This window comes from Eleutherodactylus coqui, chromosome 1 (genome assembly GCF_035609145.1).
Source record: "Eleutherodactylus coqui strain aEleCoq1 chromosome 1, aEleCoq1.hap1, whole genome shotgun sequence".
NCBI classification, from domain to species: Eukaryota; Metazoa; Chordata; class Amphibia; order Anura; family Eleutherodactylidae; genus Eleutherodactylus; species Eleutherodactylus coqui.
In genome coordinates, this window is record NC_089837.1 from 147,046,145 (window position 1) to 147,187,129 (window position 140,985).

Here is a 140,985-nt window from a genome sequence, read left to right on the forward strand (position 1 = left end):
ACTGTCTGACCTCTGAAGACATTATGATTAGAGATGAGCGAACCTATTCGTTTCGACTAATTACTAGATCGAGCACCGCGATTTTCGAGTACTTCCATACTCGGGTGAAACGAGTCGGGGGGCGCCGGGGGTGGGGGGAGGCGTGGCGGAGCGGGGGGTAGCAGCGGCGAACAGGGGGGAGCCCTCTCTCCCTCTCCCCCCCACTCCCCGCTGCAACCCCCCACTCACCCACGGCGCCCATCGAATCTTTTTTCCCGAGTACGGAAGTACTCGAAAATCGCGGTGCTCGTGCGAAAAAGGGCGTGGCTGAGTAGGTTCGCTCATCTCTAATTATGATTTAAGGCTGTACAGCTGCGATCTTGTAAGACATACGTCAGTGTTCTCTTACTGTATATTGCCAGCTGCTCTGCTGTCGGAGCCTATTTAACATGTCACCTCATGCAGTACTGGCTTTAGCCAGCATGTAGTGCCATTGTACAACGGCAGAAAAAGAGTAAGCCCCCTAGGAAAACCAGGATACAAATTGGATTGGAAAGGGTTAAGCCACAACCCCAAACCATGTCCATTTGTTATATTGGCACATGCTGTGTGCTGATGAGAAAGGCAGCAGCCCTAGACACAAGGCCCAAGACATATGCTTTCCCCCAAAATAAATCAATTAAAATAATACAATATTTTTGACCATCCCTCCTAACATTTTGGTCAGTTAAAGAGTGGGACATATGTTTCATTGTGTGACAGATCCATTTTCCAAACATAGCTATAAGCTTGAATAGTTTTAACTTAAACATTAGCACAAAAATGATCTAAATGTAGAATTTTTTAAGATCATAATTGGACCATATGATGGAATAATATACAAATCTGGGTCTTACAAAAAAAAGTTAAGAACCATAAAGTTGGTTTATAGAGCAATATAATTCAAATCTCTTTCCCCAATTTAAAAACTGGGACATTTAAGGGGCAACGAGGGACAGAATGACTGGGGCAGACAAAAGTAGGGACTGCCCTTCCAAAAGAGGGACACTTAAGAGGTATGTTTACAAAAGATGACAGATTAAGATACACTTTCTCCTCAGTACAATACAGTGTCCCTGGACGAACTTTATGCTGAAAATCAGCACTTACCAAGACCAATATTACAAATAACAGTATATACGGGCCAAATAAAACTGCTGGACCATAAAGACATATAATCACCTCATAATAACTGAATAATACTACCACAACTTTACTGAAAATGCACTATACAAAGACCAATATTACCCCCATACAATGATCACATAGTGGTAGATACCAGTTCCCCATTCGGTAATAATGCCCTTTTTGTGCCTCAACTCAATAATAATCTCACCTTTTATTCTACTCATTAAGCTTTTCACATCCAATAACATTTTTTTTAGACATGCCCATTGAAAGCCTAATATTTTTGCGAAAAATGTTAAAACTAGAGATGAGCGAACGTACTCGTAACGAGTACTTACGCACCCGAGTACCGCCATTTTCGAGTACTTCAGTACTCGGGCGTAAAGATTCGGGGGGCGCCGGGGGGCTGGGAGAGGCGCGGCGGTGCGGGGGGGAGCAGCGGGGAACAGGGGGGAGCCCTCTCTCTCTCCCTCTCCCCCCCACTCCCCACTGCTACCCCCTGTGCCGCCACGGCGCCCCCCGAATCTTTACGCGCGAGTACTGCTGTACTCGAAAATGGCGGTACTCGGGTGCGTAAGTACTCGTAACGAGTACGTTCGCTCATCTCTAGTTAAAACGCTTGTTTTTCAATATAAAGAATGATAAGAAAAAATGTATATTTCATTGTGTAATGAAACATTTAGAAGGAAAAAAAGGTTTTAAAATACAAAGTACAAGGGACATAGGCTGGTTAAAGACTAAAGTCTCCCATTGTGCCCCTACAGTAACAACGCCTTCACTTTGTGCTCTCCATACATTAGTGTCTTTTTTGTTGCTCTCCATTATTAGGGCTCAGTCAGATTGGCGTTTTTTCGCGCGATTTGCGCATGCGTCCGGCGATTTTTTAAAACCATTGCTTTGCAATGGTATCGGACACATGAGCGCTTTTTATGCACTCATCCAATAAATTATAGAACAGAAATCGCAGATCGCACCTATCTGCAATCTGCGATTCCTGTTCTCTTCTCTATATGCGCTCAATGGGGCCGGCGGTAGCAGCGCCGACCCCATTGAGAACATATAGTAGACAAATCATTCTTCTCTGCCACAGCTGTAACAGCTGTGGCAGAGAAGAACGATGTTTGCCCATTGAATTCAATGGAGCCGGCAATACAGCCGGCTCCATTGAAAGCAATGGGCTGCCGGCGAGCGCAGGATGAATTGTCGGGAAGGGCTTAAATATATAAGCCCTTCCCTGCAATTCATCCAGAAATGTGTAAAAATAAAAAAAATATATATACTCACCTTGTCCCGGCAGACGGAGTTCAGCGCGGCCGGCGGCAGTTCTCCTGAACTGCTCTCTGTAGTATTCAGGAGCCGGGGATTTAAAATCCCCGCCTGCTGAATGAGCTGCCTCTGATTGGTCACAGCCTGACCAATCAGAGGCAGCTCTCACTCACCCATTCATGAATTCATGAATAGGTGTGACTAAGGATGCGCATCCGCAAATCGTGGTAAAAAAATGCCCGTGTGACTAAGGCCTCAGTGTCCCTTTTTGCCCCTGAAGATTAATAAAAACTATTTTCTCTCATTGATCTGAAGCTCCTTTCTGTCTGTCCTATATGTATCCTTCCACCAGGAAAATCAGCTGATTCAGTGGAATGTATTTTCTCAGACTAGCTGGACAGCGCATGTTATCCAAAGCTGTGATGATTTACCGGTGTTTTCATTATTTATTAAAGTATTTCATTTGTAAATACTTTATTTGCTTTAATTGTATTATTGGGGAACTCTTTACTAGAAAATGTTTGCAAGTATATTTGACATTCATTAAATGAAGTTTATTTTGTATAGGGTGGGCCATTGAAAAGTAGGCCGGCACCACACTCTTATGAAAGCTGTCAAAAAAAATCTGCTTTTGTTGCCCATAGCAACCAATTACAGTGCAGCTTTCATTTCTTATACTGGTGAGGTAAAATGAAAGCTGCGCTGTGATTGGTTGCTATGGGCTGTGATGCCGGGCTACTTTACCACAGCCCACCTTATTTATTTTTATATATATATGTATAACAGTAAAAGTAATTGCCATCTCTGTAATTCTGTGTTAATGTAATGTGGTTACTAATAGGTAAGCTAATAAGAATATTGTTGTAAGGCTCAGAAATGGTAAGACACATCTGTTAAAAACTAAGTGATTGCTGCTATTTTATATCCAAGTGTATCTGTTACTGGCAGAATTATGTTGAGAGACTGGAGGGTTTCATCTCCAATGACTAGAGTTTTTTTACTTTTAGAGATTAACTAATTTTTTCTTCAAAAAGTCTAAAACAATTTACTTTAAGGAAACTCAAGAATTAAGCATCTTTTAAATGTACTTGGGGTCCCTATAAAGAATGTTCACAGTGTTACTGCCCACCTCTGCCCATGGTGGAATGTGATATGACATGGCATCCAATCATGGCATGGACCTGTAAAAGTAACGGAACTGGATGCAGGATTTCTGTGCTGCTGCTAATGTCAAGAACAGGGGAACTATCAGTCAAGAGGAAGGGTGTGTGTTCTGAGGAGTGACTCCATGACTCGGGATACATTCAGCATTGTGTTGTCGACTCTGACCACCGAGTTAGCATACCATGCACTCTGGAATAAAAGTAGATTTTATAGCAGAACACTAGCGATTTGAAGAAAAACAAATACAATGCAGGTTACGCGTGCTACAGCACTGTGGTGACAGGTTCCTTTAAAAGTACAGTTAGTGACTCTGTACATAGGTTCATTAGGAAAAACTATGGCAACAATACATAAAATAATTTGAGATGGGCTGGAAACAAAGGTATTAGCTTAATTGGTTTTAAAAATGTATGGGGCGCTGGAATCTGAATGCCTGACAGCTATAAAAATTAAATTCATCAAACTTATTACATTTCTTTTAAAAAGCCTATTAATGTTGATCCCCCCCCCCCCCCTCCCACAAACATTATATTGGAATTTTTAAATCTTTGGTAACGAAAACTGTAAGTGCAAAAGTACAAGAGTACATTATTACACCCTGTAGTTATGACGGTTCCCAAATAGACCCCCCCCCCCCCCCAAGATCTCACTGGTCCAACTTGGACCTCGGGATAGCAGCCCTCATAGCTCCACTGAGCTGGTACTCTCTACTGAGTGTTGCAGGAAATGACCCTTTTTTGTATTTCCCCCTGCCACACCCACAGCTGTTAAGCCTTGGTTTGCAGTCCAGAGTGCCTGTCTCTGACCCCCTCTGGAGTAGTTTTAACCTCAGCACCTAACCAGATACATGTACCAACACCAAAAACTGGGTTCAAGCAGCTAATTTCAGGCCTCTATAATAATTATGTTTACGAGTAAGGGGCCTTTTCCCCTGAGAAGTCACACAGTCACATGAGCCACCTAAAGAGAACGGCTTCAGTTATTTTCAGGTAGAAAGGAATAACTAAACAAGTGTGACAAATTGGGGTGACTCGCCTGCTGATCGTTGACCTCTCTGTCAGGAAATGGGCACCACATATGTCGAAAACATTCCAGACACTTGGATTCCTTTTAAATCTGGAGCCTGCCAGATTTATTCCACATCACCACAGCAAGCGTAAATGCACAGTATACAACACAAAGTTCAAATTCCACACCCCACCTGTGAGAATGTGAGAGTCGAGGGTTGTCGTCCCTGTCCAACCTGAGGCCTTCGCTACAGGGTATAAGTCATTGGCTATTGTCCCTGTCCGACTCAAGGCCTCTGCTGGTCCACACTGGACCTCAAACTTGCAGCCCTTTCAGCTCCACTGAGCTATCACTTTCCCCTCAGTGTGGTAGGAACTAACTCTTTTATGTTGCTTCCTGCCATACCCACAGGTGTTACCTCTCCTATGGTTATCAGAATACCTGTCTATAGCCCTCTGCAGGCCATCCTGTATACTGCAAACCTACACAAGGTAATACTAGCTGATTTATATATACTGGAAGGGTTAGTTACACAATGGAAATCAGGAAATCAAAGTTCAATTCATTTGTAAAGAATGTATATGCATACAAAATACGTTTATTTGGCTTATTTATAGTGTATTAAAATTAATAAGTTGTATCGTAAAGGAGGCTGCACTGTAGGGAACTGTGTGCAAAATACATATAAAATGTTTTCAGAAGGGATGAGGGCAGGGTTTACCAAGTTCTAGAATCTCATTTTACATTACATTAATGCAATATCCTGAAGGTCCCATAATGTTCAATAGGCGGTATAACTTTAGCCATGTGAGCCTTTGGTCCCTTAGAAACAGTATGACATAATGTTTAAATAGCACTAACTTTACTTAACTATTGCCTATTTTGATGCCTTGGTAAAGACTGAAGTTTTCTACATATCTTGCCAGTTGTTCTAGGGCAATATCGAACAATAGCAGCAATGGTTGTCAGCTCTGTGACATTCCCTTAGTCACAAGAGTGGTTTGCTGAGGGTTTTCCCCCTAGTAGGCAACAATTTAGGCGGATTCCGACTGCGAGATTCTGAGGCTCACCCTAAAATAGGACATGCCGCGATTTTCGCCCCGCAAGAGGAATATCGCAGTTGAGTTTCGTTCGTGGGCATGTAAATGCAGTTTTTAATGCATGTCCTATGGGCTGTATTTGCTGCGGGATCCGGAGCTCCGGATCATGCAGTGCAAATATGCCAGTGTGCATTAGGCCTTAATATGGTCTATGTTAGAAATGTTTGGGATTTCGCCAATGACCATCACCTCATTAAATTTTGACTTTTTTTTTTACACGACACAAATTCGTCCCCATTTATTTTGTTCAATGAGCTTGAAGAATTCTAATCACACAGCTGTCGATACCTTTCAACAAATCTCAACAGTCAGCTCTATCATGTCATACCTGCACTGTATGGGACCCGTTATAATGTTTAGTCTAATGAATTGTTATCTATTCATATATTTCGACATATGAGAGAAGTAACAATTTAGCTGCTGAAGCAAGTATGCTTAACCTCATTAGTCTTGTATCTCCACAAGGATGGCTAATTGTTGACATGACAACATTTTCATAGAGACGTTGTATATGTTGGGCATGTTTTGTGTAAAGAGGTGTGACTAATTAAATTTCTAATTTCAGAACCAGTATGTTCAAAAATTCCACTGGCAAGATTCTTTTCTCTTTTTTACAAGACATGCCGAATAAGATAATTATACAGAAATTACAATTACTAAAAACATACTACAGACTAAAGACATTTGCATAAAATCAAATGTTCTTCCAAAATAAAGGTACTTCTGTTGATGCATAATATTGTGAAGAACAATTATACTTTCATCCCAAAAGTATATTGTGTTGTGATGAATTTCCAGCAAATCTTTAAACAAAAGTGAAATACTGATAACTTTAAGAGTTTTATATACTACTGTATTAATAGAGCTCAGTCAGATTTATTATATATAATTATGTGCAATTTATGGCAATTAAGTATTACATTATTTTTGCCATGTTCATATAAAGGGAGCTAAATAGTGAAATATAGATTTTTTTTTAATCCTAGTCTGTACATGACTACAGGGGCTTGCTTGAGCTGCAGTTAATAGCATTTAGGGGTAAGCTTTACAGCATAAATCACGGGCTATTCACACAGTGGGCAGGAGGGAACTCATTGATTCCTATGGGAGACTGTTCTAGTTATGTTCCGAGACATGTGCTTATCACCCATCGTGTGATCCTGTCTTACCTATATAAAGGTGCTACCTGTGAATGTAATTCTGCTTATGATGACAATAAGATGACTGCCAAAAAGTTTTCTCTACAGAACAGGAAGTATCAGACTATTATTATGGTAGTCATCAATGTGAAAACTGTAGGGTTTTATGGGTTTTTTTTACATTGGAAATTTAATAAAAGTCAACAAACATTCTTAAAGAATATATTTAACACAGAAACTTGATTTATATAATAGGTCATTTAATGATTACACATTCTCTTTAAGTTATTTTACTGTAAAAAAATGAAAAATGTTGGCAAAATTCTATACATAATGATAAATTCTCTGATTTGCCTGCATAAAGATGTTTTCAATACTTGTAGGGTCCTTTCACATGGGATGGAATATTTCTCAGTGACGTTGAGGAATATGCCCGCCTGCAGAATGTTCAGCAACAAAATCCATACTGCTCGCTTGCAGATTTTGATGCGGAATTGAACATAGCAATTAGCCATGTGAATTTTGATGCAGGATTTCAGGATGGCAAATTCTGCAACAATGTTGCAAAATATTGTATTTCGTGCAAAAGTTCTCTTTATATTATTTTTGTAGAATTGATATGAAACGGAAAGACTCCTAGTATGGCCTTTAAAAAATTATTTTACAAAGTGCATGCTGGAGGTTTATCAGTTTTTAATGATAGAATTTATTATCTATCTGCTAAGTTTAAAGATATCATGGAATGGGCAACTTGAGGGCCATTTAGACGGGACGAATGTCGGGCAAACAATGCCCGACACTCGTCCCCGCATACGCTTGCTCCTGTGCTATTGCATGTGCTATAGCTAGAATCACTGGCTCGCTCACAGAGCGGCCACAAGGGGGACAGGGAGCCTGCATTGGATTTCAATCCTCGCTCTCTGCCGCCCCTCTCCATTGACTTAACATAGTGGCCGTTCAGTACTGAACGACTGCTATTTACACTGAACGATGAGCGATCATCTCATCGACCATCATTTATGCTGCATAAATGATGGACGATGAGCTGAATGATGATCGTTCAGTGTAAATAGCAGCCGTTCAGTACTGAACAGCCGCAATGCTAAGTCAATGGAGAGGGGCGGGGGAGGAGTGAAATCTTGTCCAGCCGCCCCGCTGTGAGGCAGCGATACTAGCTCCTGTGCAGCAGCACAAGAGCGAGTATGTGCAGGGACGAGTGTCGGGCATCTTATGCTCAACATTTGTCCCATCTAAATGGGCCTTTACTCAGTAAATAAAGGAATGCTTGATTCAGTTAGACTTTTTGGGCACAATAGAATACTCCAAATTCTGGAGTCAGAGGTTTTGCTTACTGTTTCTCATAAGCATTTTTATCCACATAACCAAGTCCACAGAGATTGGTTAGAAAGAGTTGTAGCATTTCTAGTTGGTTTTTACATATTGCTACTCTGGAAGAACAAAAATTTCTTGGGATTATTTAATCACATGTAAGGCTTTAGACTCTGGGTATATAAAGGGGTCATTCAGGGGCAGGCTATTACTTGTGTGTAACCACCTACAGCTGACATATAGGGTGTGAGCTCAGCTTCTGAGTCTGCTTCATACTCTAGTATTCAAAATCCTTTGTGTGTATATATATATATATATATATATATATATATACACCAGATGTTAGGAAGGGGTTAAAATATAGATTGTGACATTAAAAATGTATTTAAATATCACCAAGAATGCTATAAAAATATGTGTAAATGCTCACTGCACTGTCAGGCCTTAGTCAGATGGGCGTTTTTTCGCGCGATTTGCGGATCGCATGACGGATGCGCATCCGCAAATCGCATGACCGGGGCCCGAAAATCTGCTCCTAGCCGCGTTTCATTAGAAACGGGCCGGAGCTGTCCAGCGCATTGCATTCAATGGAGCCGGCAATACAGCCGGCTCCATTGAAAGCAATGCGCTGCGGGCGAGTGTGGGATGAATTGTCGGGAAGGTCTTAAATATATAAGCCTTTCCCTGCAATTCATCCAGAAATGTGTTCAAATAAAAAAATATATATACTCCCCTTGTCCCGGCAGCCAGAGTTCAGCGCGGCCGGCCTGCAGTGGGTGTAAAGGGGGTGTGAGTCAGACCTGCCCCCTGATTGGCTCAGCACTGAGCCAATCAGAGGCAGGTCTCACTCACACCCATTCATGAATTCATGAATGGGTGTGAGTGAGACCTGCCTCTGATTGGCTCAGCGCTGAGCCAATCAGGGGGCAGGTCTGACTCACACCCCCTTCACACCCACTGCAGGCCGGCTGTGCGGAACTCTGGCTGCCGGGAGCAGGTGAGTATATATATATTTTTTATTTTAACACTTTTCTGGATGAATTGCAGGGAAGGGCTTATATATTTAAGCCCTTTCAGACAATTCATCCCGCGCACGCCGGCAGCCCATTGCTTTCAATGGAGCCGGCTGTATTGCCGGCTCCATTGAATTCAATGGGCAAACATCGTTCTTCTCTGCCACAGCTGTTATAGCTGTGGCAGAGAAGAATGATTTGTCTTCTATATGTTCTCAATGGGGTCGGCGTTGCTGCCGCCGGCCCCATTGAGCGCATATAGAGAAGAGAAGAGGAATCGCAGATCACAGATAGGTGCGATCTGCGATTTCTGTTCTATAATTTATCGGACGAGCGCATAAAAGGCGCTCATGTGTCCGATACCATTGCAAAGCAATGGTTTTTAAAAATCGCCGGACGCATGGGCAAATCGGGCGAAAAAACGCCCGTCTGACTGAGGCCTCAGACAACTGTATTTGTACTGTAAAGTGGCAGACTTTGCAAATACGTTTTATTTACCTAAAATGATGTTTTTCTGCAAAAAATCCCTCTTAAGAGCTAGCCACTAAAGGTTTCCTCTCCTTCTGATTTCCTGTCTTCTCCTATTGTCATATAAAAGCTATCTCTACAAATAAGAGAGATGGAACTATACCTCTGCAGTGCCACCTATTGGATGGCAGCATTCCTTCAAATCAGTGTCTGACCCTTTATGCAGGTCTTTATAACAATAATTGGGAATAAGAAACCAAAACAGAAAATCATACACAGACAGCTGATTCGGGGATTTGTCCCTCATCAGTGTGCAGTGGGTTTCTGGCTTAACTGGTGAGAGATAAATCCAAATCCACCTCTAGTAACAAAGATAAAAAGATGGGGCACATGAAATGAAGGAGTGGGATGAAGAAAGAGGAAACTCAGCTAACTGAAAATTACAGATACAGCCTGCAGAGGGGAAACCTGGTGAATAATGCAAGATACAAGTCATATAATGGCCAGAAATGTTGCTTTTGGTCATGTACATGGCAGCTTTATTTGAAAAGTTCACTTTATCATAAAAACTTGATTTATACAATAGGTCTTTTTCTGATGACACATTTCCTTTAATTCGAATGATAAACTGAGGTCAGGAGTCATTTTTGCTGGTCAACTACTCCTGGGAGGGCAATAATGGTCTTGAATTTCCTAGTTTTGTACACAATCAGACTGACTGTAGATTGGTAGATTCTATACTCGTTACAGATTGCTTTGTAACCATTTCCTGCCTGATGAGAATCAACAAGCCTTCCTTTGAAGTCCTTAGAAATCTCCTTTGTTCATGCCATGATATACTTCTACAAATATCTGTTGTGAAGATCATATTTTGATAGATCCCTGTTCCTTAAATCAAGCAGGTCGCCCACTCATACCGATTGTCATTAATTGAAAACAGCTGACTCTAATTACACCTCCATATACTTTTGCCACTCACAGGTATGTGATATTGGATCATTCTCCTCAATAAATAGACGCATAAGTCTTATTTTTGACTCATTTATTTGATTTGGTTCTCTTGATCTACTTTTAGAACTTGTGTGAAAATCTGATAATGTGTTAGATCAAATATTAGCAGAAATATGGAAAATTCTTAACGGTTCACAGATATTCATTTTCTGCAGGCATAAAAATCATTGTTGGCTCGCTCACTTATTGTTCAGTTTAAACAGCGCTTGTTCAATTTTTCACATTTGCTTATACAGCGAATGAAAAAGACTGAACAACACTGAACAAGCAACAATGTGTCTGCCCGACTAAAGGGCCTGAACGAGAGTGACCGAGCTACTGATGACATCACTTGCTTGTTCAAATCAGAATCGGTTCGTCTAAAGGCAACCTTACAGATATGTCCTTGCAGCTTCATCGCCTGCCAAAGATGTCACCAGGGGGACACTGTATTTTTGGGCCTCATTCAGACGCGCACATGTTTTGCGTGCGCATAATGAACGCTTCTAAAACAACCAATGGGTTCCTATAGAAGCATTCATATGCACGGAATTTGAAGCACAAAACAGAACGCACCTTAAAAAGATAGGACACAGGTGCGCGTTTTGCAGGAGTTTCCATTGACTCCTATGGGAGCAGGAGTTAATGGAAACTCCTGCACACGGAATAGCATGGAAACTCCTGGTCACAGCGCTCAGCCAATCAGAGGCAGCCCTTTCTGGAGGCGGGGATTTTTCAATCCCCAGCCACCAGAATACAGAAGAAGACTGATGAGGGCAGGGAGAAGAGCCGGGCAGCGCTTCTAGGTGAGTTACCTTTTTCTTCTACATCTAGGGATGATTGTCAGAGTAGGGCTTATATTTCCATCCCCCCCAAAAATCATCACTGCGGGGGCTGCCTCTATCCTATTGCTTTCAATGGGGCGGCAGCAGCACAGGCTCCATTGAAAGCAATCTGATAGCATTGGGTTCCTCTGCCACAGCTGTGACAGCTGTGGCAGGGGATTCTTTCATCCCCGCTGCTGTCCCCTCATCACTGAACACTGTGACAGTGCTGTCAGTGTTCAGTGATGAGGGGACCTTCGTGGAGCAGCTGTCCACTGAATGGGCAAAGTTTCACGCGCAAACTTTGCCTGTTGACATGTTTTCTGCATAAGTGAATAGTGCATTTTTTTCGCGGAAAAACATAGGCACGCAAAAAAACACGCTCATCTGAATGAGGCCTTTAGATTGAGAGTTGCACTGAACTAGCACATGAAAAAGAATTGCTTCAGGGCTCTCTCTTAGGGAAAATACCAGAAAGACACTCGGCACGTATTTTAACTAACAGCAATTCATTCAGCTTGTGTAATTCAAATATAGCGTGTCTGGATTTACTCGTCCATCTGATAACCATGACATTCGTATATTGTAGTTATGCCAGATTACTGATGAACATTACTTGGACAACGCATTTGGTCTATTAAAATCCCATGTATTTGTAGCAATCTTAATGGGCGACCCATTGCAGGTAATAGTGTTACTACGTCATCATGCTGAAATAAAAGTACATTTTAGTTATGATATTTCCAAAAAACAAAAATATTCCCAAACTATAGTTTTTTTTAGACTGTCTTCATTTACTATCATCCCAAGTCTATGAAAAAAAAAACATATGACCCTGTGCATTAAGCTTGAAGGCAAATGATAATTCATCTAAATGTTGATACATTTATAGCTAGGCATTTATCATCATTAGATAACAATGTGTCACTGCGCAGAGTAACATGGATAGGTAGACTGATAAATCTTTCACGCTTTGGATGATCCACGGTCCCCAGTGACTATTTGAGGAGATTCTCAAATGATTCATACTCATTTATAATTCATTCCTATGAAATAACTGGATAAGTAGAGGTCAATTTCCCATAAGGAAGAGATTATTAAATCTGTCACCATAATTTATCATCACTGGCTCTCCACATGTAAATCAATGGCATACTTCAGGGTAGCGGCTGGTCACAGCTATTGGATTTTTACCATTTGCTAGGGATGTGTTGAATCTGACATTCAATGTGAAGAAAAATGTAGGTCAGATTCAAATGATGTGTGGTGCAAAGCAAACATTTGTTCAGCTCCTTTCTATGTCGGCGAGGGCAACCTTTCTTGGTTTTAGTAAGACAGGGCTGTGCTCCATCAATTAATCATCTCAACACCTCCTGAGCATGTTTTATCAAGGCCTCACTAACTGCTCTGTACATCTGAAGACCCGGGTAACGCTGTTACTTACCACTGTATTTCAAAGAATATGTCCTTAACACTTTTACATACAGATGAAATGAAGCTATTTGACTGGATGGGGCTAAGAATATTCCAATCCATCTTGCAGCCGTACAGGCTATAACTGAGGTTATGTACCCGTATTATTTTTTTATAGTAGGTTTTACTAACTCTGAGACTTTTAGAGAACAGTGGATTTTTTGGTGATTATTTTAAGATATCCATCCACATTATATAGGTCACAAACTTGGAGCCTTAGTATTGTAATGCCGTATATATTATTCCGACTCATCTTTGGACAGATTCGTTCATTTTACTTGGAATGCAGTCACCTGTCAGGGCTAGCGACTGTGTTTTTTTTTGCTGACTACAACTCTGAGCATAGTAATTGTAGAACTAAGGGCTTGTTAAGATGGTCGTATGCGCAATTGCTAATGCTTGGGCGCAAGATTTTGATTTGCATGCATATGGTACGCATAGTTGAATCATGGTCATCGTCTCCACACACCTAGAAGATGTGTGGAGACACCTAGGAGGTGACGGAGGAGACTTATAAGGCTATGATTGCTCCTCCGCGAAATATATGCAAATAACGAAGATGGAACAATACCTCTGCAGCGACGCTTATTTGAAGGCAGCATTCCTTCAAATCAATGTCAGATCCTTTAAAAAAGCCTTTGAAATAATGATTGGGAATTGAAAACCAAGTCAGAGTTAAAAGGGACGTCCAGGGTCATCAGGTCCAACCTCCTGCTCAATGCAAGATCACTAAATCATCCCTGACAGATGTCTGTCCAGGCTCTGAAGAATTCCATTGAAGAGCAAACTCACCACCTCCTGAGGCAACCTGTTCAACTCATTGATAGTACTCTACTTTTTGCGAACGCAGGGCCTGTTCACATGTCCGCGTAGTACACCCCCAATCTGATTTAAAAGGCTATTCAGCCTAATGAGCTCTAAATGTGTCGTTCAGACATAGTAACATAGTATGTTAGGCAGAGAAGAAGACATTTGCCCATATAGTTCAGCCTATTATCCCCAATGTTGATCCAGAGAAGGCAAAAAAAAAAACCAATGAGACAGGAGCAAATTTTCCCCATTGAAAGGGTAAAAAATTGCTTCCCGACTCCAATCTGGCAATCGGAATAATACCCGGATCACCGTCCCTTCTGAAGTTATTAGTTACTATAACGTGTAATATTGACATAGCGTTAATTTGAAGGACAGACTCAAAGAGTAAATACTGCGAACAATCTGCATGTTGCTTAGAATGATTGGTACCAGTTGGGAATTTTCCATGTGTTCTGTTTTTTACTGAATTGTGCAGCATATTGTACTTAGACTTCTAAGGGGTGGGGGTGCTGCACAATACGCAGAAAGATAGAGCAGGTCCTAATTTTTTGCACGAAACGCACAAGAAAAACATGTTTATGAGAACGACCCCATTGACATGAATGGGTTCTATTCTGCGCATTGCATGCTTATATCTTACATGTGCATAAATGTGCACAAATACAGTTGTCTGAAGAAGCCCTAAAACACTATTAAAAAACCTGTGCTACTTACGATATAGCGCTATACTTGCTTAGTATATATAGTGCTATAGTTGGCTTTATTTCTGGAGTCTGGATAGAATCACCCGCTTCTTAAAAGCTATACGATTTCTTTTTAGAAAAAAAAAATGGTTGACAGAAAGGCATTTTTGCTCCAGCAATATTCAGATATGGACTAATCTTCTATGCGATTACAGAAGACATATTTCTTATGCTAGTAAATTTTCTCTTCAAAGGTGAAGAGCAATTTGCTGGTGACAGTTAATCTTTTTACAAAGCCTTTTCTATGGGCCAGTAGTTTGTTTAGCTGTAGGGTCTTTCATCCCCACTTCAGGGTGAATATCTATGATAAATTGTTTCTCTATGGTTGAGAAGCCATGCTCAGTCATTAGCGCTGATGATTGAGGAGCAAGACCCTCTGCTAGACATAGGACTGTCGACAGAACTACTCAGAGGTGTGATAAATGTGTGTGGTAGGACGCTGCTTAGGGCTATGTTGTGGAACAATAATTACAACAATGGGAAGCAGCAGGCTTGTAAAATGCCTCATAATTTGTTGAGTATATTGTCTAATAGAAACAATTAGAAATTAATGCAAGTCACGGAATTGTCTGCAGTTGTGACTTCTCCATAATTGAGTTGAACAACAGGAGGCAATTATCAAGTCAATTTCCACATGTATATATTTAATTTTAGCATTTGTATGCCGAACAGAAAAATCTAAATTTTTAGTTGCTTGAAAATTTACAATACACTGGTTGTTCTTCCTTGGACCATTTATTTATTAGGTACTAACCACCACACACTGGGAAGGTCCCACAAGACCTACCATTTCGGAGATGCTCTGATTAAGTTGTTCAGATTTTGAGGTTTGCCCATTTTTTCTGCTTCCAATACATCAACTTCAAGAAGTGTTTACTTGCTTAATAGATTTCACCCCTTTACAAGGGCCATTGTCACCTGTCAGTGGCTGATCACTGTAAATATATATTTATTTGTTTCATGATACCAGTGCAACCAGGAATTTCATACTCATGGTCATGTATTCAATACAAAATGTCACATAATACCACCTTACTGACTAAGGGACCTGTTACATGGGTCACACAGCTTAAGCTGGCGCTGTGAAATTCTTCACCAAAATCCGCAGGTTACCAATAGTAAGACCTAACCCGGTTTTCGGGGCAGGCTTGGAATATAAGGCCTCCTACGAAAATAAGACCTAGCTAACGTGCACAAAAAAAAATCAATATTCACCTGGTCGTGATGTTAGTGATGTCATTCACTGAGTGGCTGTGATTGGCTCATCGAGCGCCAGCTGTGATTGGCTGCTTGCGCTCGATCAGCCAATCACAGCTCTCGCTTTGCTGGAGGCGGGGTATTCAAAGCCCCATCACCAGAAGAAGCTGAGATGGCAGACAGGGAGAACTCTGCAGTTTGCCATGGCGCCGCCAGAGGCCATCAGGATGCCGCGGACCAGGGGAGTATAACCTCCTCCCTCCCTGAAAATAAGACACTATGCCTCTTTTGAGGCAAAAATTAATATAAAACAGTGTCTTATTTTCGGGGAAACACGGTAACTACAGATTTGGATGCAGAATTGTAGGCAGATTTAGGCCATTTTTAATTCCACTTCAAAATCTACAGGTAACCCTACAGATCTTTGTACAGAATTTACTGCGTGTTGCTGTGTGTCTTATGGGCTAATTCTGTCCCTGCGAAAGGTCCCTTACAAAGTCTAGTGAAGTAAATGCACCCCTTAAAACCTATTAGGGTACCTTCACATTAAGGGTATTTGCTGTGGGCATTTTGCATTGGAAAACTCGCATCAATTACAGTGAAAAACTGCAGTGGCCAAATCCGCACTTAAATGGTGCGGATATAGCAGCGGTATTTGTAACAGATCTGCGGCGGGATTTAACCTTTATGTTTCAAGGATTGAATTCCACAGCATAAATAGACATGTTGTGGATTTAGAATCCACAGTGCTTTTCATAAACACTGCAGATCCATTGTGGAAAATTTCTGCTCCATGTGAAGGAGTTTTTTTTTAAATCTCCTCTACATGATGTGTACTATAAATGCTGTAGAATTTCTGCAGTGATTCCAGCAGTGAAATTTCCGCAGCATTTCCACCATGTGTGAAGGCAGCCTTATCTGATGAAGACTGCTGTGTCTATGTAAACCTAGTATCATATTATGTTCATCCAGTTCAGCCTATTAACCCCCCAATGTTGATCCAGAAGTAGATAAAAAAAAACACAGAGGTACCGTGTTTCCCTGAAAATAAGACAGTGTCTTATATTATTTTTTGTTTAAAAAGGTTTAACTTTTTTACATGTATAGCTGCCTGGACACTATTTAAATGGACTTTTTAAAGTAACTGTTAGCAGGGCTTTATTTTGGAGTAGGACTTATATTTCAAGCATCCTCAAAAAGCCTGAAAAATCATTTTGCATCCTCAAAAATTCTGGAAAATCATGCTATGTCTTATTTTCAGGGAAACTGGGTAGAAGCCCATTTTCCCCATTCAAGGAAAAAAGTTCCTTCCTGACTCCAATCTGGCAATTGGAATAATCCCTGGATCAGAAACCTGTTGTATTTAGCTCAGTTTACCTGTCTGTATATTTGTAACCTGATTGTGCTATTCTTAGGGCCGACCACTGAAGAGCATCCAAGGCCTACTCTTTTTGTAAGACGGATATTCTTTTTTTCACTTCTTCGTAAGGTATTTTTGGAAACTAGACAAAGTAAAATAATTAATGGTAGACAAAGCAAGATGTTCTACATTCAAAGTTTAATTTTGATTACTTATGTTTATTCTCAAGCTTTATCTGGATCCGTGAGAAAAAAAAGTTTAGGCACCCCCGTTGTTGATGAAATAGCAAAGCAGATGCATCTCTCATTCCTACTGTGAGATTTAGATGTCTTATTTGAGAAGAACAAAAGTTAACTGCAAACTGGGGAAAGTCACCGCCATGCTCCTTTCTTGTTCTTCCTCTCCCGTCCTCTCATTGAAGCCAACCAGATTTTCTAAATATACAAAAAATAGAAGTTGTGCATACTAATTTGAGCAAAGCTGCTTGATTATTTTAAAGTGCGCTTCATTTGAGGTGCAGGTGTGACTAATGCACTTACAAGTATAATAAACCCCTTTGCATCTCTTATGTGTTATCATGAAAACAACCAGATGGTCCTCTCTGTAGATCTTTGTTCAACACTACAGATATCCCAGGGAGAGCCGGCTCAGTAGAATGGGCAGGTGTGTGATGTGCTCATATCACTGCTGCTAGGAGGCAATTATTTCCAGCAAGGAAACATTCAAGCTGCTAAATCTATTTTCTAAAAGTGTAAGTGCCACCTAGCAGCATTGGGCTTTACCTTCACTAGCATTTGATCTTTTCCCATAAAATATATAAACTGCTGCTGGCGGATAGAGGGTGACTGACCAAAATCACCTTCAGGCCGGTTTTAGATGTTTGCAATGCAGTTGCATTTCAGGGTCCAAATCATAGCTGTAATACCTGGACTTCTTGCTCTTCTACTTCACCTACGGTAATCTAAACGTGCTTCAGTAGAACTAGAGGAGGTCTTTGAAATGGGGACTAACGTGTGGCTGCTTTATGGCCAACTGAAACTGGCATTTTATTTCATCATCATCCATGAAATGATGCAGATAGCCTAACAAAAATGGTTGTCCGCCAGCTTTTCTGAACTTATTACTGCCAACACGGCTTTGAAGAGTTAATTAAAATACAGGATGGCTGGTGTGACCCAAAAATTGTTCAACTTGGTGATGAGACTGCATCGTGACCTAAAGCCTTAGAATTGCATGAGATCCGATAATTGCATCCATAATATGGACTGACTTTTGGCTATCTAGAAGCTAACCTAATGTTCATATACACGGACAGATAACCTGTCTGCATTAACATTGAACACTAATGAGCATGTTGGTCAGCACTTGTTCCCTCCGTGTACACGGGTATATTATCTGCTGTATGTGGACGACCAATCGCTGGTGTGAACATTCATCTCCATACAGCTGTCATCGATCGGCTGCACATCTCCCCATTTACATGCAAAGATGTGCAGCCAATCAGTGAGCATTTTATGCTTACCTTAATTACATGATTAGCGAATGAATGAATGATTGCTCATCCGTCAGCTGACTGTTAGTCCTTAGGGTTCCTTCACATGAGCATATGCATTTTAACGGTCACCCACATGCGCCGTTAAATTGCATGAATGAAGAAATGATGCAATCAAGTCCCGAGCTTAATTAGCGTTTTCTCTTCCATTCACACTGCCGGCTACAACGTATTAGTGAAAAAAAGATGCCGCAGCCCAGAAATCCTTCGCTCGGCATAAATCCTTGGAATTACTTCAAATGTCTACATAGAAGTGCCTGTAAGCTTTTTCCTGTGTTGGACGCTGCTAAACTGCCTCTCCCTCCCTATTTTTCCAGCTCCCATAGGAGACTATGGGAGCTGCATGCGTATTCCGGCCGCAAGATAGAAGCAGAACTATCTTTTCTGGCCGCGCATAAAAGTGCCTACTGGAATCGGCAGCATATGTGCTATTTTCCCCGCCAGGTGCAAAATCACCCATGTGAACGAATGCATTGGAATCCAATGCCTCAGATGTTCGCGATATTCGTGAAAACGTGACTACACGGCTGTGTAAAAACGCTTGTGTGAAAAAAGCCTCATACATGGCTTGATTGCCGATCAAACAAGCGCTCATGGAAACATTCAGGCTCGATAATTGGCAAATGTAAAAGGTTGGTCTTACATACAATTTCTGTGAAAGGCATTTTGTGGCCCATATAGTATATTATTGTATTGTTTCCTTTTTGGGTTTCAGTCAATCTCAGTGCATCTGCCATGTGTAAACCCATATCTCCTATTTTTACTGTCTGTGATTGGACTACCAGGAAGATGTCTTTTCTTAGCTGTCTGTCAGATGTAGACTTTACTTACATTTGTAAAAGGTGTCTTAGTTAAATATTGCATTGTTTGCCTAAAATCATATTCATATAATTCAAATGTCTTTAATTGTTATGGTGGCTCACTCATGCGTCTTCAGCTAATCTTGTATTTATCTTAATACATGTGTTCTCCCAGACTGTGCGCTGCTATTGTATCCAGGCCTCATTATTTTATGCATTCATCATTTCTCTCTTAAATAACTTCACTATTGATGGCAGGTAATGATTTGCGCTGGCCCGGGTCTAACGCCTGTGCGCCATCACTTCTAGGATTTTACTTTCAAATTAACCAATAGGATATTTTTTCGCTTTAAATGTCAGTCACTTAGGGGGGGAATTATCAAAAGAAAATTTGCATTAAAAAGCTGCGCATTTTGGTGCAAGCCTTACTTGGGCAAAGTAGTTGTGACTTTCTAAAATCTCCGCTGCTTACGTGACTTTTAAGAAAATGGGGCTTGTGCAGAGAGGGCATGAGCGTCCTCCCCCGACAGATTTATGGATACTTTATGCCAGAAACTGGTGTAAATTATACCGTAAATCTACTCCAGCTTGCAGCTAGCGTAGATTTCTTTTTCGTTTCATGGATGGCCTAATGTATGAAGCGGCATGCACCTCTGCACCCAGTGTAATCAACAGATTGTTCTCTAACACATGAAGGAGTGTGGTCTGTCAATGGGAGAGTGACTCCGTTCATGGTACATTAACACTTAGCAGATTTGCTATAGGAAATCCTGCAGTAGTCCCATTTATTTGAAAGAGGCTTTATTTGATAGAGGAGAATAAAACCATTGATGCCAATTGGTTTATACGCATACCCCAATTTTGCATGCGCATTTCGCACATGTGCAAAAAAACCACATGCGCTATTTTCCTGCGCTTTTGCACACCAATAGAAAAATAACTTATTAGGCAAAATAGCCATTTTAATCGAGGTGTGTTTGTCTGCTGTGCACAAGTAAACATGCCCTGCACAAAAAGTACAGTAAAATGCGTTGATGGGCAAGCAAAAAAAAATCGTTCATAGAGTAAATACGTTGCACTGAGACATGCGCAAAAATGCCCATGTAAAGGAGCCCCAAGGTTTACAAAAATCCATGCACATGCTGCAGAAACATCTGCCAGATACGTGGGGTGCTTATTACAATCCATTCTTTTGCTACAGCTTCCTGACTATATAGACCTGATAGCAGTAGGCAGGGACAGACAAGCCTTTGGACAGTGCATGAGTGCCTACAGCCTTAGAGGGGTCAGGGGCCCTTATTCCATTACAAGAATCCTTAAATGTAACTGCATGCTCTACAAAAAAGGAAATCCATAGTTATAGAGGTTGACAAGGCACCCATGACCTTCAGTGCCCAGTGGCCCAAATTATTCTCAGTCCTCCCCTATCACTAGGTTTGGTCGGTAATGTTAAAACCAACTTTGCTACGATACAGGTAGGTCAATGGCATGGAAGGGGCAAGCTGAGCACAATAAAGATGTTTGGCAAGAGTCTTCAGAGAGCTAGCTTGAAAGGTGACCAAAAGGTAGTGGGTAATCAGCATAGTCATGGGAACAACCTAGAAAAGAGAGTCCCCAGTGGAGCGAGACTGGAGCTGTGCTGATTTTAGCTACAATACTCAAGCAATATTTTGACTTTACATGTGATCTTAAAGTGACCCTTCGGTCCTGAAAAACAAAGATGGCCACACCGCTTCTCTGACTACCTAAGGCATATTGTGCATTAATATCCATGAGTAGTCTAAGGTAGTCTAAGACATGAAACACTGCTTTGACTGGCCAGTGTTGCTCCTATGAGCAGCATTGGTCAGTCAGAGCTAAATGTAAGTATCTCGTACTGTGGATGTATGCAAATGCACTGTGTGCATCAAGTAGTCAGAGAAGCGGTGCGGCCATCTTTGTTTGTGCAGAATTGGAGGGTCACTTTAAATAAGCCCAAACAGGAAGAAGCTGGCCTGTACAAGGGGCAAAATTGACCATATTAATTATTGGCACGTTTAAGGGCAAAGTAGCAGCCTCTAGTGGCAAGGAGTTGAAGTGCAGCACAATTCTTCAAGGTGGGAAACAGCATCCACTAGAGGTCAATTTCTGAGAAAACCACACATTCTTGACATAACTTATTAGAAGGGATAACCAAATAATTTTAGCCATGTATTAAAAAGATTAGCCCGGCAGATGAAATCTTGAGTCACAATCATTTGGTATATCTTATCTACTTGAGCAATTTGATGTTGTGAGGGACATTTTAATTTGTTTTCAAAACATCTCTAAAGTTTAAATATTGCTACAACCAAAAATCTAAACAAATAGGATATATTCTGCTTTCTCCAGATATGTTTTATTGAAGTTGCCATAACATTTTTTTTTTATTTTTCTTGTAATGGAAATATTCTAGATTTTAAAGTTAAAGAGTCAATTTACAATCGGGGAACGAATACAACAGATTGTGACAAGTGTTGGTAATATATGTAAATATATGTATTTAACTTATTAAACAATAACCAGATACTGTTATTTTTACATTTTTTTTTATTTAGCTTTTTCATGTTCTTTATTAAAATCTAAAATAAAAGTTGCTAAAATTTCAATAAGAAAGAACTGCATTCAGGTCGTTATTCTAATAAATGTGGATCCCTGCATCTACTGCAGCCATTTTTAGGGCTGAGCAATTATACATGAGAGCGTAGCCTATTGATTCTCTAGGAACTAGTAAGGCCAGTGAGGCATGAAATACACTTTAAGAAAATCAAAGGATCTCCAGGAGGAAATGTAAAATCTAAGATGTCATATTCTGCTACTCTGTCACACATAAAGAACACAGAGACTAGACCACACATGAGAAAGTGGCAGACGTTGCTTGCAAGTCTAAAAATACCTCATAATCTTTCCCCTAGAGATTGCCTGTGAATTATTTTTACTGTGTAGTGTTGTAGATTAAAAGGACGTTGGAAATTGAAGATTTCCATGAAAATATATACTTGGCAAGGTGGTTTGATGTGAATTCTGAACTTGAACTAAACACAATAATGAAATCACTATTAAAACGCAATATAAATGACATCTGTTCCCGCATTTGAAGTGATAAATGTGTAACGTTAGTGACATCAGTGGGGTTACTTACTAGGAGCCACCATATGGATCTACGTGCAAGTGGGAGGTCCTGCTCCATACAACATCAGTGCAAACAAATTAGCATTAGAATAACATTTTGCAGCTCTCCTATTATGTAGTGGTTGCAATATCTAGACAGAGATAATAAATAGGTAAAAGAAAGAAACTTGTTGACACTAAAGTTCATTAATCCATGCAGGATGCAAGTCGTTGACTTGAGGACTGTCATAGTAAATGGCTTTAATCCACATGGACACTTTAGCATCTGATATAACATGATTCTATATACAGAAAAAAAAACAGAAAATCCAGCATTATTGGTGGAGAGGTAAATTAGCAGATTTTCTAGAATACTGGTAAAACAAATTATACTATTCCATTACATGAAATGTTATTTTAAAGGTGTTTCCAGACTCTAAAGACATATTTTAAAGAGGTTTTCAACCCAGATATTATTGATGACATATCCCCAGGATAGATTATCAGTGGTTGATTGGCTGTGGTTCGCAGCTCAGGACATCAGCTGATTGGGTGCCCGCTGTCAGCGCCGCAATACACAGTGGTTGGAGTGGAAGAAGAAGTTGGATCTGACTCCTGTGTAGCGGCTGGCGCTCATAATTGCAGAAACGGCTATCATTGATTTTAATGACAGCTGGAGCTGCAATTACAAGCGCAAGCCACTACACAGGGGTCGGAGCCAACTGCTTCTGCTCCGACCCCTGTATATTGTGGCGCTGACAGTGGGCACCTGATCAGCTGATTGGTTGGGGTGCTAAGCAGCAGACCCCTGCTGATTAACTTAGGAAACGTTAATCAATAGTATCCATGTGGAAAACCACTTTAAGCATGCTCCACATACCTTCTGATTTAAGACCTCTACTAGATTTGTAGACTACCCCTATTCGGCTCTAGATACATATACATGTACAGCAATTGGTCCTAAGCTTCAAACCCATGCCACTGTTTATATGCAGAGTGGCTTTAAAGCTCCTACTTGTGCAAGTTAGCAGAAGCAGTTGGGTGCTCTACAAGCAAAAACAGCCAGAAACCCCAAGGAGAAGACAGAAGCAGTTTTTAACTTCCGCCCTCTTCTTTTCTGCAGCCTACATAATGCTCAATGAGTGCTACGTAGAGAATAGATGAAGTAGCAGTGCTATTTCCTCTATTGGACTTGGTGATCAAGTGATCGCCAGCAACCTCCAGCATGGCAGAACACTGGATCTTAGCAGATCCACTTCAGCTCTGCCAGGGATTAATGTCACAATAGGAGATGCTTTCCCCCATAACTGGGGCTTCTAAGGATCATGCCGTTTTAATGGAAATCTGTTAAAAAATAAGAAAGAAAAATTACATTGTAAATGTCCTCTGAGGGTCTTATATGATGTCATTAAGGATATATATGTTAAGAAATATATAAAAATTAGTAAGCAAAATGATAACATAGAATACAAATATATTTTAACAAAGAGAAAAAAAACAACCACCCACATTAACCTAAACCCTCGCCATATCTGCCTTATAAGCCGAGACTGTACAAGTTATAAATCAAAATGACTAAAACCAAATGGGGAACCCATTCCTATAGTTTCTTTTTGCCTTAATATACACATTTTTTTAAATAAAAAAAGAACGATAAATAAAAATTTTCTTTTTTTTACTTTAAAAAAAATCTGTGAAAAAATAGTATCAAAAAACAGCCCTATGTATCACAAAAAGTATAGCAAAATGCAGCAAAAATCATTTTAGCAGCCTAAGAAAAAAAAATCAGGCCATTAAACCACCATGTACATAAAATCGCTAAAAAGTGCCTGGTCCTTTAGGACCAAAATAGTCTGGTGATTATGGGGTTAATCATGTTCATTTTCAAAGATATGATGCCAATACTCAACATTTTCACTTGTTTACTATATTGGCCTCTAGAGTCCTCATAGTTTTCAGGATATCGGCTTAGGGCTTAGTCAAACGGGCGCATCGGCACCCGTACACAGGCGCTGATGCGCCCGTGTGACTGAGCCCTTACTGCAGGAAGAAGACGGCCGTACTTCAAGATGGACGACTCCCCGCAGCGCTGAAGAAAGAACACATGACCGGCAATGAAGCCGTTCAAATGTTCTTTCTCCCTGCGCTGCAGAGAGACGTCCGTCTTGAAGTACGGCCGTCTTTTTCCTGCACTAAGCCCTTACTATCATTAAATGGGAAACTTCACTCTTTACTTGAAGGGGCTAGACATTTGCCTTGATCATGTGATGCACATATATGTGTAGCAGGTCTGAATACTTACTGTTATCAAAGCTATATCTTGTGATGAGCCAAGCACTTTTGTGATTATCACATAACCAAGACAGATTTTAAACTTTGGAAGTATATGATGAAGGCTTCCATTGAATGACAGCAAGCAGAGATCTTGAAAAGCAAATTATGTCTATGTATTGGATGATTCTATAACTTTTTTTCCTCTGAATCTGGTAAAACCCTTTAAGTATTGCCCTTCAAGAGGACACAAAGATAAAGCTGCCCTTGCTGTATTGCTGACGTTATGTACAGAACTATAGGTGTTCTTTGCGGCTGATGTATTTTATTGACATCTCTTGAGAATTTATGATTTTTTTCTTAAATATAGGTCAGTGATTGTGTTTGATTAGTAGCACTTACAGCAATTTGCGGGAAATAACTGGCTGCCATGCAAGTGATTGGACAGGAATAAATAACTGATCCAGTAATGATAGGTTAGTGTGTCCGTGTCAGGATACCAGTATTTTAGATATGACTGATTAATATTATAATTGAAATGACAGCTCCGTGAAGGCGCTGCAGCAATGACTTTCTATTTCTAAATCACAGAATATCAGATGAAAATGTAGGGTCAGATTTGTGATATACAACTAAAGAGTGCATCCCTTGATCATTACCGCTGGCAAACAGGAAAGATCCAGAGATTCTATACCTGAGATGGACAGTAATGCTTTTTTTACAGAGGTCAATAACTGGACAAATGACCATTAGTTTGAATGCTTTTTTTCGATTTGTTCCCATTGTCAACAGAGCTGCGATTAACCCAAAAAATTGGCAAATACCTACATGGCGCAAAAATCATTGTAGTTGGCAGAACACTTCTCCATATAAACGGGGGATGGTTTTCTGCTGCCAATAATAATAAAAGTTTATGAGGGGTGAGCAATCACTAATGATTGTTCATTCCCCATACTGTGTGGGAGCCCTTTAAATGAGCGGGGTCAACCTGTTATATCGTCAAGCAGTGCTCATCATGGGTATGAAATTGGTTCATATTAAAGGACCTCTGGTGCTACTGTTTTTAGTTAACATTTTCAAAAAACTACACTCGTCAAAAAAATCCATTCCCTAGAAGAAGTTGTCCGAATTGATGGAACGTTCTCTGCGTCATTGTAACATTGATATACGTAAGTTATTACAATATCAGAGCAAAAAGATCATTTATTGTAGAAAACTGAATGGAGGCTCTAGTACCCTGTTGTACCGCCTCTAGCTTAGATGCAAGACGTGATACAGCAGGCATGGAGGCTCTAATACCCTGTTATACCGCCTCTAGCTTGGATGTAAGATATAATACAGGCGGGCATGGAGGCTCTAGTACCGTGTTGTACCACCTCTAGCTTGGATGTAAGATATAATACAGGCGGGCATGGAGGCTCTAGTACCGTGTTGTACCACCTCTAGCTTGGATGTAAGATATAATACAGGCGGGCATGGAGGCTCTAGTACCGTGTTGTACCACCTCTAGCTTGGATGTAAGATATAATACAGGCGGGCATGGAGGCTCTAGTACCGTGTTGTACCACCTCTAGCTTGAATACAAGATGTGATACAGCAGGCATGGACGCTCTAGTACCCCGTTGTACCGCCTCTAGCTTGGATGTAAGATATAATACAGGCGGGCATGGAGGCTCTAGTACCGTGTTGTACCACCTCTAGCTTGGATACAAGATGTGATACAGGTGGGCATGGAGGCTCTAGTACCCTGTTGTACCACCTTTAGCTTGGATACAAGATGTGATACAAGTAGGCACGGAGGCTCTAGTACCCTGTTGTACCACCTCTAGCTTGGATACAAGATGTGATATGGGTGGCATGGAGGCTCTAGTACCCTGTTGTACCGCCTTTAGCTTGGATACAAGATGTGATACAGGTAGGCACAGAGGCTCTAGTACTCTGTTGTACCACCTGTAGCTTTGATGCAAGATGTGAAACAGGCGGGCATGGAGGCATACAGGTTCTGTATGGTATTTTACAGGATATCGGTCCACACTTGCTGCAATTGAGCCTCTATATCATGCAAACATGTAAGCTGTTGAAGTTGGCATCCCTGATGGTCCCATACATGTTATTATTGGTGTTAAATCTGGCAACCTGGCAGACCATGGAAGTGTCACAATGTTGTGGAGGCATTCCTGTAACACCCTTATCCTGCTGAAAAATGCCTTTTGGAAGCCCTGCCAATAGAGGAACGCATGTGGCTGCAGGATGTCCTAAACATATCACTAAGCTGTGATTGTCCCTCATACCACTATCAGGAGGGACCGACTGTCATATGTGATGGCCCCCAGACCGTCACCCCAGCAGTAGGGGCAGTGTGCTGCTCCACAGCAAAGCCAAGATTGAGGAGCTCACCCCTAAGTTTCCTATCTGTATAGAACAAAACCTCAACATAGTGCATTTGAAGAACAAAGAATACATATGACCGCCTTGAACACACTGCAAAATGAATACAGTCCATACTTCACATACAGACTCCCTTCGCTCCACTTTACTTCAGGGTTTCACCACAGAAAAAGTCCTGATGCTACGTAGTCTCAAAACATTGTCTGCACTGGTATCCGGGAGCATAAAGAATTGCAGGAATTGAGCATATGGGTCATCAGGAGATTTGCCAACTCTTTCAGGAGTTCCCTGTTTTCAGGAGTCTCAAGGAAATTCCGGGAGACAAGGAAAGTATCTTCTTAGTTTATATTTGATAGCTAATTGGCTATTAGAGTTGCCTTTATAATTGTGCCACCACAGAAGAAACCCATAAGGGTTTTTATTTTATTTCATTTTTTTTTAAGCTTTGTCACTTTTTGCCAGTTTTTGTAATTTGCAATTTATGAGGCAATTACAAAAATTGAGCCAAAACCATAAAATTTCTGCCCTGTTGACAAAAATTATCACAAAAACATGACAGCACCACAAAAATGTGTGAATATAACTTTATTCCGCTCAGTAAGGTAAATAATAATTGTCTTTCCTTGGGTTGAACCGTGTGTAGTGCATTGGAATTTCTAATTTCAGATACAAAAAATGACCCAAATGAAACAGCTTTCTCAGGAAACATATCAGTCTATTATTCTTTTGTAAAATAAAAGTTATTATATGTGTCAGATCCCCAGGAAACTGAAGATTTTATAGAAAAGTGCCTAATGCTGTCTTAAGAGATCTAAACCAAGATAGAAAAGGAAGCAGAGAGCCCAGGCGCATAACTGCACAAAAGAATCCGTACATTGGGGGAGATGTATTAAAAGTGGTACAAATGAAAAGTGGAAGAGCTGTCCATGGCAACTAATCAGGCTGCTGCTTTCATTCTTCAAAGGAGCTCTGTAAAATGACAGGTAAAATGTGATTGGTTGCCATGGAAAATCACTTCACTTTTCCTTTGTACTAGTCCCTCATAGAGAATGCAGTGTGAGAAATTGGTGGATTCTTGGAATAGTACCAGACATGTCAACTCTCCTCTATTTATTGGCAGTCACCTTATTCTTGGTCTCCTCAAGATGGTCACCTGTTGATATATAGTCTCCACCCAATTAGCAGGGAGGGGGAGAAGCATTTAAAGAAAATGTCCATTATCTGTTTGATTAATCCAGTAGGTAGCTGAACAGGAGTCAGGACTGACAAGGATAAGTATGGGACATGGCAGCATTCTGCCCAGACCGCAGGCTGTACCGGAACAAAAATAGGAAGACATGGGCTCTATAAAATGGTTCTTTTATTGGCAGATTGGAACCAAAACTCAGCAAACAGTTTGATGACGTTTGTCCTTGCGGCCTACACAATGGAGGTGACGGCAATGTTGGCACAGGGTTCACTTAGGCTTTATGTAAGAGGGGTTATATGAAGGGCAATGCTCTGACCTTATGCTAGTTAATAATACTGTATGTTTGCTGTTTTCTTGTACCTGTGTCTTTAAAAAAAAGTATCTGTAAATGAGGCATCACGGCAGCAGATTTCATGAGAGGTCATAGGTAGTGTTGAGCAAACTGAAACAGTAGAGCCCTGTTTCGGTGGAACTTTGCTAAATGTTCAGTTTGCAACAAATCAGAACCAAGCTTTTAACAAAGTTCTACCGGAAACAGGGTTCTACTGGCTTGGTTCGCACAACAGTAGCTCTGAATAGTGATGAGCGATTATATGAAATAACCATTTTGGGTTTGGATAGGGCCTATTTCATCAAAATCATCATGAATCGGGATGGCCAATTCTGACTCCTATTAAAGTCAATTATACTAAAAATCTATTTCACTAATTTGCCCTCCAGAAGCTCCCTAATGCAGCCAAAGCCCCCCAGATTGCATGGGAATATAGCCACACATCTGAAGGCTCCTTCCAAAAATTGGTAAAAATGGTGTACAGTGGTGCAGGGGTCATCCGTAGTACAGGGAAGTTACTGAAAACAAAAGAAGGCCCAACTATGCCAAGGGGGACCGCAGGTGTGCCGCTTGTTTTAAAAGCAATGTCAGAAATTTTCAAAGGTCAAATTCTACCAGGTGAACAAAACACTGAAGAACAGGCCTGCTCCAAGGACCAGGTGTAGAGCTACCAAAAATGATGCCAAGCAAAACAGCAGGTGTGTTGCTTGTTTTGAAAGCAATGGCATACATTTTCAATTGATGAATTCTAAAGCTGGGTTCACGCAGAGCGGATTTGCCACAAAATTTCCGTGCAAAATTTCGCTGCAGCGAATCTGCCTGCGGCCGCTGATCCCGGCACTAGCCAGCCAAGTGGACGAGATTTGTCAAAAATCTCGTTCACACAGGACAGACAATCCATTGCAGCAAAGCCCGCATTAGCCGGCGCTGCAGTGTGGATTCCCAGGACGCAGCATGTCAATTCTTTTTTTTTTCTGTTGTGGGCTCGCTCTTCTCTATGAGAGAGCCGGCTACAGTGGAAAAGCATGCCTCGAAGCCGCTCCAAAACCCACGGCTAAGTGCCACGGGTTTCAAAGCTGTGCTTATCCCACGGAAATCTCACAGTTTTTAGCTGCGGCAAAACCTCGAGATTTTCACAGTTATTCTGCCCTGTGTGAACCCAGCCTTACAGTTGAACAGAACAGCCAAGCATGGGCCTCTTACTATTCCTTCAAGGAAAAGCAATAGAGCTACTAAAAATGACTGCAAGGGAGAAAGAAAGTGTGCTGCTTGTTTTGAAAACAATTCTAAGTTTTACAAAGGACAATGTCTACCAGGTGAACAGAACACTCAAGCACAGGCCTGCTCCAAGGAATAGCTGTATAGATACATCTGTTTCTTGTACTTTGGAAAATGTGTTACGGCACTCTGCCCCCCAGAGCGCCAGGTGGGGTGCCCTGATCTTCCCGCACCCCACTGTCCCTGCCTACTTGCCTCGGTCCTGGCTAACCCCAGGCGGACAACTGGGCGGCGGTCCCTGCGCTGGCTAGGGACCTGGCGACTACCTAGATGGAACTACTAACAGGGGACAGAGTGCCGACAGAAGAGGCAGGTGGAACAAACCAACAAAACTTACAAGCAGAGTAAGTCTGGAGATGGAGCTCACAGGTAAACAGACAGGCTACTGACGAGCAACTAGCACAGACTGGGACAGACCTGACTAGAGGCTAGCAGAACCAATAACTGGCAGTGAGCTCAGGTCACTGCCAGCCTTTTAACTAAAAGCCTCCGCCCAGGGGCGGAGAGTGGGAGGAGCCGACTCTCCCACTGTTGCATAAGGAAGGTGGAGGAGAGCGGGCGGCACCCTACGGGCGGACACGCCCACGCCGCTGCACGCTGGCTGCTCCACGCCGCTGCACGCTGGCTGCTCCACGCCGCCGGGAGAGCCCCGACAGCAGAGCTCTGGGACGCCGGAGCCGACATCGGAGCGCCGCGCGCCGGCCGTGGGAACCAGCGCCGCCCTGCATGGTAACAAAATGTTTGTTTTGGGGAAATTAAAAGGAGGACTAAACATGGCTGAAACAGGAAAAGAAAAGCAGCACCACCCCAACACTAGCAACACCACCTTGAGGGCAGAGTGTACCCCTCATGAAAACATGACAGCTATAGCTCCGTATTTCCATGCTGACATATTTTTCATTTTGTGGGGAAGTAGCAAGAGGAGACATGGCGGAAGTAAGAGAAGTCTGTGCTCAGTTATATGTCATTAAAAATTACTAGTGTGCTAACTAATCAGTTGAATCTACCATGATGGTGCAGAAGTCAAGTGTAATCCATTTTTTTTTAAATCAGGTGATCCACATTCTATGTCGACAGGCGGAAGCATCTGTCAGTTATCACACCCCCAGGTGCGTTGAACACCCTTTCTGATAACAGCCTGGCAGCCTTTAAAGCATGCTGTGTAAGCTCCAATCACTCATCCAGCTTAGACACCCAGAAGTCAAAGGGACCAATGCCTTGTCTGAGTACATTCACTTGGGAGCTGACATACACTTGGACCATCATGGATAAGTGTTGCCTGAACTGCTGCTTCAGGCTGTGATGGGCTGAAAAAGTGCAATATCTTTGTTCCCCTGCCATTGATGATGGTGCTGCTGCGGTGGCTTCCTGTGCATCCACCACGAGCTGTGGAATTGCAATAAATTGCAGGTGCATCCTAGCTGCCATAGGGAAATGCTCTGCTCAAGCTACCTAACAGTGTGTCCTGATCCTGATGCATTTTGAGGTCGCTCTTCACTGCTGGAATAAGATTTGTCATTATAGCCTTGTAGAAGGCATCAAGGAGGTTGACCATCCAGTAAAGATCTGATGTGGGCTATGCGATGGTCCTTCTGTAAGCACTGCAGCATAAAAGCACTCATATGCCTTAAAGAGACTGAGGGTATTGGCACACATTCTGCACGGTCAAGCCTAAAACTGTCCTCAGGCTGGTCCCTTTATTCACTTAAAATAGATGGGGTTAGTGATGGGTGGAAGGAACATTGCATAGCCCCCTCCCCTGCCTCTGGACTTATAATATCCCCCTCTTCTTCCTCCTGCTCTTTCTCCTCTATACGTCTAACATGTGTGGAGAAACATGTTGGAGAAGACGCCTATGTTTCTTGCCCAAAGTCACCCTCCCTGCGGTGTTGATTAATGGCGGACTGGCCAAACAGTTCAAAGATTGGTATTTTTCACCATCTAGGTACGTCACAGATGATGCCATTGAATGGTAGCCCAAACTGTCGCTGCACCTCTGCCAGACAAGCGGTGGCTGAGTGTGAAAGCTGAAAGTGTGAGCATAATTTCCTGGCTTTTTCCAGCAGTGCCCAAATGTTTGACATGCAATTTAACTGTAATTAAGATCCCATAATAATGTATAAAATGTACAATATAGGAGGTCTCTCTCTTCCATTACGAGTGTATAGTCAGGTCCGAAGTCTGGATAATTTTTTTGTTGCTGAACAAAGTTAGAAATGATACATGAGAGCTTCTATTGTCCTATGTTGACATTGTAGTAATCCTATTTGCAACAGTATTGTGGTTTTATATGTATGGTGGGACTACCTGAAGTGTTGGCAGGGTCGCTTGCTGCTAATGTAACAAAACGTCTGGTTAAAGTCTTGTGTCATGGGGCTGAATTTGTCCGAATGATCACACATAATGGACATGAGAAACATTTTCAATAGTGGATGCCTTTCATAATTTAAAAGGAGCTTTTACATTCTCCGGACATATTCTATATTATTTTGATATGGCATCTTGCTGTTTATTGAAGAAACAAGTCTATAGTTTGCCATTTATAAGGAAGCTCAAACACTTGAACACGAATAGCACACAGACTTGAAGGTGTTTTCCAAGATATAACACTGACTGCCTATCTTTGGCATAGACCACAAAAGTATGATCATTAGTGGACCTACTCCTGGGACTGCTGTCATCAGCAGAACTCTTCAGTTTTGCGGCCTTTCACTGCAATACCCAGCACCGTGACATTCATGCAAGTATTGCCGGGGTTTAAATGAATGAGTGGTCTCAACAGGGATCTGATATTAATATAGGGTGTCTGGGGCCTGAATATACTTAGGTAGTTTAGTCTGGGATCTAATATTGATATAGAGATCTACATATAATCAAGCTACAGTTTTTCATTAAAACTGTACCCTTCAAACGGACATTCCAATTTTTAGCACAACCCATTTCTTGAGTGTCCCCCTGTAAAAGAAACCTAGGTTGACATCTGCATAGTACGTATCAGATTCTGGCATATCCACATATGATGGTTGGAGGCATTAAAGTTTCCAGGTTGCATTTGGACCGAGCAGACTTAAAGGGGTTGTCCCGCGGCAGCAAGTGGGTCTATACACTTCTGTATGGCCATATTAATGCACTTTGTAATGTACATTGTGCATTAATTATGAGCCATACAGAAGTTATCAAAAGTTTTATACTTACCTGCTCCGTTGCTGGCGTCCTCGTCTCCATGGTGCCGACTAATTTTCGGCCTCCGATGGCCAAATTAGCCGCGCTTGCGCAGTCCGGGTCTTCTTCTTTTATGAATGGGATCGCTCGTGCAGGATGCCGACTCCGTGTAGCTCCGCCCCGTCACGTGCCGATTCCAGCCAATCAGGAGGCTGGAATCGGCAATGGCCTGCACAGAAGAGCTGCGGTCCACGGAGGGAGCAGACCCCGGCGGCCATCTTCAGCAGGTGAGTATGAAGACGCCGGACCGCCGGGATTCAGGTAAGCGCTGTGCTGTTTGTTTTTTTAACCCCTGCATCGGGGTTGTCTCGCACCGAACGGGGGGGGGGGGGGGTTAAAAAAAAAATAACCCGTTTCGGCGCGGGACAACCCCTTTAAAGAAGCACTCTGTTTTTTTTTCCGTTTTATGTTTTTTTGTGTCTTTTTTTAAATTTGAGAAATCCAACAGAGCATCACTAACCTCTGCTGTGAAGAATCCAGTTCTGTAATTTGTCCCCTCCAGGTTTTGTATTCTGCACTTTACTTTTGGTCTCCAGGTCACATGACAAGCACTCTGAAATCACTCTGTGCCCTGCAGTTCATAGGGCAGATTTATGACAACTAAAGAGAAGGAAAACTTTGATGGATTGCTGTAGGCAAGAATGACAATTTTTTTTCTTCAGTTGCCATAAATTGCCCCCTCTAACTACAGGACACACAGCCTTGTCAGAGTGCTGGTCATGTGACTTGGAGGATGGAAGAAAAGTGCAGAATACACAGCCTGAAGTGGATGGGCTACAGAACTGGATACTTCACAGCAGAGCTCACCGATATTGTGATGGATTTCTCAAATAAAAAATTGAGTTCTTCTTTAGGGAGAACCTGAAATCAACTATAGGCACAATAAACTAAGCTCTGTCTCATACTCACCCAGTCACACATTCCTGCGGTGCCCCCCAGCCAAGTATGACTCTTTTCAAAAGGTTGTACATGTGCACTCTCATAGAGATGAATATGAGTGCACATGCAGAGCCTTCTCAAAACAGTCAAACTTTCTGTGCTTGCACTAACCTTTGCATGTACACTGCAGGAAAGGGGAACTGAGTGAGTATAAAAAGAGGCTTCCCGAACTCCACATCACCTAAACTATAAGTACCATAACTTTGTTTATAGAAGTTCCCTTTAAACTCTGACCTTGTACGCTAACACTATTTTATGTCAGTGCATCAACATAAGGCTTCGTTCACATCATATTTGTGATATGCAGTCTATTCCATATATTTGTTGGGAGCACTTAACCATATACAGAAGATGACGACCCCAATAGGTATCATTCTGTGGCTGCATGAATGATCGTCATTCTGTTTCATCACACTCTGGTCTATAGAGACTTAGCAGAGCGGAAGACACCAGCGGAGCTGTTTTTAACTTGTACTTTGCCAAATCCAAAACTTAAAACTGCATTGAAAGTCACTATCCAATGCTATACATTGATGGCACATCAAATAGATGCATCATCAATGATCTAAGGGGGTTTGACCTTTAGATTTTGCATAAACACTGTCATTTCTAATCAGGTACTGAGAACTGCAAAACCCACAAAGCAGGTGTAAAACTACTAACGCTGTCCTGAAACCCAGTGTAATACTTTGTATCTAGAAATGATCTTCAATATTTTTGGTAACAATGTTTATTATTATTTGCACTGTTATGCAAGTTCTGTAACTATACTTTGTCATATTCTCTCTCACACATGTACTGCACCTGGCTTTTCCAGCTTCCAATTAAATTATATTTATACTCCAGAAATAGGATTTTCTGGGTAGTTTGTTATTTATAGAATTTCCACGCCACAAAATTTCAATTCTAATGAATGGTGTTTACTTCGGCACAGTTCCTTTTTTTTCAATCTGTGTACATACATATAACCTTCCCTTTCTGCATGTGCTATCCGTCTACAGACCATGATTGATTGATTGATTGATTTTACATATTAGGAGTGAATTAAAGATAGAGTACAATCTGAAGGTCAGTGGAAGTGTCCCTTAGAGTATTCCTGTACTGCTTATCTATTTCTCACATTCCTATTTTGCCTTGTGTGGATAGAATAGCCAATTGTGAAGAATAGAAGCTTCCGAATAGCACAGTGCCATCCCTCATTAAACTTCCTTTATACTCCTCTTTTAAAGAAGCTGTCAAGTTCTATTCTGTGTCTGACAGGAAAGGCCAAATCTGCAGTACAGGAAGCCAGGCGCACACACGCACGCACACAGAAAGAAACTTTTTGTGTGACTGTTGTACCAAGCCGGCATAGAAGAATTTTAGAATCATGTAATTTACTCTGGAGGCATTTACTGTACATAGCCAATAGTGATGGTAATTTCTCTTATTGTTGAAGTGAAAAGATAACCATCAGTCAGTTGTCAATTGGTCAATTGCTGAAGTGATGAAAAGACTGGTAGGAACAATCACGTCTGGGGCTATCTGGACTATTTGGTGTTTTTAGGAAAATATGGGCTCTGGATTCTATGGAATATCAGGAAAAAGTAGAGATCTGTAAATAAACCTGTAGATATTACATAGTGGACGTACTGTGGGGGAAAATTGTCATTTGCATCAATCTTTGGTAGACCTAGGCTGCTATTACTTAGTTTATCTAAATCACTGCTATTCATTTTTCGGGTTTTCTCTTACAGTACATGCTGTGCATTCATTTCTATTCATGTGGTCTATGCGTGACGTTCTATTAAAATGTTATATTTTTGGCAATTCAAATATTTAGTCCTTTTTCTTAAATAGTAAAAGTTTGAAGCAACTCTTCTATTATTTTGCGTTCTGTAAGACCGCAGTAAAAATATTAATATTTCTTCCGATGATTGCCCTGTTTATACTTGCTGTATTAATATTCAGGATACTCAATCCAGCAGCTTATAGCTATTAAAAAGAGTGTTACATCACCCTCTTCTTCAAACTGTATGGAGATACACTCAACCCAGGCTATTATACTCTCTTTACAATTTCCCTTAACAGTTTTATTTTAATTAATCCCTTGTTCTTTTTTTTTAAGTGTTGCGATGTTATTGATTTTAGGTTTCTGCTCTTTTGGCTGTGGTAGGTAATAAAAAGGATTACAGGCCTCCAGAAGGACGAGATATCATCAGCCTGTAATCCAGCCCGCGGTTTCCTAGATACCGTATTGTCTATTCTGTTCCGCTATGTGAAAAATGTTGAATATCAACAATGGGTTTCAGTGCTGTATTGTTGAGTTTTGTATGAACTAATCTTCCTTCACTAAAAAAAAAAAAAAAAAAAAACTACAGCTTTGGACAAAGTCTATAGCCAGTGCATTTGTAACTCCCCATGCACAGGGTCTGACTGTGCAGGCAGAAGACATTTTGCTCATTTGCTCTGCTCTTTCCTTTAGCTCCTCTGCTCTCAGGTGTCTGTACTTCTTGCTTTTCCCTACCTGTATGGGCATTTTTTCTGGGAAAGTCCATGGACATAACAGCTGTTGCAGGCCCTGCTGAAAGAGACTTGTCCAATGATTGGAAGGTAAGGCTTTTCTAAACACCTCTGGCGTGTCAGTGGTTAACAGTAGGAGACTGTTCATGTAACTCTTTGATATTGCCCTGGGGCTGGCACAACTTTGGAGCAATATATTTCTGCAGCAAATTGAGAATGCATATGTCGACTTACCTCGTTAGACTATATTTCATCAGCTTTAGACTTTTCGTCAGAATGTTACAAAAAGCAGTTCCTTGTGAAGGTTAAGGAGGTGTTACATCTTTTATTCATGATGACAGTTACTTCTGACCATGCCTGTATAAGTGCTAATGATAATTGATACTGTTTATTCCCTTCATATATAATCTGATATCTTGCCATGGGAGGGGTAACATCAATATAATATTAAAGTATCATCATTCTTAGTTGCAGTGGAAATAACTTCTTATACTTTAATCAACATTTCTTTCTCTGTGTAACATAGCATCATTAACCATTTTCTAGCTGAGTGATGATGATGAAGAACAGGATTTGTCTAATATCCCACCTACTGCACTCATTCTACTGATGCATAGATCTCCTCACTATTAACTCTGCAGATCAGGTGCAGCCGTAGGTATGCTACTGTACCTCTCGACACATGCAAAGCCAAACTTCCAGAAATGATTGTCTCCAAGATAATCACTCTGTAATGGATGCGGACAATTGAATTAGTGCCCTGCTGAAGATTGGCTATTCTTACCTCAGCACTTTAATCTCACTCACTCTTAAAATCCATGAATTGGAAGGAAGTGCAGATAAGAGTTGCTTAAATCTGCATTTAGTGCCAGGCAATGATGGCCCCCTATGAAACCACTTCAGATCCTGTGCTTGCGGTGGTGAGCCTGAATTTTCCCCTTCCTTGCGCATTATTGTCAGTCAATTATGAAATGGAACTGAACCAGAAAATCTGGTACAGTCTGGTAATTAGTACAAAGGGTTTCCAGTCTAGTGTAAAGGCAGAGATGCAAGAGCCCCAGCAGCTACAGATACAGTTTTGATCAGCCTGGACACTACTTTTCATTCTGCTTGATTACCTCTTAAGATACTGGCTCCATCCCTACAGGTCTGTTTCAGATGCAGTGGTACTTGCGGGCCTACTTTCTCTTTATTGCCTCACTTTTTTGGAGGGGCACTCTCTCCTCATAATCAACCCTTTTAACTCATCATCGTCCATTGATGCTTATACAGTACAATGAATATTTCTGATCATATCCAAGATTCAAAATTCAGGGTATCTTTTACCATGAAATGAGACTTTCTATAGATTTCTTCAATTTCCATATCAGTCACTGAGTCTTAGGCAATGAATATTGCCTTTTCTTGCTGTGGGTGGGTTCTCATGACTACTATGTAATTTTAAATGTTCCGAATCTCAATAGGGGTATAACTTTCTTTGGCAATTTATTATAAAATGTTCTCTATTCTCTGGTCGGTAAAGCGTTCAGCGTACATTTCCATGTTTATTGCTGTATTAAAATATCATGTTTTTAATTGGATTGATGTTTCTGTTTCCTTAGTTAAGATTGGTTACTGTGAGAAAATCCCAGCAGCTCCCCACATGCAGATTCTGCGCCACTCCATAATTCTCAGTATTGTAATACAACTACAGGTAGTACTGAACTGTTAAACCTGTCATTGGAATCAACCACTCAACACATCCACATTGTTTAACCAGGCGAATATACAAAATTGTTATGCAGGGTTATAATTTACTTTACATGTTAATCTGGAGTTTAATTAATGTGTCATATTGCAAATGAAATATATGGCTCGGTAATATACATATTTATGTATGATATTTTCCCTGACATTTTGCAGTGTTTCATCCTTTTTTAGACTTCTGCCAGCCCCACGTGATAGTGATGAGGCTGTGTCAGGTCTCTGTTAAATATCCTGCTATTTAAATTTACTTTGAATGTGTTAAATTCACTATTTTGGCCTCCAGTTATTTAATTCTGGGCAAACAAAAAAAGCTCAAATATTGTAGACTCATAAGAGTCCCTGCTAACATTAACTCCATAGCTTTGATTTCTTTTTTTCACTTTGTACTTGATTAGCTTCCATTGCTGGACATACAGAATTCTTATTTTCCTAGGCACATATCTGCTAACGTCTTCAACAAAGCAAACAATGCATAAGTGCCTAGCTAAGCAATAAATCTTACTACCTGAATATATAAGTACGCATTTTGTTGGGATATGAGCCATGAAAGAGATGTCTCATTGCTAGAGGGTGAAGTCATGTAAACATACTCGGATCCAACTATCTGTAAATGTAGATGTTCACTTATGAAGACTTCATGTCATATATCATGATTATGTTGTTACTAGTTGGAGACAAAGAATCTCTAGTATGCACCATGACTGGAGGACTCCTACTGTTCTGACTTGGACATGATGATGTCTCTGTGTAACATGAAGCCCATTTCCATCAGTTTGCCAAAAAAACGTAAGTTATTGTCTAATTAGTCTTGCCTCATAACATTCCACCAAAGCATGAAGGGAGGTCATGTGTAAGGCCGGAGTCAACTACTGTCAGACTACGGAAAGTTTGTCAGTGTAGCCCATATAAATAGAATTGAACAGTTGGAAGAGCAAGAAGTGTGCTCATCCCACATGAAGGTGCTTCATCTTAAATGTACATTATTTATCAACCAGTACTGGCATACTGCCAACATATCCTTCAGTACTGTACCCAGAACACATTCACATTGGCCCTTGTTATTATGAAGTTCACATTCTAATTTCCCTATCTCAGGTCAAAACTTACACTATTGGCTCAATTTCTGTATCCGATCAATCTTTAGGCTCAAAACCTGCTCAATTACTATGCTACTTTCCCAAATGTATATACCCCATTAGCCATAGTAATATATAGAATATGGAATATATATGGAGTATATACCCCATTAGCCATAGTAATATATGGAATATGGAATATATATGGAGTATATACCCCATTAGCCATAGTAATATATGGAATATGGAATTATATATGGAGTATATACCCCATTAGCCATAGTAATATATAGAATATGGAATATATATGGAGTATATACCCCATTAGCCATAGTAATATATGGAATATGGAATTATATATGGAGTATATACACCATTAGCCATAGTAATATATGGAATATGGAATTATATATGGAGTATATACCCCATTAGCCATAGTAATATATGGAATATATATGGAGTATATACCCCATTAGACATAGTAATATATGGAATATATATGGAGTATATACCCCATTAGCCATAGTAATATATGTTATATGGAATTATATATGGAGTATATACCCCATTAGCCATAGTAATATATGTAATATGGAATTATATATGGAGTATATACCCCATTAGCCATAGTAATATATGGAATATATATGGAGTATATACCCCATTAGCCATAGTAATATATGGAATATTGAATTATATATGGAGTATATACCCCATTAGCCATAGTAATATATGTAATATTGAATTATATATGGAGTATATACCCCATTAGCCATAGTAATATATGAAATATGATGTGTTCATAGCTACATATTTAGTAGGTCTTTTACGCTAAATAATGCTGATTGTTAATACAAACTCCCATAAACCAGGTTTACTAATCCCCCAAAATGTAAATCTTCAGCAAGTGTAGAAAAGTCAAAGAATCATTTCTATTACTGATTCCTTACTTAAGATACCCCTGCAAAAGTAAGGATTAAATGCTCTTTTTTGCTAAGCCAGATAAGGCTGTATGGTTTTTGCAAACTGTAGAATTTAATTAGCTATATAAATGCCAGAATGACAAATAAGGTGCTATTGTCTTGATATCTCTCCAGGAATTGGTCTTTTAAAGTAAATTTGCTGTATTAATCACCTAAAAATATTTTTGATCGCTGAATTAATAGCTTCAGGCTGCACCAGGTACTCATTGGCATAGGTGATTGCCTCTTAATTACTGTATGGACGCTTTCTATTCACTCTTATTAATTCATGTTTTCTGGCAAAATCCCAAAAGGCAGACTTCCCCTATATCTCCTAATTACTTCTGTAATTGAATTTGCCCACTTTTTCAAGCCTATTTTTCTAACCTGACTGTATGTATTCATTCTTTATTGTATCTGTCTTGTGTCGGTTTTCAGCAGGCAGAAAGTACATTGATTCTTTCCCCGTTTCTCATTAATTTTCAAGAGCTTTGCTACATGTCTGTTTTTCTCAGCCTGTCAGTCCTATTGCTTAGTCCAAAGAAGATGCTTATTATTTAAGGTTGGGTAAAATAGACTGAAGTTAATTAATTCATTAGTAACTCAGAGCCAATTACTAAAAGCTACGTTTACTTATGCACTTGTTAACAAGACACAATTGACGAAAAGGCCAATGACAAATGGACATCTTTGAGAAGGTGACCAAGGCCTGCACAGATACTGCACCTGTGAATCTATCTCGTCTGTATCTGAGATACCACTTTTTGTCCTGTTCTGTTGTTAAGAACACAATTCTGCGTAATGGACATGATTATATTTGGTTTAAATTCATTTCCACATTATAAAAATTAAGATACTGATCTCAAATAGAAAATGGCTATTCATTTACATGTATGGAGTTCTTTAATTATGCTTTACTTATTACATATGTGTAACTTTATAGTCCGAAGAGACACATAAACACGTGAAATGCTGAACAGGATTTAATAAAGTTGGGCTAGGCAAGGAAGACTGTTAAGGGGCTTTCACGTGAGACGGAATTACGCCGCAGGATGCAGTCAAATCCGCAGCTGTAGAATTCCACATCAAAAATTGCAGGTCTAACTACCGATTTTGATCAGGAATCGCAGGCAGATTTCAAGCCATTTTCAATTCTGCATCAAAATCCGCAGCAGTATAATTCCGTCCCGTGTGAAAGGTTCCTAAGTCTATTGTATATCTACATATTTTTGTGCATAGAGCCCATGAACACAATTGTTTTTGGGGTATTAGTGCATAAAAATATAGTAAACGGGCATTTGTTTATGCTTCTATCAGAAGCGTTTATTGGACCAAGATTGGAGAGTATCCAACAAGGCAATATGTAGCCACCATACAGTGAGCAATTCAGTTCCCAATTTCTCAGTGTATTATCATAAGCCTAAGTACTTGTCATGTGCATGAGGCTTAAATAAACACCATAATGAGATAATACATATGTTGCATGTATAAGTGCCATATTTGGTAGATTTTCCAACATAAACCAATTGATATATGACCCCTGTGCTGTCTTTTTAGGGAGAATTTGCAAACAATTCCCCAATTTTACAGCTTATGACTTCTTGGTCCAAGCAGCACAAAGCGCCACATTGATTAGAAAAGCTTTCTGTCATCTTTACCTCTATGATGTGTGAATGTGAATCAATGACAATCCCTATACGGGCAATGTGTTTCCTTTCTCTCTTTTTGCTACCATGGGAACAAATTTACTCTAAAAATCGTTTGCATTATAGTAAAATACTTTCACATGTAAATGCAGAGCTGAGACAAACGTCCTCATAATGAATTATAGGAATACCTGTCTGCTGGTGACGCATATTGCTATATGTTTGGGAACATATTTTTTTTGCTTTTCAGTAGTAATTTATCGTTTTCTAATTTTTTTATTCAGGCTTAAGAGTCTCATGAATTCTATTGTAGATATACAGATAAGACAATAAAAATGGTCTAAATAGAAATGATCAGCGTTTAGCACAGTTGCCTTGCACAGCAATGGGATTTTGGGTTCAAATCTAACCAGGGGCAACATCTGTACGGAGTTTATGATTTCTCCATCTTGCATGGGGTTTTTCCAAGTGCTTTGTTTTATTTTCATTCTCCAAAGCACGCTGGCTAATTGGCTTCTTATGTGTGTGTGTCTAATGGGGAAATTAGATTGTGAATTGAGGACTGAAGTGAGTGATGGCAATCTGTGTAGAGACTATATGAAATATGCTAATGCTTTATAAAGAAAGGGTAATAATAATATTATAATAAGGTGATTAAAAAATTGTATACTCTAAAAGTGCTCCTAGATGGAATGATTATTGCTCGAAAATCGTTCAAATGAGCGAAAGTGAATGTTAAACCAACTATGCCAACAACCCAACGATGATGATAATTGTTCACTTTTCATTCGCCGTTCATTTTATGCCGACATAAAAATCATTGTTGGCTCATTCACAAATCATTCAGTTTAAACAGGGCTCGTGCAGTCCCCCGCATTTACTTCTATAGCGAATGTGAGCAACTCTAGGTTTCTGAATGAATCTCGTTTGAATGAGCTGATGATGTATCTGTCTGTATAAAGAGGCTGCAGAAGCGCACTAGCTAGGGATGACATCACTCACTTGTTCAATCGCCATCTGTCTAAAGCCACCCTAAGGCTTTGTTCACATGGGTGTTGTTGCGTTCCGTTTCTCTGTTCCATCATAGGAAAAGGACAATAGAATTCTATTTGTAGACAGATGACAGAAATGAACAGTCCTTGTAATGGGGTCTATCAGGTTTCCATCATGATGCATATTCCTGGTCAAAATAATACAGATTGCTGTGCTATTTTGTCTTGGATGTTGTGCTGGAGACTTCAAATTGAGCCTCTAGTGCTGATAATGCAGTTGTAAATTGTATTTGCCTTATTAATAGAGTATCATTCTCAGAACAATTCGCTTCTTCACTCATCACATTTTGATAGTACACCTCCAGCACTGTAGAGAATTCTCTATGACTCAACCATTCAAAGAATTGTTCTACAAAGAAATGTTTTGGATCGGAGATAAATGTCCATTGTGGGTCAACTGGTTATTACATATTGTAAATGACAGTACTAGTATTATACGGTCTACTGGCAGTAACAGATGATAATTAGAGATGAGCGAGTATACTTGCTAAGGCACATTACTCGAGCGAGTAGTGCCTTAGCCAAGTATCTCCCCGCTCGTCTCTAAAGATTCGGGGGCCGGTGAGGGAGAGCGGGGAGGAATGGAGGGGAGATCTCTCTCTCCCTCTCTCCCCCCCCGCTCCCCGCCGCAACTCACCTGTCACCCGCGCCTCTCCCCCGAATCTTTAGATACTCAGCTAAGGCACTACTCGCTCGAGTAATGCGCCTTAGCGAGTATACTCGCTCATCTCTAATGATAACCAATGAGAATCTTTAATTAGAAAATGTCTGATTGCTGGTGGGCCAACAAGTGGGGCCCCCACTGATGACTAGAAAGAAATCCTGAGACCCTGCTTCAGCTCACTGCATGAATGCACTTCGGAAGAGTTGGGATGGAGGAGCAGTGGTGTTTCATGCTCACTGCTGCTCCATTTAATGCCTATGGGACCGACAGAAACAGTCAAGTACAGTTCTCAGCTGTCTTTGTTAGACCCATTAACATTGACTAGAGTGGCAGTTTACAAGCTTGGCTACTCCATTCCAATCCCGCCTCAATGCAAGGCCCCCGTTCTAATGATCATGAGGGTCCCAGTGGTCAGGCCTCAGAAATCAAACTTTTATCACCTATTCTGTGAGTATGAGAGAGAAATGTCCTTCGTGGTAGAACCCTTTTAAGTAGACCATCATCTGCTACAGCCATGTATGGACAGAAAGGAAAGTCACATTTTTGCCCTGCTGTATTATCTGTACATGCTGATAAAGTGAATATTTCTGATAATGTGGGAATTTCTATGTAGGTAATTTTCTAATATTTTCCTGTTGGTTCAAAAAAAGGTGAACCCACTCATTAATAACCAGATTTGGGAACCATGTCCTGTCTAGTGTAATACCAGATACGTTCAGTAGAGTCTCTGCACAATAGACACCATCAATCTTCTGCTTCTGTTGTATTCACCCAGAGTAAAAGCACTCATTTAGCAACCACACATTTAGTACATTTAAATGGAAGATGAAGCATTAAATGGCAGTACTTAGTTTCATGTTATATTAAATAGTAAGGATGCATTTATATTTTAAGCATGAGCTGCCATGCAAATCATTTTAGGATGAGTGAATTTAATACAGGATTATCAGCTGAAATATAGATGTCACATACCATTTATTAATGTAAACTGCCTATAATATTACAAATTAATAACCCTTGAAGTATTTTATCAGGCATGTAGAACTAAAGAGAGGGAAAACTTCATACTGTGCTCTACAGTGAAACAAATGACTTAAATTCAGCTAATTTCCTATACAGCTATACTTTTAATGTCATCTTCTCTAAAGCACGATCTGGCTTGTCATGATTTCCACAAAAATGGGCAATTACTTCCATGTGATTTATCTAGATGTTCTTTTGGAAGGCATAAATAAAGCCTTCATCTACTTATGTGATGTGAGCATCTGACTATTAAAATGCAATATGGTTGGTGTCCATGGATTAGTGCCCCGAACGAAGACGTAAATTCCGTTCTTCATGTGTAAATCTCCTCTGCCCCAAAATGTACTTCAGATTCCTCATCAATATAGCAGTAGTTACTCATAGAATAAGGCTGTATATATATATATATATATATATATATATATATATATATATATATATATATATATACAACTACAAAAACAGATGATTTGCTATGTGCTAATATTTGGGCATCCTGTCAGCTAATACAGACAGAGCCTGTACAGTAACACATGGAATCCTTACAGTTGCTGTAGACACTCTGCATGCCACTCTTTGGTGCCTCCATGTGACAACGTATTCTTCCCTAAAAGCAACATAGTGATCCAAATACACACTTCAGAATTGTGGAGATAACGTTTCATCAGACCTCAGCCCTTGACTCCATATTGACTTACATGAGACATTTGTGAACAAGTTGCAGGAAAGTTTTCTTCTGACAACTCAAGCATGCAGATAATTTTTGTGAAAGAAATTCCATGGCAAACAAATGTTTCTGCAAAGTCTTGTCACTGATATAGAACTGTGTTTTTCCTTTTTGTCCAGGTAGTTTTCTTGGTCTTCAAGATCTTCTCTTGACTCGCTTGATAGTTCCCATTAACTTCTATTTCTTGTCAACTTTTTGGGCAATGGAAAGTGCAAAACATGAAGCCCTCTGTTTTACTCAAACTTTTGTTTGTGCTAACTTTGAGCTTCAGCAATTCCACTATGATGTATTCAGCATATAAACTGTATGTTTGCTTAAACATTTTTGGAGAATATGTCATATTGGAGTTCATTCCCTGCAGATTATGAAAGAACTTTATTTCACTTAGAAAATCAGTAGAAGGTGTAATTCGAGAAGCGCTGTATATATATGTAGGTATTTGTATATTGTAACCCAGCAAAACTTGGGGGGAACTTATCTTTAACCTGCGTAAAAAAAAAGAATTTATCATCTTTTTCCCATGAATTTCATGTGTTTCTTTTAATGAAGCTATTTTCCTAAAATTAGATCATTTTGCTAATTGCTATTTTATACCAAAAGTTATTTATAAAAATGCAAGTAAGTGAATATAAAATGACCATCTGCATAAATGTGCATACATCAAGCCTGCCAACATTTCGATATTATGCTATGAGGCATAGTATTTGACATTCTTCCACAGACACTTACTAATTTTCCACAGTCTTGCCCAAAAAGCATACTTTTCATAGTACAGTGCTTAGGCTACTTGTTATGTGCCTATATAAGTACATACTGAGCATTCCTGTTTTTAGGAAGCTAATAGAGTTGAGCGAACGTACTCTGCTGAGCTTGATGCTCGTTCGAGTATTAGCGTACTCGATGGTGCTCGTTACTCGAATGAGCATCAAGTTGCGTTCGACCCCGCTGCAGTTTTTGGACCCTCCCTGCTGCGAAGCAGCGCGCGTCATTGGCAAATTTTTTGTCTGGCAGGCAGGGGAGAGAGAGAGAGACAGAGAGAGAGAGAGAGAGAGACGAACCTAGGGGGAAAAAAAGCTCGGCACCCAGCGTCCCACATACAAAAATGCTCGAGTCTCCCATTGTAGCCAATGGGGTTCGTTACTCGTGTAGAGCTCTCGAATTTTACAAAATCTTGACTCGAATAACGTGGACCTGAGCATTTGGGTGCTCGCTCATCTCTAGAAGCTAAGCTTCATCTGCTCTTGTGCACCAAGTACAAACACTAATATTGAACAACTCAACATTTTGTTCCTTCTCAAATTGTGGTTGGCCAGTGGCATTTGTAGAGTCAGAGAAGATGGGAAAATATCCCATGGTTGGCCATGGCCTAGGGATTCAACAATCTAAACAGAACTCATTCAGATGATATCCTAATCTGAAAAGCATAAGTGATCACATCATTGCAGCCTAGACTGGGTTTATGCAATAAGACGTTCTGTACAATCTGATTATTTCCAAAAATAACCATTATGTTGGAATGAGGTGTAGCAATTGCTTTCAGCAGACGATTGATGGAGATACCTTGGCTGTAGTTAATCTGAGATGTCACATTTGTGAGTCTCTCTAGGTCTCTGGAGAAGACTTTTTAGTCCTTACCTTAGCACAGAAAAAAACGGCCTCTCAATATTAGTCTCTGATCTATATAATGTCATAAAATGCCAGCATGTAGAAACTCATCTCCCAACCAAACACAGTCATTCGAACAATAGCATCGCAAATGGGATATTTGCTGAGTGGTGTCATAGTAAAAGTTACATCTGCAGATCTACAATGGATGCAGTTGTTTTTCTGTATGTAACATGCTTCCTGAACTAATGAAGAGTAAAAACTATTACGGTAATGGAAAAGTTAATGTTGCTATCTGCATTCATTCAATGGGGTTCCCTTCAAATACTGTCCTGCGTTACTTACAACTCTCTCAGTTAGTTTTTGTCACTGATAAACTCTGACATTGCATTGTCCTCTTGTCACTGGACATTATGCCCTCAGTTCAGCAAATATTTTTTCTCCTCCTGTCCAAAGCATCTTAGACATTCCCTTCTTCTATTGATTTGTTTTCTCCTTCCCCTTTCTCCTTCCATTGTTTTCTTATCATAGCTGCAGGTTATTACGTAGGAAGTATTGATGGGAGTGGATGGTCTGGGTCGATGGAGAGCTAATGCATCCCTAATCCTACCATTGTTACAGAGTTATGCTTTACTGTGGTCCCTGATGGGGAATAGGTGCAAAGCTGTTGATCTGAGTTTCATTTGTCACAAACCAATCCATCAATCAACCCCCAGCATGTCGATAACGCCGTTTTGTCAGATTGCTCACTTTCCTTTTTTGATAAGAAAATTCATTGGCCAGAAATAGATAAACAGAGAACTAGTAAAGATTTAGAGAGAGAGACAGAGACATATAGGACAGTAGAGGTTATAGATTTCCACTACTAATAGTACTTATAGTCAAATAACATTCATTCAGTCCTAGCCATATAACCTACCAGTCATTTCAATTACTTGTAATTGTAGAGCTTTAAAACCAATTACGCACTGGAGAAGACGATTTTATGGGGCCTGGGAATTTTCCCAATATATTGATTTACCTGTGAGTACCCCAGAGGAACTATCAGCTTCACTTATGAACATGCCACTGTGTCTCTTTACATCTTTACAAGACGCCTCCTACAGCTCTGTTCTTCTCCGTAATGGAATTATCAATATATCACCCAGCATTACATGATAGTGACAAGAAGTTTTTCTGGTGTATTTGACAGTTGATTTTATTACTATTCCCTGTAGTGGAACTAAAACTGATACATAATTTCATTCTTTATTTACTATTTATTTCAGAATTGACACAATATTATAACTCTTCCATTTAAGAACAGCTCTAGTATAGACTCATATTAACATAGTTTTCTTCTATTCACTATTCTTCTATACTGTGGTTTCCAATGACTCTCATAGCTTACAGGTAGTAATGAATGATTTTTAACTTTTGCCTGTGCCTTTGCTCATTTTATGGTGTGTTACTGTCAACTGTCAAAGGGTTAACCAGTCTGAACAATCACTTGCCAACCTGGAGTCGATCCGCAGTACAAGGATGTTTATCATGTAACAGTTTACATAGTGCAAGCTACCGGAAATTAAAAAAAAAAATCCCAACAAATTGTCAGACAAGAGCAAACACGCTTTATTCTTGAAAGCGGCCCATGAAATAAATATATTCTCTTTTGTTTGGCTTTTGTTATGGTAAAACATATCTCCAATTTTTTTTTAAATAACTCCAATTACTTCCGACTGGAAATATTTCTATGTCTCGTTTTAATAGAGATTTCCGAAGTTATAATTACGGTGCAAAATTTGGTATCTCTGTGCCATTATTCCAGTCATTGAATTGCACACTTTAATATGTTATGAAAAAAATACAACCTTTTGGATATGTACAATTTTCTTTTCATTCCTTCTTTCAAGTTAGCAGCATGCAGAAAGATATGTTTAAACATTAAATCGCTCCATAGGTATGTTGACTATGATTTCAGAAAAATGATTCTTCCTTCCGCAGAAAGAAAAAAAAAAAACATGTTGTTCCACTCCTTCTAGTAAACAGTTTGCTGCATCGGAGAATGTATTGAGATGACCTGGAACAGTTATCAGCCATGGAACAATAAGTATCCGGAAGGCAGATTGTTGGATAGAGTTAGCCCCAAGTATTTTTAAATAAGATCTTTTTTTCTGCTGCTCAGTCACTTGCAAACCACGAAAATCAATGTTGGAGTGCTGTAGATTTGTTGGATAAATTACATGTGCTTGGCTGCTCTATTGTATCTGTCCCATATTTCCGACTAGATACTTTTAGATGGAATGATCCTATAGCACACATACTCAATATTGATTTTTATAGATTAAACAGAGCTTGAATTGAACTCCATGGGGCCAGTAGCATGAAGAACTTAAGATTTCCATTTCTTCACAGTGGGATCCCATTCCTGGTGGATGCTTATTAGGAAAGATTAGTGTCTTCAGAAGGAATGCTCTTACTTTATGACTGGGCTGGCAAATGTAAAGTACAATGTATGAATTCTTTTGTGTTACCTATTTTTTTTAAGGTTTATTTTAGTCGGATGGTTAAAATCAATAGCTCCATTCTTTTTTTGTCTGCCACTGTGAAGACTATGTACAGTAATGAGCCCCTGCTGGATATAGGATCAGTATATTGTTACGATCTTATGATCACAAATCTCTGTTGTACCTTAATATGCAACAAGGCTAAGTAGTTTTATTTGCAAACAGTTGAAGTGGTTCTCGGTTGAAATCAACCCATAAGCTTCTTTTGCTCTCTTATGCAATGCCATTGCTCTTTGAGGTCATAAGACTAGTTCATTTATTTGTTACCTTTCGATGATTCTTCCTATAGACTGCTTATATTACTATGGCTGAGATGCTTTCATTGAGTTGTATAATACCGCTATAGTAGCATAAATACATTGACCTGATCTTTGCCACCTATTTTATTGGCATGCAGTCCAAAGAGACAAGTCACATTCCCAGACTGGTACCATAGCATAATTTTGTGCCCCCTAGGCTCCATATCATCATCTTTCACACCCAATTAATGAAATGATGAACCCAGCAGTTAAAAGGGTTTTCAGTGACTTAGATATTGATGACCTACGTTTAGGATAGATAATCAATATCAGATCAGTAAGCATCGTACTACCTCGCTGTTAAGCTGTTTGAACAGCCCGCAGCAGTCGGGCAAGCGATTTGGCCTCTTCCTTGTTTATCAGGCACAGTGCTATACATTTTCTAGTGGTTATGCTTGGTACTGCAGCTCAATTCTATTCACTTGAATGGGACTGAGCTGCAGAAAGACCATGTGACCAATGAACATAAGCAGAGAAAGAGACCACACCATTCTCTTGAGTCAGAAACGCTATGTTTTCTCCTTAGGGAGAGCACCTAGACGGTGAGTGACACTCAAAAGGCCACTCATGCTCGTCTGGGTAATATGCAAATAAGGGAGATGGAATAATACCTCTGCAGCGCCACCTATTGGAAGGCAGCATTCCTTCAAGCAAAAGTCAGACTCTTTATACAAGCCTTGTAACAATGACTGGGATCACTTGAGTGTCACAGCCTTTTCAAACAGCTAAATAGTATGGATGCGGTAAGCCGGAACCCTACTAATCTGATATTGTTGACCTATCCCAAGGATAAGTCATCAATATCTAAGGGTCTTTTTACACTGAACGATAATCATTCAGATTCTCGCTGGATCATGGGAATCTAAATGATAATTATGATGGCAGTGACTGAACAGCAAACGATAATTCATTTGCAATTCAGTAACTGCAGGCATAAAAATCAAACAATCTGCCCTCAGATTGTTGTTTGTGGAAGCAGAGAGCAGGGAAGGTGTGATGGTAGGCATGATATCCTCTGCTTTCTCCATTCCTGCACTCTGATGGGGACAAGCGGTACACCGACACTGGAGATTTCAATTTCCTGTAGCTGCCCTCTATTATTACCAAGATTGTTCCGGCTTGCAGAGTTACTTGGCTGTAGCTATATATTATGGAATTGTAGTTTTATAGTAACGTAGATAAAACAGATATAAATGTTGACCTTACATTACACTGAATTTTACTTGATACATAAACTATTTAGCAAGGTTGTCTAGGATTAAAAATCAGGATCTCTTCCACTCTTGTCCAAGGATTGTGTCTTTAAATGCAGTTGAGTGGCGTTTGATGTGAACAGGACTGAGCTGCAATACCAGATACTGCCCAAGCACAAGATTGGTACAGACCAATTTTTTATGTCAGTCAACCGCTCGAATGAGTTAGGTGTTTTCAAATCTATAGTACTATGATATGTCTTACCAAGACTAGAGATGAGCGAGCGTACTCGCTAAGGCAAACTACTCGAGCGAGTAGTGCCTTACGCGAGTACCTGCCTGCTCGTCTCTAAAGATTCGGGTGCCGGCGGGGAGTGGGGAGCAGCGGGGGAGAGCGGGGAGGAACGGGGGGGAGGTCTCTCTCTCACTCTCTCCCCCCCGCTCCTCCCTGCTCACTCCCGCAACTCACCGCTCTCCCCGGTCAGCACCCGAATCTTTAGGGACGAGCGGGCAGGTACTCGCATAAGGCACTACTCGCTTGAGTAGTTTGTCTTAGCGAGTACGCTCGCACATCTCTAACCAAGACACATACCCTACCTCAAAGGCATACAAAAGTCATACATCTTCCATTAGTATGACTAAATTATGTTCCATGATTGGTGAAGGGAGGCATATTACAATCTGCCAGTTTCAAGTCCGTTTTTAGCTGGCCAATGCAATCTTCAGACTACCTCATCCCTATAGCACATTGGTAGTGTTAGACTAGCAATACGCTATACCTGCTCTCAGGTTGGCCAGGGCTGCTCACCTGGTCAGTGCTGGCCAATCAGAGAGCAGTTCACAGTGTGCATTAGGTAGTTGGAACATTGCAGTTGCCATCTTGGACAGTCAAAAATGGAGCCGGTAGAAATGTGGAACACCAGAGAACAACAATTGCAAGTAATATACTCTCCTCCTCCCTCTGGTCCTGGGAAATTTGTCCTGAAATTGGAGGGTCACTTTAAGGTTACCCAGATAAACACTGTCTTGAAAAAAAAACAATGCATTGTCCATGAAATGCTTAGCACAAAATGTATTCAATCAATAACTCTTATCTTTGACTGTGACCATGGCATCAGTCTCATTGACATCTGTCAATAACTAGAACAAAGTCCAAGAGGGGTTTTGTATTTGAACCAAAGTTATTAATTTTGACTCCTGAGTACACATGCAATCTAATTGTAAACATAATAGCAATGTGAATACTACCATTGCTCAGCTTGGCACTTCGATCTGTTAGTACCTGCTCTTATATGGGAGCAGTTTATTGGTACAAATGATTTCCTTCGGTTTCCCAGTAACTGAACCCATCTTTTCATTATGTGCATTTGTGCATTGAGATTAAACACTAACCTTTCTTCCCTGCCCTATGATCTCATTAGAAGGGAAATACTTCCCCTTTGTCTTTCTTTAATTTGCTGTGATATCTTTTCAGATACTATTGATCAAGACCTACCACATCTCTTTCTCTCAGTGCCGTGTCTACACATTCGTCATCATGAATTTGTCACAGAATATGCCTATCATGTCCTATCCTCTTCCTCCCTCTGTCACTATGTCAATATTTAATGTCACACTCCCTAATGCTGTTATCGTCTTTGTCCTTCAATTCGGACTAAAGTTTATAAATGTACTTGGAGCGGGCGTCCTTCTAATAGTCTCAACAAATCAGAAATGCGAGGACATCCTGTCAATTTTTAGAATTAGTATTACAAATGAAATCATTAAAATCTGTTTAATATCTATCTCCTTATCAAAGTATTTAATTAGGCTTGTGGGTTTTACAGCTATAACACTTTTTGTTAAATTATCCAAATTATCTTGCATCTCCTATTCTAAAATCCATAAGGCTCTATTTTGTACAATTTTTTATTTTTAATTGTATAATGTAGAACTAATATAATGTTTCACTGTGGGTTCCCCTTTCCTTTATGGTCCTTTTTATAAGGAATAGGGTAGCCAGCAATGGTGAGGCTACTGCTGTGTTTTAGGCTAATAGTGGACTACTGATTTATTGTTCCTTGTATTTCTCATAAGGTCTTTAAAAGAATTTAGGGGGATATTTTGTTTCCAGAATTTTTTTTGTATATTGCGGTTTTCCTTTTTAACTGGTCCTGTTTTATCAGCCCCTTTTAGAGGAGGAAATGTGGCCTTCCTGTCAACATTAGAGATCCATTCTTGATCTGCCATGACCCAGCAGCTCTAGTCTCAAGTGTTGAGGGATTATGGATATGCTTGGATCGGGAGTTGTGTGTGTCTGTTGCCATGGGTTCAAATCCCATCATGATAACATCTGTACGGACATTGAAAAACTGCATCCAGATGTTGCTTTTGAACAGATTTTAGCCTAGAACTCCAGCACTACAAGTCAGCAGTGCTGACAACTAAGCCACCACACTTTTCCTTTTTGCTCCAGAGGAGTAAAAGAACAGAAAGAATAGACACAAAGAGAACATAAAAATTCTTGGACAGATTTGAACCCGAGGCAGCAGTGCTAACAACTGAGCCAACACAACTGTATGGACTTTATATGTTCTCTTTGTGTTTCTCCATCTTCTCCACCTCCAGAGGAGGAAGTCCATGCATGGTGGCTCAGTTATTAGAACTGCTGCCTTGCAGTGCTGGAATTCTAAGTTGAAATCTGTTCATCCGCAACATCTGGATGGAGCTTTTCAAAGTCCATGCAGATGTTATCATTGATGAGATTTGAATCTAGGACTCCAGCACTGAAGGGCAACATGAGCTGAGCCAGTTTCAGAGGAAAAAAAATACACACAACCCTCTATCTTCAAAACGATTTTCTGATGATTTTTGCTAAAAATCGTGTCGCAATGACACAATCCGATTTTGCTAAAATTGGCTCAAATTTATCACTCAGCTGATCACAACAAGCAACATTTCTAGTCACTATCAGTCATCTTGTAATTTGTCACCTGATTGACAGGACTAAAAAGTGTCAATGTCTGTATACACATGGGTGATTGTGCTCCATAAAAAAGAGACCAATTTTTCATGAATTTTTTTTGCGATTTTCATCTATTTTTGCAATTTTCACATGTGATTTCCATCCATTTTACATCCATTTTTCATGCTCCTAAAAAATAAAAAACACATTAATGTACAGGCTCTGCACTTCCTGGTTCTCTTCATTTTTTATGGTCACGTGCTTTAAAAACTGAAGAAATGTAAATTGAATTAAGCGAATGCAAGTTTTTTCTATGCACGCATTGACTTGAATAGGTGATTTCAGTCAGAAAATCAGACAAAAATAGGATATGCAGCAATTTTTTTTACACGAATAGTCCATCCCATGGGATTATCCCCATTCAAATCAATGCAATTTCTGTTTTTTCAGTCCATAAATCACATGGAAAAATTACCCACATGAAAACAGCCTTAATATATTTGGTACACGATGCTCAGTGAACAACCTGTACTGAGAGATCAGGTTGACAGAGGGGCAACAAACCATCCCTGCCTTCTGTATGAGAATAAGAGAGATGAAAAAGGAGGACGGAGCAAGACCCAGTGAGAGTGGTGAAATAGTTCTGGAGTACAAAGTGTTTTGAATGATGGAGGTGCTGTCAACCAGATGACGCTCCACCAGGGTGGGCGTGAGTTTAGCGAAAAGAATGTGGAAAAATACTGGTGTAGGGGCGCAACCCTCTAAGCTACTAGAAGATTAAGGTGCCATATGCAATAGTGAAGGCATTTTTTTTTATTATTTCACAAAATAGAAACCAGCAATTGAAAACGCGTTTCGGGGTTGAGCCCCTTGGTCAGTCCGGCTGCATTGAACACAACAGGATGCTTGGGGGTGACACAATTCCAAAGGTTTTTTGGATGTGCCAGAGGTCCTGTATGTAGCAGGGAGACAGTGGAGAAAGAATTCCTTGTGTAACTTATTTTTTTCTAGGACATATTTCAGGAGTCTCTTATCCCATTCTGAATTCAAAGCTAACAGTTTCCTCTTTATGTTTGTTTCAATTTATAAGCTACATTCATGCATTTTACAAAATTAAAGGAGTTGTCCAAAATTCATTCAAGTGAGTATCTGAGTCTGGAAGTTAGCCGCCTGGAAAACTCCTTTAATATGCAGTATTTGTAAATTAAAGCTAGAACGTTTTTACACTAACTGTGTGTCAGGTCTAAACTGGCAAGAGTTGTTCATGTTTCCTCTATAGAGAACTATCTACCATATGAAAACAATCAGGTCATCCATCACTGCTTCAGAGAGTCCTTCAAACTAAACAAATCTATTAAAATTCTGATAAAAATTTTATAATTTGGAGCTTGCATTTCTACAAGCTACAAGCACAATCGCTGATCTATGCTTTACATAAGATACCAGGAAGACAGCAGGACTTTGTTAGAATAGTGTACCCTGATAAGGTCATCATTACACTCTTTTCAAGAACAGCAATGTATTCTGTATCCTTCATTGGACATACAGTCATTTCTAGACAGCCATAGGTAAAAAATAATTGTTGGCTAAGACATCTTTCAACTATTATGACTCATTCATCCATTACCAGACTTGCTGAGTTTGGCCAATTTCACAAGACCATGATACAGGTGCATTTCGGCACCCGCATTATGGCCACAAATCCCAGTAAGGTAGCAAGGCTATTCACCTGAACTAACTGCATCACACTATATGTCCTTATGACGCTGAAATTCAGGTTATCAGACCAGCTGTCAGGCCAGGAGTAGCTGCTGTAATATGGGCACAGAAATGTGTCCATATTACTCTCATATGAAATTAGCCTTCAGCTGAAGACTTAAGGCGGTTGTCAAAGGGCAAAAACATGGCTGCTTTCTTCCAAACACAGTGCACTCTTATCCATGGTGTTGTAAGTGGAATTACAGCTCTGCTCTATTGAAATGAATGGGAACTGAGCCGCAATACCACACAGAACCCTATAGACAAGGGTGGTGCAGTGTTAGGAAGAAATCAGCCATGTTTTTCTAACCCTGGACAGCCCCTTTAAAGACAGGAATACAGGACTCATAACTATGTTTTTTTACTGTATTCTATCTTAGAGGTTATTAAGCAGATGGTACAATAGTTCTTGTTCTTCTTGGTCACATAGTATATCGGACCTGTCTCCATAATGGGCTATCCTTAAATAAGACTGCATTTTATGGTGCCTAATTGCTTAAAGCTGGAATGCCCAACGCTTTCATCGTCTGCTTATTAGGTAGCACCTCAGTTTCCACATAGCTGATATTTGAAGGCATTTATAAGTGAAAAGTAGGTTAACCATACTTGCTTACTTGGTATTTGTAGTAGCACTTTTCTGTGGACAATGGAAACTAACTGATACTTTGTGTTAGAAATTTCGAGGCAAAGAAAACTTTTATAAAGGTACAGTAGTTGGAACCTTGATGGAAAGAAAGAATAGGTAATAAGCCCCAGTATTGTACACTTAAGATTGAAGTGCACTTGAAATTATTTCCAGTTGCATCTAAACTCTAGAATAGATCTATTATATTTGTACTTTAATCTTCAATAACATTTTTAACTACAGCCTGAACATTTCAACCTTGTACATTGTATATCTTCATAAGCGGATCCGTAATCTAAGAATTCCATCTAAGAACCTTGAGCTAATTGATTAATAACTTAAGAAGAATTCAAGAACCTCTGTACAAATCTGTGTCTCATCCTGTTCGAAGAAAACCTTGGAAAAATGCATGAACATGCTTTGTATGATCTGGTGACCTATTGTTGTTCTACAGATTTTAATTGTTTGAATGGTTTTTCTTGCAAATGTAACAAATCAACAGAGAACATCATAAAATGTATTGTCAATGTGAATTTGTGATGAAGGACATCAGGCCTGTCTAGCATTTTAATAGTGATTAAGAAAAACACTTATATGCTGTTCTTAAGCTTTTGAATTCAACTGACTATTTTCTAACACAATCATTAACCTTTTCGTATGGACGGTAGAATGTGAAAATAATTGTATCCCAAAACTACATTTGCATGATAGAACCAACATCACTTTTGTTATCTCCATACTGATTCAAACTGCAAAGCAGTTCATATTCTGAGGATCCCTCTAGGGTCCTTTCTATGGTATTTAAAGGTTTCTACAAGAACTTCCCTAGATCTTTCCCAGCAGATGGTGAATTGAAAGGAATGGAAGAAGGTCGTGTGGTCTGTGACATTTTATCTTATCCTGTCTTTTCCAATCAAACTACAACCTCCAATATAGACAAAGTATAAATTATGTTTTTGACATTTTTGCATTGATATCCCTTGAAGCACTCTCTTATTTTTCAATGTTCTAGATGGAAGCAATCAGGGGAAAATGTACAAGGATATATTTTAACATTCTTATTCTTTCCTCCAGACCTTACTAATTAAGTTCTTAAAGTCTTTCCTGGTTTTGTTCTTGCGACCTTCCATGATTTTTGTAGCCCTATTTGGCCTTGTCCTATTTTATCAATGTCCTCCTGTAGCTGAGGTGTCCAAAACTGAATATAGTATTCCAGATACGGTCTTACCAGAGCTCTATACAGCGGGATCACAATCTCACTCTTTCTACTGGTTATACTTCTTCAGTGTGTACAGTGCAAATGCATCAAAACAAACTACTATGTTTCCATTGATTAATATGTGTGAACATTAATGTAAAGTAGGAAACAACAGTTGCTTGTAGGATGGTCTAAAAGCAGTTAGGTGGATATAGACTCAATGAGGGTATCTCAAATGTCCAGATTTCCTGTTTACTTTTCCTTTAGTGTCGTAATTGTTTTCACTGTACCTTGTGAATAAAGTATCTCAGACACCTTAAGAGAAATTACTAATTTTGAGCATTTAGGAGAACTTCAACTCTGCTTCTAGAATGTAATGCATTTTTTTAATACATTGAGGTTAGTTTACATCAACTTTTATCAAGCCAATGTATATGTTCCCTCTGAGTCTTGCCTTCCCCACAAAGACCTTGTATATCACTAAAACCATGGTGTCTACATATGTCTACCTATGATGCTTTAAAATAGTTAAAACAATGCTGTATTTCTATTCAAAATAGTCAGCCATTAAAATGGTTGCATAATAGGCAATAATGCCAGACTTTACACCTTATCAATAGAAGCTTCTATTGTATGTTGCAACCATGGTTTAACATGCACCTATAGGTTTCTATTGGGAAGTGCTGACCTATTTTTTCTTTTTTTTCTTTTTTTTTTTTTTAAACCTTATCAAATGACTTTGACTTTGCCGAAGTATTAGGTCAACCCAGGCGTCCTGCCCTAATATATTAAAATACAACTTTTATTAAATGTAGTTAAGATCCACACCCAACCATATTTAAAACCACAGAGTAATGCCCTCAGATCAATGGTGCAATTTTGCAAAGCATCATCAGAGGGTAGGGCTAAGTGAGAAGACATTTAGTAGCAGAGATGCACCAGTAATACATAGAGCCATAGTCTTCAGTGTATGGGCTACTTATTGTTATTGATTGTGGGATACAAAATTGCACCAGTGACCCATCAGAAATCCTTTTTAATACATTGGGGGAGATTTACTAAGCAAAATGCATCCAATTTCTATCATAAACTTCACAAATGTTGTGTGCACCAACTCTCTGAAAAGTTTTTGACACTTGTTACATCCTTATCTGGGTTGGAAATGAAAATGAAGTTTTAAAATACACTGAGATTATTAAAGACTGCAGCATTTGTGAAGCAAATCATTGGTGTATATTTGTGCTGGCCATGAGATATCATAGGGAAGAGTAATGGGTTTAAGCCTAGATTCACACTTGGGTGTTTAGGTTTGGAGGTTATCTTTACAAATACCCTGACATATTCTGGCTAAATGTATGCTAAAAAGACAGTCTTTAGACATGCATGTTGTTGTATACATTGGGACAGTATGTAGGTGTATATATGCCAATCGTAAACCAGAAATATTGTGTAAATTTGGCCTAATGCAACCAGTAAGTTTTGCCAGGTATGTTGTGCAATATGCTCTATTTTTGTAAATATGCTGCAATTTGTTTTTTTTTTTACTTACAAATCATTCATTCTATGACCCTTTTGATTTCTCCAAATGTTTCTCATAATTAGTTAAGGATTTGGTAACTAAGGTTACAAGAACAATTCCTCCTAAGGCCCCCTGTCCATGGCCGTGACGGAATATCACTAGTGATATTCCACCGCGGGGGAGCGCTGACAGGTCTCAGCGGTGAGCCTATCTAACAGATAGGCTCACCATGGAGAATCGCGGCATAGTATTGCTATGATTCTCCGCTCTTGGAGGCCGGCGCTGCACTTTCCATAGCAACGCTATGGAAAGCTTCACATAGCGTGATTCGCCGGCGATTTATCGCCTGTAGATCATCGCCCGTGAACATGCAGCCTAAGGCCGCCTGCAGACGGGCGGAAATTCCGCGGCGGGATTCCCCGCAGAATTTCCATCCATACCCGCCTGCATAGGATTGCATTACAATACGCAATCCTATGCAGACGGCCACGGTTTGTCTGCGCGAAATCCTGCGCAGAGCCCCACACAGAAACGTCACTCACTGGCCGCCGGCTTCACTCTGCGCATGCGCCGGCAGCCGGAGCTGCGGGAGCGGGTGAGTTCCGCGCTGCTCTCTGCAGGCGCTCGGGTCGGGTCCCACTGCGAGAATTCTTGCAGCCGGATCTGACCCGGCCGTCTGCAGGCGGCCTAATACAAAAAAGAGCTACATAAAATAATATTCCATTTGTTTATGTTAAATAGACTTGACACCAAACCCATCTGAAAATGGGAGCAGGAAATGTGGTTAGATCCTCTGCAGAATGAATAAGGGTTGTAATAAAATAATGGTATCTACAGTCTTACTATTACATTGTAGTGTCCCTTTAGTATAGTTTTATTACAGTGACATAATCAGCTATTATGCACTATGGAAAATATCACTACCCTAGCTTTTAGCTTCACAGAATTAAAGTCCAGTTAAGATGTCATTATATTTTGATAGATATTTTGAAATGATGTAAAGTTTTTAAATATCTTTCCAATATTGTCAAGGACTACAATAACATTTCTTTAATCTGGTATCTACAGAAGAGGTGCTAGAATTAAGATGTCTCAAAATGAAAGAAATGTCCAAATGTGCTGTCAGGCCAAGGGGATGTGCAAATCGGTTGTGTGAGCATTAGGTATAAAGGAGAGTATCACATATGCATATCCCAGTACAGAAACCATCCGAATGTCCTGAGGTGCAAAGTTCACAAACTTCCAATGGGATATGGTGGTTGGGTGTTACGTGAGCAACTGAGCAGTATGGCACATCACAGCACTTTTGAACTTTCCAAAGTCCACGGTTGGCAATGTTTTTTGGCAATAGGAAAGATCTGGTGTGTGCAGTGCAGCCACATTTGGGGTGATCTCATAAACATAGAGCTGTGAAGGCATCAAACCAATTGTGTGCTGAAATAATTGCTCAGTAGGTCTCACAGGCCTATGGAATATGCATTAATATCAGAGCCATCCATAAGGAACTGCATGTGATTGGTTACTGTGGACAAGCAGCTGCACACAAGCCCAACATGACAGCAGTGAACGCACAGAGGCACCTGCAATAGTGGTTGGAGCATTGTTCTTAGACTATTGGAATTTGGTGGAAATCATGCTTAGGAGGGTTTCTGCAGTCATTGGGGTCAAAGGTGGCCTAATACTGTATTGAAAAATGTGAAAAATTGAATTTCAGCATTTTATATGTGTATCTCAATACTTTTGTCAACAATATAGAATTCACTAGTCATTCTTCCTTGGGGGAATGTTTGGACTGTGTTTGGAAATACCTCATAGAAGTAGAAGTAATGATTAGAAATTGTGAATTGCAAAAGGAAATCTTTAAGTTATAAATGCAAGTGCAAACACCGTTCTGTCATCAGTGACATACACTCTTTGTATAAAAAAAAGTTAAGAAACTAGAAGAAGTTGTTATTTTGCTGCAAAACCCAGCATGCAGTTACATCTCAGGCAGATATGCAAACAATTAGAGTTGGGGTGTGATTAGATGAATGGTCTTGCTACCTGAGGTCTTAAAAGTAGTCCACCCTTGGCCTATAAAAAGGAGCTCAGAGGATACTTTTGTGTAGTAGACATCTTTTTCTCCTTATGTAGAGCTTGTTGGCCACTAGCCATGCTTCTACAATGCAGAGAAGAGATTTCACCCAGTTAACAGTTTGAGAGGGGGCACATTATTGGAATGTGAGAAGCTGGATAGTCATATCAACGATTTGCCCACCGCTTGGGCCATTCTGACCAGACTGTTAAGAGGTGTTGAGACCAGTGAATGCATGAGGGCATACACACAAGGCGACCGCCCTCAGGACATCCTCGACAGACCACCAATAGAGAGGATTGTCTGATCACCTGATATGCACAAACAGCTGTAAACGTTTCATTGTCCAACATCCAGAGGCAGGTGTTGCTATAATTATAGGCCCCTTTGTCTGTTGGAACCATTGCCAGGCACTTGGCTGAAGGATATTTGGTCCCATTACGCGTACTGCCTTTGAGTCCTACCAACACCTCATTGCATATGACAGTCGGTCACTCCTACTAGTGGTGCAAGGGAGAATGACAGTTTAGTGATATATTCAGAACATCCTGCAACCAGATGTTTTGTCCCTCAAGACTTCCAAGAGGAATTTACCAGCATGATAATACTCAGCTGCCCACAACAAGTGTGTCACAGGAATGCCTCCCCAACAACCACATTTCTGTGGTTGACCCAGTCGCCAGACTTATTGCCAATAGAACATATATAAAACTATCTGGGATACCAACTTTGACAGGCTCTGAGTTTACACAATCTAGTGGCTCAGTTACAGCAAATATGGACTGATATGCCGCAGTATACTATACAGAGCCTGTATGCTTCCATATCTGCCCATATCACATCATGCATCCAACCTAGAGGCAGCTCAACAGAGTACTAAAGCATCCACGCCAGACCATATCACATCTAACATCCAAGCTAGAGGCGGACCAACAAGGTACTAGAGCCTCTATGCTCACCCATATGACATTTTGCATCCAAGCTAGAGGTGGCCCAACAGGGTACTAGAGCCCAGAGGCATAATTTGAAGCTCCTGGGCCCCAATGCAAAACCTGTAACGGGGCCCCTAACTATAATGCTTTATTCATAGTACTGGGCTCCCTCTATGCAACCGCATCCCCTACATCCCCTATAGTTATGCCAGTGCTAGAGCCTCCATGCCCACCTGTATCACATCTTGCATCCAAGCCAGATGCGGTACAACAGGGTACTAGAGCCTCCATGCCTGCCTGTATCACATCTTGCATCCAAGCCAGATGCGGTACAACAGGGTACTAGAGCCTCCATGCCTCCCTTCAAGGGTTCAGTTTTCTGCAACAAATTATTCTTTGCTGTGATATTGTAATCACTTACTTGTATCAATACTATATCAATGTTACAATCACACATAGAAATTTCCTTTGAATTCCAACTACTTTTTCTAGGTGCTTGATTTTTTTGACGATGAGTGTATGTAGACATGAGATTTTTTTATACTTTGCCTTTGACATCATTCGATCAAGGTGGTAGTTGTTTTACCATCGCCGGTAACTATAAAAAAAGCTCCACATTTTTGTTACATCATGTTTAAAGACTTCTCTTTTGTAATTCACCTACATGCTTGCTGTGAGAGTATGAGAAAGCATTTTAATATGTTATATACGTTGCCTCTTTTTGTATGAAGATATAGTCTTCATCTGGTCTTCATGCATTACCAATTTCAGCAATGAGTTAATACCAAAATTACTTCATAGGCGTTAATAAAATTCATGTATTGTTCACTTGATACTTGAAATAAACCTGATGTGCCATGAATTTGTGTTATCAACAATATAGAAGGGTGGATTAACTAAGTAATATGTGCCAGAATTCTCTCAAAATTTGCGTAGCGTGTGGCAAAATTATTTTGTGTTTTACACAAGAGGAGACATAATATGAGCCACATTTATTGGAACAAAAAAAATTTGTACAGTATATCTAGGCCATCCATAAGGTGGAATAACGGAGCATAGCGAGTTGAACCAAATTTATCAGGCCACACAAGCCATATTTATATATCTGCCAGAACTTGCACCATATTTTCCATCCTGTAAATATATGCATCCCACAGCACTTTTTATACATACCCCTAGTATATTCAGTTATCAGAATAGGCACACTTGGTCTCCCAGTGTCGCACTGCGAATGCTGTATCTAAACACTCATTGTATAAGTTGTTCAATCAGATGGATCATAGTGTGTAAACCCAGCCACGGTCACTTCCTGTATCAAATGTCTTTGTGAATCCTCTTACGGTCTAGCACACCTAATAGATCGGGATAAACCAGTTTCAGCCCAGATCAGTCAATTAAAATAAGTGAGTTGATTAACTGGCTCATACTCAAAGAGCCTCAGTCTGTTCCCAGAGGTCTGGGTCAAGAATCATGTCAATATACTCACTAATTGTTTCTTTTTCTAATTCACTATAGTCCTTCACAATCAGTAATACCTGGAAGGAAATTAGGTTTCCATGTAGTTCACCAACAATTTAAATAAAGGACTGAAATGTATTTATTACCTCTGATTGAATTTGCTCTACAGTTTGCATTGGGTTGCTGTTATTTACAGACATTTGGTAAGGGATATACAAGAAACAATGTATTTGTAAGACACTAACATAGTCAGCATTGTCTCTAGAAGGAGTAAAAGGAAGTTGAAAATAGTAAAATATGTGTTTTTGCTGACTTTAAAAATTTGTAGCTACCATTATCATCTGTATTTACAAGAGTGGGGAGTTTGGAGAAGTTTTCCTGAATTTTCTGTTGATAGCCTATCCAAGGCAATCTTTGTATGATTGGTAGCGGTCAAAAAGTAAAATTGCCACAGCACTTAATGGAGTGTGGCGGCCCGCTGATTACTTATTCAGGCACAGCAATGTGAATATAACTATGGCTATGCCTGGTACTGTACTCAGCCTATTCAAGTGAATGGGGCTGAGCAGGACTGACCTGCAGTATCAGGCATACCAACACTTGTATTAATAATAATCTTTATTTGTATATCGCCAACATATTCCACAGCACTTACATAGACAGGGGGAATACAGAAAGACAAAAAATACAAAAATTACCGAACCAAGGTTACATACAGTTAGGGCCAGAAATATTTGGACAGTGACACAAGTTTTGTTATTTTAGCTATTTACAAAAACATGTTCAGAAATACAATTATATATATAATATGGGCTGAAAGTGCACACTCCCAGCTGCAATATGAGAGTTTCCACATCCAAATCGGAGAAAGGGTTTAGGAATCATAGCTCTGTAATGCATAGCCTCCTCTTTTTCAAGGGACCAAAAGTAATTGGACAATGGACTCTAAGGGCTGCAATTAACTCAGAAGGCGTCTCCCTCGTTAACCTGTAATCAATTAAGTAGTTAAAAGGTCTGGGGTTGATTCAGGTGTGTGGTTTTGGATTTGGAAGCTGTTGCTGTGACCAGACAACATGCGGTCAAAGGAACTCTCAATTGAGGTGAAGCAGAACATCCTGAGGCTGAGAAAAAAGAAAAAATCCATCAGAGATAGCAGACATGCTTGGAGTAGCAAAACCAACAGTCGGGTACATTCTGAGAAAAAAGGAATTCACTGGTGAGCTTGGGAACTCAAAAAGGCCTGGGCGTCCACGGAAGACAACGGTGGTGGATGATCGCCGCATACTTTCTTTGGTGAAGAAGAACCCGTTCACAACATCAACTGAAGTCCAGAACACTCTCAGGGAAGTAGGTGTATCTGTCTCTAAGTCAACAGTAAAGAGAAGACTCCATGAAAGTAAATACAAAGGGTTCACATCTAGATGCAAACCATTCATCAATTCCAAAAATAGACAGGCCAGAGTTAAATTCGCCGAAAAACACCTCAAGAAGCCAGCCCAGTTCTGGAAAAGTATTCTATGGACAGATGAGACAAAGATCAACCTGTACCAGAATGATGGGAAGAAAAAAGTTTGGAGAAGAAAGTGAACGGCACATGATCCAAGGCACACCACATCCTCTGTAAAACATGGTGGAGGCAACGTGATGGCATGGGCATGCATGGCTTTCAATGGCACTGGGTCACTTGTGTTTATTGATGACATAACAGCAGACAAGAGTAGCCGGATGAATTCTGAAGTGTACCGGGATATACTTTCAGCCCAGATTCAGCCAAATGCTGCAAAGTTGATCGGACGGCGCTTCACAGTACAGATGGACAATGACCCCAAGCATACAGCCAAAGCTACCCAGGAGTTCATGAGTGCAAAAAAGTGGAACATTCTGCAATGGCCAAGTCAATCACCAGATCTTAACCCAATTGAGCATGCATTTCACTTGCTTAAATCCAGACTTCAGACGGAAAGACCCACAAACAAGCAAGACCTGAAGGCTGCGGCTGTAAAGGCCTGGCAAAGCATTAAGAAGGAGGAAACCCAGCGTTTGGTGATGTCCATGGGTTCCAGACTTAAGGCAGCGATTGCCTCCAAAGGATTCGCAACAAAATATTGAAAAAAATATATTTTGTTTGGGTTATGTTTATTTGTCCAATTACTTTTGAGCTCCTAAAATATGGAGTGTTTGTAAAGAAATGTGTACAATTCCTACATTTTCTATCAGATATTTTTGTTCAACCCTTTAAATTAAACGTTACAATCTGCACTTGAATTCTGTTGTAGAGGCTTCATTTCAAATCCAATGCGGTGGCATGCAGAGCCCAACTCGCGAAAATTGTGTTACTGTCCAAATATTTCTGGCCCTAACTGTAGTAATCAGTTGATGGAAACAATAGGGGTGAGGGTCCTGCTCCAACGAGCTTACATACTACAAGTAATGGGGTGATACAGAAGGTAAAGGGGCTGATGATGTGCACGGTATGGCGAGGTGGAGAGTGAGCGATGTTATACACTTAAACAATGGTCAGACATTTAGCCGTGTGACGGCAGAATCGGTATGACTGCAGGAGCGGTTTATGATGGCTAGCAGGGATTACAGTCAGTAGGTCAGGGAGCATGTTATCAGGTGGAGTACAGAGGGGTTTGTTTAGGGTATGCGGTATGCCTCCCTGAAGGGGTACGTTTTTAGAGCACGCCTAAAGTTCTGTGAGTCCTGGTAGCCTTTGGTAGTGCATTACAGAGGATCGGTGCTGCTCTGGAGAAGTCTTGGAGGTGGGAATGAGAAATTCGAATTAGAGGGGTGCGCAGTCTAGTTTCGTTAGCAGAGTGGAGAAGCCGCCCGTATTGGCATCACTGTGCCAGAATAAGCAATGTGAAAGGCCATAGCCTCTTTATTTTGATGATCAGTAGGGCATTTCAAAAGTCAGACACCACTGATCATAGATGGACCAGGGAAACTCCACTTGTCTATATTCATTGCAAAAAGTAAGCAAGAGCAGGCAGTAATGAGAAGACTACATCTTACTGCTTTGCATACATACACTGATAAATCTGCCACATTGTATTGGATACATGTATATGTCTGCATTTGTGTGAATATTTATGTACGTTTGATGGATCTGTGTTGCTAACAGTACCCTCCAGAGGCTTGGCAACACCCCTTTAAAATACAAAATTTAATATAAATAGTCAAAAATATTGATGCTTTGGGATGTACGTATTTGTTGAACTAAAAAAAAACAGAACAGAAACAGCTAAATCTTCCAACTGACTTTTGGTATCTGGAAAAAACTTCAAATTTTGGACTCCTCAAACTATCCAACCTTTACCTGTTTCACAGCCTTGCAAACTCTCAGCATGCAGTGCATCAACTTTTAACTTTTTTGGTCGAGATACATTTCCATTCTTGGTGGGGAATCTCACAGAAATGTTTCTAACTAGTGTGTTGCCCTTTGAAGCATGGCATGTTTCCAAACTTCTGAAGAATATTCTGTGTGCCCCGTCCCATTCACCCATTCATATAATCTTCCTATATATAATAACCCCATTGTACGTATATTACTAACAGTGCACAATTCTTTGATTGAATTCCATCTTCATTTTTATCATTGCATGCTCATTTTTTCCAGAGACACTTGAGAAATATGCTGTATTAAAAAAAATCTTCCATCAACTTTTCTACCCACCGAAAATTGGCTTCCAAATTATTTTGAATGGCAACCAGTTGTGCCGTTTTCAATGTATGGCATCTTATAAGTGCTTTATATGCCAGGAACATCACCTGTTTTGTTCCTGTCAAGTGAACAGTGAGACCAGTACTTTTAACCCTTTGCAATCCAATTTGTATCCTGGTTTTCCTAGGGGGCTTACTCTTTTTCTGCCGTTATACAACGGCGCTATATGCTGGCTAAAGCCAGTACTACATGAGGTGACACGTTGGATAGGCTCCGACAGCAGAGAGGCTGGCAATATACAGTAAGAGAACTCCGACGGACGTCTTCCAACATCGGAGCTGTACAGCCTTAAATCATAATGTTTTCAGAGGTCAGACAGTGGATTGGAAAGGGTTAATGTCCCACCAGATTGGAAATACAGGCATCATATATGTGTTTTTCTCCCTATCCAGCAATATATATTTTTTTTTTTTATTTTAAAACAGAATCAAGTGATTTCCTGATTAAACTAAAAAACTTTCAGAATGAAATAGAACAAATGTTGCATTTGACTTCCTATATACTTTGCCTCTTCTTTAATAAAAAGTAATGTAACTTAATACAATGCTTAGGTACATTTTACATGGATTCTAAGATATTTGAGCCATTTTTCTTGCACTCAATTCAATATGACTTCCAGGATCTTTTTGCAGTGTGAGTATAAACTGAAATACCCAGAATAAAGTGCATCTGTACATGTTGCCTTGGTCAGATTAAAAGCCAACGCGTCAGTGCTGCGGCGACTGAACCACCCAGCTTGTTGAGGACTCTATAAATATGTTCCTATAAATCTTAAGATTTACTTGTAAGGAAAGACAAAGCTTTAGACAGAATTGCTATATTATGGTGACAGATGTTGTCAAAAAGAGGCACAGCTCCGGCTTACAGCTGTGTGCTACATGACATTCTCATTGCTGTATAACAGGAGGAGAACAGATGTTCCCATAACTCTTCAGCTCTGCACACACAGCATCACTTTCACTAAGTGCCAGGTTCAACTGCTACTAGAAAAGTTTAGAAAAATCAAAAATCAAACAGTTTTCTCTGCCCTCTACAAACAACAATCAATATGACCATTAGAGACTCAGGCTATGTGTGAAATTCTACAACATGGGAGTAAATAGGACAATACACACTATTCTATAAGGGTGACTACCCACTAGCATTTTTTTTCTGCTGCGATATCGCTGCGTTTTTTTTCCAATTGTCAATGGGACTTTCTAATGTTAAAAACGCAAAGTTGCATTGCGTCGCATTGCGTTTTTAACATTAGGAAGTCCCATAGGCATCTGGAAAAAAGGGTGCACTTACCATAGAAGCACACCATGTCCCAATGAGGACAGGAGCCAATTCCAGGTTCCGCTCATCTCCATTTCAATCTGTGTTGAGGACCTGCACAGGTATATGGTACTCACAGGTGCTGAAATGGTAGCAAGCAAGAAAGCAGAAGTGTACTGAACTCAGGAAAATGGGATTGGAGCCCCAAGACCTCCTGTTACAGGTGGTTACAGGTGTGGTGATGTCAAGCAGCTGCCTGAAAGGACCTGTGCAAAAGTTTTAGGCAGGTGTGGAAAAAATGTTGCAAAGTAAGAAAATAGTTTCAAAAATAGAAGCGTTCATTGTTTATTTTCGTTAATTAACAAAATGTGAAGTGAATGAACAAAAGAGAAATATAAATCACATCAATATTTGGTGTGACCGCCCTTTACCTTCAAAACAGCATCAATTCTTCTAGTACACTTGCATGCAGTTTTTGAAGAACTCTGCAAGAAGGATGTTGTCTAAACATCTTGGAGAACTAAGCACAAATCTTCTGTGGATGTAGACTCGCTCAAATCCTTCTGTCTCTTCATGTAATCCCAGACATGCACAATGATGTTGAGTTCACAGCTCTGTGGGGGCTATATTATCATTTTTTAGGACTTCTTGTTCTTCTTTACGCCAAATATAGTTCTTAATGACATTGTATGTTTGGGGTCGTCCTGGGGCAGTCAGATACCTTCTATTTTTGAAAAAAAAAAACCTTACTGTGTAGCATTTTTTCGATACCTTTTCGTTTTGGACTATAGGAAAGCTGAGTGACAATGTTTGCTAATACTTGTTGTCACATAGATTGCCGGTAATAGCTGAACTTTAGCAATCTGTCAGAATAAGGCAACTTTGAGACTTGCATTAAAAGGTGACATTTTATTTTTTTGGAAGGGGTATCTTTTTTTTGGCTTTATCCTTTTTAATTAGAGTATCGGTAATGAATAAATAACATTTTGTTAAATATTTTTCCATGACTATATGGGAAATGATCCTTATTATGGCTGCCAGATTATATAAAACCCACATGACACAATATAAAAATAAGCAGATTAACCCTATCTGTAGATTAGTAATAGAGAACTATTGTTATTTGTGGCAAATTAAACCCTCGTTAAGAGTTGTTCTTAACATTAAAAGCTGGTCTCCAAAGTGATTCAGTCATTTAAATGTTAGGTTAACAATTAGTCCAGGCCTACCCTGCCTCCCAGTTTGTATAGAAATATAGTGCGGCTAAATTGTACATTTTCCTGTGCTTGATTTTAAATGACTCCCCACACTTAATTATGAGGATGAGAGGGGAAGCCTTATTCCTCTTTGTTATAGGATAAACTTTCAGTAATCCCAAACAAAGGAGCCAGTTCTGGAAGATATGGGATTTGCTGCCGGATTATGGTCTCAGAGATAATGATGTGCAGTCAGCAGAAGCTGGGTTTATTTTAATTCAAATAAGCTGGTAAACAAACCACTGGCATGGGTGACGGCGAGAGGAGCTGTCTTCTGCTACTACGGTGCCTGACCAATTTACAGGGAAAAATCTATTATACATCATTTTCATATGTCTGTAAATTAATACAAGATACAGATTAATCTACACACAGTCTATTAAAAGGACAATATGTTGTAGTCTATGTAACCAATGTCATCTAACATCATTTTCGAAGACTGGGACCTGGCACTGGATGCAGCACTAAATAGGATTTTTTATTCCTATTACCCTGTTCCTAAATTTAAAATGCTGCAATAATATTGTGTCTTTAGCAAAAGGTGAAATATTGGGAAAAAACGATTTACCAAATGAGAGAATTTTGACGACAGTGTGACAGGTTTATGTTCACTGACAATAATGGGTCAAATAATTTGATTTTAAAATATTTTGTCACGGAAAATACATTTTTGGGGATCATAATAAAATTGCCAAGAAAAAAATATCACATAGATACTTTATGTTATGTTAATAAAAGGGTTTTTTATTGCACTTTTTTTTGTACTGTAAGATGCTCCCGTTCTTGTTTTAAAGCTAATTTTGGGTTCGGTCTCCAAAATGAACGAGGTTATTAAAGAAACCTCTGGATTTGCACGATTTTAGGGACAATACAGAGGGGATTTTCAGATGCAAATTTCAAAGCTCTAGAGATGTTGATAATTAACTGCGCTATTTCCTGGATCGAAGGCACAGAATGCTAATATCATTCACATGCACCTGTAAATAATGAGACATTTCTAGCATTGACTATCTTTTTAAATGTTCAGATGTATATTTTATTGCAGATATTTTGCAAATCTTCAAATACAAATAAATTCAAATAAGAATATCGTGATAGAAAACTTCCATGCGTTTGTATTCTTCTTTACACACGCATAATAGGCATAAGTATATTGTGAATTTGATTTAATGAAGGGGTTAACGAATAGGTAGGCGGTTGAGCATGGATTACATAGCTGTATAATAATTATGACAATGATTACTAATTATTTATTTTTTGCTCTCATCATATAGCACATACACATTCTGTAATGCTGTACACAGATTATTATCACTTACAGTAGTGTCATATTAGTACATGGAGCAGTAATAAATGAAACCTGGAATAATTTGATAAGAACTATTCTACTTACTGTGACTAGCAGGTGCTGATGTATAAGAAGAGCAAACACTACAATATATTTTCTGTGAGTGGAATAATAGATACTGTACAGAAGAACATTATACAAAACAGCTGAATGTTCTAATTTCAGACCTACCACAAATAGCTTCTTGTGTTTCTCATTACAGCGCTATTTATAGAGGGGGACTCTTGTATTGTTAATGTGTAATAGGCAGCAGAGGTGCAGATCCCTGAGCAATGGACTATTCTTTAAATAAAAGGTGAAGGTGGTGTGAAGAAGAATGCAGTTTCTTTTCACATGCTAGTGCACCCATGGCCAATATAGTGTGCCTGGTGCCTGATGGGTTAATGTGCAGAACATCTGCATCCATCTCCCCTCATTCATAACCAATCATGCGAAGTAATGAGCACAAATATGAGGCATATGCCAGCAGCTCCCTGTGTGTTTACCTGAGTACACCATACCTGCCTCTTCTACAGGAACCACCAGTGCTACTCAGCATCTGCTGCTCTACATACACTGGAACAATAGCATTGCACGAAGAATAACATTACTACTATCTTTAATTAATGATCCGTAAAATTTGATTGCAGATTGGCAATGCCATTGACATATACTGATAGCTAGCTAGCTAGATACGGAAATAGATGATAGATAGATAGATAGATAGATAGATAGATAGATAGATAGATAGATAGATAGATAGATAGATAGATAGATAGATAGATAGATAGATAGATAGATAGATATGAGATATATATGAGATAGATAGATATGAGATAGATAGATAGATAGATAGATAGATAGATAGATAGATAGATAGATAGATAGATAGATATGAGATAGATAGATAGATAGATAGATAGATAGGAGATAGATAGATAGATAGATAGATAGATAGATAGATAGATAGATAGATAGATAGATAGATAGACTTGAAGAATACACAGGATTCCCAAATGATGCAATGGTGTTTGTTAAATCAAATAGTTTTTATTCACCAATAAATGGTGAATAAACACTATTGCACCATTTATGCACTCACATGAGACTGACGTTATGTCGCTGGTATCTGGATAGATAGATAGATAGATAGATAGATAGATAGATAGATAGATAGATAGATAGATAGATAGACAGTCAGACAGACGTATAGATCATGTGATGCAGAGGTAAATGAACAAATACAATTAGAGATTTAAGCAAAGCTGGAATAAGGAAAATATGGAAGTATATATTGCAATAAATTAAAACAATTGATGAGAAAGACAAAAAGATAGATAGGTATGAGATAGATAGATAGATAGATAGATAGATAGATAGATAGATAGATAGATAAATAGATATGAGATAGATAGATAGATAGATAGATAGATATGAGATAGATAGATAGATATGAGATAGATATGAGATGGATAGATAGATAGATAGATAGATAGATAGATAGATAGGAGATAGATAGATAGATAGATAGATAGATAGATAGATAGATAGATAGATAGATAGATAGATAGATAGATAGGAGATAGATAGATATGAGATAGATAGATAGATAGATAGATAGATAGATATGAGATAGATAGATAGATATGAGATGGATAGATAGATAGATAGATAGATAGATAGATAGATAGATAGATAGATAGATAGATAGATAGATAGATAGAAGATAGACAGATAGATGGAATTTGTAGAATGAATATGTAGATTATAGGTATCAAAATGTTAGAACAGAAGAAATACATTGTAGATAGATAAAAGGATAGATAGATCAAAAGATAGATAGATAAATGCAATCTACAGAATTAGATTATAGAAAAAAGAAAGAAAGAAAGAAAGACAAATGCAATATATAGAATTAATATGTAGACTACAGATGATAGAAAGAAAGAAAGAAAGAAAGAAAGAAAGAAAGAAAGAAAGAAAGAAAGAAAAAAAGAAAGAGAAAATATGAACATGGACATATGGATATATAAATACAGTTGAAAGAAATAGCAACTAATATATATATCCATATATATATATAGGGAAAGTGAGTTGAAATACAGGTTTGCTTAGCTGCTCTTGTGACATTTCATTTCCCATTTCTTTCCCCCATCACAGTATAATTTTGGTGGATGGAGTGAACTGTCTGGTTAATCTATTACTCTTCTATTTTTATATAACTAATAATATAAAACGTCTGCACAAAGCTTAGAAAAGATAAAAGCCATCCTGGAGGATACGGCAGGATGAGGAATCTTGGAGAATGGTTGTATTAAAATATGAAGAGATCAGCTCAAGCTTCCAATGTCTCTTTCTGGCAAAAAAAAAAAAATAATCTTTGTGAAATGCCTATTCTATGGCTCCAATAAACAGAAGCCATTACCTCACGGCTGCTTTTGTTGGCCCTATACAAGAGAGAACAAAATGGTTATTGAGGGGAGCGCTTTAGATTGTGATTGTGGGTAGTATGCACAAAGAGCACTGTTATTGTATTAAAAGAACCATCTGTAGCAGAAACAATGCCATCAAATTATCTGTGAATACCCAGTGTAAAGTATAAAGCTGCCTCTCTGGTGCAGGGTGGGGGCATGTGCAGCACTCTTACGAGAACGACAGTTTTGTGTCTGTGTTGTTGTCGGTTCATTCTTCTAAAAAACAGCTCTAAACGCTGCTTCTTGTTCCAGGCGCTGCAGAGAGCAGAGCTCAGCCGGATGCATGGACGGGCGGATGGACGGATGCGACAGCTATGTGCTCACCGCCCCGGCACCGGCTGCAGGGCTGGGGCTTCCAGGCAAACGTTTAGGGTTTCTGCACCGCACGGACTCCCCTTTATTGCTGCCAATCAAACTGCTGGGAAGACAACACCCCGAGTTGCTGCCACGTAAGTAATTGCAAGCAAACTTTGACACCCCCTCCCCCGTAGCTATTTTATTTTGGATCCAAGAGTGATCAGCATCCCGCCCATGTGCCAATCATCCGTGTAGCCGGGGCTCTAGTGGGTTCATGCAGCCTAGCTCTGGTTCAAGGTCTCTGCCTGCATGTTAACCTGTTCAGTGCTGGGGCAGTGCACACCTGTGCAAAGCTGGGGGATGATCATACAGCTGCCTGATACACCTGAATGCCGCACACCTGCTTGGACTTGTAGTTCTAAGGACAGGGGAGGTCATTGGTTGATAGTGATACCCAGACTTTATCCATGACAGACTGTTGAATAAGAAAGTGTGTAACCACCTGTGGATGTTCCAATACCAACCTGGTGTCTTCTTCCAATTACCGGGAACCAATGATAGACGTGCAGTAGGAACCTGTCTCATTCCATAGTTACATAGCACTGTTAAAAAAACACATATGTCCATCAAGTTCAACCGAGGGATGGGAGAAGATGTGCTTTGCACTAGGCAGATACAACCCTTTCCTAACATATGTAGAAGATTTATTATTAATATTAGCATTACCACCAGGCTTAACTCAACCTATAGACATTCATTATTTTAAATGGTGCAAGATTTGCCGGCATGTAGCATGTCCCATGCTATGTACACGAATCTTAGTTTTAGATATAACATAGCAACATAATATCATATAAATCTAGATGTAAAGTGCTTTAGGCTACTAATTTGTGAAGTACTATGTGTGCTCTAGGTATAGCAGATGTTAGAAATAACTAGTTATAGGGCTTATATGGTGCAGAAGACCTACTGATACAGCTATATTTGTCACTTGAATATAGTGGACTGAACTCCTATGTAACAACAGACAACACATTGTGACAACTATAGACGTCATGTATCAATAGCACCATTTGTAAATATAATTGTATATATATATATGTGTGTGTGTGTGTGTGTGTGTGTGTGTGTGTGTGTGTGTGTGTGTGTGTGTGTGTGTTTCATACATCATTTGAATCTCCAATTGCTGGAAAGTTTCTACAAGAACTCTAGGTTATCATACTTAATATTTCATGCAATGGTATACATAGAAGAGAGGGGGCCCCATAGCAAAGATAAAAATTGGCCCATTATTAAAGTGCTGGAGGTTGGCACTCAGGACAGAAGGGTCTCATATTTGTTTTCCCTTTGCATGAGCCTTAAGGCCAAATTTCCCAACCCCTTGTTTTCTGAAGAGGGGAGCCTTGCACTAATTCTAGTCACCTAATAGAAAAGGAGGTGGAACCAAACATTGCTGGGTCCCCTATTTGAATGGACCTCATAATGGTACATTGTTTTTTTTTTAATGTTGTGTGTATATATATATATATATATATATATATATATATATATATATATATATATATATATATATATATATATATATAATTTTCCGGTGCATTTATATTTAGATAACATTTGATAAACTGTAAAACTCTCAATGTGTTATGGCAGATTACAAACTTAGCTCTACTCCATCTTACAAACACAGTCAGCTCTTCTACATCCTCATGTGTTCGACTAGCGCTGTGAATGTTGTAGCCTGTTAGGTTGCTCTTTGGCGCCTCCCCTGACTACACAAGGAATTGCATGTCTCATATTTCCAAAAGACCCTGTATAGTTCTTATTGAAGCCTGAATTGATTTACACTGTAGGATTAGGGGTAACAATACTTGAATGAACAGAAAAGCCAGAAAACTCTAGTATATATTTGTCCACTTTTCAGAATTGACGATTACTCCCCTTGCTTTTGTTTGCGTGATGGAAGCGGGCTTCTGTAATGAATAGAAGAAACATGCAGCAAGATGTGTACTTGTTACTTTAGATTTTGCTTATTGAACACATGGAAAGGAATCTGTCATTTGTTTACTGCTGTCATCTAAATTCTAGTTCTATGTATGATTTTCTTGTGCAGGACTGGAGAGGAAGGTTAATGCTGAGCTGTATGATGCAGATGTGATTGGCAGGGGAGAAGGTGTCGAGGGCAGGTCATGCTGCAGTATTTACAGCCCACTGCCTGATACAGAGCCTTTGTTAGGGCTGCAAAGCTAATTTAGTGCTGATCAAAAGTGCCACATAGTTAAAGGCCTGGTAATGACTGCTAATTTCATCTCACACTTGCACATCCCCAACCGCTGTCATTAAGGACAGGCCATGGAGGTGCAGGTGAAGAGCAGCTTCTGGAAAAAGATTTTCTTAACACTCATAGACTAATCCAAATACCTAGACCCTCAGTTATATATTCTATACTGTGCCCATGGCCTTCCAATGGTTGCATACATGTAGATATGAATATGCTCCATGTATGGTACATGTATGGTATTAATCTGCATACCACAGAAAATGGCATAAGTACATGACAGTATATAGCATTTTTTTATTTCTCTCAAATAAAAATGGTTTATGTAGAAGCAGGTAAATTAATTCAGCACATATATCATAGAATACACTAGTTAGTTATGCCAAAATATTGGGCTACACATACATATATATATATATATATATATATAGTGATAGAATGTCCCCTGCATGGGAACAATGGGGGCTGCTGTTGAACATTTCCCTTTACTGGCCGCCAGCACTGAAATGCTCCTGCCTAATGCTGCTGCTGCATAATGAATGCCCGCTCCCCTTCACCCCCCTCCCTCCTGTCACTGAGAAAAGTTTTTTGATGGGTAACCCCCTGCACTCAGGACCACAACAGCTACCAGCTTTCTTTTTTTTATTTAGCATATATAGATAGATAGATATGAGATAGATAGATAGATATGAAATAGATAGATAAATAGATAGATAGATAGATAGATAGATAGATAGATAGATAGATAGATAGATAGATAGATAGACAGGCAGAAATATTTAAGGGGAGCATATACAGCAGGTATAGCCTGTCCTATTGGCATTGCACAGTCCTATCCTATGAGAGATGTTGGCGATGCATTGGGAAATTGAATGATTATATTCATTGTATATATGATATATTGCTTATATGATACATTTTCCATCCACCCTCTTTTTCCTGATGTAATTGTGTAATTTTCTCATGGAAGGTGATTGATACGCAAACCACAGAATATTTTAAATGGTCACCATTGCTGAATGTAAGAGACCTGCATTATATTTTAGAAGTGTCATTTAATTTCTTTTTACAGTCTTCAAAGTACGTTAGCTCTGCATTTTTATAGATGGGTAAAACTGATGAAAAAAACAACAAAAAAACCCTTTTTGAGTCCTTTATGTTTTTCATGTGTGTGGAGTAAAGAGCTGTAGAAGACCCCGCTAAGACTGTGTGATATATCCTTAGCAAGTGATTGAGGATGTGTCAGATGTGAGGCTGTGCTGAGCACGTTGTCTTGGGCCCCCCCTGTTGGACACAGTGGGAGCTGCACAGTGCCAGTCCTGATCCTCAGCTCTAGTATTTGCCTTGTGTCATTTTCATTATAGAACTTTTTTTCCTCTGACAGAAGCAGGAAAGCTGTGTGTGTGTAGAATATACTAAATCCTAAATGAGGAAAAGGTCTGGCGCTGTGAGGGATGAGTACCAGGCATCTACTTTTATGTCAGGCCTTTATTCATCATTACTGTCTATTATGTCTATGAGGAGATCTATCAGCATTATTCAATAACTGTAGATTTCATATGAAATTTTGTATTTCTAATTCACTACAACCACCTTAATCTCCCTACTTGTCAATAGTGCAGAATTAACTGCATTATCTATCTATCTAGCTATCCACTTCAAATCTTTAACTATTCCTTATTCTCTCTCACACACACACACACACATATATATATATATATATGTTTCTAAAACAGTGACTTTTTCTACAATGTGCTCCTCAAACCCAGATATTTTAACCACAAACCCCCAGAAATAATTCAGTATACCCTCGAATAGATCTCATGTGCCCTGTGCCTATTATGGTCTCCCTCTGCATTATGTCTTTACTGTATCTAATAGGGAGCGAAATGTATTACTCCATGACTTTTCCATAATAATGTACCTGTCTCATATTATTTTGTGCGGTATTACGAAACCTAGCACATCATGCAGCCATGGCACAGCAATAGTAAATAGACAATATTAGCCATATGATTACTTATTTACTGGGATATTATCATTAATACCATCATCATCATATAAAAGCTGCAAAATCTAGGACATGTATTCTGAATAATGGTTATACAGAAGCTCATATATGGAAATGCAATACTTTATTTTTATTAAGAAGTCATTCTACCTTCATGAAAGATACTAAAGGATTATCAGCCCATTATATTGACATTAAATGTTGCGTGATGCAGCGTCAAATTGGTTACAAATGTAAATATCATTACCGTCTGTCCTCTATCAGAGCTATGGATTTAACAGGGCAATTGAATATAACTGTAAAGTTGAAAATTCTTTTGAGAAAGTAAGTGCAGGTCTTCTATTATTTTCACATTTTTTAATTGTTTTATGATAAGGTATTAGAGAATGTTGACTGAGTACAGACTGATGATCTGCTGTTATGCCTGTGTATGCCTGGCCTGAGGATGGGGTAAGGTGGCTGCTGGATGCACTGTGAATTCCACTGCTTGTCAAGAGTCCTTGAAGGAAATGATTGGATAAATGTGGCTGTGGATGAGGCACCTTTATTGCCCTGTACCTAGAATGCCACTTCTCACAATTACAATTGCTACGCTTCGTGATCGGCCATGAACAAAGCCGAGGCCCAGTCCTTCCAGATAATCAATAAGAAATTTCAAGGATGCTCTTGTGCTACTGGGTAATTGTTCTGGAGTAGGATGAAAAATAAAATCTCATTGACCAGGTATTTCTGGGAACAAACACACTTTCCATTACATTACTAGCAAGTGTGTGTATAAAGCTTCTCTATTTTATATATATTTCCTAATATAATATTTTATATCCAATGTAACTATATAATATCAAACTCATGTAAAAGTTAGTAAATAGTTGATGCAATCAAAGCGTATGTTCTACATATATGTTGTCTTTATATAAACAAATGTATCTATATATTGTTATTTATAGTCTGTGTTTTATACGGTATTTATAAGGCCTCTGTTTCCAGCAGGTGTAAAGCCTCAGGTTAACCTACATAATAGATTTGCATCAGCAATGAAAACTTTTATCTGCCATAGTCACTAAATAAATTATATGTAGCAATTTTTAATAAAAATGATTCCAAATTTATAATTCAATTAGAACTTTTCTTCTAATTATTTACTATATAATATTTGATGTGAAGACTAGATCGCTGTAAATTGAATTAGGTTAAAATCACTTGAAACTTGAAATCTTTTTTCTTTCTTCGTCATTGGGACATTAATTGTAAATTTGTATCAAGGATCTCGAATGAAAAGAATAGATTAACAGAGGCTTCATTAGGAATTTGTAGATGCATATATTGCTTTTTAAATAATGAAACTTTATACATGTGCAGTAATTATTCTGCTTTTGCATTATTTTTAGTAGTAGAAGTATTAATTATATAAGGGTTTAATATAATAGATCTATACTAGCCTTTGGTTATAGATTCTATCATAGATTGGCAAGTATTCAAAGCAATAGTACAATCTGTATACTATTGTGGAAAAGTCACAGCATAAGTCATCATGTAAAAACATGTAAAACCACTTGGCCAATAATGTTTTATAAGCTAAGAGGGCAACTATAGACAATCTAATTGCATTGGACTAATATGCAAGGAGATTAGCTTTGTATAATCTAGAGCAAGCGTGTGTGTATTTGTACTGTTCTGTTTTAGCATAATACATATCTAAATAAAATACTTTATGTTGCATGTAACCATATAACTTATAAGTTATGGCTAGTATGCATTTAATGCAAATAGATTATGTGATGAAATTGGACTTTTAACACACATAGAGTCCTTATCAATATAATAATTGTGCATGAACTGATGTCTGCGAACTTTGTTCTTTGTTACTATATGATATATATAGTAACAAAGAATATATATATACATATATATATATATATATATATATATATATAAAAGAATATATATATATATATATATATATGCGTATATATATTTCCAACAGGTGTAAAGCCTTAGATTTGATCACCTAATCGATTTGCATCAATAGTGCAAACTTTTATCTGTTGTAGTCAGTCAGCCTTGAGTAGCAGGGCATTAATTATTTCAGAGGGAGATAAAACTCTCATAGCTCAATTGGACCTTTTCAGATTTGTAATTAGAAAATAAAATGAGGCAGCTCTTCTTCTTTTCCTTCCTCCTCCTCCTCCTCTTCGCCAGGGTCTGTGAGTGCTTTCCCCCAATACTGGTGGTCGTCAGGCTGCACTAATTAGCAATGCTGAGAAATTCCTGTTAACAAGGACATTCTCCCAGTGCCCCTGCTCCCCTGCAGTTCTTCATTTCCATAAGAAGATTAGGAGGAGTGCAGGGAACACACTCACATGCAGATGGAGCCATATAATAGCACAATGCTTGGCCGCCTCTCCCCTCATTACTGCAACCTAAACCCCTAGTTCCCTGTACTTTCTTTACAAACACCTTACTATTGGAATATTAAGGCGGTAAACTTAACTTAGGCCCAGACCAATGTCACTTATATTTTTAATAAATAAACAAAGTAAGATAAGCAAATAAAAACAATCAGTAAAGGAAAATTCTTAATTTCAATTATCTGTTTTCTTATATGAATTATTATTCTTACTGAGAATTTCTTCATAATACTATATATGCTTTCTACTTGTTTTCATAATAAAATAAAATAAAAAATAGATAGATGGCGGTAAAGTTAATAGAGGGTAAGTGGAAATTATTAGATGTTTTGACTGCTTTTTAAACATTAATTTTAAATATATATATATATATATTTATATGTATTACATGTATATGTATAATATAATATATATATATATATATATATATATATATATATGTATTTTAGCACTCCCTCTTATATATATATATGAGAGGGAGTGCTAAAATACATAATTCACTTAGTAGTAGTGGTATTGGGATTATCCAACCATAGTTTGTATAAAGGCTTTCATTTGATAGTCTTCACACTATCCTAGTATATTTTGTTATACTCTTACACTTTTATAGTTGGCAATTATTTACAAGTGATCTCTTACTTATATTTGGCATTATTTCATTAAAACAGTCTGAGGACATTACATAATGCCTACATTGCTGGAAATCTATCTAATAGGATGAAACTGCCACAGTATATACCACTATATAATAACATTAATTCCTTTAAACCACTGTAACACCATGTGAAAACACTTGGACTGGTAAAGGTTTTTGAGTTAAAATAGGAAGACTATTAACTAAAGATTATCTACTTTTACTGGACTGATGTGCAACAGCAGAAGTGTTGTGTAATCCCATGGCTGGCCATTAGACGGAGCTCTTACGCCATCAGTGTCTAGAGGACTTTTTCAAAGAACCTGTTTCTTTTAAATCCAATGAATAGCCACTCTAATATCAATTGGAAGAAGATCAGAAAATCTCTAGTGTGATGTTCAAACTTATTCTGGCCATTTTCAAGCTGCAAACTGTGGGGTTTTGAATAGGATAAACATTGTTAGATTTGAGCTACGCTGCAAGGTCGTTTATTACAATATAGTTAAATGGCCTGTTATTGAATTAAATGAAATGAGTAGATAAATAGATAGATATGAGATAGATAGATAGATAGATAGATAGATAGATAGATAGATAGAAAGATAGATATGAGATAGATAGATAGAAAGATATATAGATAGATAGATTTCATTAAGAATAACATTACATAATATTAATCTTTAATTAATGATCCATAAAATTGGATGGCAGATTGGCAATGCCATGGATATGTATTATTAGGTACATGATAGATAGATAGATAGATAGATAGATAGATAGATAGATAGATAGATAGATAGATAGATACATCATTATGTAATATAGCATCTGCTATGTTTCTAATTAATATACTTTAGAATTTTATGTTACACTTGATTCTATTATTATATACATATTAACTGTAAGTACACCTGGCAATCAGCTAGACGCACGCTCATTTAAAGAGACACTTATTGTGCCCAATATTTATTTGGCCTTGTACGTATTATTGTAGATACAGAGGAATGGAGTAATCCTAGCTGGCTCTTTGTTCAGCATTATGTCCTTGCAACAACAGAAACAAAACTACCTATTTGTAAGGCCATGCTGCCATTTCTCCTGGTATTGATGTATCCCCCAATTGAAATCTTTCTATAGTGACAATAGGGGGAAGCAGCTTCTGAAATTACACCCTGTCTTCCCCCAATTCCGCAGCTACTTCCCAATCCTCTGGGCCTCTCAGTTTTTCCACCTCTGTCGCACGGTATTTTCCAGCATCAATCCTTATGGGAAAGTAATAGATTGTATATTCTAAATGGACTTGCATGATGTGGATTATACTTTTTTTTTTTTAATCAGCCACGGTGGCTTCTTAGCAGAATTAAGAATTATTCGGTTGCTATGGCGAAGGGCTTTTTTCCCCCCTTTTCTGTTTGTATAGAAAGAGATTGCGTGGTGGACTGCTGCTGGGGGCATTGAGGGGGGAGGGCAAGCCTGAGAGCAAGTGCATGCCAAGAATGAGCAGACACCTGCGAATAACACAGGCCCTGATCAGGACACAAATTGTGTGGATTAGGGGCAGAGATGAGCTGTTATGGCACTACTGTACGGCAGAGCACATTCCAGGACTGGCCGGTGTGAGAGCTCATGTGAGTACATGGCTTTGTGTCCTTGTATATATGTGTGCAGCGTACTATTACATGCGGGAAGAAGTTTGCAGCACCCTGTCCCCCCCCACTTCCTCTCCTGTGTGTGACCTGTTGCTGCTGCTGCTGGGAAGACAGGAGGCGTGGCGGGGGCGTGACCGGCCGGGTAATGTAATAGGCTCCCCTCCCAGTGCAAAGCGGTCTGCCGCTCGCTGCTGGCCACGCCCCTTCGTGCAACTCTAGCGCTGTGATTGGCCGCCCGGAGGCCATTTATTCGCTGACAGCCCCGTCACATGGACGCTTGTCTATTAACTTGTTTCAAAAAAGTAGCAGCACTTGTCAAAGGCGCAGGATGAAAACTAGTTTCCTGCTTTAGTGAGAGCAGGAGGCACCGAGCAGCGGGCACAGTGCACCATAGCAGCACTACTAGCACTACTACTCCTAGCATACCTGGCACACACTATTCTTCCTGGCTGGGCAGAGAATGTACAACATGATGGAGACCGAGCTGAAGCCCCCCGCCCCCCAGCAGACTTCTGGGGGCACCGGCAACTCCAACTCTGCGGCCAACAACCAGAAGAACAGCCCGGACCGGGTGAAGAGACCCATGAACGCCTTCATGGTGTGGTCCAGGGGGCAGAGGAGGAAGATGGCACAGGAGAACCCCAAGATGCACAACTCTGAGATCAGCAAGAGGCTGGGGGCCGAGTGGAAGCTGCTCTCCGAGGCGGAGAAGAGACCCTTCATAGACGAGGCCAAGAGGCTGCGAGCCCTGCACATGAAGGAGCACCCCGACTACAAGTACAGGCCCAGGAGGAAAACCAAAACCCTCATGAAGAAGGATAAGTACACCCTGCCAGGGGGCTTGCTGGCACCTGGGGCAAACTCCATGGGCTCTGGGGTCGGGGCCAGCCTGAGCGCTGGGGTCAACCAGAGGATGGACAGTTATGCCCACATGAACGGCTGGACCAACGGCGGCTATGGCATGATGCAAGAGCAGCTCGGCTACCCGCAGCACCCGGGGCTCAATGCCCACAACGCGGCTCAGATGCAGCCCATGCACCGCTACGATGTCAGTGCCCTCCAGTACAACTCCATGACCAGCTCCCAGACCTACATGAACGGCTCCCCCACCTACAGCATGTCCTACTCCCAGCAAGGGGCCCCTGGCATGACCCTGGGCTCTATGGGTTCCGTGGTAAAGTCTGAGTCCAGCTCCAGCCCGCCTGTAGTGACTTCTTCTTCCCACTCCAGGGCACCATGCCAGGCAGGTGACCTCCGGGACATGATCAGCATGTACCTACCTGGTGCAGAGGTGCCAGAGCCATCTGCCCAAAGCAGACTGCATATGTCCCAGCATTACCAGAGTGCATCAGTACCGGGCACAGCCATCAATGGCACGCTGCCTCTATCACACATGTGAGGAGGACTAAAGCAGAAACTTTTATTTTAGTAGAGTTTGGACTTTTTTTTCTCTTTTTTTGGACTATTTTTGTACAGAGGAAAAACATGGGGGGGTTGAAAAAAACAAACATAAAAAAGCAAAACAAAAGAACTTGTAAAAAAAAGGAGATTACAAAAGTTCTAGGTAGGAATTGCTCAGAGAGTTGCAGAGAGTTGGCAGAAAATGTCCCAATACTATTTAGAGCTAGCGATGAAATGTTTTATGATTCGCAAGGACCTTTTGTACAGTATTTATCAGATGGCACCCCAATGCCCACTGTTTAGAAGCTGCGACTTTGCCAATCTTTTTACTACACTTGTAGGTCAATGCAGCTTGCAAGGCATGAGCTGCAGAGGGGAACACTGTTTTTTTTTTCTTTCCAATTTGGACATTTTATTCGTTTAGATAAAATTGTATAAAATAAACCCAGGACCTGTAATAATAACACTTGATAAAAAAAAAGGGCACAACAAAGTGGAAGATTATTTTTTTCTACTCTCATTGACTTGTTAATTTATACAGTATCAGGCTCTTCTCTTATCCTGCACCAGAAACTACTGTGTTTGACATCTTTTCTTATGGTTTGTAATATTTCTGTAAATTTATTGTGCTGATATTTTAAGTTTTTTTTGGCTCTCATTTTCAGTAAGTAGATGTATTTTAAAAGAAAGACTCGGCTCGGTTAGCCAGTCCTTGTATATATATAAATATATGAACTAATCCCACCCTTATAACAGCGACATTTCCAACTTAAGTTTTTACTCCATTCTGCAGTTTGAGATAAATAAATTTTTGAAATATGGAATCTGACATGACGTTGAGTCTTTGATTTCTTTTGTATCTATTAATTGAATGCAGCATTAATTGGTTGCAGACTAGCTGTATATTGAATGGTGACGTTATAATAATCCTTAATTCTTATGTGAATGTCTTAGCCCTGATCAGTGGGGAGGACAGGGAGCCAGAATAATGGGACATCTATCTCCACACAAGGTAAATGTTGCTTTGACATTTGGTGATAAAGTGGATCACTGTAATCCATCCGTCAGCTTCAGCTTCTACAAAACTTCTCTGTATTGCAAACAAATTGCGCCTATTACAGCTGTTTTAATCCTGTCTCTATAAATTGCCAGCGGGCTCCAACACTGGATATTATCTCCAGCTACTAACAAGCCATAAAAGAAGCTTTTCTTCGGCCACACTATACAGAAGAGGTCCTCCAGCTATAATGAGGTAGAGTTCTACTTAATGCTGCTGCTACTGATATGTGATGTGTGTACAGTGCCAGCAATTCATTGGTATAGACAGTATTAATTATGGGCTGCTCGTTTGTTATCATAGAGAGATAGGGATAAGAAATAGTCCATATTTTTAAGCAGCTGTCAGATGACTTTTCTGTACGGTGATGGTCATGCAAATCCTGAGCGCTGCAGCTTTCTAATAAGTAAGAGGTTAAATTAGCTTTGTGAACTTTTGCACGTTAATAGTGCACATCAGCTATTGTATAATCACCTATTTACATTTAGAATCTATATGTACATGTACGGCAGTATAAATCACCTATTTACGCTATTGTATATGATAATTAGGTTTGCATTCAGGCCCCGGCCGCATGTTATAATATATGTAATATTTCCCGAGTCTTTTCTCAGGCAGAGATGCCTAGATAGTCGATTGTTGGTACATTACTTAAAGCGCCTATTTTTTAAGTCTGGAAATTTCAAAATGGCGCATAAATATTAAGACACGGGTATTTTTGGAAATTTGAACACTTGCACTTTTTTCTTATTGTGCCATTTATTGGGTCATAACAAGACAAATTCTAATTGTATTTTAATATGTGAATGCGATATACAGTATTTATTCTGCAATTATTATGTAGTGAACCACTTAATATTATTGATCTTATATGAGTATATATTTATCAGGGCCCTGTATGCCGCATTTGGAGAGGCTCCCAGGAATGTGTCTATAATATTGCAATGATTATATTAATTTGAAAATAGATTAAATATAGTTATGTATATCGTATTCATTGCGTCTATTGTCGCATTTTCTATAGAGTAGCCTCACACCTCGGTTTAGTGCCTTACTACTAGCTTGTACACCTGGTTTAGAGTGATGTCTTTCGTTTGAGAGTAATGGCTCCTAAATCAAAGTAATGTCTCCTGGATGAGAGTAATGACTGTCTAGCCATACATTCTTGATTTAGAGTAATATCTCATAGATCAGTTAGCTAATCTTTTATACTTGGTTTAAAGTAGTGTCTCCTAAATCACAGTAATGCCTCTAGAATGTCTTCTAGATGAGTGTCTTTCTAATCTTCTGTATTTGGTATATAGTAATTAGGGTGTTATCGCTCTAGTCCTACATGTTTGGTCTACAGTAATGTTTCCCAAATTAATGTTTAGTGGTACATAGCTATAGTTTTTAGTTATAATGTTTGCTAGGTCAGAGGAATATTTCTCTAGCAATATATTTCATACATTCATGCTCCTTTAGTTTTACATGCCTGTCTTGAAGTAGTAATGTCTCTATTAAGTCTTATATACTTGATCTAACGTAGTCTCTCCCTTGTCACACCTGATTTAATGTCTCTAAGGATAGAATATTGTCCAAGGTCTGTACAGCAGAGAAAACTATTTTAATAGGCTGAACTGGATTGACATGTGTCTTTTGTCATACTATGTTAGTTAGTTTGCATACCTTGTCTACAGAAATGTCCCCTCAGTACATTAGTCTGTAGTCTTATATACTTGCTTCATTGTCTCCTAGGTTAGAGTTTGTCTCTAGTATTCATATCTGGTTTAGAGTCACATCTCCTTGGTTAGAAAATTGTTTATGGTGTGTACAATAGGTTTAATGTCTCCTAGGTGAGAAAACTGTTTCTAGTCTTCATAGCATTTCTACAAAAATCTCCCATCAGTTCATGTCTCAATCTCCTCTAACCTAAAAGACATTGAATCAAATATGTAGTCTTACATACTTGCTTCAATGTCTCCTAGGTTAGAGGTTTGTCTCTAGTATTCATACCTGGTTTAGAGTCTCATCTCCTGTATTAGACTAAGGGCTTGCTAGCCCTTCATTCTTGGTTCAATGCATTTACATTAATGCATTCCTAGCCATTAATACTACATAGGTGTGCAAAAAAATTGCATCACATGCTCCATTTAATGTTTGATACTGAAAACAATAAGTAAGCTGCATAAAACTCGTGTGAACTTTAAATATTTTTGTAATTAAATTCAAATTAAATAACATTTATTATTATTATTTACAACAGTTCGCGGGGGTTTTATGCAACTTGCTTACTGTTTTCAGTACCAAACAACGAATGGAGCATGTGATACATTTTTTTGCGCACCTCTGTATAGCCTAAGGTATCTTAAAGTTAATGCCTCTATAGTGACAGACACCGTTTATTGGCTTTAGATCCCTGCCCCCTAGTTTGGAGTAATGAATTTTGTACTAATAGAGTGATTCGTTCTCTTCAACCACTTGCTAATATAATACCCAATACAAATAAATAACCGAAAAACAATATTGATGCCCTTTTTAAGCCTTTTTCATATAAGTCTACTGTCTCTCTGTCTGTAGGGTGTCCATATACTAGAGTAATGTCTCTGTAGTTAGTAATGTCTCTCTAGTAGAATCAATGTCGCCTATAGTAATATGTAGATAAATGTCTCCCTGCTCTCATATCTCTGCTTTAGGGTAATGTCTCTCCAGCCTTCAATAATGTTTCGATGATTCGACTGATGAGATTAAAGTTTCCCATGTGATTGCATTAAACAGCCTGGTAAAGTATTTTGTAGAACAGGGCAGTAGATTAGCAGCATCCTTGGCAAGGCAGCCTCACTGTTCATACAGGCAGTCTCAGGGGAGCGCAGCTCACATTAACCGCTAAATGAATATTTGACAAGGGCTCACTCGGAGGCTTTATTACTACAAACGCGTCCCTACTGGACTTTCAGGGGGTCAGAGGCCACCGGTGCAATTAATTATTTATCCCGCTTGTTCCTGAGCGGCTATAGACAGTAGCCGGGGCTCTCTAGAGATCTGGGGGATCTCACCGACAAATAGATTATAATGTAGAGCAATTGAGCTGAGTGCAGAAAAGGAGATGCCATACTTCATTTTAACCTGATCATAATGAGGATAGATAGATAGATAGATAGATAGATAGATAGATAGATAGATAGATAGATAGATAAGGAATCGCAAAACTCCAATGGTGCTGGTGGATTCTTACTTGAAGTAAATGGATTTATAACATATAATGATTTTTATGATATAAAAACATACATCTATAAAGATAGAAAAATGTAATTTTAAAAAATTCGTTACAGTTAACTTTGGTGAACTTTTAAAGCAATGACCAGTTTTCTTTCCCACATAAGTAATAAGCCCTAACGCTGCAGGCTACATATGGCCTTGGATCAGGAGCAGTTCTTCCACCATGTAGTTCTTCTAGCTACCATCACTCCCTGCCCTTCAGCTAACTGTCCACACATCGCACTATGATCACTTTCTATTTCCCATTTTGCAATGTAAATGAGTTGCGTGTTGACAAATTATTGGGGCTTTTGAGCAGGGAAACCTCCATTCTTGTGAGATAATGGCTGTACAATAGGAGTTGCTGTGGTATTCTCACTATATGTAAGGGCTCAGAGTAAACAAACAGTGCCACTCTGCATTCTATACTGCCCTGTGTGTATAGTGCAGCTACAGTATACGCATGGATGTATTTGTGTATACCAGATAAAGCCTACACCTTATCATTGTATTCTTATTATGTCATTATGGGGTATTACCATTTATATAGAAGCCGATGACGAATATATCGATTATTAGCAACTGTCCTAGAGGGAACTGATTTAAGATACTTTTAATTATAGGGAGAAGTGAATTAGTACAAGAGGATTATCAGGCGTCTGAATTGGAAATGCAGCGATATCTCAGGCTAGTTGTTGGTGTAGACCTAGAGGACCGTCTACTGATTCTAACACTAGATCGAATGTTTTTTTCTTACATTTTTTTAAATCTAACTAGTGCCAAGATTAAAGCAAAGTTTAAGAATCCTAAAAGTATGTAGAATTAGGAGCAGTTTAGTGACGTCACGACCCCATTCGGGGCTTGGAGTTTCCCACACTGGAAACGGTTGGAGTGTGCAGAAAACTCCAGGGATCTGTGGACGGCTGCGCCACTATTATTTGTCACAAAAACGTAAAGAAATGGATTACGATCAATCTTATTCATCTATATCGCGTGCAAACTTTACGGATGCCTTTTATGTTTGATGGGAAAACTGATGCAAAGTGCTGGGGTTTTATCAGCAGTTCAGTTTGGTTTGTGCAAAAAGTCTAGGAGCAGATTTTTAGCATTTTAAAACTGGAACGGATACATAAAAATTACATTTGCAGCTTTTGCTTTTGGTTTCTAGTGTCGGGTTTGTACATAAATTTAGCAAAAAACAAAACAAACAAAATCAAGTAGTATAAATTCCATTCATTACTATCAGATACAATCAGAAGTGTCTAGTTTGCATTTATTTGTATCAATTCAATAAAAACATTGGTGAAGCTGATGAGAGCTGACATCTGTTTATGCATGGGTTTAGATCACTTGCAGAAAATACAAAAAGAAAAAGGTGAAAGTGCGAGCTGCCCCGGGCCTGTAAAGATGCTTCATCTTCTGAAAGGTCACCTCACTAGCATTTTTTTTAAATCAAATGTATTTATATAGAGAAGTGCTCAGCTGACACATTGCTGCATTTTTTGCATCATTTGTCTAATTTGTTCTTCATTGACTTCAGTGTCAAGAAATGAATGGGAAAGAAATTGTGCTTATGAAAAAAATGTGCTAACATTTTTTGCAGTAGGTCTTTTGATTACTGAACTTTTTGGCAATAGTTTGTTCTATAGAGATAGACTGGATTCTCATGATCAGTTATTTTCACAAAAATGAGAGTGCAGATGAGACCTAAGCTTATACATACTATAGTGAATGGAAAAGGGATTCAAATACAAAAAAAATGCATTTATGCAATCCCTCCCACAAAAAAACAGTCTAAAAAAACACTAGCTAATCCATTCTTTCTGACTACATACATTAAATGTATATTGACCCAATGGTGGATCAGCCAACCATATACCCTGTATGAGGGCCTCCTAACTTTATTCTAGTGGCAGATGTTAGGGGAGATAAGGATTGCACAGTTGGATTTCAGCTTGCCTGATCTTTTTGTTCTTGGGTGTCTAGCAGAGGCTTTCTCCACTTTTCCATTCAGGCCCAGCACCTATGTATTTGGGGGTGTGGGGGGGGGGGGGGGAGATAGCTGTCGTAGTAGTGGCGTTCGCTGACAGCTATCTAATGTCAATAGTCATCTTTAGGGCCTTAGGGCGATCCACACTTTGATGTCCATACTTTTATTTCTTCTGTGGCTGATTGGATAGCTAATGGCTAAAGCCATATGGATTTTGATCAGTATTTTGGATCTGCTTTTATTTCCAGAAACCAAATTTTGTATACAAAGGAGATCCAGAATGAATTGATTTAAACTAATATATTTCTGCGCTCCGTAGAAATGATGCTATTAATCAAAAGATCCCTTCTTTTATGACAACAACTCTGATGTGAATGTGCCTCATTTTTTATGTGCAGGAAGAATTTTCTTTCTTGCATCAGTTGTCTAATCTTTACCTTCTTTAATTTAATGCAAAAACAGGAAAAGGAACACTACTTTTAAGGAAAACAAGTTTTTCGTTATGTTTTATTGAACATTGAAGACAGTGGAGTACTGATAGGACAACTGATGTATTTTAGTACATCAGTTGTCCAATAGCTTCTGCAGATAAAATCATAGACACCTCCATACTTGTGCGTTTCTGTATGTTTTGGGGTAGACAGCTGCTCATGACATAACCTATTAATTTATTTGGCACAACCTGCTATTAAAGTGAATATATTTGCAGGAATTAAAATGTACTGCTTAAAACTTAGTCTGGACTCATCTTTGGGGTCTTTTCACACAGAAGTGTCCGCAGAACGTAGGGCAGATGCGCAGTTTGTTAGTGGAGATTTTGTTGCGTTTCTAACTGCAGAATACGTTCCGCTGAACATCTTGCAGAAATTATTGCATTTTTTTTACTGAAGACTTTAATTGCGCAATTACATTAATGTTAGAAATCTGCAATAACAATTTCACAAGATATCCCTAATTCTGCAGGAGAAATCTTTTCCACTGCGGAATTTAATCATGCGGTTTTGAATACACGCGGATTTTAACAGGTGCGGAACTCAAGCCCTGTAAGCATGACATTGTGACGCAGAAATGTCTGCACAGACTAATTCTGTCATGTGTGAAGGTTCTCTTATGTGGATTGGTAGTTACTGTATGGGTTTTCGTTTTGCATTTTTTTGCAAAAACTGATGTAATAAATTATGTCCGTTTGCACCAGTTTTCCAATCAGTTTTTTTTAATCTTATTCTTTATGGTGTGCAGCGCCTAAATACTGTGCGGAAAAAATATTCTGACAAACTGCATCCATTTTTAGCCCATAGAAATTAACAGACTCCATGAAAGGATCGAATATTTTAAATAAACTATTGTGTAATACTTCTGAGAAAAAGACCCTTGTGCGAAAGTAGCCCAGGATGCTAAAATCATATGTCCTATGTAAAACACATACACTCTAATGCAAATGGCTACATTTTCCCCAAAAAGTAAGAGACAAATAGCAGTGAGAGCATGATGCATCGTCACTCCATGTGAACCTATTTTATTCTGAGGTTTTTTTCTTGACAAAAGCTTGCTTTGAGCCACCTAAATCCTAAAGAAGAGCACAGAAGCGCTATTTACATAGGGCGCCACACTTCCTAACTTACTCTATAGGACTTGTTAAGAAAAATTGTATTGATTTTTTCTTCTTTTTTATATTAAATATTAATTTTTCATTAGCGATTTTCTAGAGCAGTATCTGGTGGTGTCGTTCTAATATTTCTTACACATTCGTTTTACGACTTTTCTGCCTGGCTGTTAATTATCTGAGCTTTTTAAAATCCCAACCATGTGCCGACAATTTATACCCACTTTAAAGCGCTGTGATCTTAAGGAATTACACAGGTATTTGGCACTTTAAGGGCATAAATTGCGACATTTTTCCTAATTTCATGTAATATTCGCACTTCCTCTGCGCTCCTGCACTCGGGGACACTGTTCTAGGTTTGATCCTGTGTTCTTCTGCAATGATGATTTTTTTTCCTAAAGCTCCTACAAATTACAGAACTGTAGAAGACAGAGAAATAATGAATGTATTATAGAAATGAGCGATTTTCTCGGGAGACTCTTATCATCCTGCAGCAGACTGACTGCTGATCCCCTTGCTTTATGCTAATCAACCCCATGACGTCATCGCTACAGCTTTTGGGGAGAATTAGTGTAGAAAGTATAACATACCAGAAATGTTTATGCTACGATTTGTCTTTCACTCTGTTTTTAGGGTTTAGGTGTGTATATATAATATCTTCCTTTGTAATCAATATTTTGCTATGACTATTGTTGAAAATATGGGTGTAGATATTACTGTGTGCCAACCGTTATCACATCTCATTAATTTACTCCGATAAATTTGGATCGTTCACACAAAGCTGATTTGCTGCAGATTTGGGGGCAGATCTACAGCAGATTTCACCCTTTCAGATGAATTCAAATTGAAGAGGTGAGATCTGCGGCAGATCTGCACCAAAATCTACCGCAAATCAGCTACCTGTGAACAGTATAGTGCTGAAGAATAACTACGCCCCTGCGATAACTGATATTTGAGTGTGTTTTAGGCTAAAGTTTCTGTTTCTGTTAGCGCAATTCTTTACATTGAATATTTGCGCACTGGACAGTATACACGTCCCCATTATGGGCTGTCATATATCCTGCCATAATATAAGTTTTTTCTCGGCCACGCTATACAGAAGAGGTCCTCCAACTATAATGAGGTAGAGTTCTACTTAATGCTGCTGCAATTGATTTGTGATGTGTGTACAATGCCAGCAATTCATTTGTACGGTATTGATTATGGCTGCCTCGTTTGTTATCATAGCTAGATAGGGATAAGAAATAATCGATAAGCGGTATTAAAGCGGCTATCCTCATCCTGATCACTTTTCTGGGGGGCGGTGCTCATGCAAATCCCGGACAGTGCTGCTTTTTCTAGAAAGGCAAGGGTTAAATTCGGATTGTGAACTTTTTCATACTAAGTTTTGCTATCTTCAATGCACATCAACACGTCCTAGGCAGGTATATTTCTGATTATATTGTCCCCAACGAATTATCCCTCATAATTAAGAATATATATTTAAACACGTCGGCAATAATTATGACAAATATAGATAGATATAGATAGGTAGATAGATATACTGCCATCGGTGCACACATGAGTCAACAGGTATCGCCTTTTTCATTAATTTCGATAATTTCTCAGCAGAGGAAGTTGCGTATTCTGGAGCCACCTGTATAACAGTAACGTGTTACTCCCATGTGATGGCTGATACCCCGCTGTATTCTGGGCAGTCATTTCTATGTAATTTGCAATACATTCCAAGGCGCTGGGAATTGTCATTCTGGACGGACATACACCCTGATCCCGACTGCACTGAAAATACGGAGAATTGCTGAGAGGCGATGCTGCCTAATAACCTATAATTTATTCTTATTACTGATTTATGCACTGACTGGACGGGGGAGAATAATAAGAGGAAGCACTCACGTGTTGTCTTTTCTGCTACAATTTACTATATACAACTAGATAGATTGCAAATGTCATGGCTATGGCATTATAAGAATAATATGTATAGAATCATGTGTAATAAATTCTGTAAATGTTTGTAATAAGAATTATCTATTTATTTATCTAATGCCTGTCTATTTAATATCTATCTATTTATCTAATGTCTATCTAATTATCTATCTATCTATTTATCTAATGTCTATCTAATTATCTATCTATCTATCTATCTATCTATCTATCTATCTATCTATCTATCCATCTGCCGTGTTTTATATGCTCTCCTTGCCCTTCAACATATATACAGCATACCGTACAGGTTCTGACTTTGGAGAGGTCACTGCTGTAGTCTACCTGTGCCCCTCCCCCACTACACACATTGTACATTTTCGTGACTTGGGGGCATTTGACACTACATCCCAATAGTTGTAGTTAATACTCTATTGCAGCAGAGGGCTGGGAAGTGTGTTGGAAGAATCCCCAAATATGTGTCACTGTGGGATTTGTGATGAGCAATAGTCAATGGATAGGATGGCTGCAAAGCAGGATGAATTGAGTCCTGTCAGAGATGTCTTCTACTTGAACAGTCTGTTCTGGAAAATGCCAGGAGCTGGGTTATCCAGTGCAGGTGCAGTGCTGCTGGGGGGATGGGAAGGGAGGGAGGGGGTTCTGTGTGTTCAGCCAAAAAAGCACATTCTCCACAATAGACCACACACTGCCAGCCAGCATGGCATCAACTCACCCTCTTACACAGTGCTCAGTTCACAAAGTGGCTATACAGTAGCACCAGCAAGGCTCCTTTAATGAACATTTGTCACTTGTATGACAAACACTGAATTTCTGTTATTCTGCATAGAGAAGGAATTAAATAATATGTACATGTTATTAAGACATGTCTGCTGTTATTATCACTTTGTACATTTGACCCATTCACAGATTATATGTCCCAGCCAGCCAATTATTTATGAAGATTAATAGGGTGAATTGCTCATCTGGTTAATGGTAGATTTTTCATCATTAGCAGTAATCACTGTATATAAGCATGTACCTGCTGTATATAATGTGAGTGCATTCTTCATAGACAGGATTAACCCAATCCCTGGCTCCAGTGCCCTGGTGCTGGTAATAGAGACTTCTTATTGTCACTGTCACCTCATTGCAGGCCTGTCTCCTCCTGCATGCAGCAGATTAGGCCTCTTTGGGTGGACCTGCTGGAGCATTGCAGTACGAAAATTGCCTGCTTGTTTGCTTATAAAAACCCATGTAAGCGGAAAAGTTTTATCTGAGTACAAATGGCATCACCTTCAAGTGGATCCTGCAAGCTGCTAAGCAGGAAAAAATGACAGGCAGCCATCATTGTTTTGGTGGAGTTATTTTCTGCATCACTGTAAATGGATTTCAGTACATTTACAGGAAATTGGAGAGAAAACTGCACAACTTCATCAGGGACTGGAGTAGGACTAGTTTGACTGTGACTAGATATTGCAGAATCAATTCAATATCACAGCTATCAGAGCGACAGTCAGTGGAGAAGAGGATTTGTAAAGATTTACTATTAGAAATATTCTGTATAGGTAACCGAGAATGGCACCGGCAGCTCCTTATCTGATACTGTAACATACAGTCATAAAAATTAAGGATGTTCAGTACAGTGATGCAAGGTTTAAAAAAATATATATATTTTTCCCATATCTGGACATATCAGTATTTGATCTTCATTCAAAAGTTGCATAAAACAGCATGATGTACTCTATTATTCTGAAAAAAAGTATCCAGATGCATTCTGTTCTGTTATGCCTAAATGATACTTTTTTTTTGCATACACTGGGTACAAAAGCCTATGGATATGTTCGGCATATGCAATAGCTTTTCCGGAAAAATTCCAAGTGTAGTTCACAAGCATGATGTGAATGCAGCCTAAATGCCCTTTTACACGGCACGATTACTGTGCAAATAATCGTTCGATCAAATGATTCATATAATGATTATTGGTTGTAAAAGCATGCAGTGGGTTAGCGATCAGTGATAAATATGCGAGATTATTGCCAATCGGATCTTTAATTTGGACCTGAAAATCATCATTTGCCACTGCATTGTTTGGTACGAACAGACATCATACAATTTGCCAAGTAGAAAGCAGCGGCAGAACGTTGACGAAAGGAGTGGTTATGTTCGAACGAACGATCAAAATTACCTAATTATTGTTCACTGTGAATGCATGCCAAGTGAACGACATACGATCGCTTGGTCACCGCTAGTTGCATGTTCGTTCCAATTGATCTTGCCACATAAAAGGGCCTTAACTGTTTACCAGCCTCAGACATTCATTGGGAAATGTTTTCTCACTTCCGTTTTCTCTTTACCTGTTTGAGGGGCTTCTTGCACACATAATCTCCCTCACAGCATCTCAGTACAATTCAGATCCAAGCTTTGACTTGGCCATTTAAGAATCCTCCATCTCTGTTTCTGCTTCTAACATTTCTTGTTGGATTGATACTGTTATGTTTAGGGTCACATTATCTTACAAGGTCCACTTGCAGCTGAACTTCAGTCTTTTGACAGATGCTGTCACATTATCCTCCTGTGCCTTCTGCTCTAAACCATTCCATTTTCATGATCATGCTTTACAGTTCATATTTTGGTTTTGGACAAACATGGCTTCTGATAGTATAGCCAAATAACTTTATATTTGTCTTGTCTATTCAGCGTGCTTTGATGCATAAACACAGTACTGTGCAAAAGTTTTAGGCAGGTGTGGAAAAATGCAGCAAAGTAAGAATGCGTTCAAAAATAGAAGGGTTAATAGTTTTTTTTTGGCAAATAACAAAATGTGAAGTGAACAAAAGAGAAATCTAAATCAAATCAGTATTTGCTGTGACCGACCTTTGCGTTCAAAACAACATCACTTCTTTTAGATACACTTGCACACAGCTTTTGGAGAGCTAACCACAGATCTTCTGTGGATGTTGGTATACTCAGATCCTTCTGTCTCTTCATGTAATCCCAGACAGACTTGATGATGTTGAGATCAGGGCTCTGTGGGGGCCATGTTATCACTTCCAGGGCTTCTTAAAAGGGTTTTGTTATTAGAAGAAAAAAATTCTATACTTACCTATTCCTCCCCAGACAGTCTTCTTACTGCATCTTCTCTTCACTGATCTTCTCCTGGCTCCTCAAGTCCCCTAGGTCACATCACCACAAGCCGGCCAGATCCTCTTCTTCCTATGATGTGGCAGCCATCCACTACAGTTCACTTCCTGCAGGTCAGTGACCGATAAGGCACTAGTGATGTAACATTCACTGCCTAGCAGGAAATGGCGAAACCTTGGCAGCTTGCTTATGTAGCATAAGTGTTCATATGCTACATTGCTGCCCTGCAGGAAGCAGAATGTAGCTACGGCTTGAGGAGCCAGGAGAAGATCGGGGAGGAGAAGATGTGGCAAGAAGGCTGCCTGGGGAGGAATAGGTAAGTATTGAATTTTTTTTTTCTAATGACAAAACTCCTTTAATGACATTGGCTGTATGTTTGGAGTGGTTGTCCTGCTGCAGAATAAATTTGGTTAGCGTTTGCAATTTCTGTGAGCAGAAATAAAATCGCAGCATGTTCTGTTTTTGTGTGGATTCTGTACGGACGGCTTCCATTAAAGCCAATAGTAGCCATCCAAACCGCAGCCCATCCGCAATTGACATTGTGGATAAACCGCAGGTACTTGCGTCACCGCCTAGCAATGGCATGGGAAAAACAAACAAACAAAAAAAATCTGTACTGTGCATGATCGACGGCGAGCATCAGTGGTCATTCGCATTACAGAGAAAATAAGGTACACAGGGGGCGCCGGCCACAGTCAGAGCCAGATTCCACTGTGGGCTCCCTCATGCGGAATATGACCTGTCCGTGTGAAACCAGCCTAAGTCTTCCTATATGTGCCAGTGTAAGTCTGACAATTGTATTAAGAGGCACAAGCTTCTTTATATATTTGTTGCACTGCTGTACAACAAATTGAAACCTACGTCTGTTAAGTGCTGACGTTGATTTCAGCTATAATTTATATCAGATTCTGGCATAAATTATAGTAAATGTGACTGACTGATCCTATGCCCCACCCACTTTTGGAAAAAGTGTCAGGGCCTGATTTAAAATTCCAAAGAGTCACCATTTGGGTCTGTGCGTCAAAATTGTGGGTTTTTTGCATGCCAGGAATCTGGTGTACAAAAATAATGCCTATGCCCCGTTTAACTGTCGGTTGCCGAGGTGCTCTTGGGCAAACTTTAATCTTGTCTTGATGTTTCTATCCAGACAGTACAGGTTCTACAGGTTGCCTCCTGGCACGGCTCCAATGTAGATGTAATTTGTGTAGTCTCTTTCTAAAGATAGACTCATGCACTTTGACATCAATGGTGGTGAGATCTACCTGTAGGCCCTATAATAACAGTCTGGGAGTATATTGCAGGGATAGCTTGCACTTGGCAACAGGTTTAAAATTTCCCCACTTCTAAATGTTCTTCTTGATAGAGGAATGATTGATGTGCAATTGTCTGGTGATCTTTTTGAATCCCATCACAGACTTATATACATTTATGACCTTCTAACTCACCCATGTAGAGTCCAGGTATGTAGAGATCCATATGCAGTGTTCATGTTATACAGAACCTTGCGGAGTGCTCACATACATACCAATTAAGGTTACAATTCCCTGCATGTACATAGATCCGGATCTATAGACAATGTATATATGCAGACCAAACTGACACATTAGCAGCATCAACCTGGAATGCAAGTGGCAACAGATATGCCAAAACAGTGCTTTTCCTGTACCCATTTTCCTAACTATAAGACATATGATTTGGGCACTTTCACACAGCAGTATTCTGTCAGTATTTTGCAACACTATATTTGTAAGCCAAAACCAGGAGTGGAACAACAGAGAAAAAGTATACTGATACAAAGAACTGTAATACTGTAAATACTGATACAAAGTACTGTAATACTGTAAATACTGATACAAAGTACTCATCAAAACATTGCAGTGGGAAAATGGCCTTAATGACATTTATCTGCTCCTCCATTTAATGGGGACTTACTGTAGTATTATAAGGAAGGAGAGAGTAGATAATAACCTAATAATCTAATTTCTATCATCTACTCCACTTCCCGATTTTTCTTTTCTGTTTGTACTCTGTGAGACAAATAAACCACTAGTGACACATGAGGGCTACTAATTTGAGTTAATATGATCTTTATGGCAATATCAGAGCGGATAATTGGCCTATTTTTTTGAACAACAATGCAATTCACAATAGCTTTATTATTTAATAACTCCAAGCCTTGGCTGGGGGACCCCGGCAGGGAAGACCAAGAACAATAGCAAAGTAATTGTTGAGATTTCTGGAGATTACTTGTGGAAATGAACTGTTTAGATATGGAGGGTCCCTTGGATGTCTGGCCCCCTACTCTCCCTCCTACCAGCCCATACAACGTGGGATTTATGGGGAATGCTGTTGTGTGCAATGCCTAGCAACAGCCTGGATATTCCCAGAGTAAATACACTCCACAAGCTTCAAGACTTGCAGATCACGGCTTGGAAAAGTCTACAACCCCCCACTTACCCTTGCTGCTATAGCTGCTCAGCAATACATTGACTGTGTATAAATATATCGGAGCTAATTTCATCATATAACTCCTTTGTGCATAGAATTAAGTTAATGTAGTAGGTATATAAGCAAGAAGAAGTTGGCAGCCTTCCTTATGGAATTAAAAGTCTGTATAAATGATGGTATTCTGCATTATCTCAGATCCAAGCATATGCAGTAAAAAGGAATATGAGATGCCGCTATCATGATAATTAAAAACGTGCAGTTTCTTTATTTCATATATGTAAAGGGTGGAGCAACAAGTGCAAAAAGTTGTAACAGCGATTTTGCGTGGACACATGCTCTTTCAGACTTTGCCCACGAATAGGATATAATGTAGTAGGCATACTTAAGATATATATATATATATATATATATATATATATATATAGTCCAGCAGACTTCTTTTTATGTGCCCCAGTGTGAGTGGTTCCAATTTATTACACTGTGCTACCTGTTTGGGAACAAGTCACAGAGGTGACAGCTCACACTCAAAGAAAACTTTCCCCATAGAGGAGGCCTGAACAATGGTGCTCCTCTGCTGGCTCACCCCAAGCGTGGAACAATGTCAGCTTTGATGCACTTTAAGCAGGGACAGCGGGGGACTATGATGATGTATGGCATTCTTCATCCTTGTGCATCGGATCCTGGGAGAAGCAGGAGGAGGAGGAGGGGGCACAAGTGCACAAATAATGCTACAAACAGCTCCAACTTTCTCATTTATCCGCTCACTTCACATTGTCTGAAAGGGGATATTGGTCTATGCACATATATTCTATTTACATTACACTGCGTAATGTAAACTACGTTTCAACTTACTGATTTTTATTTTCAGTTATAGGTCTTGGAATGCTTTCTATATTTATGGATGATATACCTAATTTATGTTCTTTACTAGAAAAAGTATTAATTAGTATAGAAAAAATAGATCTATCTATCTATCTATCTATCTATCTCATATCTATCTATCTATCTATCTATCTATCTATCTATCTATCTATCTATCTATCTATCTATCTATCTATCTATCTGTCTGTCTGTCTGTCCTTGAAGCTGCTGGACCCCAGTGCAAAATCTTGAACTAGGCCCCTAACTATAAAGCTTCATTGATAGTAATGGTTTGCAATATGGGGAAGAGAGACTTCATTGGGCCCCCTAGGGCTCTTGGGCCATGTGCAACTGCACTCTCTGCACCCCCTATACTTACGCCCCTGTCTATCTCAAATCTATCTATCTATCTATCTATCTATCTATCTATCTATCTATCTATCTATCTATCTATCTGTCTATCTCATATCTATCTATTTATCTATCAATCTATCTCTCTATCTCATATCTATCTATCTATCTATCTATCTATCTATCTATCTATCTATCTATCTCATATCTATCTATCTATCTATCTATCTATCTATCTATCTATCTATCTATCTATCTATCTTTCTCCTATCTATCTATCTATCTATCTATCTATGTATCTATCTGTCTCATATCTATCTATCCATCTCATATCTATCTATCTATCTATCTATCTATCTATCTATCTATCTATCGATCGATCGATCGATCGATCTATCTATCGTTTTTTTGTATAATTAAATGTATCACAATTATCTACAGACAGATAATGAAAAGATGGAAAGTTGAATGTGCAATTGATAAGTGCACCAATATATGACAGATAAATAACAGGAAGATAGATTATATATATCATAAGATATATTATTACACATAGGAGGTGTACTGTAGTAGATTGCAATAGATAGATATATAGATAGAAGGATAGGTAAATGAGACATGAAGATCAAGACAGGGAAATGGGGAGATTTTTATCGCTAATTGATAATTTTTTATTGGTTAATTGATAAAAAAACCTAAAGAAATAGAATGCTATATATAAGATAAATAAATACATAGATTGGCAGATAATGGAGACATAAGGATTTAAAGGGAGAATTAGAAAAGATTAATAGCTAGATAGATATTAAAAACCAGAACATGAGATAGATAGATAAAGATTTTTTGCTTTCCATGTATGCTATGCATATTTACTGCTGTAAGATAAACACAAAGATAGGTAGGTAGAAAGATAAAAATGTTAGAAACATATGAGGTAGAAAGTTAGATTTGAGGCAGATAAATAAATAGATTGATAGATAATAGATAGTGGAAAGATAGACTCCAGATGTATTTAAGATATTATATGCAATGAATGGCCACTCTATTCTAGACACACATCAAGTAGTGCGTTGGACCTCCTTTGGCCTTCAGAACCACAGCAATTCATCGTGGCGTCCATCCACAGGAATCAAATGATGCAGGGTGTGCCAAGAATACATTCCTCACACCATTACTGCAACTCCACCAGCCTGAATGGTTGACACCTAACAGGAAGGGTTCATTGATTCAATATGCATTCATTCTGCTTGCGCCAAATTGTGGCCCTCTCCTCAGCATAGTGCAACAGAAATCTAGATACATTTGATCAGGTGATGTTTTTCTCCTGCTCAGTGATCCAATTTTTGTGCTCTTTTAATAACTGGAGTATCGCCTTTCTACTTTTAAAGGTTCTTTTACACGGCAAGATCATTCCAAAGAAATCGCTGGATCATTCCAATTTTAATGATAATCGTTCAATGTAAATACGGCCAACGATGGAAGGATGAATTCTAATTTGTTCACTTACCATTCATCGTTCATTTCATGCAAGCATGAAAATCATTGCTGGCTCATTCAATTATCGTTCAATGATCGTTCATTCGCTCTCATTCACTCGTACAGCAAACTGAACGGCTGAACAACTCTGTAAAAAAACACAAACAATTTATCTGTGTGTTTAAACTAAACACCCAAGCGAGCGAGCAACATGTGTCATCATTTGCTTGTTCGCTGTGGCAAACGACTTCTTGCTCTTTCTAAAAGCCCCCTAAGGCCTTAGACAGCGGTGGCACTCAGACTGGTCTTCTGCTTTTATAGCCCATCTGTGCTAAGGATCAACAAATTGTGCATTTGGACACATTAGTTGGAGCACCGGCATTATACTCGACTGCAATTTGCTTGATAGTGCACTGCCTGTCGATCAAAATGATTCTTGACATCCTCCTCTGACATCTTTCATTGATAAATTGCTACAGAATTGCCTTGTGCTGGATATTTTCCCTTGATCAAAGCATTTTTGCTATATTCTCCATACTGTTGCATGAGAAAACCTAACAAGGTTGGCGCTTTTTGAAGTCAAGCCCCAATGACCATGTCTTGTTCCCAGTTGATCAGGTCACTGAATATTCCCATTCTAATATGGATTTAGACTCAAATTGATCCACTGAAAACTTACTCACTTGATTTATTTCCATATAGGGAAGCTCCAATCGTAGAAGGACTGGTCTCTTTTATAAAAGTGGCCATTCAGCGCAGAGAGAAGGTAGGGGAGAAAGGGGAAGGGGTAGGTGAAAAAGTTGGATCAGAGATAGATGGATAGATAGATATGAGATAGATAGATAGATAGATAGATAGATAGATAGATGGATAGATAGATATGAGATAGATAGATAGATAGATAGATAGATAGGAGATAGATAGATAGGAGATAGATAGATAGGAGATAGATATGAGATAGATGATAGATAGATAGATAGATATGGAGATAGATAGATAGGAGATAGATAGATATGAGATAGATAGATAGATAGATAGATAGATGATAGATAGATAGATAGATATGAGATAGATAGATAGATAGATATGGAGATAGATAAATAGGAGATAGATAGATATGAGATAGATAGATAGATAGATAGATAGATAGATAGATATGAGATAGATATGAGATAGATAGATAGATAGATATGAGATAGATAGATAGATAGATATGAGATAGATAGATATGAGATAGATAGATAGATAGATAGATAGATAGATAGGAGATATATATATATAAGATAGATAGATAGCATAGATAGGTAAATAGAATGATGGATTTGAGGAAGGTAAATACATAGATAAACTAATACATCATTGAGAGATAAAGATTTAGAGAGAAAGATGGAAAATGATGAATAGCTATTTATAAACATAAAGATAAGTACTGGGTAGAGAAGCTGGATTGGAAACAGATGCATATACAGCATGTACACATATTCAGATTAACAACCCTGTGCATTATATGTCCTATAATGAGCTCGGAAAGTTGCTTGTTTCAATATTGTAAAAAAAAAAGACAGGTTTCCTTTTCTTTTTGAGCAATGTCCTTACGTTAAAAGGGTATTCTGGGACTTTAACTCTGATGGCCAACTCTTCCAATGTTTGATCAGTGGTACCACTGCCGTTCAGCACTAGGAAAGTAATGTAAGGGCGAGGGTGCTGCACCTTCATTGTTGGATCCCCACCCATGTTTAAGTCATCAACAACTTATTTAAATCCCCAAGGATGAAGAATAAACACATTTTCCTATGACAATCTGTAGATATCACGCAAAAGCTGCCTTTAGGCCTCAATGGATTCACACAGTCATATTTCTGCATGATTGCTACATGTGTTCTTCTAAAAGTGTATTATCCAAGTGTGCCAATATTTTTTAGAAGAAAACTATCAAGTAATTTAATATATACAGCATGTTAATGTGCATTATCCATCTATCTATCTATCTATCTATCTATCTATCTATCTATCTATCTATCTATCCATCTCATATCTATCTATCTATCTATCTATCTATCTATCTATCTATCTATCTATCTATCCATCCATCTATCTATCTATCTATCTATCTCATATCTATCTATCTATCTATCTGTCTATCTATCTATCTCATATCTATCTATCTATCTATCTATCTATCTATCTATCTATCTATCTATCTATCTCCTATCTATCTATCTGTCTATCTATCTATCTCATATCTATCTATCTATCTCATCTATCTATCTGTCTATCTCATATCTATCTATCTATCCATCTATCTATCTCATATTTATCTATCTATCTATCTATCTATCTATCTATCTATCTATCTATCTATCTATCTTTTATAGGCTGAGTAAGAAAACAAAGCTGGTAGCTGTTGTGGTCCTGAGTGCAGGGGGTTACCCATCAATAAATGTCACATTTGCCCAATGCAGAAACTTTTCTCAGTGACAGGAGGGAGGGGGGTGAAGGGGAGCGGGCATTCATTATGCAGCAGCAGCATTAGGCAGGAGCATTTCAGTGCTGGCGGCCAGTGAAGGGAAATGTTCAACAGCAGCCCCCATTGTTCCCATCCAGGGCACTTCCCAACCTCTCAGGCTTCTGCAGCACATCCCTAAATTTGTTTGCTGATGATGCTAATGCCATCTGGCATGGATACTTCTTGTGCACGTAACATATCCTGCTGTTACTAACCATATACAGTGTAATTATATATATTGGGCACTAAAATGCTAGAATTAGAATGATAAGGACCCTTCTACAAGGACTGAGAATGAAAGGAGACCCTACAACTATCCCCAATATATATATATATATATATACTGCTATTAGCAAGCATAACCATCCCACTTATATAGTAAGTATGTTGATATGATACATACATGTACGTTACAGTATTTAATCAGCCTTGACTTTAGTTAGTCTATTAGTCCACATTGCTGATTTCTTGTGTCCTCTATTATAGACAATCCCACCTGCATCGACCCCATAATTTTTTTCCTATAGACCTGAACCTGTTTGTACAAAGTGGAATTGTCATTCTGCAACTTGCAGTTCCACAACAGGACAGTCCTAAGTATTTTATACTACTTCTGCCAGAGCATTCATTGCATTTCCAGTGCCAATACACAAGTCTAATGAATGATTAAACGCTGTAATGGTAAAGATCCAGCAAGCTCCAGTGCTGATAACACAATGACACATAATCCTTTCTCTGGCCCAAGGCAATCACACAACCTGTTCTGCCCAGCCTCCTGGTCCTTTTTTAACATATAAAGTTGATTTGGACAAATTGTAGCCCTAACCAATTTAAAGCAATGAACTTTTAATAAGTGATCATTAAAATGGTTATGTTAAATATAGTCAATTATATGCATGACTTCTTCCTAACAGTGGATGCCATTCTCAGGGCTGTTCGCTTACGTCTTAACTATAGCCTGCTGGGGAAAACCTGATTATAATGCATCCATACTTTTCTATAGCTTTTATGGGTCTAATGAATCCTTTGTACCGTGGTCCATGGATCTTGATTGGTCTTACGTTGTTACCCTCTAATGAATGTAGAAATATACCCAGGAGGACATATAGTGATTGCATCCAATTGCATCCTTGGGTTAGATGGCACCCTGTGCAAAATGTTTTTTGCCCGCCTTGGTGGTTATAGGGGAAGCAATATCTATTGCGCTGACAGACAGTCTACCTGCATTCTACTTCTGCAGAAAGAAGCAAGATAGCAGCATACCCACACCAGAACAGCTTAGAGAATAAATACTGTACCACAACCATGCTCATAACATAAATACCACACCAGAACCAAGCACATAACATAAACACAACACAAACCATTCTCAATAGATAAATATAGCACCAAAACAAAGCTCAGGACATAAATACAGCTCCACATCCAAACAGATAACATAAGCACAGCATGTACTAACCTCCATACATAAATACCACACCAGAACCAAGCTCATAACATAAATACAATACAAACCAACCTTAATAGATAAATATACTGTGTTTTCCCGAAAATAAGACCTAGGCTGCCTGTCCAGAGGCGATATGTCATTGTGTTATCCGCGGTAATAATCCAGCCGTGGGTAACGCAGTGAACGCTTTCCATAGTCTAACTATGGAAAGTGCAGCCCGACATCCACAATTCGAGAATCATAGCGATTCTCTGTCGGCGAGATTAAACTATCTATTAGACAGGCTCATCGCGGAGACCTGTCAGTGCTCCCCCTCCTCTCCCGTGGTGGAATATCGCTAGCGATATTCAGTCACTGCTGTGGACAGGCAGCCCTACCCTGATTTTCAGGGCGTGGGGCCTTGAAATATAACCCCTCCCCCCAAAATAAGCCCTAGCTGCATTAAATCAATAAAAAAACCAGCAATACTCACCTAGATGGCGGCATTCTGGTCTCTCACGCTGGTTTCCAGCGCTGCGGCAGCCTGCTGTGTCTTCTGCGCTGACAGCATTCTCTTCTTGGTAAGGGGGCTTTGAATACCCCGTCTCCAGCAAGTGAGTGCTGTGATGGGACCATGATCGCCACTGGCTCAGCCAATCAGGGCCAGCGCTCGATCATCATCGATTATCATCAGAGCAGGCAGACCTTAGGGGGGGAGCGCAAAAGCCCCAAGCCTACATCCGTCTGGTACCGTCTCACAAGCTGGTGGCCAAACACTCTGTGTGACTGCATGGATTGCACATAGCTAAGGCCGGCCATGACTGCATTTTTTTTCATGCTTCCATATTATAAAAAATACAATGAGACATAATGATGAATATGAAGGGGAGGGTTCCTCTAAGAGACCAACAACTTTGCCCGTATACCAATATATTCCACTGGTACCCTCAAGATAATTTTTGCTATCAATGCCAAGCTTTTGTATAATTATCTTCTAATCTGAATCTAATCACAGTTTTTTAATATTCAAAGGTGTAAAATAATTGCATGTCATATTTTACAGATTCCAATACCGAAGAAGGACACAGCCCCAGCTGAAAGCTACATCCTGTTATGTTACTAGATGACAAGGGGAACCTGTCACCCAATAACCATCCCGACGGGTCAGCCGGCTCGTCAGCTTCTGGAGCCCTCTATAGTCACACTGTATACTGGACACTGCTCAACATTTGCAGCAATCTACATGGCAGCACAGGGTATACCTTGCTCTACTGTATAGTACAAAAAGAAAAAAAATCATCACTTTGACCAAATCAAAGCATTTTTACATTTATTTATTTTTTGTTAAAACATAATAAATTATTATTTTGTAAAGAAAACAAACTAGGCTGATGGGTTTAACATGAATGTAGAAATGTTCAATGTTTCCAGTGAAATCTTATGGAGATTAGGTCCATGAAATCTAACAGGTACAAGATAAGTATTACCCAAGATAGGCGCCTCCTACATAATCCTATCTTTTCATAGTTAGCTGTCTTCCTTTATCCCTGATGTAACGCTCAGAACATCTGTAGTGTAGAGACACCAATACTAGGATACATATACACACCACAATGTATACAGCATTGCTAACAATCTCCAGTTTCTTAAAGACGTGTTAAACTTTCTTTCTAAGTTTTGACGGTTTTTGCATATTCCCCTGTCACTGCTGATGGGTATTACTAATATGTAATGAATGCTAGCACCTTTGTATACCGCTCTCGGCTCTGGATTACTTTCTGTATAATTACCCAGGAAGACCCCGTGCAAGGAGAACATGCAGCTATAGGTTGTGGCAATTTGGGGGCCCCAGTGGCTGCACTATACTTAAGGCAAGTTCGCACGCTGATCAGGTAACAGTAGAACAACAGGCCTATTGGAGTGGGGTGGTTATCTCTGCTCTCCGCAGATCACAGCTCTGGCACTCCCGGCTTGTCATTGTGTCCTCTCACAGAAATGACATGCTTTTACACTCGCAGGATCAGGCCATGACTAAGGTTTCATGTGCCATGGCAGGTAATAATATACACAGTTATATATATATATATATATATATATATATATATATATATATATACTGCCTCGGAGAGAACGTGCCACAACATGAAGATTTTGGCGCAGCATTATACAATTTTCAGGGTCCTTTCAGACAAGCAAGTTATGCGAATTTATGCAGTTTTATTCCAATCACATGATCTGGGAGTGTGATGAAACCAGCCATCTTCACAGCAATCTCTTCTCACAGCCTTCTCTGAGGAATGGCGAGCTATCCCTGTCCAGACTAACGGAGAACTTGCAGAAAGTATGCCACGGCATGTTGCCGCTGTGATACAAGCAAAAGGAGGGCCGACACATTACTAAATAGAATAATAAAGCAAGTTTTCTGAAAAACATGCAGTGTCCAAATACTTTTGTCCAAATGGTGTACTATTGATACCCTATTCTTAGATCAGAGGATCAGGCGCCCGTTGTCAGTGTCACAGGACACAGGGGTATTGAGCAGAAGCAGATTGCTCCAACCTCTGTGTAGTAGCGGGCACTTGTAATCTTAGGTGCAGCGGTCATTGATTTTAATGAGACCCCAGACTGCAATTACAAACACTCACAACTGCATTAGGGTCCGCTGAATCTGCTTCCCTTCAGTATCCATGTGTGTTGTGGTGCTGAATGGGGGCACCTGATCAACTAATTAGTTAGGGTCCTGAATGGTGGATCCCAGCTGACGAACTATTAATCATCTATTCTGAGGCTAGGTCATCAATACTATTTGACTGGAAAACCATTTTAAGGCCTCATGTCCACTGGCTAATTTTATTTACAAAATCCGCGGGGGTAAATACCTGCAGATGTCATTTTTCCCTGCCGCGCGGATCTCACGTGTGGAAAATCACACGCAGCATGCTTAATTTTCTGCAGGTTTCCCGCACGGACCGCTCCCGAAGGCTTCCATTAAAGCCTATGGAACCTGTCCGGATCCGTGGCACACCCGCAGGACAGCAGGAGTTGAAAAGAGGATGAGCGTGAATGAAGGTCCATGATTGGTCACAGCGGTCAGCCAATTACAGGCATCCCTTTCAAGAGGCAGGGATTTAAAATCCTCGGCTAGACGCGCCGAGCCAGACAGCGGTGGAGAGGTGAGTATATATTTTTAATTTTTTTACACAAGCTAGAGATGATTTTCAGCTTAAAGGGGTTGTTCTGCGCCGAAACGGGTTTTTTTTTTTTCAACCCCCCCCCCCCCCCCCGTTCGGCGCGAGACAACCCCGATGCAGGGACGTAAAAAAAAAACCGTTCAGCGCTTACCTTAATCCCCGCACTCCGGTGACTTCTATACTTACCGGCTGAAGATGGCCGCCGGGATCCTCTTCCTCCGTGGACCGCAGCTCTTCTGTGCGGTCCATTGCCGATTCCAGCCTCCTGATTGGCTGGAATCGGCACGTGACGGGGCGGAGCTACACGGAGCTACACGGAGCCCCATTGAAGAAAGCAGAAGACCCGGACTGCGCAAGCGCGTCTAATTTGGCCATTCGACCATTTTAGACAGCGAAAATTAGGCGGGCTCCATGGAAACGAGGACGCCAGCAGCGGAGCAGGTAAGTGAAAAACTTTTTATAACTTCTGTATGGCTCATAATTAATGCACAATGTACATTACAAAGTGCATTATTATGGCCATACAGAAGTGTATAGACCCACTTGCTGCCGCGGGACAACCCCTTTAAGGGCGAGCACCCACTGGCGTTTTTTTAGCTGCGTTTTGCGTTTTGCGTTTTTCCTGCACAGGCATAGAGATAACATGTGTTCCTGTCCACTGGCGTTTTTTTTGCATTGCGTTTGCGTTTTTAACATAGGAACTGTCAGTTGCATATGTGTCCTTATTTTTCTCCATGGAAATTAATGGCAAAGCCGCGAAAACGCCGCGAAAACGCCGCGAAAAACGCCGCGGAAAACGCGCGGAAAAACGCGGGACACGCGGCGAAAACGCTGCGTTTTTTCCCCGCGGGAAACGCAAACGCCAGTGGGTGCTCGCCCTAAGGCTTATATTTAAAGCCCTTTCCCCGAAAATCACTGCAGTGGTGGCCTGCATCCCATGGCTTTCAATGGGGCCACCGGTAACAGTGCTGTCACAGTGTTCAGTGATGAGGGGACTCCCCGCGGGGAATATTTACGCGCAGCACGGACTCTCCCGGCGCGCGGATGTCCTATATTTTGCAGGTCCGTGAATTTGGACACCTGCAAAAGAGGGACATGTAAACACACCACTGGGAACCAATGCTTCTAATGGATGCAATGTTTTGCCCGCACATACAAGCGCACAAAGCACCGCTCGTGTGAACGAAGCCTAAAGCTATGAACAGCCAGTTGCTCCTTCCTTCCTAAAGTAGCAGAAACTCCACAGGAGTAGCAGAAACTCCACCATGGATTGAGTTAGCAGACAGTGTTCATCAGAATGAAATATACATCACTGTAGTCGGACTAAAATCACAGAAAGGGAAATATCAAACAGACAAAAAAATATACTCACAAACAGATACAAGAGGGCTGGCATATACACCACTTAACCCCTAACATGCAGACTGCCAGACTGCTAAATGGAGGAGCAACAGACACATGTGAAGGACACCGATGAAACAGCCACCCACAAACCCTCCTTATATTGGCAAGTGAGGGGGGTCTGAGTAGATACAGGGTGTCAGACCACATGATACATGCATGGTGCAATACATATATCATGGGGCCTGACACCCTGTATCTACTCTTTTGTGCATGAATAAACACTAGACAGCCACCCCTCTCCCCAATACAAGGAGGGTTTGTGAGTGTCTGACTCATCAGTGTCCTCGCATGTGTCTGTTGCTCCTCTGTTTAGCATTCTGGCTGTCTGCAAGTTGAGGGATAAGTGGTGTACATGCCTGCCCTCTTGTATCAGTTAGTATATGGCCGCTTACTGTAGTGGGACTGGAGCACTGAGACAAATGTTATGAAGCATGGATTGACGCATGTATCATCATGCAGTAACGGCTCCACAGTCCACAGCTGGTGACATTCTGTGAAGTGAAAGATTTGGATGCTCCAAAATTGGTGATGTCAGTTGAATGTAGATTGGCTGAGGCAGGTTTGTGGTCAAGCCATCCATTGCGAAGACTGCCCTCATACCATACCAACACTGTGAACACGGGCAGTGGTGCCGTTCCAGAGCTAACTGGCACAACATATGGCAAAGTGACAAACTGAGATTCTGTCTCAGCAATGATTATCTCCAAGAAAGGGTCTAGAGGTGGTGTGGCAATTGGGCTAATCCTTTTGCCATTTTGGAGTGCCACACAGCTTGGAAATGTGAAGTCATGGTTTGTGGTGGCATCTCAACAGCCTATCATCTCTAGTACGTATGAAGGGCACATTGATGGTACGCTATTATGTTGATGAAGTGCTGCAGCTCATCAAAATATCTTATCCAGCAGGATAACAAGTGGCCTCACATAGAATACATCAGCAGGCATACTATGTTTTGTCCTGATGATCCCGGTTTTTATGGTTATGGGACAAACATGTTACAATTATTTTTAATGTGTGGAATTTGCAGAGCTTTATAGGAATTTCATAGGTGACGGTCATCGATCTGCCTATATATGGTCATCATTGGAGAAGGTCGATTAACCGAGAGTATATAAGGTAATCTTGCATCATCTGGGGTGCAGTCACCTCTAGTGTGCCTTTGCTTGTATATATGCTGACACATTTATTCATATATTGATATATTTGTGTGTATCTATGTGTGTTTTGGGGTATTTTAATGATATTTAATAATAGTTTAAATTTTAGCGGACTGCTATTGTAGTGATATTTATTATTTGGTAACCCAAATGAGAGGTTTTGATTCATGGAGGAGAAATTCTGCAATATTGAGCTTTTCGTATTCTCAAGGTCTGGATTTACAAAGTTATAATATATATCAAGTTTTAAAGATGGGAATTTATTTTGACCCCTTAAGGACTAGGCTACTTTGTACCTTAAGGTCTTGGTCAAACGAGCGATTTTTTAGCGTATGAATAGCCACGCTAAAAAAAAAATCGCACATCGTGTGTAGAAAAATCACATGAACAGGTGAATTTGCACTCGCATGTCCTATCTTTTGCAGGTGCGATTATTTAGCGCCTCTAAAAAATGTGCATGTGAACACTTTCATTAGAAAGCATTGGTTTTAATAGAGCTGCTTTTTTTAAGCGCACCTATTCATGCGCTAAAAAATTGCTTGTCTGACCAAGGCCTAAGGACGAGACACTTTTTAGGGATTTTACCCATGTGGTGGTTTAACTGCCCCATTTTCTTTTCTTCAGCTGCCAAAATTATTTTTGATGTGTTTTTTTTCCCCCGTGACTTATAGGGCTATTTTTTTATATCCTTTTCACCGACTCCCCCTCCCCCCAATTTTTTTGTTTTATTGGGTTAAAAGGCTAAAAAAATGTGTTTTTTTTAAAACATTCATAGTTTTTTCTTTTAAATGAGTATATTTACACTAAAATAAAGTATGGGAATAGGTTCCTTGTTTTGTTTTGGAAGTTTTGATACATAATACTTTTGGTTGGCATCGGCTTTGGGATATTTTATTTTCTTATATTTTTATTTTATTCTGTAATTTTGTTTTACTTATTTATGTGATAATTTGTTTTCCTAGCTATGCCTCCCTTGACATCATATAAGACCTCTGGGGGACATTCACATGTTTTTTTCTTTTACATTTTTCCACTATAGCTGGGGCTTCCATAGCAGCAGCATCCATAGGAGCCCCTGTTACAGGGGAAAATATCCCCTATAGTGACATTAGTCACTGGCAGAGCTAATCAGGGTCCTATAGGACCCTGTAGCTCTGCTGTGCCAGGGGATCCCGGTGGTCACACGACCGCCAGCTCGCGTAGTGGAAGAAACACTTCCACTTTCACTTCTTAGTACATAGCGCGCAATTGAGTGCTGTGTACTCAGGAAAGTGAAGGCAGAAGGGGTTAGAAACCATTCCTGTCTTCTTCTTCGGGTTCTCAGCTGTTACTAACAGCTGACAACCTGACCTGCTTCTGATTGATTGCAGAAGCAGGGGCTTTAATCCCCTTGCCATATTTTTACAATCTGCTGGGATTAAAGCCAAGGACAAGCACCATAAATTTACAGTGCTTGGTCCTTAATGCGTTAAATAGCCCAATTGCCACTTTATCAATGATTCATAAAATCTGGACCACAATTATGGTACATTGGGGTATAAAAGAATATTTTAATTTCTCCCCCATCTGGTGTAAAATTCATTTAAAAGAAATAAATAAAATTAAATCTCATGACTTTTGGGATAGATATTGTGACTTTTGCTTCATATAACAGAATGTGATTGATTGATTAACTTGAAAGAATGAAAGTTGAAATATAATCTTCATATTGGTAGATTTATTTTCTATTATGAATTACGACATTCCTTCTTGCACGAAAGTTTGAACCATTGGAAGATTTGTGAAGCCTTAAATTAGTAAAACTAATTAGAAATTCAACATCTTTAAATGGTTTAACACTAGAGATGAGCGAGCATACTCGCTAAGGGCAATTAATTACTCGATCGAGCATTGTCCTTAGCGAGTACCTCCCCGCTCGGAAGAAAAGGTTCGGCTGCCTGCGGCGGGCAGGGAGGAACGGAGGGGAGATCTCACTCTCCCCCCCGCTCCCCCCTGCTTACTGCCGCAACTCACCTCTCACCCGCGCCGGCAGCTGAACCTTTTCTTCCGAGCGGGGAGATACTCGCTAAGGACAATGCTCGATCGAGTAATTGTCCTTAGCGAGTATGCTCACTCATCTCTATTTAACACCTAAATTGTATAAGCATTTTTTGAGTCAGAAATTGAGATCATTCCCCTTTAGTTCTCTTGAAGCAAAAATATGTCCCATTACTAGAGATGAGCGAGCACCAAAATGCTCGGGTGCTCGTTACTCGGGACGAAATTATCGCGATGCTCGAGGGTTCATTTCGAGTAACGAACCCCATTGAAGTCAATGGGCGACCAGAGCATTTTTGTATATCGCCGATGCTCGCTAAGGTTTCCATTTGTGAAAATCGGGGCAATTCAAGAAAATGATGGGAATGACACAGCAACGGATAGGGCAGGCGAGGGGCTACATGTTGGGCTGCATCTCAAGTCTCAAGTTCCCAGGTCCCACTATTAAGCCACAATAGCGGCAAGAGTGGGGACCCCCCCAACAACTTTTACTTCTGAAAAGCCCTCATTAGCAATGCATACCTTAGCTAAGCACCACACTACCTCCAACAAAGCACAATCACTGCCTGCATGACACTCCGCTGCCACTTCTCCTGGGTTACATGCTGCCCAACCCCCCCGCATGATGCAGTGTCCACAGCGCACACCAAAGTGTCCCTGCGCAGCCTTCAGCTGCACTCATGCCACGCCACCCTCATGTCTATTTATAAGTGCGTCTGCCATGAGGAGGAACCGCAGGCACACACTGCAGAGGGTTGGCACGGCTAGGCAGCGACCCTCTTTAAAAGGGGCTGGGCGATAGCCCACAATGCTGTACAGAAGCAATGAGAAATATAATCCTGTGCCACCGCCATCAGGAGCTGCACACGTGGGCATAGCAATGCGGAACCTATGTGCCACACACTATTCATTCTGTCAAGGTGTCTGCATGCCCCAGTCAGACCGCGGTTTTTTATAAATAGTCACAGGCAGCTACAACTCCGCAATGGGAATTCCGTGTGCACCCACAGCATGGGTGGCTCCCTGGAACCCACCGGCTGTACATTAATGTATCCCATTGCAGTGCTTATCACAGCTGAGGTAACGTACGATTAAATGCAGGTGGGCTTCGGCCCACACTGCATGCCCCAACCTGACCGGGCTTTTTAATTCATAGACACAGGCAGGTACAACTCCCTATTGTGAAGTCCCTGTGGACCGACAGCATGGGTGGGTGCCAGGAAGCCACCGGCGGCACATAAATATATCCCATAGCATTGCCCATCACAGCTGAGGTAATGTCATGTTAAATGCAGGTGGGCTTCGGCCCACACTGCATGCCCCAGTCAGACTGGGTTTCTTTAGAAGCTTACACATGTAGTTACAACTCCGTGTGGACCGACAGCATGGGTGGCTCCCTGGAACCCACCGGCGGTACATAAATATATCCCATTGCAGTGCCCAGCACAGCTGATGTAACGTCAGCTGTAATGCAGGTGTTACCATACAGCGCGGCACGGGGTCCCGCGGTCGGCGCGCGTCGCTCCGGCGTCGGCTCCAGCAGCCTGGAGCCCTGTGTCGAGGTTATCCCAGCAGCTTGGGACGGCCGGTGGGCGGCGGCATGGGCGTGTCCGCCCGTAGGGTGCCGCCCGCACTCCTCCGTTCTTCTTATACAGCAGTGGGTGGAGTTGCCTCCTCCCACTCTCCGCCCCGGGGCGGAACCTTGTGGTTAAGAGACTGGCAGTGATGTGAGCTCACTGCCAGTTATTGGTTCTGCTTTCATCTAGTCAGTCTGTCTGCAGTTTACCTCAGCCAGTCCCTAGTTGTCTGTCAGCCCTGCTATCCTTTCTCAGCCTGTTTCTGTTGGTCCTGTTAGCCTCTAGTCTGGTCTGTCCCAGTCAGCACTAGTTGCTATTCAGGTCCTGTCTATCTGCCTGTGAGCTCCATCTCCAGCCCTGCTTGTACTTGTAAGTTTTGTTGGTTTGTTCCACCTGCCTTTTCTGTCGGCACTCTGTCCCCTGTTAGTAGTTCCATCTAGGTAGTCGCCAGGTCCCTAGCCAGCGCAGGGACCGCCGCCCAGTTGTCCGCCTGGGGTTAGCCAGGGCCGAGGCAAGTAGGCAGGGACAGTGGGGTGCGGGAAGATCAGGGCACCCCATCTGGCGCTCTGGGGGGCAGAGTGCCGTAACATAATAACTGGCCCTTAAAATACTTTTTTTTCATGGCGGCGATCAGCGCCCTTGCAAACCAGCTGCAAGACCTGGTGCCGGTGATCCGGGATTTGTCAGCTCGCATGGTGGCCCAGGAGCAGTGGGCGTTGTCGCAGGGGCAGAACGCCTTTACCTGTCCCGAACCCAAGTGCCCTCTCCCCGAGGTGTTCTCTGGGGAGAGGAACAAGTTTTTCGTTTTTCAACAGGCGTGTCGCCTGTTTTTTCGGATGCGTCCCCGTTCTTCGGGCTCAGAGGCCCAGAGGGTCGGGCTTATAATGTCCCTGCTGCGGGGCTCTGCCCAGACTTGGGCCTTTTCTATTCCCGAGGGTTCCCCCTCCCTGCAGTCGGTGGACTCCTTTTTTCAGGAACTCGGGGGCATCTTCGATGAGCCGGACCGAGTGGGGTTGGCAGTTTCACGGTTGCTGGCGCTGCATCAGGGGTCGCTTTGTGTGGAGGATTATTGCTCCAGTTTCAGACGCTATGCGGGCGACACTGCATGGAACGAGAGTGCCCTGAAGGACGTTTTTCTGCAGGGTCTCTCGGACGCGGTCAAAGAGCTGTTGATCTCCCATCCCATTCCCGGGTCCTTAAAGGAGGCCATGGAGCTAGCGGTGAAGGCAGATAGGAGGCTCAGGGCTGGGAAGCAGGACAGGCAGACCAGTAGAGTCAGGGAGGTCGTTTGTCCTGTTCCTTCCTCTTCCGTACCAGTCTCTGTTCCCGAACCTATGGAACTGGACCCACTGGACCCCAAGGAGCGACGCCGAGTTCGGTTATTGCATCATCTCTGCCTCTACTGCGGGAAAGCTGGACATCGGGTGATAACCTGCCCCCTGAGGCCTCAGCGCCCACAGTCCGAATCGGCAGAAAGACTCCCAGTCCTAGGCGATTGCAGGGAGGGTCGCCTAGGACCACAGGTACGTCCTAGACTTCTAATACCCTGCCAGGTTAGATTCCGGAACTTCTCCCGCCTAGGGCAGGCGTTTATTGATTCCGGAGCAGCCGCTAACCTGGTAAGCATGCGTCTCGTTGAGCCCCTGAGGGCGGAATTTTTGGCGCTGAAGACGCCAATTCGTTTTGCTAGCATTGATGCTACTCCTCTGGCTTCGGGCTTGGTACGATGGAGGACCCCAGTGTTACAACTCACTGTGGGGGGTCGCCATTCGGAAGGTCTATCATTCCTGGTGATGGAGAAAATGTCGGTAGACATGGTACTAGGGATGCCGTGGCTGGCGTTGCATAACCCCCAATTCGATTGGGCCACTGGGGAGCTAACCCAGTGGGGGCCGTTCTGCCATAGCCATCGCGCTTCCTGTCCTCCCTGCTCAGTCGATACCGCACTCAGTCCCCGAGGTCTCACTTACCTTCACACCCCGTCCGCCTGCCCTGCTGCTGATGTCGCCACCGATGCCCTGCAGGGGGGACGGAAGAAAGGGGTGGGGTCTCGTATGCAGTTGCGTTGTGAGGAGAGTCTGTCGGTGTTTGAGCCGTACAGGGCGGGACAGAAGGGGTACCGGTCCTCTGGAAATCACAAAAGGAGGGGTCGCAGGGGGTTCCATAAGTCTGTGTCGAAACCTGTTGTCCCTTCGGTGATGCCCACCTCCGGTCCCCCGCCGCCCACCCCGGTCCGTGATGAAGTTGAATACGAGGCCCAGGAGATCCTGGATTCTCGCCGGGCTACAGGAACCTTACAATATTTGGGGGCCCGGAAGAGTTTTTTGGAGTATGATAGCTCAGATGACAGTGATTTTAAAGTTGGAGATGCCTCAGATTTTGAAGGCAGCGTCATTGGTAGCGAGGATGGGTCAAAAGACAGTGGTGAATGGTTGGACATTGACTCGGAAGACGACCTGAAACATGACGATATGTCAGCGGTTGGCCCTGAAGGAAATGGGGCAGCCACAGACTACCGAAGTCATGGACCTGAGGATCAGCCCATGGTGACCGCTCAGGAGGGTCACATTCTCGGGTTGGTACAGCGTTTTCACAGCCGCCTCCTGGATAAGCCTGGTCGAGTTTCCGGGGGCCCGGAGGTCCCCCGTCAGAGGGGGGGTAATGTTACCATACAGCGCGGCACGGGGTCCCGCGGTCGGCGCGCGTCGCTCCGGCGTCGGCTCCAGCAGCCTGGAGCCCTGTGTCGAGGTTATCCCAGCAGCTTGGGACGGCCGGTGGGCGGCGGCATGGGCGTGTCCGCCCGTAGGGTGCCGCCCGCACTCCTCCGTTCTTCTTATACAGCAGTGGGTGGAGTTGCCTCCTCCCACTCTCCGCCCCGGGGCGGAACCTTGTGGTTAAGAGACTGGCAGTGATGTGAGCTCACTGCCAGTTATTGGTTCTGCTTTCATCTAGTCAGTCTGTCTGCAGTTTACCTCAGCCAGTCCCTAGTTGTCTGTCAGCCCTGCTATCCTTTCTCAGCCTGTTTCTGTTGGTCCTGTTAGCCTCTAGTCTGGTCTGTCCCAGTCAGCACTAGTTGCTATTCAGGTCCTGTCTATCTGCCTGTGAGCTCCATCTCCAGCCCTGCTTGTACTTGTAAGTTTTGTTGGTTTGTTCCACCTGCCTTTTCTGTCGGCACTCTGTCCCCTGTTAGTAGTTCCATCTAGGTAGTCGCCAGGTCCCTAGCCAGCGCAGGGACCGCCGCCCAGTTGTCCGCCTGGGGTTAGCCAGGGCCGAGGCAAGTAGGCAGGGACAGTGGGGTGCGGGAAGATCAGGGCACCCCATCTGGCGCTCTGGGGGGCAGAGTGCCGTAACAGCAGGTGGGCAAAAAATTAATTGGATTACACTGTAGGCGAGGGCCCCAAAAAATTGGTGAATTGGTTAATGTGGCTTAATTGGTAACTAGGCCGGGAGGCAGCCCAGTTAAAATAAAAATTGGTTCAGGTGCAAGTTTCAACGCTTTAATGAGCATTGAAACGTATAAAAATTGTTTACAAAAATTATATGACTGAGCCTTGTGGGCCTAAGAAAAATTGCCCGTTCGGCGTGATTACGTCAGGTTTCAGGAGGAGGAGCAGGAGGAGGAATATTATACACAGATTGATGAAGCTAAAAGGTCCACGTTTTTGATGGTGATAGAGAACAATGCTTCCATCCGCGGGAGCAGCCTACGTATTGTTTAGGTATCGCTGCTGTCCGCTGGTGGAGAAGAGAAGTCTGGGGAAATCCAGGTTTGTTCATCTTGATGAGTGTAAGCCTGTCGGCACTGTCGGTTGACAGGCGGGTACGCTTATCTGTGATGATTCCCCCAGCCGCACTAAACACCCTCTCTGACAAGACGCTAGCCGCAGGACAAGCAAGCACCTCCAGGGCATACAGCGCGAGTTCAGGCCACGTGTCCAGCTTCGACACCCAGTAGTTGTAGGGGGCAGAGGCGTCACGGAGGACGGTCGTGTGATCGGCTACGTACTCCCTCACCATCCTTTTACAGTGCTCCCGCCGACTCAGCCTTGACTGGGGAGCGGTGACACAGTCTTGCTGGGGAGCCATAAAGCTGTCAAAGGCCTTAGAGAGTGTTCCCCTGCCTGTGCTGTACATGCTGCCTGATCTCTGCGCCTCCCCTGCTACCTGGCCCTCGGAACTGCGCCTTCGGCCACTAGCGCTGTCGGATGGGAATTTTACCATCAGTTTCTCCGCCAGGGTCCTGTGGTATAGCATCACTCTCGAACCCCTTTGCTCTTCGGGTATGAGAGTGGAAAGGTTCTCCTTATACCGTGGGTCGAGCAGTGTGTACACCCAGTAATCCGTAGTGGCCAGAATGCGTGTAACGCGAGGGTCACGAGAAAGGCATCCTAACATGAAGTCAGCCATGTGTGCCAGGGTACCTGTACGCAACACATGGCTGTCCTCACTAGGAAGATCACTTTCAGGATCCTCCTCCTCCTCCTCCTCAGGCCATACACGCTGAAAGGATGACAGGCAAGCAGCATGGGTACCCTCAGCAGTGGGCCAAGCTGTCTCTTCCCCCTCCTCCTCATGCTCCTCCTCCTCCTCCTGAACGCGCTGAGATATAGACAGGAGGGTGCTCTGACTATCCAGCAACATACTGTCTTCCCCCGGCTCTGTTTCCGAGCGCAAAGCATCTGCCTTTATGCTTTGCAGGGAACTTCTCAAGAGGCATAGCAGAGGAATGGTGACGCTAATGATTGCAGCATCCCCGCTCACCATCTGGGTAGACTCCTCAAAGTTTCCAAGGACCTGGCAGATGTCTGCCAACCAGGCCCACTCTTCTGTAAAGAATTGAGGAGGCTGACTCCCACTGCGCCGCCCATGTTGGAGTTGGTATTCCACTATAGCTCTACGCTGCTCATAGAGCCTGGCCAACATGTGGAGCGTAGAGTTCCACCGTGTGGGCACGTCGCACAGCAGTCGGTGCACTGGCAGATGAAACCGATGTTGCAGGGTGCGCAGGGTGGCAGCGTCCATGTGGGACTTGCGGAAATGTGCGCAGAGCCGGCGCACCTTTCCGAGCAGGTCTGACAAGCATGGGTAGCTTTTCAGAAAGCGCTGAACCACCAAATTAAAGACGTGGGCCAGGCATGGCACGTGCGTGAGGCTGCCGAGCTGCAGAGCCGCCACCAGGTTACGGCCGTTGTCACACACGACCATGCCCGGTTGGAGGCTCAGCAGCGCAAGCCAGCGGTCGGTCTGCTCTGTCAGACCCTGCAGCAGTTCGTGGGCCGTGTGCCTCTTATCTCCTAAGCTGAGTAGTTTCAGCACGGCCGCTGACGCTTGCCCACCGCTGTGCTGCCACGCCGCGCGACACCGACTGCTGCCGACGTGCTGCTGCTGACACATCTTGATTGCGAGACAGAGGTTGCGGAGGAGGAGCAGGAGGGTGGTTGAGTGGAGGAAGCATACACCGCCGCAGATACCACCACCGAGCTGGGGCCCGCAATTCTGGGGGTGGGTAGGACATGAGCGGTCCCAGGCTCTGACTCTGTCCCAGCCTCCACTAAATTCACCCAATGTGCCGTCAGGGAGATATAGTGGCCCTGCCCGCCTGTGCTTGTCCACGTGTCCGTTGTCAGGTGGACCTTGCCAGTAACCGCGTTGGTGAGGGCGTGTACAATGTTGCGGGAGACGTGGTCGTGCAGGGCTGGGACGGCACATCAGGAAAAGTAGTGGCGACTGGGAACTGAGTAGCGCGGGGCTGCCTACGCCATCATACCTTTGAAAGCCTCCATTTCCACAACCCTATACGGCAGCACCTCCAGGCTGATCAATTTGGCTATGTGCACGTTTAACGCTTGAGCGTGCGGGTGCGTGGCGGCGTACTTGCGCTCCAACACTTGCGCTAGCGACGGCTGGACGGTGCGCTGAGAGACATTGGTGGATGGGGCCAAGCACAGTGGAGGTGAGGGTGTGGGTGCAGGCCAGGAGACGGTAGTGCCTGTGTCCTGAGAGGGGGGTTGGATCTCAGTGGCAGGTTGGGGCACAGGGGGAGAGGCAGCGGTGCAAACCGGAGGCTGTGAACGGCCTTCGTCCCACCTTGTGGGGTGCTTGGCCATCATATGTCTGCGCATGTTGGTGGTGGTGAGGCTGGTGGTGGTGGCTCCCCGGCTGATCTTGGCGCGACAAAGGTTGCACACCACTGTTCGTCGGTCGTCTGCACTCTCAGTGAAAAACTGCCAGACCTTTGAGCACCTCGGCCTCTGCAGGGCGGCATGGCGCGAGGGGGCGCTTTGGGAAACAGTTGGTGGATTATTCGGTCTGGCCCTGCCTCTACCCCTGGCCACCGCACTGCCTCTTCCAACCTGCCCTGCTGCTGTACTTGCCTCCCCCTCTGAAGACCTGTCCTCAGTAGGCGTAGCAAACCAGGTGGGGTCAGTCACCTCATCGTCCTGCTGCTCTTCCTCCGAATCCTCTGTGTAGAAGTAGGGGCTTTAATCCCCCACCGTATTTTTACTATCAACTGGGATTAAAGCCCAGGACCAAGCGCTGTAAGTTTACAGTGCTTGGTCCTTAACCCTTTAAGTACATGTCCTATTTTAGCGTTGAGGACGCAATGATTTTGGGGGGATTTTCATCTCCACTTTTCAAACGCCATAACGTTTTTATTTTTCTGTCGACACAGCGGTATAAGGACTTGTTTTTTGCGTGGCAAACTGTAGATTTTATTAGTGCCATTTTTGGGTGCATAGACAATATTGTAAAACTTTAATTAATTTTTTAATAAAAGCTGGCGTCCTGTTGCCATAGCAACCTGTCAGGCTCTCCGCAATTACATTGCAAGAGTCAAATGACATCACAGAGGGAGCACATTCCCTCTGTTAACCCTTCACATGCTGCGATCCACATAGATCACGGAATGTAAAGGGTTAACAGTGGGGGTTGCTGTCCCGATGCACCCCTGCTGTTGCAGTGGAAGGCCAGCTCCCACTGCTGGATAGCGCAGGATCTCTTCTGATCTTGCGCCATCCTCAGGGTGTAACTTTACATCCTGTTGTGCTAAGTACCTCCCTGCCAGGACATACAGTTGCGCCCTGTGGCGTTAAGGGGTTAATGGGTTAATAACTTAAAGGGGTTGTCCCGAGGCAGCAAGTGGGTCTATACACTTCTGTATGGCCATAATAATGCACTTTGTAATGTACATTGTGCATTAATTATGAGCCATGCAGAAGTTATAAAAAGTTTTATACTTACCTGTTCCGTTGCTGGCGTCCTCGTCTCCATGGTGCCGACTAATTTTCGCCCTCCGATGGCCAAATTAGCCGCGCTTGCGCAGTCCGGGTCTTCTGCAGTCTTCTATGGGGCTCCGTGTAGCTCCGTGTAGCTCCGCCCCGTCACGTGCCGATTCCAGCCAATCAGGAGGCTGGAATCGGCAGTGGACCGCACAGAAGAGCTGCGGTCCACGGAGGAAGAGGCCATCTTCAGCGGTGAGTAGAGAAGTCACCGGAGCGCGGGGATTCAGGTAAGCGCTCCGGTGAGCTTTCTTTACCTCCCTGCATCGGGGTTGTCTCGCGCCGAACGGGGGGGGGGTTGAAAAAAAAAAAAACCCGTTTCGGCGCGGGACAACCCCTTTAAGGAAAATTCAATATTAGGGCGGTTGCATGCGGCCAGATTTGCATTGCAGAATCCAGAGCAGGCGTCTGCCTCCGGATTCCACAGCAAATACCACCCATATCATGCTGCTGAAAAATGCTTTTTCCTGCACACGAGCGGAATTCAAGTGTGATTTTTCGCTTGCAAAGGAAAACTCACAGCATGTTCTATTTTTAAGCCGATTCCATGACATTGCGGACAGTTGCGGATTCCGCGTCATTGCTAGGCGATGAAGCAGGAAAAGCAGGGGTTTAGGAAAAAAATCCAACCCTGGGCACAGGGTCAGGTCGGCTAACGGCTCCTGCATGTGGAATACGACCTGGTTGTGAACAGCCGGTCCTAGGCAGGCAGGGGGTCTACTGAAAACAAAAAAATCAGAGAGGGGTCTACAAGGCAAAAAAATTTTGGAACCTTTGCTTTAAAGTGACCCTTCAGTTTCAGGACAAAATTCTGTCCCAGGACCTGAAGAGGAGAGGGGTCATATACTACCTGCAGTTGCTCTTCTCTGCTGTCTGCTGTCTCGCCGATCTGCCAGTTTGAGGTTCTGTTTTTGAGCACGCAAGATGGCTGATCACCACAGTGCATTGGTAGTGTTAGTGTTCTCGGACTGGGCAAAGCTGCTCATGTGATCGGCACTGGCCAATCAGAGAGCAGTGCAGAGTGATGGGCGATAACAGGGCCTAAAACTGAAGGATCGGCTTTAGGTTAGATGGCACCTTGTGCAAAATCTCTTTTGACTCCCCTTTTCCCTCATGATAGTAAAAAACACTAAGTAAGGGAGGATTCAGACGAGCGTGGTTTTTGTCCTCTTATGCGGCCGGGAGAATGACGGCTGCATAACGAGACTAAATCAAACCACTCATTTCAATAGGATTTCAGTGGTTTCGTTTTCAACAGCTCTTTATTCGGGCGTGAATACTATGCGGAGAAAAGATAGTACCTGCCCTATCTTTGTCGCATGTAGTGAATACCAGGTTCGGTAGGGATCAGGCGGCACGTATATTCTTGCTGCCATTTTCAAACTCCTGCACTCTGGCGCAGAGTTTGAAAAGCTGGCGAAGGGGAAAGGATTTCCCTCATTCAGACGCAACTATGCTTTGTGCCGCAGAAAGTAGTTGCGCCTATGGTAGTCTGAACAAGCCCTAAAACAGTGCTGAGACATTACATTAGAAATGCAAGCTGCACTCTTCTACACTGGCTTGCTGGCATATTTTAGCCTGGAGGACAAGCACAAAACACTGGCCCATGAGTAGAGGGTATGTTTTCTGCAGTGGAAAATCCACAACAAATCCACTACACAGGTGGAAACACACAGTGCGGCTGGCCGCACCCAACCAGACCATGCGCACACAAATTACTGGCAAAGTTTTGCAGCCATTGACCACTGTGGGTGGGCATGATTTGCCGTGTGGTTATAAATATAGCACCAGAGCTAACCTTATTGCATAACTATGCAGCACCAGAACTAAGCTCATAACATGAATACAGCACCAGAACAAAGCTCATAATGTACAGACAGCAATAGAACCAATCTTTTAATGTAAATACAGCACCAGAGTCAAGCTCAGTAGATAAATACAGAACCACTGAAAAAAAATTACATATATTCTATAACATAACCTTTCTAACTCGATGGGCTTGGATGCATTGGCTCTTCTTTAGTATACCTCTAAGTAATATAATTACCATGTACTGTATTAAACTACTGGCTCTACACAATGCAGATACCTTCAGTGATTACAGGTGATGTTGAGTTTTTGGAGCCATCTGTATTTGTTTTTCTTCTGCCTGGGCCAGGATCTACCATTGAGAGTAATTCCAGCCACGACCTGCCTCTGCACACTCAACCCCATCTGGCTGCAGCAACCCTTAATAAACTTTTCAGTCCCCCCCCCCCCCCCCCCCGTCCTAGGAATAATGTGCCTGCCGTGGTTTCACTTATTAATATTGACCCCCTCTGTGGCCCCACTTATTAATATGACCCCCTGTCAGTAATATGAGCCCCTCAGTGCCCCCACTGTGCAATACAATCTCATCTGTTACTTTGTGGACCCATTTAGTAACAATGCCTCCTCTGTGGTCCTATAGAGTAGAGCTGATTCCTTTGCACTTTGCAATAGGACCCCCTCTGTGGCCCCAAATAATAACAATTGCCCCCTAAGTGCCCACACTTTGGACCTCCTCTGTGGCCCCAAATAGTAATAGTGATTCGCTCTGTGCCTCCGCATAGTAATAAGAGCCCCTCTGTGGCCCCAAACAGTAGTAGTAACCCCTTCTGTGGCTTCACTTAGTATTAAGTTCCCTTAGCACCCCCACTTAGTAATAGGTCCCCCTCTGTGCCCCCAAAAAGTAATAGTTATCTCTCTCTGTAGTCCAATTTTGTATTAGGAACCCTGAGTGTTCCCTCGCTGCCTCCATACATGTTTAGGGCCACCTGGCCCCACTCCTAAAACTGTGGCGGCTGGAAAGGGTTAATGCATTTAACACACTCACACAGAGGCTGGTCTGCTCTGATTCTTTGAGTCTGCATGCAGTCTTTCATACCAGAGCTTCCTATCTGCTCCCCTGGCTAGGCTCTAGCACTTGCTGTACTATGAGTACTGAAGCCAGGCCGGGGAAGGAGTACAGAAGCTCTGCTATGGAAGACTGCACAGAGACTCAAGGAGTCTGAGCAGATGGCAGCCCCTGTATGAGTGTGTTAAATTCATTAACCCTTTCCAGCAGCCACAGTTTTAGGAGAGGAGCAGGGTGGCACTGGATTAGAAAAGGGCACCCGGTGGTGCCCTTTTCATCTAGGTTGAGTGATGTGCCATGTGCGTTTGCACAGCTTGCACACTCCAAAGGCTGGCCCTGATTAGAGAAACAGCAGAGAATAACAACTGCAGGTAATGTACCCCTAGGGAAGAACTGTGTCCCAAAACCAGAGGCATGCCAACAGAAAAGTGAAAAGCCTCCTTCGTCAGCAGAGCATTACTACTGCCATATGATAGCTCAGAAGGAAAATACTGCACTCATTATGGCATAATTTCTCTAAACAGTTTTATGAAGAGTGAACACAAAAATGAATATATCACTAGAACTAATCATCACATGCTAGTCGTAGTTGACCTTTACATAGATTTCTGGGTATGTACAATGGATCAATATTGATTAGTGTGCTCATTTTAAGGCCACACATGATGATATTAGAGAATGTTAGCATAATATCGAACATAACTGTCCATCCAAATTAGCAGCTGAAAATGATACATTCTATTTAGATCATAATCATTTCTCACAACTTCCCGTTTACTAGATGCAATCTCATGTTTCTGCATGCATGTTTCCTATGCATTGTGCTGCCTCTCAGCCATAAAGGAGTTAATACAGTCTGCCATGGTTGAAAACTGTTATTAATACAAAGAGAAATCCACTTTGAAGTGACAGTTCCAGTTATTTGTATGTGAGAATCAAGCTTAGGGTAAGTGACAGCTGTGGGTTTCTTATCGATTATGTGGCATCCCTATTTATCTGGAGAGAGAAGAGAGAAGAGCACCTAATAACTGAGGCGCTGGGGATCCCTCAGTACCCACCTTGTGCTCCTGTTCCCTCACATTGGGGATGTAGCCATCACCTGTGTACGGAGCTCAAATCTCTGGCTAATAGCCATATGTGCCGACTCCATACTGTGCTCACACATTAGTAAGACATCGTTTCTATGGGAAGTCAGTTAAATGTAACTTACTTAGATAAATTATCCATGTTACAAGCTAGCGGCTGTTTTCATTCACTGCTACTTCTCTGGATTTAATGTTTCAAATAAATTAAGCAATACATGATAAAATGTGGCAATATTTATACAACTATATATAACATGTAGTAGCAATACAAGAGCTGATGAATACTGCAGGGAAAGGGCACAGATCAACATTACCGTAGTTTTACTCTTTATGATGAGAACTAAGTAAAACTTGAAATGATTGATTCTTCATAAACCAGTCTTATCCAGACTGATCTCAGACTGATCCTCCATGAAGCGAATAACCCCAATGTACTGAGAAGCTAGAACTTTGTGCAGAGGGGTCTTTAAAAGTTTATACAACTATTATATAAAACAGTAATAGAATTTCATCAGCCGTCTACTTGACTGTTTTTTTCTAATGTCATTTGCATTGTATGAGAATCAGTTATATCATTTGCTCTAATTTACAGTATCAGAGTCTTTAAGGGAATTTCATTGTGATGGAGAGCTCCTTGGAGAAAGATAGCAAGCATAAAGCTGTGCGCCTATTGATCCTCTGTCATCTTATATTAGTGATGTACTCCATGTTTGCCTGCAGTTTAACTCATGGGCGTGCGTGCTTTAGATTAGGATGTATTCACTGCTAATAATTGTACTGCTATTCTTTGGTGTTTCGCTACATGTGAAGGAAGACTGAAGGTGCATGAAGCCAGCCAGACTCACCCTGGAGCACTTTCTTCCAATCAATACATTACGCCCTCCTTTCTGATCACTAGAGGCGAGAGGTTGACACTCATTATGTGCTGTGTGTTTCTCTCCTGTCCTCACGAATAGCACATACTGTACATTAGACCATTTTTCTGTTTCGGCAGCAAAACAAACAGCAACATTTATTTCAATTAAAAGTTACAATTAAGAAAAACTTTCCTAAACTTAGAAGGCAGATCAGCCCTCGCATACAAATTACATTCTCATTGATATCTGTGCCCTGGTATATTTACTGCGGTGCACAATTAGTTTTAGATTAGTCTTGGGAGGTTTGTGAATAACCAGGTCTATTTCTAGAAGGGTTCATTCTATAGCTGTCCTATACTTAGATATATAAGCTCATATGGTGACTGCAAAGGTTGTTAGATGTCAGACTACGTGCTGGCAATGGGGGAGAGCCATTGGGGTACAATCTAATTTATACAATTGGTATAATGGAAGTAGCATCCACAATTGGTTGCAATCAATGAAATGGGAATGGACTCATCTTCACTAATAGGAAGAATCAGTAGTGTAGTTGTCATATGATAACTCGACATTGTGCCACCCAGGACTGGTACACTATGCCACCCAGGACTGGTACTGATGATTGCTGAAGGTTTCATTAGATTAAAGGTAAGATTTTATATTTAACTTATATAAGTTATTTAAGCTCCGAACAATTCACTTCTTCCGTCTATAAGCCAACTTCTTACTAGGCAGGGTAGGCATCTGCCTAGGGTAACACACTTTAAGGCCAGAGGAAAACCAGCAGCTAATACTAGAGCTGAAGCTCCTGGCCTTTTTCTTTTCAGGTATGTCATCTGGTCTCATTCTGACCAGCTCAGATTTACTTGGATTTATGTGCTCTCAAATTAGTCAGTTTTCCGACTAGCATAATTCCCTACCACACAAACTCTTAAGAGGGGTAGACAGAAGCTTCTATCACAGTTACTGCTGATGATCATACAGCTTCTGTTACACAGGTATAAAAGAGGGGATCACAGCTCATCCTCCTGACTGTACACTTAGTGTCTGTAGCTTATTTACAAGGATACAGAATACAGATGGTAATGGCAGTGTCATTCCAGCAGGCAGACATGGCACAGGCTGTAGCTGCTCATGTAATATGCTAAAGTGCCATGAAACTGTTAGCAGAGCGTAGAAAAAGTGAGCATCAAGATAGTGTCTAATAAGTTTCAGGCTGCACTGCATGGAAGTGATTGCAATATACAGAGGAGACATTCCGAGTGTGACAGACAATCAGATGAGTGGTGCAGTGATAAAAAAATGTTTTTTTTTAACAGAGTGGCCCTTTAATTTTCTTCTACAGCTGCTTGGTATGGCATCTAAGCAACTGGCAACACTAATCTCATATCTGTCTATCTATCTACAAGTCATTCTATCTATCTATCTATTTATCTATCTATCATCTATCTATCTATCTATCTATCTATCTATCTATCTATCTATGTCTCTCCTATCTATCTATCTATCTATCTATCTATCTATCTATCTATCTATCTATCTATCTATCTATCTATCTATCTATGTCTCTCCTATCTATCTATCTATCTATCTATCTATCTATCTATCTATCTATCTATCTATCTATCTCATATCTATCCATCTATCTATCTATCTATCTATCTATCTATCTATCTATCTATCTATCTATCTATCTATCTATCTATCTCATATCTATTATCTATCATCTATCTACCGGTATCTATTTTCTCATATCTATCTATCTATCTATCTATCTATCTATCTATCTATCTATCTATCTATCTATCTATCTATCTCATATCTATCTATCTGGGATGGAAGGAGGGCATTCTGACACTTGACTTACCTTTGTTCTCAAGTGGCGCAAAACATATAATGGTTTATACAGTATGTACATACAATTACAGAAAGACATATTGGGTATTTCAGTAATATCAAGCAATCTGTCATCTACAGCATAGGGGACAACTATCTGATCCGTGGAGATCTATCTACAGGGACTCCCATCAATAACTAGAATGGGGGTCTCGTGTCCCCCTGTGTTACTGGCAATGACTTGAATAGCAGCATACATGCTTGGCCATCACTCTATTCATATGAGTGGGACTGCCAGAGATAGCCATGCTTTTGAACTCAGCTATGTCCTGAGGATAGGGGATAACGTGATATTATCAAATACCCCTTTAGGGCTAATGCCAATGACCGTGACGGACTCCGCCAACGGAGTCCGTTACAGTGCGCCACCAAGGACCATATATACACCTCCCGGATCCGCTGTGTGCATCCTACCTGACACGTCAACACGCATTCACAGTACAGCGCATGACGTGGCCGACAGTGGGCGGGGACGCATAATCACACAATACTTCTGCTGTGCTGACAGTGGAAGTATAGCGTGACAGCCGGCATTCATTGACTACAATGGAAGCCGGCCACGCGTATTCCAGCAGCAAATAGAGCATGCCACTTTATTTTACGCTACGGAATTGCGCAGCATGAATATTGAGCTATTAGATTCAATAGAACCTAATAGCTGCGGGACAACACCGTGGATTTCCGACACATTTGACGCGGCAGAAATATGGCCGTGGGCGTTAGCCTTTAAGCTTGTCATGCACAGTTGATGTTATTGAGGTAATGTAGCTCCCAGTTTTTAGACCCTACATCTTAAATTACTCTGTGCCATATATGGGTCTCTCTACAGCAGGGGGGCTGAGTACTTCGGTCTGATTCTAGTTGCACTGCTGCATCATGATTGGACAACATTCACATGAATCAGGAAAAACGTGATAATAACGGCACAAAGAAACAAATTATATTATTACAGTAGAAATAAATTGGAAACACCTCAATGTAAAATAAAAGTAACAATGCTGAGAAAGAAAAACTCCCTTCACTCACATTTGGCAAAACACAGGACATTTCTAAACTAGCAAAAATGTAAGTTGCATTGGGTGTCTTTGTTCTATACATCTGAGTGCCACTTCTGATGAAGTCACTTTTGCATTACTAATCTGTCATCATTTGTCATACTGTCAGTGTAAGACTAAAAAAGCAAAAGGCAAATATATGAATATTTACCTTTACTAGTCAGCACAATTCAGGAACAACTGGACAATCATCCCTCTAGCTAAGGTTCCTCACTATGACATGTTCATTGCTTACCTCTAAGTGATGCTTATTGCATTTTTTACATGGAACATTCTCAACATATTTTCAAGTTTTTCTTCCCAGTGTGCTAATGGCCACATGTACAGGCTATTTTCAGTATATTCAGCCATTTCATTTATACCCTATCGAATATAACCTATTAGAACCATATCATATATAACACATGAATTTATGATGTCATTCATTCTTTACCACGTAACATCGCCATACAGATGCCAACAAAGTAAAGTAACATTTAGCGAACTCATGGAGTCATGTCATAAGCCACCAATCTTAACTCACATAGATTGCTTTGGTAAGCTTGAGCACAAGTTTTTACTGTATCATCAAATGTTTTGCTTATAGATGGTGGATGATGAATGTTTAATATCGCTGCTTTCTTATACTTGATCAAGGGATGGACAGAGACACAGAGGAGGGGATTTGTCATGGCAAAAGCAGCATTAAAAGTTGCAAATTGTGGTGCAAACCTCATTTGCCAAATTTAAGAAAATAAGAAAAGGGGTGAGACTGCCACAGCCTAAGGGCTCAGTCACATGGGCGCATCCGGGCGCATCTTCCTGCAGGATAAGACGGCCGCACTGCAGGTACGGACGACTCTCTGCACCGCTGGCAGAAAGAATACATGATCGGCTCCATTGCTGGTCATGTGTTTTTTCTTCCGGCGCTGCGGAGAGTCGTCTATACCTGCAGTGCGGCCGTCTTCTTCGTGCAGGAAGAAAGGTGTATCGGTGCCCGGATGCACCCATGTGACTGAGCCCTAACTGATTTATACATAATTTGCACCAAAAACAGGCATAAATTACACCAGAAATTGACTCCTGGCTCATAGCTAGTATAGATTTCCTATTAGGCACACAGATGGCATGAAATGTGCCTAATGTATGAAAAGACGTGCACTTCTTCATACATTTAGTGCATCTTACATTTAATAAGGAAAAAAAGGTAAATGGGGAATTTTTATTTAGGTAGGTGTTTGGTATGTCGGTCTAAGTAGACTGAGTGTCAGGCTAGAGAGACAAATGTATTAAGAGGCACAAGTCTATTAAAACATTTGTCTCATCTCTATGTACAAGATGGAAATCTATGCCAGCTCTGAGCTAGTGTAGATTGCTGCTATACTATATGCTGGTTTCACGTGTACATTATTGCAAATTTCACAGGCCACACCTCCTAAAACTGAGTCCCGCCTACTTTCTGAGAAAGAATAAAACAGAATATTAGAAAGAATAGTGGATGTGCTGAGAGGAGTTCGGGTGCTTTCACATGGGATGGAATATGATGTCTGGAGTTCACCTAAATCTGCACATCTAAAAAGCAGATTTTGATGCGGAGTTGTCAGCAGAATTCTGCCATTTTCAATTCTGCATCACAATTTGTACATCAATAGGGCAGATTTTGGTGCTGAATATTCCACCAGAGGGCATATTCTACAACATTGATGCTGAATATTCCATCCCATGTGAAGGCATACTACAAGATCTATATCGTGCTGCAGATAATCAACACCACACATTTCATTGGGAATTCCAAATTTTGACTTTCCCATTAACCCCAATGGAGAAAATCTGTGATAAATCTGCGAACAATCCACAACATACAATAAATTAGCTCATTATAGATTAAAAAATATACTCCAGAGATTAAAGCAAATCATTTTTATGACCTACCCTGATAGATGATCAGTTGGGGTCCACCGCACTGGACCTAGGCCAATCAGGTGCTTATTGTCAGTGTTAGAATACATAGGGGTCTGAGTGAAAGCAGCTAGCTCTGACCCCTGTGTAGTGGCTGGGACTGGTAATTGCAGGCATAGCTGTTATTATTTTTAATGAGACCCCAGCCTGCAATTACCAGCGCCAGCCACTACACAGGGGTCAGAGCTATGTGCTTCCACTCCATACCCCTGTGTGTTGTAGTGCGTGCTCTAATAGCTAATCGGTCAGGGTTCCAAGTGGTTTACTTTTGGTTATCAATGGTAACTGCCCGGAAAATCCCTTTAATTCCTGTGTGCAAATTTCTGCTGCATGTTTACTAAATATAAAAAAACACGTCTAACGTGCTGGTACTGTATACAAATATGTATGGAAATGAGTTTAATGTGCATTTACCTTAAAACTCATCTCTTCTTCAAACCAATACATCTGGGAAAGAACTAAGTAGAATTTTTGACTTGACTTGAGCAGAGATGCCATTATTACTGGTGATTTCAGTATTACTTACCCGTCATCATCTTGTCCATAAGTAACAATGTAGCAGCTACTGGTATTCTATGTTATTAATAATCTGATCTCACATCCCAAATGTTCTTACAAACCTTCTATGAGTTTAATGTTACTATACTACGGGGAAACATCACTAAAACTCTCCTGAATCTGATGAAGCAACATTCGAAGAATATTTGTCCACGAATAGCCGGTAGAGAAAATTAGAGTAAACTTTTTAACCTACATAATTGTATTAAGTTGTCACATGTGATAGGTAAAATGTTGCCATGATTTTAGCGTATCATATAGGTCTAATCTGCCAGAAATAATGGTCTGCGTTGTAAGTGCAGAATGGATCACTGCAGCATGATTTTTAATAGACATTTCTAGGAGCTAGGAGTTAGCATTTCCCCTTACTTAGTAAGTAAGAGAGGCTTCGGCTGCCCAATCTCCGTGGTAACTGCCAGAAAAATGCTCCTGATGTTTGAAGAGGTCAGCTAACCGGGTCATCCACTCTGGCCTCTCCCTGAGCCCGGCCTGCCAGACCGCAGTCTGTAGTTAGTCTAAGTCCGGGTCTAGCCCTGCAAGGTCAGCTAATCCAGCTCTGATATAATTTTTTTGAGTCAGTTCATGGCCTGCACCCACCAGGTGGCCTCCAAAATCGATTGTGACCTTTTGGCCTTGTCTAACAGAGGAATAGCATCCAACCTAGGAGAGGGTTTACACAAGCATGACAGCTTTCCGCTGAGTGTTATTAAGGATAGCACCAACCGTTTGAGAGAACAAGGATGTAGGTATAACGAGATGCCCATGACATTACATTGCCCACTAACAAGTTTTCTTTTGACCACTGCCCGGAAAGTGATTAAAAAAGTTCAAAACGTTATAAAATACCAGAATAGTTGCCAGACGTCCTAGTAAAAGTTTAGAATTTTTTTTTTTTCTCAAAGTTTAGAATACAGATAGGAAATCTGCATCTCAGATGGTGAACCTGCTTGGATTGTACACAAAGGGGGTTTTATAACACTGCCGATGAACCACTAATATTTTGATATAATTGAAACTGCATTGTGGGGACATAATTAATGCTGAAACGTGTGTGTAACAAAGTACTCTAAGCTTGTCAGCAAGTGAATCACTGGGATCCTGGGTGGCTCTGTCCCTTCCCATTACTTGAACTTGACTTACTCTTCCGCATACAGATCCAAAGTTCAATTGAAAAGTTTAGTTGTGTGACTAATGTAACAAACTCTTCACTGGGGTTTGCGTGAGAAACACTGTATATTTCCAAACACCCCCCTCCAACCAAAAGGTTAACACATGCATTAATTTGAAGGATTCCAAATGGGGTTTCAGTTGTTGTAAATAGCAAATGTAGTGTAAGAGTATTGCTCCTGACACAGAGGTCCCGGGCTGAGGATGCATTGGATGTCAGGCTGCACCAAGTGTTTTTTTTATTTTCAGTTGCATCACAACATTAGACAAATTCGTATTTTCTAGAAGCATTAAAAGTATAGATTATTTATTTGTTTTGTCAACACTATGCTTGGGAACAACCCTCTGGGCATTTTTTTTCCAATCATGTGTCTGGTCCAAGATGTGGTGGGATGTAAAATGCGTGAGCAGTGACAGCTGAGAGGGTTACGCATTTCACAAGTTTAGACAATAATATTATTAGACAATTATTATTACCCTTACATTATTTTAGAAGAGAAACAAATAAGTAGATAGAGTCTCCTCCCAAATGTCTAAGTTTTGCTGTTCCTCTGTCAATGCCTGTAATCACCCTCTTCTGCAATGGATTTCCAATAATGAATTGGATATATGGTATCCTATGCATATTCAGGCAATTTTGGTTACTTGCTCAATGAAAGTTTGTTGTATGATACAACAAATCTAAAAGTGTATACCTCTGAACATCTGTTACGGCTGTTACGGCGCTGTTAGGGCTGGCCAGGGCAGATGGACAGGGAAACCTACCCCAACCCTCTGCTGTGTCCCTACCTACTTGCCCCCCTGGGCAGAGGCGTAACTTGAAGCTCCCAGGCCCCGATGCAAAACTTGTAACAGGGCCCCCAACTATAATGCTTTACTTATAGTACTGGGTTCCCCATATGGAGAAGAGAGGCCTTTTGGGCCCCCTAAGGCTCCTGGGTCCGGGTGCAACCGCATCCCCTGCATCCTTTATAGTTACGCCCCTGCCCCTGGGCTAAACCCCAGGGCGACAACTGGGTGACAATCCCTACACTGAACTAGTGTCAGGGACCCCAGGAAAGAGGGACAGGGAACCAGGCTAGTGGGAACCTGAATAGAAGACAGCGACAACACAGCAAACAAGGAGTAGTAACAACAGGCCGGGTCAAAACCAGTAAGCACATACGCAGTACAGAGGGGATAAACAAAAGGCAAGTCAGAGTCAAGCAGAAGTCAAAGCACTAAATGTCAGGTCTATGATAACGGGTGTTGGCTGAACAGAAGCTAAAGCAAACACTGGCAAGGAGGAACTGGATGAGAGGGTTTATATATGGAACTCCCCTCCAGGGAGCGGGGACAAGTCACATGACTATCAGGGGAACTCATGATGCCGCCTCCCCCCGGTGATGCGCACCGAGCTGAGGGCCGCGTGGCCGACTGCCGCGACCAACCACCAGAGTAGGGGAACCCCTGACAGAGACGCCAGCCCGGGCCACCTGGCGGTCCTAACACACCTGGCGCTCATTTACCAATGTCAAAAACACGTCAGACCAAGACATGATTAATGTCCACAATGGACCAATATGAACATATATTTTATCAGCAGAATGTTGGAAACATTAGATAGACCAAAAAATGCTAGCAGAAATACAGGGATAGGAACGCTATTGCTAACGAACTTTGGTGCGGCAGGGCGATCGTCCTGATATAGTTCAGCCCACATCAGGAACCTGGAAGGCCTAGTTTTTCCCTAGATGGTAGACAGAATAAATAGTAGTAAGATGACTGTGCTCCAGAAATGGAGATAAGACCAGATATTAATATAGTATAATATAAGTAGTAGTGGACTTACCTGGAATGGAGCCTGTCTTAAGACCGGACTCCACACCAGAAGGTCCACTTCAGTGAAGTAAGTTCACTAGATTTCTATATGCATCTCACAGATGAAAAAGTAGCGAAAGGGAAAAAAAAGTTTTTTGTCTTTTCACTAGATGGGGAAACGGAAGATATTTAATTCAAAAGGAAAGAGCAACGTATGTAACACAGTATTTGGTAAAAGTGAAGAAGCCCCACACAGGATAAATAGCCACAAGTACTTAGCTGATAGTAGACTGCTGCCTCACCAAACACCACAGGCAGGACAATAACTGGCACGCATATAGAGACGGGTAAGGAATAAATACACTTCCATTATGGCTGATTAGTTGTTAAGGGGAAACACCTCCCAGTCAGCCAATCAGTACATACACCACAAGAGATATTGTAGCAGGATTGAGAAGAAGGGCACATTATACAGATGACACTTCAGAGGCCTCCTGCAGTGGCAGGAAGAAGACAGTCATCAGCACCCACAGCGGAATGACAGGGTGCGTACACTGAAGGCGCAGTCACATGGGCTGAGGGAAATGTCATAACGTCACCCTGGCTGCACTTCCGGATTGCGGCTACAACAACATTATTCAGCTTATATGTAGGATTCAGCTATATATAATCTTGAGAAGCTTTGTAAATACATTGCACTACAAATATACATATTGTACTGATCCTGAGCTGCAGCTTCTATTATACTCCAGATAAAAAGTATTGATAGGCTTCAAAGGTCAACTGTAATATTCCTTGGAGGGTCAGCACATACTTTGGTGAATAGCATTGTAGCATTTTTACAGCAGGCAGTGTGCAATAATATGACCCATTGCATCACGGAAACTCAGCCAAGCTGTTAAAAGCGTGTTTCCGTCAAAAGAGGTGGGATTTGCATCTATCGCAAGAATGGGGGTCCCCCGACCATGTCAAAGCTCACCAGCTCCGACACTGGTGGGTGGGATTATGGAAACAGCTAAAATTGCTTTCCTGAACTGTGTTCTTAACTCCTATTGAAGTGAATGGGCGTTATAGAAACCGTGTAGCACAGCGAGCTTCAGTTTCCACAACTTGGGAACTACAGAGACAGCAAGCATAGCTCACTGCGTTACACTGTTTCCGTAATGCCCATTCATTTTCATGGGAGTTAGAGAAACATAGAACAGTCAGTTTGGTTCAGTTTCCATAATCCTGGCCACATATGGCAAAAGCGAATGGGCTGGGATTGCCATCTTAAGGTATCTTTATATGAAGCAACTATCGTTCCGATAGTCACTCAGAAAAGTCATTGAAGAGTATAAATGACTTTACACCAGTTGACTATTTTTTTGGAACATGTAAGGTAAAATGAAATGACTAGTGACTTAGTGCTTGTCACCCTGTCAGTGACCATGTTTACACTGAATGACTATTGTTTGAACTTGCTCTTTCGAGCAAATAGGGTGATAGTCATCCCATGGTAAGGTACCTTTAGCCAAGAAATACCTCTTTAAAGATGTCTCTGAAGACAAATTTGTTGACTGTTTCCAATGACAATTGGCAGAATTGTTGATGCAGTTCTAGGTTATAGTACAAGCTGTCATTCAGGATCAACATGTGATAAATCATGCAATTTAGTTACAAGATAACTGAACCAATTTATATAGATTAACTATCTACTCATTCTCTTTCAGCATCCAGAATGCTGAGGCACATAGGAAATAATAATCCATTTGTCTATTACTCTGTATCCTAATAGAGGCTATCTGTCGCTAGGTTGCTAAATTCCACATCTGGTTTAACCTGTACAGTTATTTTGTACGACAATAAAATATATATATATATATATGACTAAGATTTTGAATATGTTCACTGGGAATACTGAGTTTCTCTGCTACAAGTTCATCATCAGTGAGCTATTACATAACATTGGTACTGGGAAGTACATTGTAACAAGCTCATAAAGAGAAACAGAGCTCTTCATCCAACCTTTATCACTGGCATATAGGAAAAAACATCAACTGTAATTACATCAACTATAAACAAAGACAGAAGAGAAGATACAAAGTAGCAGAACAGGTAACACTGTGACTTCAGCTCCTTTCGGAAAGATTACGTGTCATGGCATAGCGCAAATGAATTATAATCTTTAATGATCTGTATCCTTCCAGCCCATTATTCTACATTATTTAACCCTCTCCCATCTACATTATAGAGACTGGCAAAGAGATGGTGGGCATAGAAGTGTCTGCAGAATAGTGTCCAATCTGCCTCTGAAGAAGAATGGGGTAGTTCGGTTTTCTCCTGTTTTCAGTAGGAGCTCTTCATATATCACTACTATGAATTCCTTAATATCTCAATTCACCTTTTATTGGGACCTCCAACAATTCTGTGTACTGCAGTATTACTCAGGCAATAATGCTCATCCTGTTGCATCTGGTTCATGACTATAATGTAAATGCAGTAACCTGTGGTAAAAATCACAGCAAAACACCGCAATCAAAATCGCTGAGTGTTGCCGACGCCGTGTGTGAGAGCGGTCTAAGACCTGTGTCCTACGGGCGGATTTACACATGCAAAAGTTGTGCGCACAATATGCAGAAAATACAACTCATTGATTTGCATGGTAACATAGTATGTTAGGCTGAATGAAGACAATGTCCATCTAGTTTAGCGCGTTTCAACACCGCCCCTCCCTCTTGTTGGTCCAGAGGAAGGCAAAAAAACCCACCAAGAATCCAATTTAGCTCATTTGGAGGAAAAAAATTCCTTCCTGACTCCATAATGGCAGCCAGAATAATCCCTGGGTCAACATTTGAGATCAGCAACCCCGCTGGTCACCTAATGTCTATATTCTGTAATATCATAGCTCTCTAGGAAGGCATCTAGTCCCCTCTTAAACTCCTCTATGGATTTTGCCATCACCACGTCCTCAGGCAGAGAGTTCCACAATTTCACTGCTTTAACAGTAAAGAACCCCCTTCTGTGCTGATGATTAAAAAACCTGCTTTCTTCTAGACGTAGAGGATGTCCTCTTGTTACCGTCGCAGTCCTGGGAATAAACAGATCATGGGAGAGATCCTTGTATTGTCCCCTCATGTAATTATATATAGTTATTTGGTCGCGCCTCACGTTTTTCAATGGGTTCGTTCACATGTGCTTATTTTGCGTGGGCATTTCAGTCACGTAAAAAAATAGGCTACATGTTCTATTTTCTTGCATATTTGCACAGAGAAAGACAACCTATGGAACTCATTACACTAAGGGCGGAAAAACGCTCGCTCCAGCGTAACGCATTTGTGCTGCGAAGGAGGGTTTTTTATGCGCGCGTGCGCAGGCACCACTCATTGACATGGAGTGGTTTACATGGCTATTAAGCCAAATTAGGTGCTGGTGTTTACGGGTATGCGGAGTGTTTTGCACGTATCCGCACTTTGGATGTGTGCGTTTGCGCTCTCCCATGGAATCCTATGGGGTCTTTTAGTGCTCAAATGTGAACCAAAGTAATGCATGTTGCGTTTTTTTCACACAATAAAAATGCATGCGCAAAAAGCAATAAGTGCTATTCTCTGCGCAATGCGCACATATTTTGCACGCACTCATAGCTGCGCATACACTCCTTTATAAAGCGGTCCTCACTGGTCATTTCAATGGCTCAGAGCATCGTTGCAGGTTTTTTTTGTGTATAAATATGCACAATTTGCACACAAAATGTAAAAAAAGTACTTGCACACGCAAATACACAATGCCATTACTCCAAAATGCAGTACAAATGTGCTTATATATTTAGGGCTCCTTCACACAGGCAAAATCGCTTGCGCAAACCGCATCCATTAAAACCCGTTGATTTCGATGGGTTGCGTCACATGGAGCATTTTTGTGCCGACATTTCTGTCACGTGAAAAAATATGCAAGATGCTCTATTTTTGTATGAATTTGCTCACTAGGCGCACCTGTGCGAACAAAATCATGCACTTGTCCCGAATGAAAACGCATAGTGAATGGTGCGATTTTGTGGTGTTAATCGATGACATCGGGGACTAATTAGACTGCCTGCCTGTTTAAACATGGAGCGGTTGTGATGTGAACAAAGCTTGCAAAACGGTTGTAAATCACAAAAACACATGAAAGTTGCAAAAATATTGCTTAAAAAAAATGGACTTTTTTTTACTGCTTTACTGCTTTTTATACAGCTGTAGGCCTCTTTCACATGAGCGATTACTCGCAGCTATTAGCCGCGAGAAAACATCGTCCGAAAACGGCTACCATGTACAACATTGGGTTCCAATGCATTTATTTACATGGGCGATTTTTTTTCTCGTGGCTAAGAATTATGACAAAAAATTTCCCAAAACACTGGTGATTTTCAGCCATGATTTGTCCTCGCAGCGTCAAAAGATAGGCCATGTCTATATCATGATGGAAATCGCAGGGAGCTCCCATAGATTGCTATAGGGGGCTGAAAAAAGGGAGTACAAGGAAGTTTACCCGCGTCCAGCGCTCTTTATAGAAGATAGCTGGCTTCTTTTTCGCGATTTAAGCTAAATAGAGCCATTCTGCGGACCGCCGCGGCAGCGACCATTCACGTGATGCGCTCGTGTGAATGGACAAGAAAATGCTTATTCTTTTTGCAATTAGATCGCAGCAATGCATCAATGCCACAATTTTTTA

General features: G+C 40.9%; 1 protein-coding gene and 1 long non-coding RNA gene across 2 annotated transcripts; both read left to right on the top strand.

Annotated features, from left to right (window-relative positions):
* Window positions 1-36,564: 36,564 nt before the first annotated feature.
* LOC136610891 (uncharacterized) lies at window positions 36,565-107,733 on the top strand. The gene is made up of 5 exons (XR_010790191.1): window positions 36,565-36,724; window positions 38,236-38,327; window positions 39,049-39,166; window positions 73,975-74,171; window positions 107,483-107,733. It is a non-coding gene; the product is annotated as an uncharacterized lncRNA (long non-coding RNA).
* SOX2 (SRY-box transcription factor 2) lies at window positions 83,293-85,196 on the top strand. The gene has a single exon (XM_066601571.1). It carries the CDS (start codon window positions 83,460-83,462, stop codon window positions 84,396-84,398), a length of 939 nt encoding a protein of 312 aa, XP_066457668.1. The 5' UTR covers window positions 83,293-83,459; the 3' UTR covers window positions 84,399-85,196.
* Window positions 107,734-140,985: the final 33,252 nt, after the last annotated feature.

Bases quoted from the DNA above. Each gene is read 5' to 3' on its own strand.
- SOX2 (XM_066601571.1), top strand. From the start codon at position 83,460: ATGTACAACATGATGGAGACCGAGCTGAAGCCCCCCGCCCCCCAGCAG.